Raw genomic sequence first — 121896 nt, 5'->3', positions numbered from 1 at the left:
CGGACTGTGCGGTGCTGTGGCGGCCGTGCTGTGCTGGACGTGCTGTGCTGTGCGTGGCGGCCGTGCCGTGCTGGACGGGCGGTGCGGTGGCGGCCGTGCTGGTCCCTCCCGGACCTCCTCCTGGGGCACCACGGACACCTCTGGCGCGCTGAGCTTCTCCAGCCCGCTGACCTCTTCTGTGGGCAGCGCGGGCTCCTCCGACTCGCTGAGGTTCTCCATGATGTTGAGAATCCCAGGTCAGCTGGAGTGCAGCCACACTCTTAAATACGGCTCTCCCGACAAGCGTAATCTGCCGCAGCTGGCTGTGGGTAACGAGCAGCAGGTGTGTCTGCCTCCAGCGCAGAAGCATTTCCGGGGTCGCGATCCTTCCAGCAACCCAAAACATCCAGGAGTGCCAATAATCTCAAAAGCCCCTTGAGGGAGATTTTTTTAGCTGTGGCACAAATGTTCACTTTGACACAAAAGTGGATTTTCTTTCTTTTTTATTTTATTTTTTTAGTAAAAATCCAAATCTGGGAATTTCACTGATAATTTCACTGATAACGTGCACATAGTCTATTAGACTATGTGCACGTTAGCATATGCTACTTCCGGTGTGGAAACTCCTGTGGGGAGCTTTGTTTCCGGTGTCCTATTCGCGCCCTGTTTATGGTCCAAAACAAGTTAAGCAAATGAATAAATCAAGCGGCGATTTACATTTCTATAGATGTCTTGGGCATTTACCCAATATATCTGTAAATGATGTTCATCGACTTGTCGATATTTTTTCCCCGCGCCTCAGAGCAAAAGAGAAAAGGGATTCAAATTTACGTTTGACGGTGCAAAGAGTCACACTGCTAGCGATCGATGCGGCGATTCTGTACTGTACAGGAGAGAGGTCACGGAGGAGATCGTCTGCAGCGATCAGGACGCAGGACACAATGTGATGTAAAAAAAAAAAGCATGCAAATTTGCACTAAAAAATCTGCGAAACAGCGAGGTGAAAGGTGAACTGCGTTATAGCGAGGGGCCACTGTAATTTTGAAGGCAAGTCACAACATACCCTTCGTAAATACTAATGTATAGAAACCCTTACCAGCAATCGTTCATTTTTTGTGTGGCTTTTTTTCACGGTTTGTTAACATGCTGTGTAGGTGTGTACTTGACTAGCTGATATCGACATAACGGGGAAACATCTGGTTTGACTGTTGTTCACCTGTAGTTTGAATGCTGAACATTTGCCTGTTTAAATCATAAGACCAGTCACTATACAGAGATGTGCTTCTGAATGTGGATGATGTGTCTTCTGCATGCAGTAATGCAGTTCTGCTTGTGTTGAGTGATGTAAACAGCTGATCGATCTAAACTCTTTAAACGTCAAAATTGATCATTAGATTTTTTATGACACAACAGTGGTGAGTGTTCCCACCTTCTGCTCTTTGTAACTTAACGCGATCTTTCCGTTTTCGAGTTTTGGACATGATTTTGGAGTATATCTTCGCAGTAGCGATTGACCGCAAAGTAAAGCTACCGGAAATGTACAACCCTACATCCGGTCTCAAACCAGGAAGTTAGCATTTTCTCGCGCACAGGGTCCGTATGGAGCGTGATGTCACGGGAGGGGGTGTGACCGCCGAGGCGCCATTTTAGCAGGCCAAACAAAGGGCTAAAGCACACGGATAGCATCAGCAATGGTTCGCACTTGCTGTGCGGTCGGTTGTAATGTTAGATCGCATGATCGGGAAGGGAATAAGCTGGAAAATGGGCTCTTTTTATCGTTTCCCCACCTGGAAGCAACGTGAGGGAGCTCATGTATCAGATGTTACCAAAAGAAGGCATCTAGCCTGGACAGCAGCTGTGAGACGAGCTGATATCCCTTTTTCTTTTGAGCTGCTTTTAAGTGTGGATTGTAGGAATCTTCCTTCCAACACAGTGTGTTTGTTTCGATTCGTGGCCTGCTAAAATGGTGCCGCGCTCCCACAATGCATTGCGGCGTGCCGTCAACTCCTAAGCCCTGTTAAATGTGTGAACTGGCTGCCACGCCCAGCACGGCCGCCACGCAGACCGTGACAGTATTAGTACAAATTATAAGTCGTGTAAACATTTCCTACATGTGAGTCCTCTGCCTGCCACACAGCCAGCCATTTTTAACACAATCAGTTTGCCTGCTTTTTCTTGGTAAGATTAACGAATTAGAATTTACAATGTTAAAGACAATCATCTGTCTTATTCTGTCAGACTCACAATGAACTATTTCATTTTTTAATATTGTGTTAGATTTCTTTGTTTAATATTATAAATATATTGGTAATAAACACATTACCAACTCATGATGATAAAAAGAACCTAACATAGTCAGTGGTAAAGACTTTGATTTTTATCTTGTTGCTTAGGCTGTGGGTGGCCAAACTGGCAGGGCTGGGTGGAACACGGGCATCAGGTGGGCGAACTGGGGAGGAAGTGACTAAAGCTTTAAAATGAAGTTGTCTCGCTGCAAGTAAAAAGGCACTGACTAAAAGATGGCTGACACAGGATCCACCAACATTAAACAGCTGGATTGATGTAACTTTTTTAAAATTACAAGATGGAAAAGATTACTTTTTTAGTGAATTTTGAGTATGAGAAATTTGTAAAACACTGGGGAAAATGGCTCCGCTATATGAGTCCTGTAAGGCCAGATATCGCTGATATTCATCATTGAAGGAATGGTTGGGTAAATCTTTGTTTGCTTATTTTGTTTTTGATAGTAACATGTACTAATCCTATGTCACCATCTGCTACTGAAAGTGTTGGCTTTTCAGTTGCCCCCTCTCTGGATGTATATAGTTACATACTATACCTGTCTGTACGTATGTTTCTTTGTTTTGTTTTCTCTTCTTTTTCTTTATTTTTTTCTTTTTCTTTTTTCATACTTATGGGTAGAAAAAGAACTTGATGTGATGGCGGTCATCCAGACTACTGTATATATGAATCTAAGAACAAAGGAAGCCACCAAATATTGTAAATTTTATTTTATTTTTTGCATAACTTCAATAAACACTTGAATTAAAAAAAAAAGAAAAAGAAAATACAACATTGCAGGGTTTTTTTTTAAAGTGATACTTCTGTTATTACTTCTGGTGCACATATTCTCATGTGTTCTGACCCAATACTGGCTGTTCCAGGTGCTGCTGTGGAAGTATGTTCTTCTTCCCTTATTATCCCTACTGCAAACTCCTCCAGCACACAAAACAAACTTAACTGGGGCAGTGGAGTGCTCCAAGCTTCAGATTTGTGTTGATGCTCGTCGAGATGCAATTTTGGTGTTTTTTTTTTTTCAAAGTGAAAATGGGCGCAGCAGACAGCTGCGTCACAAAAGCTGGGACACCAACAGCACCAGCTCACACCTCGAGGGCCACCTGAAAAGGCAGCGAGTCTGTCTTGACAGAAATATCACTTTAAAAAACAAAAAAAAACCCGGACACACAGTGTAGACAGCAGAATGTGTTAAAAGCCCTGTAGACATGTAAATGTTCGTGTTTTAAAACAGTAGATAAAAAGTTCCTTTATAAATGTATCCAATTAAAGATTAAAAAAAATGAAGTTGTCTCTAGACATTCTGCCAAAATTGTGTCTGGACAGCACAATCTATGACAGAAGGGTTACAAACAGTAAGTGCCAGAGCTGATCCACTACAAAGAAGCAAGCTGCAACAGAAAGCACTTGCTAGATGTTTCTCAATGAGTTAAACATCTAAATGATTTACATCTATGTCCAAGTTTAAAAAAGACCATGACAACATAAAGAAATCTGAACTTGTGTTCTTCAGCTCTTTGTTTTCAGTGAAGCTAATTGTGACCAAAACGTGAGCATTTTGATCATGAGAGCTTGAACGGTGACAAAGGTGATTTCTGTTGTAGAAAGAATGCCACGGGTGTGTTCAGCTGTGAGATCTGCTGTGGACAATGGACCATGACCCTCCCACCAGTCCACACATGTGGAACAGAATGAATCACACCTCAGTGCACGCTGTCACTTTGTACACCACAACATATATTTGTCCTTTTATATTTACATTCATACCTATATCTCTATATTTATCTATTTATCTAGCAATAAATCTGTTTCTACGCTCATTTTATGTGAGTGCTTGATGTTCGTTGTATATTTCCTGCTACGACAGCTAAATTTCCCTCTGGGATTAATAAGGTTTCTTCTTCTTTATATTGTTTGTTGGCGGTTGGCAAACAGCAAAATGGTGCATTAGCGCCACCAACTGATGTGGAGTGTCGATTCTGATTCTGGTATCTGCCAATGGGGGCTACTTTGATGAGTCAAAAGTTTAGAAGATATTTTGGTCCATAAGTTGATTTCATGATTTCTTTTTTCTTTTTTTTTTACTCCAATTGCGTATTTGTACCATGCTTTCATTTCAGAGGGCAATGAGACATTAAACTGCATAATTTTCTGCATAATTTTCAATAAAAAACTTCTAAAACTTTTGCAGTTAAATTAAATGATATCAGACAGATACAAATATTTGATGGAACTTTCCGAGCCTGGTTTATCTTCATGATTAATCGAAATGACGCTTGCTTCGACTGATCCTGATTATTTATAAGGTTGCACATCTAACCCATTGCGGGTCTGCTCCTCACAGTGTGTGCCAACGGTGCCGCGTAGTGGACGGCGGTCTGCACGGAGACGGGTTTTCGGTGAACTTCGGCTTAAATTGTCCACAATCGAAAGATGCCGAGCTCGAGCGAAACTGTCCGGAACATCCGGCTGTAGCTTCTCAACATAAACAGCAATGGCGGAGGCAGCAGCAGCGTCAACGGCGGCTTCAGCAGTAACAGGCGGTTGGACAAAACACGTAACCTGCAGGTAGGACAAGACAATAGAACTAGCACATTTAGACGGCGATCGCACACCGTGCCGTTTGACGCCAGAATAACGCTGCCAGGGCAGCTTGTGAGTGATTGACGGGAATGTCTTTCAAGGGTCCGCTCAGCTGTTCGCGGAGCTAGCTGTAATGTTGTCATGTTCGCTGTGTTGTGGTCACACAGCAGCCTGGTGTGCTAGTTTAGCCGCCGTCCTGCTAGCTACGCTTTCAACAATCGGATCGGCAACGCTGAACTGTAAAGCCAGTGTCACACAGCAGCCCCTCGACGAAAGCTCTGAAGCTAGTCTCAGCTAGCAGTTTTCAGTAGTTTCACATTAAAACCAACAGATTAATCTGCGTTTAAACCAGCGGCTTTAACTAGTTGTTGCCTTTCGGTGTCATATCATCTGCTAGGTTCACATCCGGACCAAGCTAGCGGTCCCTTAAACATGACCGCGATGGCGTTATGAGTATGAAAGTAAAAGATGACATCGACACGCATTTGATTTGCCTACATCCAAGTGGCTGGCTGGCTGCTTTTTAACGTTGATATTGGGATCTAAAAGGAAACGCGCTGTTTCATGTGTTAAGTAAACTTTGATTTCCTTTTGTATTTCCAGATATTTCATGCACGGTCTGTGCAAAGAAGGGGAGAACTGTCGATATTCCCATGACCTGACCAGCAGCAAACCTGCCAGCATGATTTGCAAATTCTTTCAGAAGGGAAACTGCGCGTTTGGGGACCGTTGCAGGTAAAGACTGAACTGACAGCAGAACGGGAATGTGCACCTGAGCGAAACTGAGAAAGAGCTTGCATGTTCGTGCTGCGATGCAGCAGCCCTGTAACGTGTTTTCAGCTGAGAGCTGAGCTGCTTTCTAAAAGTGGCAGCATAGCAGGTTTGCTAGCAGGGCTTCTCAGAAGTGTCCCCCTCAAGTAGATGTGACACCTGAGACTGCGCCTTAATGTCAACGTGTTGTTGGTCTGTGTGTGCGTGGCAGCTTTATGTGGGGTCGGGGGTCAGGATCACACATGAGGACCTGCTGTGTTACTCTACTGGATGAACTCTTGTATTTAAAATGATTGCCTGGGTCGTGCGGTGTATTTTACACGGCGTGACTCTGTCTTCAGAGGCCGAGATAGTAGGCTGACAGTTTTAGAACATGCATGGACAAATTTAATTAAAATCTGACAGAGTATGACTTGTTTGTAGTTTATCTTGTAGAAGGACTTGTGGCGGTTCTAAGGGTGCTTTAATTTAAATGTTAGTGAATATTTTTTTTTATTTATACATAAGTACGTACAAGCATTAGATTATTTATATTGACCAAAAGAAGATGGTGGATTTTCCAATTCCCAGCGTTCTGATTGCTTTAGATTGAATAAGTTATTATTTATTGTTACTGTTGCAGAAAGAATGAAAGGGGTGAGCGGCTCTTCATCGGTTTAGCAGCTAAATATAAACAAAATGTACAACAATATAAAAATCTTTCCAGGCACTTTTCTTCTGTTCTTCTCAGTTTTAATGAAAATACAGTTGTACAGACCAAAACCTTTGTTAACAAGATGAAGATTGTTTCAATCCTGCTTTGTTTTAGTACACAGCATGTTTGTATTATATTAATAAACAACAACATGTATACATACTAACGAGGCTCAAACATGCAGAGGCGTTTTTGAAAAGTGGATTAGGCTCCCAGTCAAGTCCTCAGACAATCAGCAGCCGCCTTGTAGAGCCAGTGTCTGCTCCAGTTAGATCCTCTCAGCTGGTGAGTCAGTCTGAGGACCCCAGCAGCAGCAGGGACACAGCGGTTTCACACATACTCGCATCTTTCTTTAATAGCATTTTTGCCTTTATGAAATCCTCAGTTTGCTATGTAGTACTGAGTTACTGTTGTGTGTCTTGTTGTTGTTAAGTCACATTCATCCCTACCTGTGATTGAGCTGCACCATGGATGTGCTCTCGTTATTTTGGAGGCTCCACAGGCCTTCGCACCCTGCATTGAGAGTCCAGAGAAAGACTCTCGCTGTGGGGGTTTATTAAGGTTGAATTCCCTGGGCTCTATCTATTGTGATACACTCTGTTTTGTTCTTTCACTGTGTCTGTCTCTCTGCTGCTTTCTCTTCTGCGGCCCCCAGGGCCAGACAGGGTGCACTGCAGCCTGCATGGCAATTGCATAATGCTCCATCTCTGTGTCTCTGTTTCTCTCTGTTGCTGGGTTCCCCAGGTTCACTGTGCTGCAGCTCCCTCCTCTCATTTCTTTATGCATTGCCTCAGCACAGCGCCCTCCCCTCCCCACTTATTCAACACTCCACAGTCTAGGAATAGTCTGGTTGTGCTCTGAGCTAGTCTAACAGAAAGGAGGAAAAAACAAGCAAGGGGAGAAAAAGATGCATAAAGTAACAAAAGCAGCAAATGTGCTGGTAATTAAGATTTACTCAGTAAATGGTTAAGAAAATGACTAAAGAAAGTACCAGAAAAGCACGATGATGCCATATTGAGCTCACATTGAGTCATGGTGCATGATTTGTACCTGATGCATGCAGTTGTTGTAGCACAGGTAGGACTGAGTTTATGCAATTCTGAACACAGGTAAAAGGAGAGCCACAGGGACGTTTTAACGCCAACAAATTATGGAATGGAAAGTGTGTGTGAGATCTAAAGGTTTACAAATAGCCTTACCTGAAATTTGGCTGCTTTCATTCAAAGTCATGTTTACCATGTGATCTCTGTCCCAGTTATAATGGGGCAATAATGTAATGAAGAGTTTTAGATCTCGCTGTAGAAGTCGCTCTCTGCACTTTTACTTCTTGCTCTTGCAAAGGCTAGATGATGTTACAGGGAGGCAAACGTAAGAAAGAATAACATACCTGAGAAAACTGTTGGCGTCCTTCTTTGGGTGCACAGTAGAGTATACCTGCTGTCTCTGTGCATGGATCTCCAGCTGCACAGGAGAAAGGGCTCCACGTAGGGCTGCTCGATTATGGCAAAAATGATAATCACGATTATTTTCACTGAAATTGAGATCTCGATTATTTGACGATATTTATTTAACAATAACAATGTATTGAATAATGGCTTTAAATATGTCAAAAACTAATATAAAATAGTGTGAAAATACTGATAGCAGTGCAAATGTTTGCAATATAAAAAATAAATGAAAAATGTAAACATCTGTGTTTAGTGAACTTCAAAATACTGCATAATACTGGTTGTTCACTGTGTTAATTGAGCAGTGGTCTTTGGCGAGGAAAACGTTACTGCGTTTGTTATCTCCTTGTGTCTCTGGGAGCTGCTGGGATATTTAGTCGCGTTGTACAGGGGAGCGTGAATGGAAGTCTGTGAGGATGAAGCAGGTGTTGTCAAGAGTTTTTTCTCTATGTTCCTTCATTGTTTGATCGTATGTCACTTTGTGAGCGGTCTTCAAATGATTGAATACATTTGTAGTGTTGCTCTGTGGTGCAGCTACGACACCGTAGCAAAGTTTCCACACTATGTCTACTTGATCCGCGTCTGACTCCACGAACCCATAATGTTTCCACACCACTGAAGTCGTTTTACCTCTCTTTTCAACCAACGGCATTCTTTCTTCAGCAGCCATTATCCTCTCCTCACCAAATAACTTCTGCTTAGCTCTCCGAGCTTCCCTCGGGTCCTCTTAATTGTTGTGACGCGTGTTCGAAACGCAGAGAGGTGCGCTCGATTTGCCACACGGAGCAGCGCGAGAGGAGGAGCTAATAATCGGCTAAGTCATTTTTAATGATCGTTGAAAGCCCAGATCGTAATCACGATTAAAATTCGATTAATTGAGCAGCCCTAGCTCCACGGGCGTACATATGTCACCCAGTGGATAGCTGGCTGCTGGCTCCCCTTACTTAACCTCCTAAGACCTGAGCTCTTCCATGGCGTACATTTTAAATTTCTCTTTGATATTTGGACATATTGGGACCCGATGAATGTAAAAACAAAGAATTATTAGATTTTTATTTTATTTATTTATTTTTTTTAAACCTGATTTTTGTTTCTGAGAAAAATGAGAGCCTCATATGAGGATATTCGTTTAAAATTTCGATAGAACAGTGGCAGTATAATGTAAGTGCATATCAGGCCCTTGCAGAGCAAAATTTAGTATTTTGGTCTAGACAACCCAAAATGTGATGTCCACATATGTGGACGCCAGGTCCTAGGAGGTTAAAGAACCACAAAGCTCAGATTATCTCAAGAACATGAATGAAATCCTTCATGAGAGCTCTTATCCCTCAGCCATCACCATCCTGGATGCTGCTAAGTTAAAGACAATCATATCCAGTTTAACCTTTTATGTATAATGTTTACACCGTTGGTATTTGCATTAACACCAGCAAATGGGGACTAGAATTGTTTGTTTGCCAGCCAGCAGCTGCTGCCACCGTATCTAAGGAGGTAGAGCAGGTCATCTACTGATGGAAGGTTGGTGGTTCAATCCCTGGCTCCCCCAGTCTATATGCCAAATAGCCTTTGTAAGATATTAACTCCAAGTTGCTCTCCGTTGCCTCCATCAGTGTGAATGTGTGAATGTTAGCTAGAAAGCACTTAAAGCATAGAAGAAAGTGCTTGTGTGAACGGTGAGTGTGGGATGTTGTATGAAGCTCCGGGAGAGTAAAGTGCTGTATAAGAATCAGCCCATTTAACTTTTTTCTTTTTGTTAACTTAATTTGACGGTCGTTTTTTGCACTGGGAGAATTCCTCCTGAGTTTAGTTCTTCAGTCTTTTACTGCTGCAACGACATTAAGAGTCTGATTCTGTGTTGCTGCCATCAAATTTAAACAATTATTACTGTTCATTGCTCAATTTAAAAATGTGATATTTCTTCTATATTCTATTGTGAAGAAAATATAATTTTGGTTGACGGCATCCTAACATTGTTACTCCTGTTGTAAAAGGCTGATGGAGTATTGTCATCACCTGGGCAGGCGGGCAGTCAGCGTGAACAAGTTTGTGAATGGAGAGCAGAGTGGTGTAGGAGTTTTAAATTGATAACATTGGTGTGTCTACTAACAATTGTGGACAAGTTTGAATCTCAGTGACCTTGACCTCAAGAACAGGGGTCAAGTTTTCTAAAAATTGTTGTGAATGCAATAACTTGAGAACAAGGCGATGTAGGATTTTGAAATTGACACCACAGGTACATCTGCTAGTAGACTGAGGGGGGTGCCTCGGGCCCCTGGCAGTATTTTTAGAATCGGGATTGTTGAACACTTTGAACACAGTTGACTAATAACACACATTAATTAACAAACACTCCTCACATCAGTTTAATGGATCAGCAAAAGATCTGATAAACACGAATATCAAATGTGTTTAAAATGGATACGAAACAAAACAAAGTATAACGGAGATTTATCAAACGGTGTCCTCGGCATTTTTTTCTCACGAGACAAAACACCGTCCTGTCCATCGGTTTCTTGTGTCCATTTCAGGATTGTGGAGGTGCTGGAGCCTAACCTGGCTGTCTAAAGACAAGAAGCAGGGCACACCCTGTATAAAACTGTTACGGTGGAATCAAAAAGTTTAGTTTTAAACATTTCTGCGCTGTGAAGGTTGGTGTAATATTTCTACAGACATCACAGAATTCAACATGTGAAGTTTTGAAAGTTAGGAAACTACTAGCGGGACAGTGCAACTAAACCACACATGTCTACAACAGAAAGCAGAAACAATGCATCCTCCTACCTGATACACTTGCATAAAAAATCAAGCTTGTAAAAAAAAAAAAAAAAAAAAAAAAAAAAAAAATTAATACCTCAAATTTTTCCAGTGGAAATACACAGTGGCATTAGAAATAGACAGTCCAACAATTTTTTTTATTTTTTATTTATTTTTTACTGTTAGAAAACATTTATTACAGAAGTTTCTGTTTGGCAAACTTCAAAGGGGGCTTAACAAAAGCTTGATTTTGTCAAACGACAGATAAACTATTTGGGAGGGTGCAATGACTGCCTCTAAGCTTTCGGTAGAATATTAGCTCTGATTTCTTTTTCTTTTATTTAACTTTTATTTAACTTTTTTCCCCAACAAATACAAGACTGGTTCGCATCCAAAATAATAACACTGCACAGCACTAGAGTATTACAACATTATGTCCATAATTGTTGTCCATTAGGATCCAATTTACAGGTTACTCCCAGTGCTTCCAGTGGTTTCTTCCATTTGTCCACAAAAATTCGGGAGCTCCCATCAATATAATGTCCCAACCTGATCAGAGTCATAACATCAATGATGAGCGACTTCCATAGAGAAATGGAGGGAGGCTCAGTCCCCACCCATCTCAACATAATGCTTTTCCTGGCCAACATTAACAGTGACTGAATTACATGCTCATGTTGTACCAGTGAGACAGGAATATATCCCAATAAACACATTAATGGATTTTCTGTCACCTGATGACCAATGGCTGTACTAATATTGGCGCAGACCTCTTTCCAAAATGATTGAATAATAGCACATTCCCACAAGCAATGGAATCTAGTGCCCACTCTGACCTTACACTTGAGACAATTTGGAGATGTTCCCATATTATACTTACTATAAATATACGGAGAAATATATACATTGTGCAAAATTTTGTACTGCAGTTCTTTGAATCGGTTACAAACAGAGATTTTAGATGGAAGGAGCAGGATTTTGTCCCATGCCTGTGTATCTATTTCACATTTAAGCAACGTCCCCCAAGATTTTCTCAACCACGCCAATTTATCCACAATTAGGGCATAAATCTCTGAATCAAACTTTGATACAAAATGTTTATGCTCCCTTTTATCCAGAAAGAATTTCTCCAACCAAAAAGAGGCTGTTGAGATTTGTAATGATTTAGCATTTTTTAACACATAATTTCTCAATTCAAATACTTATAAAACTCAGTCTTTGACATAGAATACTGGGACTTCAAGGATTCAAATGATTTAAACTCACCATGTTTAAAGAGGTCATAAAACCTCTTTACACCTACTTTATGCCATCCCACAAAGCTCGACACTATATTTTGCGGCAGAAGATCTGGATTATTTATAAACGTTGACAAAATATTAAACGGAAGACTACTGTTAAAAAGTTTTCTCAGTTTCCCCCACGTCCACATAGCATTATATATCAGTGGGTTGTGCTTTATTACGTGAGGTAAGTCATTTAGACGTTTCCCTAGAAAGTTAACAGGTGAGGCTGGTTTACATAATACTTCCTCAATATTTAGCCACGGCAGATCAGAATGTTCATGTATGCAGGAAGAGAGAATCCTCGCTTGTATTGAGAGAACATAATTTTCTATGTTTGGCACTCCCCACCCGCCCAGATCTTTCGGTAACTGTAGTGTCTCCAATTTAATTTTGGGTTTTCTTCCTGCCCAATTTTCATTTAAAAAAACCAAATTTTTTTAAATGAAAGGAAACACGGATGTTACGCGTCTGCTGTGATGGAAAATATTAACGGTACTTTTAACTGTCACCTCAGTCTTTCGGTCAGTACCCAGAGCTTGAGCAGTACCTCTCAACTCTCTGTTCACCACCAGACTGCTTCTGCAGACAGTCCCAGTTTGTCAAGTCTATTCTCCCACCACGTGTGACCAGGATGGGAGAATGAGATAAACTATACTGCCAAAAGGATTCACTTGTGTCCTTCACTGACATCCTGTTCTTAATCTATAGGCTTTAATGTCGACCCTCCCTTTGCAACCATAACAGCTTCAACTCCTCTGGGAAGGCCTTCTACAAGCTTTATGGAATATGGGAATTTTTGACCGTTCTTCCAGAAGCGAGGTCAGACACTGATGTTTGACGAGAAGGCCGGATCGCAGTCTGCGCTTTTTAATTCATTGCAAAGGTGTTTTATCGGGTTGAGGTCAGGTTTCTGTGCAGGCCAGTCAAGTTCTTCTGCACCAAACTCGTTCGTCCGTGTCTTTATGGACCGTTCTTCGTGCACAGTCATGTTGGAACATAAAGGGGTCATCTCCAAACTGTTCCTGCAAAGTTAGGAGCATGAAATTGTCCAGAGTTCCTGTCACTAAGGGACCAAGCCCAACTCTTGAAAAACAACCCCTTACCATTCATCACTCCGGAGAACACATCTCCACACGTGGAAGCACGCGTTTTACACCACTGCATTGCACTTGTAATGTGAGGCTTGATGCTGTTGCTCGCCCTGTGAACCCCTTTCCATGAAACTGTCTGCGCACGGTTCTTGGGTTAATCTGAAGACCATAAGAAGTTTGGAGGTCTGCAGTGACTGACTCAGCAGAAGGTTTGTGACCTCTGCACGCTATTTGGCCCAGCGTGCCCTGACGCCGCTTATTTATTTATTTATTCCCCTTTTAAATATGGCCTACCACCAGGGCTAACGCTAGGAGGTTAATCTGTGGGTTGAACATTATCAATAATTTTAAAAAAGGTTTAAATTAATAAAGTATTTAGTTATGTATTTCATTAATTAAATCAGCTGTTTACTTATTAGACAGTTTAATTGAACACTACACGGTCTGAGAAACGATGATGTGATTAGTAACAGTCTATTCTAATTCTGTTGTTAGTATGAAGCACAGGCGTATAGACGAGTTTGTCCTGTAAAGAGGCTCATGCACCTCTCAAATGGCTGAAGTCGTGACAGAGCATCTTTATCAGCAGCAGCTGGGAACATCACCTCAGAGATAAGAGCGAGCCTCACTCCAGAGCTTCTCCGCTGCAATCGAGATTCCTGAACTTTGGAAACTTGTTGTTTTGGACTGGAAAAACTTTTGCACAGAAGCCGTTTTAGTTCCTGTTTGCACATTTTTTTATTCATATTACTAGCACTTTAATTGTAAGTATAACTTGATATTTTTTTTATTCTGACTATCCCATTAAGTAATATTTAAAATACATTTGATTATTTTCAAATTGATGTTTCCTGGGTGATTATCTAATTTGCTGTGGGACGAGACGACAGGCTGATCCTCACAGGTGGGCGGAGCAGGTACTGGATCCTAGAACAGCAGGTTTGTCCACAGGAAGCAGAGATGAGAGAGAATGAAATAATCATTGACTAATCAAAGACAAATCGGCAGATTAGTCGGCTACCAAAATCATTTTAGTTGTAGCCCTACCGACCACTTTGTGGCTGAGTTGCTGTCATTCCCAATCGCGTCCACATTGTTATAATACCACTGTAGTAATGAGGAAATTTGCCGATTAGACTCTTGCACAGGTGACCTCCCATCACGGTACCATGCTAGAATTCACGGAGCTCCTGAGAGCGACCCATTCTTTCACAGATGTTTGTGGAAGCAGTTTGCAGGCCTAGCTGCTTGGTTTTATATACCTGTGACTCCAGAAGTGATGGAACACCTGAATTTAATTTTGTGAATGACTAAACCTGGTGTATTGTTATTGAGCTCCTCCACTTGGGGCAGCGACTTGTCCCAGACTCACAGTGGGTGCTCCACCCTTAGATGAATGCATCAGGAACAAGGTGGAGTTTAGAGTCTTGTCCATACCACGAGGAGCCAGGACTGAACCAACTTTCTGATTAATGTAACAAGAAGTGATGTGTTGTTTGTATGCTGTTACATTGTAACAGTCCTGGTGTGATGTTGTTGTTCTTCAGGTTTGAGCACTCTAAACCAGTAAAGAACGAGGAACTGCCAGCCTCCCAGACGCTGCCGCTCGCCTCCGTCTCGCTGCCCAGTCCAGCAGATCCTGAACCCAGTGGGCCGACGCCTGGACCAGTGGTACCTGACTGGGTCAATGCTGCAGAGTTTGTTCCAGGACAGCCCTACTGTGGACGTGGTGAGCAGTCAGAATTGATAACATCACGATGCATACTAATGCTGATGCTTTTGCTGTTATGGGGGAAACAACTTAATTATGCACACATGCTGTCACATCGATGTTTTGTTTTCCTGACATTTAAACCCAAATAATGTGTGTGGCACCCAGCCTCCAGGAAACACTGTGAACATGCAAAGCTACATGAGCAAAGAATGTGAAGCTCAAAATGCTCCACTTTAGAGCTGGGCGATAGAACGATAACGATATGTATTGCGAAATAACTTTTTCTCGATAGAAAAATTAAACTATTGCGATAGGCCTCATCTCTCTTGTCCTCTTAAAAAAAAAAAAAGAAAAAGAAAAAAAAGAACAGCCAATCCACATTAAGTAGCGCAGAGCCGAACCAATCACAGCCGCAGCGTCACGTCACGTGACTTGTTACGTACAGCACAAGTGCCAAGGCGCACATGTGTATTTGTTTTTGCAGCCGGGCCGCCCAGATAATGGAGGAAATGAGTTTGCCGACTAGAGAAAAATCAACCGAGAGCGTGAGCGAAGGTTACCGAAGAAAAAACCAATGATGGTTCCAATGCCGGAGAGCTTATCGAACGGAAGGGCCATAGAAGTTCCGTAGTGTGAAGGTATTTCGGCTATTTCAAGTCTGACAAAAGACAGAGTAGCGCGCTGTAAATTGTGCCGAAAGCAAGTCTGGAAATACAATAAACCGGTGCATGCTCATTCTCTGACTGAAAGCGCTAATTCGTCATTCGGCTTTTGTCAGACTAAAGTCACTGTTAAAACTGTTTGAAAAGCTAAGCTATACAACAAGGAGAGATTGAGAATTTCCTTTTAGTTCTCAGTTTATTTGATATTGACAAAAGTTAGTCAATTTTGTCTGTTCTTCTGTAAAACAAACTAAGATTTATTTTTAGAATTAAAATTTTGTTTCTAAGTAGAATTGACAATTTAGTAGTCTGCTTTGTTTGTTCTATTTTGAAACTTAAACGCTTTAGCGGCTGCCTTTTGTGTAGTTTGCAATATTTGCCTTTATTTATCTGAAACTGAAGTCTCATGTTCCTTAAGTTCATCTACCCTGTTGAACTTATTATGGGAAATAAATATTTAAATCAAAACAAGCTGCTGATTATTTCACATTTTACTTGTGAGCAACGGCACATTTAAATCTTACAAATATAGTTATTTGGCTTATATCGTGATATATATCGTTATCGCCTGAAATGAAAAAAACATATCGTGATATGAAAAAATCTTATATCGCCCAGCTCTACTCCACTTTAATGATGCTGTGCTCCATCTGAAAACGCAGAGGATCTTCAGTTGTTAAGTGTGTGTGTGTGTGTCTGCGTGTGTGCAGCTGAGCCAGTGACTGTGGAGAGCACAGCCCCTCTCATTGAGGAGCTTGACCGTGATCCTGCGCTGGACAACGAAGATTTGAGGAAGCAGCTCTGTCCATATGCTGCTGTTGGAGAGTGCCGCTATGGAATCAACTGTGCTTATCTCCATGGCGATGTATGTGACATGTGTGGCCTCCAGGTGCTCCACCCCACTGACAACACTCAGCGCTCAGAGCATACCAAGGTAACAGTTACAGCACAGCCTGCTGGTGGCTCACAAATTCCATCACCGTCTTTCTGCAATCATTTTATTGCACAAACTGGATGATGGAACAACCTTTGAGATGCACCTTACTTAACCCTTTAAGGCCATCGGAGCGTGCACGCCCCATTTTACGTAACTATTTTAAAATCCTGGTGGAATTGCAACCACATAGGCTATGCAATTATTTATTTATTTTTTTTTTGCATGTGAAACTGGAGGAGTTGTACTTGTGTAACATGGATTCAGCTTGTCCCGGGTCGCAGTTTCCTTCCACAAATGGCTTTGCAAAAATCGTGTAAAAAGCGCTGACAACAACAAAAACATTATAATCCAGAAACATCTGATCTGATCAGCTGTTCATAGCACTTCCTACGTTAGAATAAATGTCAGCGTGAACTATCACATGTCTGCCATTACCTGCGAAAACCGGAAGTGTCATTTTTCATGGGAAACGTAGTTTTTTTTTTTTCCCTACAGGGTGTTTTTAAAAGACTTTGTGCCTCTGTGTGTGGTTTCTGGGAGGCTTAGAGCTGAAGCTGCACTGTTGGAAATCCTTTATTTTGATGCTGTTTTTGTTTTTTTTCTTTGCAAATTGTGCAAAACAATATTTATTTTCATTTTTCCTGCAGTTGATAAAAATTAGTGTATCCCAAAAATAAAACTATGAAGACACTCACAATAAATTTCCTGCGGTTGGAAACTATTTTGTGCAACTTTTTTGCATAACAGTTTTGAGGGATGTCCCTCTGACGTTTCTCTAACTAGAAATATATGCAAAAAAATGTTAAATTTTTTTGTAGTTTATTGCACTTTTTTGCAATTTATGTCGTTACTATGGGCTTAATGCATACATGTTATTAAAATCTGGGACATAACGGTTGTATTGATGCTCCCAAAAATGGCAGCATGTAAAAACATAAAGATACGCTCTGGTTCTGCGGTGGGCTTTAAAAGGGACATTTCACTAACTATAGGTGAGCATATATGTGTTTGAGCTTGTGTGGGTTTAAAATATAAATTCAAACTTGTGTTTCCAGTTGTTGTTTATTAGCGGTCCCCTCCACCCTGGAAAACGAACAATTCAAAGAAATCCCAGACTCACACCGACATTCGTGCCCATGAGTGTGTGTAAATGGGGCCGTGGATTGCTTTTTAAGATTCCTTCAACCCGTCCTTTGGATCTGTCGGTGTTACTCCTGGTTGAATGCAGTCTGACAAAATAACACCACCCAATTTACAAGAAGCTGATTAAAGCCCAGAAATGTTCTACATGCAGTGAATGCCTCTCAGTTGTGTTGATTCTTCAGCTTACTGAAGGTCATTCCCTGTTTTAGGCATGCATTGAAGCCCATGAGAAAGACATGGAGATATCATTTGCCATCCAACGCAGCAAGGACATGATGTGCGGCGTGTGTATGGAGGTGGTGTTTGAGAAGGTCAACCTTAGCGAGCGCCGCTTTGGCATCCTCTCCAACTGCAACCACTGCTACTGTCTGAAGTGCATTCGCAAGTGGAGGAGTGCCAAGCAGTTTGAGAGCAAAATCATCAAGTAAGTGCTTCAGTCTGTTGTTGCCTTGGAAAGAAGGACAAAGTAGAAGTGACGTTGTAGGGGTGGAGTAAGAGTCTGTAGGACATCAGAGCTTGTTGTTTCACGGCTGGTCAGGGTAGACAGTTCCAGCCATTGTAAATGCTTCTTGTAGCGCTTTTCTCTACCTGAGCGCTCAAAGCATTTTATACAACTTGCCTCATTCACTGATTCATACTAGCAAGGATGGGAGCGTGAGGATTTTTGACACGCAGACTGGAGCAGCCAGGGATCAAACCGAGATGAGCTGCTACAGCCAACTCACACACCCGAGTGTCTACTCTTTTAAAGCTCTTTGAATATCTGTATCTGCATAAAGTGGAATGCAAAAATATTTATAGGAAAAACGATGCTTATAGAAAACATCAGGTTCATCGCAGATCTGTCAAGAAAACACACATCACCTCTTTCAATACGACATGACGTCTTAGCTGATAAACACTAGCCTAGTCTTTGACTGCTAACCCTGCTCTCAGGGGTGGAGCAGGTTGTCTGAACCAAAAGGACGATGGTTTAATCCCCAGTTGTTCTAGTCCACACGTCCACGGTAGCGAGCCCTACCAAGGACACTTGGACATTCATCAGAGTGTGAGTGCATGCTTGGCTGTTAAAAGGAACTTGCAGTGTTTTATTCAGTTCCATTTTATTTATATAAATAATAATCACAACAATAGTCACTTGAAGCCATTTTATATTGTAAGATAATGACCTCAACAAATATAAGACTGGGTCAAAACAAAAAGACCTTGAGAATTTTTCTTTTTCTTTTTTGGGGCAGGTCTTGTCCAGAGTGTCGAATCACATCCAATTTTGTCATCCCAAGTGAGTACTGGGTGGAAGATAAGGACGACAAGCAGAAACTCATCCAGAAATACAAAGACGGCATGGGGTAGGGTTTGCACGACACGCCCACACACTCACTAAAGAGCATCGCTGCTGCAACAAGGCGTTGCACCATCTGATGTATACACAACATATTGTGTAGTGTGGAAAACGGTGACACAAAGACGCTGAGACAAAGTTGTTGTTCATCTTTAGTTTTGACTAAACTAAATGAGAATGGAGTAGGGGCAGGACTGAAGCTGAATCTTTAAAAGGCAGTTTTTATAACTAAGCCTCTGCAGCTGGCCGATGACAGCAAGTTAACTCCTGCAGGAAGAAGAAGGCAGATTTTTGAATAGGAAGCTGTGATCAGAGTGACAGCAGTGGGATGGTGAGTGCACAGTGTGGGGAGTCATGAAACTAAAGAAACACATCTGTCAGCAAGGATTAGCTTGCTGTGGGGCTTTCCTGGTGTGAGCTATCGAGACGGCACCTTTATTCTCTGGTTTCCTCTTTGCCTTCTCCAGAAGTAAACCATGCCGATACTTTGATGAGGGTCGTGGAACGTGCCCCTTTGGCTCAAACTGCTTCTACAAGCACGCCTTTCCTGACGGACGGCTGGAGGAAGCTCAGCCTCAGCGAAGACAGACTGGATCCAACAGCAGGAACCGGGTAACTTTTTCTGAACTTTTTTATATCATAGCCGGACAGGAGAGTGTGTTTATCTTCTGCTCTGGACACCCACTGCAAGTGTGTGGTGTGGGGAGGTGGGGGAGATGGGGCACGGAGCACGAGCAGTAGGTGCGTTGTAGAGGGAAGAAAAACCTTCAGCATTGGATTAGCAACTCCTCCCAGCTCAATTTCAGCTCGTAGGAGTGTGAAAGGTCACGAGACGGCCAAGAGTGAACACCGTCACAGCTATAAGATGCAGCGGCTCAGTTAGTGTTCATACGCTACAACCACTATCTTAAAAGTAAAAGGAAGGAAGGGTTGACTCGAGGTGTAGCTGGAAGGCAACGATGGTGCAGGAAACATTAGAAGCAGCCGTGAAATAAAAATACAAAAATGTAGCCACACTGTGTCCATATGGTTAAAAGCACAGATGTGTGTTTCGTTTGTGTGTTTTCTTCCGGTTCCTTTCAGAACTCGAGGCGAACGCCGCTGTGGGACATCCTCGACGAGCGGGAAAGCACCGACTCCTTCGACAACGAGGACGAGGAGATGGTAACGTTTGAGCTGAGCGACATGCTCCTCATGCTGCTCGCCGCGGGAACCGACGACGAGGTGACTGATTCAGAGGACGAGTGGGACTTGTTTCACGAGGAGCTGGACGATTTCTATGAGATTTACCTATAGCAGCCCCAACCACCGACGCCCTACATCCACCCTTTGCCCCTCACCTCCCCGTATATACTAGACACTAGAATGGACTGTCTTGTGCGAGTGATGGACAGTAGCTTTCCCTCCACCCCTGTATTGTGGCAGTGCCTTTAAGCAGGCCATTAATAATGAACTTCTAAAATATTTAAAAAACAAAAAAAAGGAAAAACCAACAAGTCAGTGCACTCGTGCTAAACATTTTCTAGACATTTATTCTTGTGAGTCTTTCTCGTGTGGTTCATGTTAAAAGGAAATGATAAAAGAACTCGGTATAAAATTTAACAAAGATTATAACTTTCTTCAAATAATAAAAATTGTCAAGTTTATTTGTGGGCGAGGGTTTGACTTCTTATCTAGCCAGGTGTTTGTACATAATCCTGAGACTTTACAGATGCACTCGAGCTTACTCGGCACCATTTACTGTAATCGTGAGGCCGTGTTGTAAGATTTTATAGATGGTTTTTGAAGATCCGAATCTTTTTGTTTATGAACGCTGACGACAGCAAATATATTGTGCAGATGGTTAATAAATTAGCTGTAATGACCGACATCTTCCACCGCGACATATTTCCTACAGTTCACGCCATTCAAGCATTTTATACCTCAACATAAACTGTAGAAAATCCAAACGATGAACTAAAGTGTCCTGATGCAGGATGGGCGTCTTTGTTACCGTCAGGCTTCACTTATTGAACAGCTCCAAAAACTCAAAGAAAACAAAGGAGTTTGTGTTGTATGGAACAAATTAGGGCCACGTTGTGACTGATGGCAGCTGAACAAAGGTTTGGGCGTCAGGCGTTCTTCAGGAAACCCTCCTCCTGAGTCTCCATGTAACCTGTTTCTCACCTGAGACTTTGAGCTCAAATGTCTCTGACACATCAATGTGATTCTCACTGTTACAGCAGTACTACTGAACAAAATGCAAGCCCCAGTTATGTGTCTAAGCCACTAGTGGACAGAGTTCGTGAGCTGCTCAATAACCGAAGCATCTGCTAACCCCCTGCACCCAACGAAGCAGTCTGTGGGTGATCACCTGTATTTGGACATGAGGAGAATATTTGCCCCGTACATGTGCCAGCTGCAGTATCAGTCAGATAAATGATGTAAGCATGGACACTTTTGAAAACTACCACCCTCTAACCCCAACTCCGGGGACTCGAGGTACCACAGAGCAAGCCCTCCCCAGAACCAGCTCGAAAGTCACTGCTTGAGCTCAAACGGACTTCAGTAAGCCTTGATGCTGAGACGCTGACCCACACACTCCTGACAGCTGGTGCTGACTTGTTGAATGCCACTGGAATGCATATGTTTATACTGAAATGAGTGTTTTCAATGTTCCACAGCCATCCATCTTAACTTGACATTAAAGTTTAAAAATCTCCCTGCTGTGTCGACTTTGTTCATGGATCCAGTCAGCTTTACTAAAGATTCTGATTTTAAGAACAACAAATTTCAGCCTTTGTCATTTTTGTGCGATATAAAAAAACAACAACTCTCATTTAGCTTAACTTTAATGTGTTTTGGATAATTGTCCTCCAGTCTGTGCCTGACGTCTCTGCTTGCTGGAATTCTTGAACAGTCTTCGGTGAAGAATTCCTTCAGTTGCGAGACATTTAAAAATGTTCTTGAAATTCTAATGAATATTTTCGATCGTGCTAAATGTGTAAACCAGCTGCTGGTCAAACTCGTGTGGCCCTTTTTGTGTGGAGATTAAAACTGGGGGTGTCCACAGACTTCTTTTCATGTGCTGTTGTAATGAATTTGTCCCAAATAACAGACGGTTTACGGTTGCGTATCGATCGTTTCGTAACCTCCTTGCCACACCCAAAGTCATACAAAACCTTTATTTAGGAAATTACAGCGCGCAGCATCGACTCATCCAAGAGGTCAGAAAAGTCCCCAGAACAACATCTACAGAACTGCAGGCCTCAGTCAAAGTCAAGTGTTCATGGCTCCATCATAAGAAACTGGACAAAAGTGTCCTGCATGGCAGAGCTCCAAGATAAAAACCACTGCTGAGCAACAGGAACGTAAAGGTCATCCTGATGACCCCCGAGATACTCTGTGGGCTGACGAGACAACAGGTGTGTGTCCCGTTACGTCTGGCGTAAAAATAACATTTCAGCAAAGGAACATCATGCCAACAGTAAAACACGGTGGTGATAGTGTGATGGCCTGACGCTGTTTTGTGGGAAATGGAGCCACGAATTCTGCCGTTGACCAAAACATCCTGAAGGAGAATGTCCCAACATCTTTCTGCAACCTCAAGCTGAAGCACGCTTGTGTTCTGCAACAGGACAATGATCCAAACCACAGCAGTGAGTCGTCCTCTGATTGGCTTAAGAAAAACAAAAATGAAGACTTTGGAGTGGCCTGGTCAAAGTCCTGAATCCAACTGAGACGCTGTGGCATCACCTAATTACAACAATTCTGCCAGCAGAGAGAGGCAGCTGAAAGTAGAGAGGGCCAAAGTTCCTCCACAGTGAAGAAAACTCATTGCTGGTTATTGCAAACACTTGACTTCAGTTGGTGCTGCAGAGAGTGGCACAACCAGTTAATAGGTTTTGGTTTTCCACACAGGGCCAGGTAGGTTTGGATTTATTTCCCCTTAATAAACACCTTTCCACTTTTCCGCGTAAATGATCAGCTTGTATGGATTTAAATAATGAAGCTGACAGCAGTGGTGTGTGTGTGTGTGTGTGTGTGTGTGTGTGCGTGCGTGTTTGTGTGTGTCAAACAAATCTGAAGAGGAATCAGACAAATGAACATTTGGTTGATTTAAGTTCAATCAACTTCATATTTGAACAGAAGAAAAAACTAAGCTGATGAAAGTTTAAAATGAAATCTAATATCAACAGTAAGAAAATCTGGGTTTTTGTATCTTTACATGAATGTTTAGATCTGAATTTAACTCAGTTTGTTCACAATTTAATATATTTTGTAAACAAGGAAGAGAGTAACCAAAGAACTGATCTGCTCTGTCAGGGATTCATCCCGGGAGAGATGGCCACAGTGTCACAATCCCCACCGTGAAGTGAAAGTGGAGTCAAAGAAACGCTGCTGGAGAGTCTTTTAAGTGTTTTATGAGACATACTGTTTATTCACAGAAGTAAGACCATAAATCAGTATAGAAGAAAGAGCTGTGACAAACGTTCTTCTTCATTAACATTTCAGCTCCTTTGCGCCCCCCTTGCGCTTCTTTGGTTCGTCCATAGCCATTCCTCTGCAACTCGGATTAAATGGTAAAATGTGATCATCTTGGTTAAAAGGAGTGAGGGAGGAGTGGAGTGGGCCAATGCCCTATACTGTTTGTGGTCAATTATGACAGCCCCCGTACGCCAGATGGCCAGTCCAGCCGTGATGGGCGGCTTGACACAGACATGTTGCTTTAGAAGGAACTCCAGTCCTGTTTGCTCGGAATATGTCTGTTTGTTAATGCTCCAAAATGTAGGTGTGATCTGACAACACGCCTCCATTCGGATTAAAGAGGTCTCTGGTCTTTAAAAAGGATTCATTTTCAGTTTTGCTCTTACGCGCGTGTTAGTGTTAAGCGTGCACCTGATGGAGAGGGGACTGGGCTCGGGCGAACATTGAAGCCTGATCTGACCCAACGGCAGCACACGATCTAATAAACCGAAACTAACAGCAACTACACCGCAATCAAAGCCTTTTCAACAGCAAACTACTATTTTTACATCCTTAGACGTGAAAATGTGTGAGAAACGAATGGAAATGAGCGCAAAAGCAGAGGAAGGGCGGAATCCGTTCCACAAGTCCGTACCTTTCTTTGCGCCTGGCTGTTTCTCTCCACCTTTAAAGCAGCTAGAGGGAAGACAACAGTTGAGAGGGAGGCGACAGCGCAAATACAATGGTCACTGAAACTGCAAAAGACAATCCGAAGGCCGATTATTTCCCACCCGAAGCGAGCGATTGCCCCAACTCTCCCATCTCATTTTCCTCCGAAGACGGCCAGCTAAGCAGGAGGCGCGACACCCAGACCACCAGCGGCAGCATCATCCCGGAGGACAGCGGCAGCATCCAGGCCCTGGTCACCTCATCCGCAGCCGCCGCCAGCATCATGACATCAGGGGAGTTCGTGCAGACCGCTCCCCTGCTGGCGCACAAATCCAAGAGGAGCATGCTGTACAAGGCGCTGTGCTTCCTCCTCCTCATCTTCCAGGGCGGCGTTCTGGATTTCTACCTCATCATCTTCACGGACCTGTACTGGTGCTCGTGGATAGCCACGGACCTCGTGGTGATTTCGGGCTGGGGGATTTTCTTCATGAAGAACGCGCGGAGTAAGAGGGAGCGGGCCTGCGGCTTTCACCAGAAAAGCTCCATTTTCGGCTGCAACCTCGGAGAGTTCACCTACGCCTACCTTGCATGGCTCATCTACGTCATCGCCTGCACCCCTAAGGTGGTGCTCATCCTGGAGACCTCCATCCTGGAGCTGATCATGTTAAAGGTCCCGTTCGGAGCGACCGGCTTCAAAATCGTCATGCTGCTGTCTGCGCCGCTGCTCTTCTGCCTCATCAACTCCATCATCGAGGACCTGAACGGTTCGACGCGGCACCACTCCCAGAGCTGCTTCATGGGCACCTGCCTGGACCTGCTGGACAGCTTCACGCTTGTGGAGATGCTGCTAAGGAACGAGATCCCCACGCTTTATCTTAAATACACCGTGATCTCGGTGTACTTTGTGGCCCTGGCCGTGCCGGTGGTCTGGCTGTATGAGCTCACGGCGTCCGAGCTTCGCTGCAGGTGGCTTTGGGCCCGTTTCTCCACGGGCCTGGTGGTTAATGCGCCCCTGCTGGTGGTCAGGTGTTTCCAGGTCTACATCTACAAGATGCCGGTGTCGGTGTTCATGTTCAAAAACATCTTCTTCTTGGCCTGTAAGCTACTGGAGCTGCTGGAGCAGTGTGTGGCATTCCGGGGGGTCCGCAGGCTGGCTGGCGGCAGCAACCCGGCCCAGTTCTCCCACTGCGTGTCCGAGAACGACATGTGTCCGCACGGGTATGTCAATACTCTGGCTGTGGCTCAGTCCTAGAGCCGTGGCGGCCGTCTCTGCCTGTGACGGCAGGACAGACATAGCTGGAACCTGGAAAATCCCAAATGCCACCGAGTCTCTGCCTCGGGATGCTGGCTTTTGGATTCACGCCCACGCGATAAGCAAAGCAGGTATCAGGTATCAGACATGCAGGCAACAATAAAGTAAGCAGTACAGATAATGGCATTTTAGCTGCTAAATAATAGACAAAAAACAAAACCAATTTTCTAATCAGACTGAAAAAACTAAATCTTCCTTATCTCCTGTGGTGAGCTCCTGTTGGGCCTCCCAGCTGCATCTAAACATAAACTAAAATATTATTAAAGGGCCTTGAAGAGGGCTCCATCTCTGTGTTACCACTAACAGAGGTATCATTCCTGGGAAGACAAGAAAATTTTCAGCATAAAATAAAAAAATGGGGTAAAGGCAGAAATTCCATCAACTGAAGGCTGTGGAGGCCTAATGTGCTAAATCAGGTCTTTCTGTGTTAGTGGCCCAAAGGCAGCTACTTAATGATTATTTCAGTGACTGTGATTTGAAATTTTTATTTCCAAAGTTTAAAAAAATCTGCCGTGTAGCAGCTTCAGGGTCCCGTTAACTGACACGCCCGAGTCACCAAGGCTGTGTCAGACTAAGAGACAGGCTTCATTCACTAATTAAACAGCAGGGACCACATCTGGCCTTTGTTATTAATCGATGATGCTTACTACCAAACCACTTTGTGATTAATCACATGCAGAGCTGTGAAAAAGTATCTGACCCTGATTTCTTTTTTTGTCGTTGTTTGCATATTTGTCACACGTCTCTGTTTCAGATCATCAGACTTTCTGATTCTAATATGATTTGAAAAATAACCCGTCTAAATACAAAATGTACTTTTATATGAGGAATGATGATTTTATTTATTGCTGGAAAAAGATATTCAAACCTACCTGGACCTGTGTGAAAAGGGGACTGCCCCCCTAAACTGGTTGTGCCACTCTTGGCAGCAACAACTGAAATCAAGTGTTTGCAATAACTGCCGATGAGTTTAACTTCACTGTGGAGGAACTTTGTCTCAGTCTGATTTACATCAGGACTTTGACTCGGCCATTCAAAAAATCTTCATGTTTTTTACCATTTAGAGGTGGACCTGCTGGTGTCCTGCTGCATGAAACCACTGTAGAGCTGAGCATTCCCAGGAAGGTTCACCACTGTTCCAAGTTTTCTTGGTGGATGGCATTGTAACCCTGTCAAGCTTCCTTCTTTCACCTGTGTCCTGATGCGTTGTTTTTATGCAGCCTGCTTCACTTTGTCAGACGCGTTCTGTGTAATGGATTTTTTAATTGAACAGGTCTGACCTGAAACAGGTAAACGTGACAAATATGCAAACAAAAAAGAAAGAAAAAGCAGAAACAAGGAAATACTTTAACAAATACTTTTTCACACTGCTGTACACGAAGCCTTTCATGGGGCCCTCAGAGGTTTGTCTGCTTCAATACAAGTGTGAGCAGTTCTGTTGAATCCACGGCCATATTGCAGGCGGTGGTGATGTCACACACGATGTTGCGTAAAGCGCTTTGAGCGCTCAGACGGAGTAGAAAAACACGATATAAGAAACGGCCCATTTACTGTTTTACACAAATGACTTCTTACTTTACAGGATGACGTTATTTTCAGAACAGTGTGTTCCCATTTATGTTGGAATGTGGAAATGATGTCGCGTACCTGCCTGCGATAGCTGCAGGGTAAACTCGATGAGCTTTCTGCGTTTGGGGCAGATGGCACTCAACGTAAGAGGTAAACGGATTTTCCAGTTTCTGGACATGCCTGGTGTCACCTGTACCAGCCTTACAATGAGCCCTCTTCAGACCAGCCAACAGGTGCTACAGTCAGACCCAACACCTGCAGGAGACTCTCACAACACTGCTGTGTCTGTTCAGCCTATGACCTCAGAGGGACAGCAGCTGGACTGTGCTGAGATCAAACTGCAATTTGAAAACTCCAGATTTAAGCCCTAACGCTGGGCTCTGCTCCACCTAATGTACATTAGTGTTTTCTATTAATGACAGTGATGTCTGCTGGTCTTTAATCGTACTGAAAGTAGAGTAGACTTGTGTGTAAGTTGCTTACAAACCAGCAGTGCCACAACCCCCAATCCTACAGTGCCACGACCCCCCCGAGGCTTCTGTTGGTATGATCATCTTTTATTTCTTAGTTCTGATTCTGCAGTTCTCTTGGTCACAAATGGGCAGAGTTCAAGTTCTCCAATACACAAACAAAGTAAATAAACAAAAACCCATCTAATCAATGGCTACATTATTTCTTCATCATTTAAAGTCTTAGCCCAGAAAGCTCAGCACTCTGAGCACGTCTGTTTCTAACATACTGAAACCGGTTTCTCCACAAAATCCAATTAAAGGAGAAAAATAGTGATTCAATTTTTTTTCAGTATATAGCAGTAATATCAAATTTAGCCACATTATTACAGCTATGGCTGTGCTCATCAATATTCTTTCAATCTGATTTTAGCTTCTGTCACTATCAGCTGTGGTGCAGTGCATTTGGATGTAAGTGCCTCTCAGTGCATTACGAAATAGCAGGCGATAGCTAAAAACCAGAATGCAGTGGTTGGAGTTTAGCCTTCAGCTTTCTATGTGAAGGCTAAACATACGTTTGGTCATTTTTGAAATTTCTAGCTCTGTTTGTTAAATTATTCTCTGCCTGGAAGATTCCAGAACCCAAGAAAAGAAAAATGTTCTGGACGTCAGCGTTTCCTTTGCTCTATGTTCAAAGGCCATAAGCTTCTGTACTGGATACACAGAGTCGGTAAGAAGCTTTAAACAACACTATGTGTATATAAATGAACTGAATTTGTATTAAAAATTCATGGTTTTCAGAGTGTATATATCATTTTTTCATAGATGTGACCTGAGGTGGGAGACAGTCTGCATCCAGGTGATGCTGGGGAGGGCACAGGTATCATGATAAAGTATTTACCCCCTTCCTGATATCTTCATTGTTTTTGGCATATTTATCACACTTAAACATTTCAGACCATTAAACAGATTGTAATATTAGATAAAGATAATCAGATTAAATACAACCTAATAACTGGTTGTGCCACCCTTGGCAGCAAAAACTGCAATCAGGTGTTTGCAACAGCGCCCACGATTTGAAGAATTTTATTTCAGCCACATTGAAAGTCTTTGACGACTTCCACATGATGGAGCAGTGTGTCTATTACACTCTTTGCTGAGTTGAATTATTTGAAGTCATCCAGGTGCTGAAACAGCAAAGCAGCCCCAGAACACCACACGACCTCCAGCACGTCTGACTGCTGCTCTGATGTTCTTTTAAAGAAGTGTGTTAATGTTAGGCCAAATTTAACGGGGACTCAGACGTTTCAAATGTCTCACAGGTTCACAGAATATTTTCCCCAAAGTCTTTATTTTATTTATGTTTTTTGATAAATGTAAGATGAGCCTTTGTTTTACCCAATTACATGATTGCAGTTCTTGCTGCTGAGGGTGAAACAATCACTTATTTGGGTTTTTTCCACAGAGGACCTTTGATTTCTTTTTCCCCTTAATCAGTGAAATTATCTTTAAAAAACTGCATTTTGTATTTACTCAGGTGATTTTCATCTAATATTAAGATTTGTTTAATGATCTGAAACATTTAAATGTGTTAACTATGCAAATAATAATAATAATGATAATGATAATAATAATAATAATAATAATAATAATAATAATAATAATAATAACTAACCCTAATAATAGGACTTTACATTACATTAATAGGACACTTTTACATTAGGGTGGTATTACTGACTGACTTTGTCTCTCTCCTCCTTTATGAGCTTGTTGTTCTGTATTTTGCAATCACGTCTGGTAAAGTATATACTATGTGTGCAATATCCAAGTCTGAGTAATCTGAACATGATTTAGTGCCTATTGCTTTGGAGACGAGTGAACTCGAGAATAATTTAATGATGACAAGTGTTGGTGTGTTCGTGACCAGTGTGTGCAGCGTAGATGATTGTTGAGGAAAGACAGAGTCGTTGTCGGGGACGTAACAGAATTATAACCTGTTTGTTTCATTTGCTGCAAACATGCTTTGCTTTTTTTCATAATTCCAGTACAGATTAGAAAAAAATGTTTTGTCAAGAAATGCTTGTTTCTAATGCACTTTCAAACACATTGATTAAATATATCTATATGTTTACGATATTTAAGATTTTTAGTTTCGTTGAGAACACACAAGATGTAGTTTTATTCAACCTTCTCACAGCACGTGAAGGAAATTTGTTTGAGTGAAACAATACTGACACATCTGCATGTCCAGCAGCGACAGGCAGTTTGGTGTTACCTCAGCGCTGTCCAACTCTTTACAGGCTGAATGACAAAGAACATATTGCAAAGCAGACTGAATAATGATATACTTGTCTGGAGGAAGTTCAAAATGTGCACTTTGCTTAAAAGATGGTTTTACTGACAAACACTTTAAAATGTGTTAAATATGCAAAAAATTGCAGAAAATGTACACTTTATTTGACTCGTTCTTCTCAGTGTTTCAGCTCTGCTCCAGTGTGAGGAAGTGATTTAAACTGAAACTTGTGTAATGTTGTTGCACGAACCCTTAAAAGCAGTTTCTGTTGTGTTTGTGTTGAGACTATCTCTCTGCCTTACATATTCCAGATGCTGATGTTGAGGCTGTGTTATTATATTATATGTGGTATGGTATGACATTGTCTAAGGCAGAACATCCGGAGAAAGTAGGGTACAAATAGACTTTCCCAGTGGCCTCCACTCTGGCTCTGAATTTATCTCCACTCAGCGTCTCTCTTACTCCTCCCCCCTGAAGGAATAAGACAGGCTGGATCTGACACATCTAATTGAGTTCAGTTCAACTGTATTTATATGGCGCCAAATTAACAACAAGTGTTGCCTTAGGATGTTCTTTATATTGTAAGATAAAGACCCTACAATAATACACAACAAGTTAAAGGGGACTAACCCTCCAGCAGAACCAGGGTGAGGGAGGTGCACAGGAAAACAGATACACCCACGTGGAAGAGAGCCAGAGATGAAAAATAACTAATGATTAAACGCAGAGTGGAGTATGAAACATGAGCTAAAAAGAAACATTGCATCATGGGAAGCCCCAGCAGCCTTGGCCTATTGCAGCGGGGTTTGGGGTCACCTTAAAGCCTGTCCTTTAAAGTAGAGAGAAATCCTGGCAAGCAAGGCTGATACGCAGTCACCACACTGAATTCTACTCAGTGCACTCGGAGCTTCCCATCCCAAAAAGGATGGGACGTCATGGCCTGTGACAATCCTTTGTTTCTGCAGGAAATGCTAGTTAGGGTTTTAGGTTCCCTTCAGCTCGGTACTAGTGGCAGCCAAGGCATTTTTTGTTGTTCCCTACAAAAACTGCCATAGGATTCTTGTCACACTTTTTCTTAAGGGACCTCATAGGGTCACGCTTTACTATATTCCCTACACCATCTGGTGACCAGCTGTCCCTCTGTGGGATTTGGAAGGACAGTGCTGATGGCTGATGGCCTTCCATGAGCCATTTTAGCACCTGTAAATGGTGGAGTCTTTGTGCCAGCCAGTGTATTGCCCCACTGCCTTCCATAAAATAATGAAGCAAAGGCTAGTGGACCACTGTTGTGAGGGTAAACCTTCTTGGTCCCAGGTCCACCTGGGACCAAGCCTGCTGTCGAACCATTCAGGTCCGTGAAGATGATGAGATAGAAATCCCTTACTGGGTACCAGGTGGGAATCAAACTTGCAACTCCCAAGCCAAAGGTGTGTAGTCTCACCACTACACTATACAGCTGCACTGACTTAAGCTACATCTTATACATACATATATGTGGGATAAATAAGGTGGAGTGATAGTCTCTTTACTAAGAGAACTTGGGTTACAATGTAACCAATCGTTCTGTGAGGAGAGAATAAGACGACATTCATCCTGTTAAACTGATTCCAGTTAAATGCATGAATGTATGGAGCAGAAACTGGCTGCCACTGTACCAGGACCAGTTTGTGATTGCTGCATCTGCACAGCTGAAGTCGTGCTGGCTGAGACCTGTACACATTCAGATGTCTGCAACTGAGAGTGAAGTTTCATGTTTAGCAGAAAAAAGTGAACTTTTGGTAAAATCTTTGATTTTTTTTCATTATTATTGCCTTTTTTTAATGAGTGTTCATTGGTGTTTATAGATATTCATAAAATGACAGACATGTTGTTGTCTTGGCTTTGTTTCTTTTATTTGCTGCTTATCATAGTTTACCATAGTACTCTAAATTATATATTTTATACTATTTTTGTATTATTTCCTTGTGCCAGTAATCTCTGAAACACTTGCATATGTATACAGTGTTGTTGGAAATGCTCCCTCACAGTTTTTGAGGGGATTTGCACATGAAGCTTGAGACACAGTTTAATAATTAGCAGGACCATATCTAGATCAAACTAAGCTGATGTATAGTGGGTCTTTACCTGCATGAACAAGCACAGTGCGCAGTTTGACTGAAACTACCAAAGGCTTTAACAGACATGGAGATTCAGAGGAGCCGGTCATGCCACACAAATCGAAATGATTTCTTCTTCTTCTTTAGCCCGTGTGAAAAACAGTGTGTGTGTGATTTTAACACTCCTGTGTCAGAATATACAAGCTTTCCTTTTCTTCTAAGTTGTTTACACAGATGTTGATGAGTTTTACAGAGGGGACCTTACCTGTACTATAAAATTGTGTGGTGTATATCTGTACTGATATAATCCAATCTATGTAGCCAACTCTATGTGTAAGACAGAGTCACGCGGTTGAAACCTGAAATAAATCAGAGGAACTTTCAATTAAAAGTGGTTTTTTATTGTGGATTATGTTCTGACAGAAGATGATGATTGAAAATGTAACACAAATGTACAAAGCATCAAGCATAAAAATAACTAACAGACAACCATTCGCACTCACATTCACACCTATAGGCATATATACATGTTTAGTGATTTTCCAGAGGCTCTTAAATGTACCCCTGCTTCCTCTCTGGCCTTATTCAACATGCAGCTTTTAGGCCACATGTCCGAGGAGACAAGCTGACAAACAAAGAGTCTGTGCAGGCAGGGAAATGAAACAAAGTCTACTTCCTGTAAGGAACACAATCACACCTCTATAGTGGGCCCTTTAGCAAAAAAAGCTATTACAAATTCATTTAAACCAAATGCAAATATTTAGTTAAATTCATGCTGTAACTGTTTTCTACAATATCACCCGCTCATGTTCCCATGACAACTGTCTGGCCTGTCAACAATTAACAACACAAGTTTTAGAGTAACACAAACATAAATGCACTCTGATCCCTGACAGTCACGCTGCAATGCTGTAATGATTAATGACTCAGCTGTTTTCAGCTGCAGTGCAACTTTAAAAACATCACATTAAATGCATTTTGGATTTTTCTTTGCAGGCACTAAACTCTCAGTAATCAAAGTTCTTTATCTTTGAAAAAGACACATGTTTAAAAATGACACAACTCCTACGTTTATGGTTTATGAATGTATCGTCCTTCCGTTCATCCTCCTGCTACAGTCACACAACATAAACAGTTATTTGCAGCTTTAAAGACTTTTAAACATCCTAGTCCATTAAAGCACTTTTTACTGGGTAAAGTAATATTACACAAGCACATTACTGGTCAAGGGTCTTTTGCTTATTGCCAACTTTTAAATGTGGAGCTTTCTGGCCTTCCCTGGATCAGCGGCACCTGGGCAGTCACTGGTTTGCAAACTCCCCTGTGAACGATTAACGCCAAAGAAGAAGCCGACATGAACAGTCTGCCACAACAACATCATGTTGCCAGTAAGAAATATCATCAAATATATGTCACACTGTAATGTCAATTTCTTCAAACAGCTCCTTCTGCAGCTTTGCCAAAGCCACCAGTGACTCGTCTTTAAATGGACATTCGTGCTGGGAGGAGTTTTTTGAGCTGTAGCCTTGATCGGAGCCACTGCTTGGTCCTTTTGGCTCCAGAGCCTCGTTCTCCTCTATCTGCACATGTTCAGAGTTATCCATTCCAGAGGGGGGGAAATGCTGCCTGGGAACACTTGTACACGAGGATTCTGGAGAATTAAAGTCCAGGGAGTACGGCGGAGCTTGGCTTCTTTGGTCCAAATAAGCAGAAGCTTGGTTCACAGATATCAAGGAATCCTCCTCATTATCTTCAGTGGGAATGTGACTAAAAGGTTCATCCACAAGGGAGATCCAGTTCTGTCTGGGTGGCGGTGGGTTGTTTAAAACTGGCTCAGCTACGTAGATAGACTCTGTCAGTACGTTCTCCAGGCCAGATGAATGCTGATGTCTGTCTGTTGGATTGACTGCAGGTATAAGTTCTATTACTGAGGACAGCTGACTCTCTGGGTTCAGTTCAGGGGTGAGAATATGAATGCTGTTGCTGTTTTCATTGATTTCCACGTCATGAACATAGACAGGAAACTCATCTCTGATTAGAGGGACACATTCAAGGACAGGAGGAATGTGCAGCTGTTCAATAAGCATGTTGGCATCATTTAGGACCTCCTCTTCACTAACCACACACTGCTTCTCGAACCAGTCGGGATTTTCAAACTGGTAGGCCTGGAAGGTTTCAATGGCCGTCCTCAGAGCTCTACCAGAGGGACAGTTAAAATATTCATCTGCACCGATTCCCTCAATGTGCTTCACCTGCCCTGGCTGATACTTTTCGATGTCTAAGATGCGGAAGAACAGCTCTTCAAAGTGCTTCATCAGCCTGTATTTCACCGCAATGTCGAAAACCGACGGCACGTCTTTTTCGCTGCTGATGTCATCAAAATAAGCTACCATGTACTTGCCCAGCATGCCTGCCTGGTGCATTTCTGGCAGAAAGAGGTTGAGAAAAGGAGTGAGCATGTCGTCTGTGGGCGACAGGAGGTCTTCCTTCAAAGTCACTCGTCCCTGACCGCACATGGCCTTCCACTTGGCCTGGACGCCTCGTGAGCACAGCACGAGGATTTTGTCCGAGGGATCTTTCAGCTGCTGCCGCTGCCACTCGAGCCAGCGCAGACGACCCACCATGCCTACTGAGGTGGAGTCGAGCAGGTCTACTAGCACCTTAGTGCCACACTTTGTCTGGAGGAAGGTGCAGAGTTTCAGCACAATGTCCCTGTACAGATGGTGGTCTTGTGAGTAGATGACCAATACTTTGGGCTTTTGTTTGACTGGCTGCACTTCCTGAACTCCCTTTGGTCCTGCACTAACATTAGTTTTCCCTGAAAGTAGAAGAGAACATGAGAGGATCATCAGCAACCGAAGAGCAAAGTTAAACCATAACACTCGTACACAAATCGATAGAGAGCCACGTCTCCAATCAAAACCTTTGAAGTTAGAACTTGATATAGAACTTAAATGAGACTAACCTGGCTTCCTGCAGATGGCAAACATAACAGCTGCCATCAGTATACACATCGACACCACTCCCAGGGAAACTAACCCGTAGTGAGGGGCATTATCTGCTGTGAATGCTGTAAGAAACAAAAATAATTCAGTGATGGAGAATGTGACACCAACAGAGTGAACAGATACCTGAGCTACAGTAACTGGTCTGTTAGATCGGACTACACAGGCTAGCCTTCGCTCCCCATGTGCTTCAGTGAGCCTCAGCCACCCCAAGCTCCTTTGTTGGACCACGTTTGATAGTTAGTGCTGCAGACCGGGAACATCCCCACAAGAGCTGCAGCTTTGCTCGGACTCTGTCATTTAGCCATCGCAGAGTCACTCAGATCATTATACTGTGTTTCCTGCTGCTAACACATCACCTATGAGGACAAACTCTTCACCTTTCCCCTAAATAGATCCCACCCACTGCCTGGTGTGATGATGAAGAGATAATCACAGTAAACATTTGCTATATTTTACTTCTAGACAAAAATAATTTCCCAAACCTAAGTTAAATAAAGTATATCTTATCTTATGTCATAAAGTGTGTGTTTAAATATTTGACAGTGAGTTGGTACAGCTATCGCTCTGACCTCATGCACACGTTACATGTAGGAACACAAGATTTTACTCCCACACTGAAATATTGTTCAACAAGACTGTGAAATGCTAAACTGGCTGCTTCTTACGTAGCACTTTTTTACCCTGCCCTAGCTCTCAAAGTCCTTGCCTCATTCACCTCTTCATACAAGCACTTTTTTCTATGTTTAAGTGCTTTCCATGTAACATTCGTACTCCGACAGATGCAGAAGAAAGCAACTGACTGGAGCAGCCAGGATGGAACTAAAAACCTTCCAGTCAATGACCTGCTCCACCTAGAAACATTTATTTTGGGCAAAATCAAGCTGAGCAATTTTTGCAGTTACTTTGTTCCAAAACCAAACATATTTGGTTACATTTAAGTCAAAATTAACCAAAGGCTGTTAAACCCACTTTTCCTTATAGATACACAGCTAGTTTAAGTTATAATAGTAGCAACAGTAGCAAGAGCAGAGCAAGCATCAGTGAGAACAGATGCAGCACATCACGAAAGGAGGAGGTGGACTGTAGAGTGAGTTGTGTGCAGCAACTGTGGGTAAGCTAAAGCAGCCTAAATGGCACTCCACATGTGTGCGGGGTGGATACGCGCAGAAGCTGAACCCTCATGTGGGCTGCCATTAAGAACAACTATTCATCTCACCACACTGTAGAAACGTCAGTAAAAGACTTTTCAGTGTTACAGAAGAAAAGATGAAACGAAACAATGTCATAAATGTTCACTAGTGCACACGGACAGGAAAATGCTGGGAATCAAACCACTGACTTTATCATTACTTTATAAAGTATTCATCTGACAGAGCATTCAGCCGCCCTCTGACCCAAACATGATGCTGACCTGCAGGATCTTTCGTCACACTGGGGCAAATATTCTGAGTTTTCCTTCGACGGGTACAGTCTTCACCACATTGTGAGAAATAAGGTTTAACCTGCAATAAAGACAAAATGAACTTGTACACGCAGGTCAAGTGGGATCCTACAGAATGGTCAGAATTAAAATAATAAAAAAAATATATGATTAAACTAACATCACTGTGCAGAACAGGCTTGAAAAGTTTTACCTGAACATCAAACTGGCAGCATGACTTTGGCCAACTATCCAGGCTGAATGTTACATTCAGGGTCTGATTTGCCTGAAAAGGAGTTTGACCAACATTTAATAAACCAATACAGTAAGAACAATATTCTAGACATTTGAAGATTGAGATGTTTAAATTCACCAAATAAAATTGTTATATTTTCATGTTCTTCAGAACAAAAAGCTTCGTCTTTTTGGAAGTGCATATGCATGAACCTTGTAACGCCAAGTCTGGAGCGTATATTTGATACAGTACATCAACTTAAAACCTATATATGCAAATTGATCTTAAATTTCTTTTTGTAATAAATGGCTACATGATTCAATAAATACTCCAGTTTCAAATAAATTATAATTGTCTGCCAATTATTTCATCAGTCGTGCTTTACAAGGTAACATCTATATATGACTGTAGTTTACACATGATAAACAGCCTTTCTACAAGTGAGCAGCAAAAAATGAAAAATAAATTGCAGAGAGAGGCAGAACGAAGTTTCCTGTACTGAAAAAATGTGTACAAACTAGGTTAAGGTACAAAATATAGGCCACTGTGATGACAGTAATGTTGAAATGAAACTGCTTTCATCTTGTGAGTCAGACAGCTAACTGCACATGAACTCTTTAAATACAAAAAAAATTGAATATGTAGGATGATTCAATTCAATTCAATTTTATTTATACAGCATCAAATCACAACAACAGTCACCTCAAGGTGCTTTATATTGTAAGGTAAACCCTACAATAATAAAAACCCAACAATCATATGACCCCCTATGAGCAAGCACTTTGGCGACAGTGGGAAGGAAAAACTCCCTTTTAACAGGAAGAAACCTCCAGAACCAGGCTCAGGGAGGGGCGGGGCCATCTGCTGTGACTGGTTGGGGTGAGAGAAGGAAGACAGGATAAAGACATGACAAACTTTGGATTAACTGAAGGCTTTTATAATAATAAAAGATAATAATGAATTACAGTACAATTACAGTAATTGTACAATTACAGATTGAAGCATTAATTAATGGCAGGACTTCTTTGAGCAGTTTTGTAGGAATGGGGTCTAAAAGACACGTTGATGGTTTGGAGGAATTAATTATTGAAGTTAACTCAGAAAGATCAATTGGAGAAAAAGAGTCTAAATGAATATCAATGGTACTGAAAGTAGCTGTAGATAATATTACATCTGTGGGATGATTATTGGTAATTTTTTCTCTAATGATTAAAATTGTATTTGTGAAGAAGTTCATGAAGTCATTACTAGTTAACGTTAAAGGGATGGTTGGTTCAACAGAGCTCTGACTGTTTGTCAGCCTGGCTACAGTGCTGAAGAGAAACCTGGGGTTGTTCTTGATCCTCTAAATTTGTGACACGCCATTTCCTCTCCAGCTTACGAGTTATCTGCTTTAGGCTACGTGTTTGAGAATTATACCACGGAGTCAGGGACTTCGGATTTGAGGCCTTAGTTTTCACAGGAGCTACAGTATCCAGAGTCGTACGTAGTGAGGAGGTAAAATTATTAACAAGATGATCGACCTCTGTTGGAGTAGCGTTCAGATAGCTGCTCTGCTCTGTGTTGGTACAGGGCATTGAAGATGATAACAGTGGGTGGATTATATTCTTAAACTTAGTTACAGCGCTTTCAGAAAGACATCTACTGTGATAAAGTCTACTCTCCACTGCTGTGTAATCAATTATTGTAAATGTAAATGTTATCAGGAAATGATCAGACAGCAGAGGGTTTTCAGGAAACACTGTTAAATGTTCAGTTTCTATGCCATATGTTAAAACAAGATCTAGAGTGTGATTAAAGTGGTGGGTGGGTTCTTTTACATTTTGAGAGAAGCCAATTGAGTCTAATAACAGATTAAATGCTATGTTGAGGCTGTCATTTTTAGCATCTACATGGATGTTAAAATCACCCACAATAATTATTTTATCTGAGCTGAGCACTAAATCAGATAAAAAGTCTGAGAAATCAGAGAGAAACTCTGTGTAAGGCCCAGGTGGACGATAGATGATAACAAGTAAGACTGGTTTCTGAGTTTTACAGCTGGGTTGGACAAGGCTAAGCATCAGGCTTTCAAATGAATTAAAGTCTGTCTGGGTCTTTGGTTGATTAATAGGCTGGTGTGAAAAATTGCTGCCACACCGCCCCCTCGGCCTGTGCTTCGAGGTTTCTGGTAGTTAGAATGACTCGGGGGTGTTGATTCATTTAAACTAACATAATCATCCTGCTGCAACCAGGTTTCTGTAAGGCAGAGGAAATCGATTTGTTGATCAATTATTAAGTCATGTACTAACAGAGACTTGGAGGAGAGAGACCTAATATTTAATAATCCACATTATTAATCCTTACCTTGTTTAAACTGTGTTGATCCTGTTTAGAAGAGCAGCCATTAACAATAACCATGTACTTCTCACACAGGTTGTCAGGGCTGAAGCTGACAGCCAGAGCAGATTTTCCATCAGCTAGAGTGACCTGACTCAGACTGATGTTAGGCTGCCACAGGCTTCCTGTTAACACAGAACAGGACAGACGTGCTTTATAAGATTTGCTTACTCTCACTGGGATTTAGAGGTTCTGTCAGTGACGTACCTCTCTCTATGCAGAACTGTGTATTCGTCATTTTTGGATCTTCACAACCTGAGTAAACCAAAAAGAGTTTCATAAAATCAATTATAGAAGATCGTCTAAGAGCTTCACGAGTCATCTCACACTTACACACATTTCTGGCCTGTATAAAACCTGTGGTTTCTAAACCTGCCATGGGGCATATTTCTGTATGAATTCTGTATTTTAAAAGATCTTTATGATGAAAACGAAAAAGGATCACATCACTTTGTCTCAAACACCTTGTACATTCAAGTATCTTCAGGATATCTGCGGCTGTGTGGGAGTTTCCCAACCAGTCTATATGTGATTTATGGAAAGGAGAGGGTGTGTGACTGCACACACAGCTGGGGCATCTGATAAGTAGTTAGTCCAGTATATTCCAGCTAATCATTCGACTGATTCTATAAGTTCAAAAAATAACAACAAGAAAAAATCTGAACAAAAATGAATAAACAGATAATCCCAAACTACTCCAACAAAAACAAACAGGAACAACCAAACACTGGTTCTGAATTCAACTCACCAGGAACTTGGACTTTTTTCCTGATGTCGTAGCTGCTGTGGTGCAGTTCTGGTTTGGGTATGTTGAAGACAGAGACCTGGTAGGTCTGCCCCGGATCCAACACCAGCATATCAGCTGAGAATGACCACTGAAAGCCAAGAACAACGCTGAGCGTCAGGAGCACACGTGTGAAACCTTTGCACCAGTATGAATACCACTGCTGGACATGCTGGTGCATTTTTGATCGAACCTCGCTCACACAGTGGGATGTTCTGAGCATGATGGGTATAATCAGTGACATGAAAAAAAAAATGTATATGGACCTATGTAGTAGTTTTCTGCCAATGGCTGGTTAAAATAATGCAGTACTTCATAGTACTTGTCTAAAAAAAAAGGGAACTCCTCACTCATTTTTAATGATATTGATTTATTGGATATTTTTTGTATTAATTGTAATGATGAAAAAAGACATGTTCAGTTTGATGAACTTTAGCTAAGAGCTTTGCTAACCTCAGACCTCATGGTAAATTTTCTCCATCATTACAACCAATCAAATGTGTTGTTATGATAGCGGAGGAAAGAGGATCAAGACAGACAGCGTCAGCACAGGGATGATGCTGCGATGGCGCAGTAGTTATATCAGTAGTTACTTTACAGGTTAAAAGTTTGCATTGAAAACAACCATCATGTTATCTGTGCACCAAACCGTTTATCCTTTGTAGTTCACTTTTATTCAGAAATCATTTGGTCAGAGCTCATTAAACAATCATTCACTGAAGTTGAAGCTTTGTCTGCATTAAATGTTGCTAACTGCAGGGATAAAGTTACATCTATACTGAAAACCACACACTCACCTTTTCTCTTGATGGACTTCTCATCGGGAGTTCTTTTTTGAAAGAATATCGAACACACAGGTTCTGATTGGTGGATTCCACCAGAACATGAAGCTCGGTGGCATTCAGGAAACGGATACTACCTGCAGGTGAATATAGCAGAAAATATTCAGGTTTTTAAATAACGCCAAGAAACACGAGGCAGTCAGAAACAAACAAACAAAAACACACCCACATCATCTTAACCTGGAGGAAACGCCAAGAGTGTGCAAACGCGCATTTTTATTATTAATCTTCTTTTTCTTTTCCAAATAGTTTTAATTTAACAGTTTGTTTCCTGATATCTTATCAGATTTGTTTTTACTATTTGTGAAACAAAGTGTGATAAAAATCTTTCAAGGGGTTGACTCAATTTGACTTTTTAACATGTTTTATTTTATTTATTTTGTTGTTGTTGTTGTTGTTTATGCTATTTGTATATGTACAGCACTTTGTGAACTCTGGTTTTATGTTAAAGTGCTTTATAAATAAAGATGGTATGAAAATGAAAAAACACCCACGTTATAAGTAACTGTCCTGACTGCAATCATCATCAGTTTTAAAATCAGGGATTGTTGAAAAACTGATGGATCTGATGGACAGTATGTGCTGTTGTACATGATCATCCCTTCAGACAGCAGACTTACTCACCATCATCCTTTAACTTCCAACTAGCCTCTAGCACTGGCTGCAGGAGTCCTGCCTCATCTGGCCTGACGTCCACTGACACCTGCAGGTCCTCTGGATTGCTGGGAGTGTAATCGTGAACTTTCAGCCACCGTTTGTCCAGACAGTTAGCTGCAAACACACACGCACACATACAGAGAACAGCCAGTGTCATTGTCCCAGGGTTTATTAGCAAAGGTTTTTAGTTGAAGCCATTGTGTTAATTGTTCGTCTCTCTTTTTGTTGCTGTGTTCCAACACTGTTTGTTACTTCCTGGTATATTACAGCATGACATCACAAATGACTCTTCCCAAATGTAATATTGGTGCATTTAAAGAATATCTTTTTGTTTGATTGTAAGTGTAAGTGTTTCTCTGTCACCCAGCCAGTGGCTGCGCTGTCTGAACCAGGGTCAAACCAATAAATCTGAGCAACAGCAGACAGCAAGAGGAAGACTGAAGAGCAAAAATCCACTCACTTTCACGAACTTCACAATTCAAATCCTGGAGAGGAAAAGATGGACAAAAAGAGAACATCAGTAAGGAGACGTGTAGTATTCAGTGTTATAAAATGCTTTCCATCGGCTCCTCTGTAGGAGCCTATTTAAGGTCCTATCAGTGCACCTGTGGGGACTTTACTCTCTCTTTTTTTATTTGAAGAGGAGTCACATGAATGTAATGTTTACAACAACTGTTACAATATTCATTCAGTAAACAGCAGTTTGAATGCCCGAATGTTCTATTTTAAGTTGATAGATATTAGAGCCGTACAATCCTGTGCCTCATACACCGACACAGGAACACTGCTTATCTGATAAACAGCCCTCAACTAGAACGTTGAACAGCTGTCAATAATTAGCACTGTGGGCTGTTATCAGCTAAACTGTAACTTTGTTCTTCGCTACACAAACACTAAAGAAAAGAAAAAAAGATCCACAAACGTTTAAACACGACGTTACTTAAACATTGATCATTACATAGCTCAGTCCTGTGACTGCACCTTGGCAGCAGTCTTCACTTGTTATAGAATCAAATACAATGAAATCATCAAACAGGTACGAGGACTACACTCTAAGTAAGGCACGCAGTTAAATGAATTACGAACAGTGCTCATAGTTTTATTTTAAAATCCTTGTTTAGAGAAAAATTGGCCTAAATGTAGCTCAAAACTATGTAAGGAACAATAATCTTATGTAAAGAAGACAAAAATATCGAATTCTTTAAAAAGAAAAACTTTCTTTCTCTACCAGGAAAATCCAAACAAAGCAGCAAGTTTCTTTTTAAGTTTGTCTAATATTATTTTCATAACGTATACAAACAGGAAGTATTTGTTGTGTTCGACAAACTTGGAGCCTAGCACGCTCTACTGTAAAACCTTTCTCACCTGTCGAGAGCACTTGAGACGTCCGGATAAAATCCTGAGCGTGGTCGACAGCGACACACATGTTAACAGCAGCAGCGCTCGATGGAGGCTCATCTTTAACCTTTCAAATGAACAGCAGTCCGCTCATTCACAGACACACTTCTCTGTCGACAGTGAAGCGAAAAACCCCACAGGACGCTGGGCTGGAAAACTTCCTGCTCTATTTACAGTAAGTTACTAAATGCTACCTTCGTGACCCGTGGGAATTTAGACTACTATTCTGTTGACTCTGACGAGGTTGAATATGAAATAATGGATGGATGGATAATTCAAGAAGCACTGCAGATGATTCGTCTATTCATTTTTTCCGAATCACGCACGGTGAACGATACCTTCTAAAGCCGAGGGTATGATCGGGATTTTTAAATGACTGAGCCATCACACTCGTTCAATTTTAAGAAGCTCAACATTTACATTAAACTTGAACTTGCAGATTAACACTGTGCAATACAGAGACAGCAGTAAATGATAGAACAGCATCAGTGAGCAACGTTCATAGATTGTTTCTAGTGTAAAGAATTCAGCCTCCCACAAAGGGTAACTGGTTCTCCCATTTTTCTCACTGACAGTGAACGAAACATCAAGTTTCCGTTCTCTTCCTCGTTCTGAGGCTTCATTACTCACAAAGGCTCAACGCAGAGTCGTGGGAAGGGCCGTGAAGTTCGCGGTGTTGAACGTCGGGGGGCGGGAACACTAAGGTATAACACGCACTGTCACATTTTAATATAACTCAGTATTATGTCGGCTGCTCACAGCAGACAAGAACAAACAGCCAGAATTAAATTGTGAACTGATCCGCGCAGCCGAGAGAAATAGGCCGGCTTACTCAAAGATTTTGACGCAGATGCCACAATAATTAAATCCCGCAGGGCCGTGTTTTCACATCCTGCGACAAGGGCAATCTAAAAGGAACAAATTAGTAAGCCATCAGCTGAACTGTGAACCGAATCCACAGGGGTGTGCTGAAGTTTCCCTCAATGATGTTCGTTATCGGTGAGCTGCGCTGAGGTACATTCACCACCAGAGAACCAGAAGACTGCAGAAGCTGGATCAAGGTTCATTTATTTAGCACGTTTTTAAATGAACTTTGTACAAGTTGTACAAAATATACACTGTAGAAAACAGCATAATAAAGCCGAGGTATTTTCTCCTGAAAGCAAGAACAAACAGGGTTTTTTGTTTTTTTAGGAGACTGGGCAGATCTTTGGAACAGCTTAAAAAATGAAATCAGGAGCCTCCACTGAAAAGACTCCATCGCCTCTGCTTTTAAGCCTGGATCTCAGAGTCTCCGGGAGCAGCTGGTTCATAGTCCGCGGTGCTCTGGCAGGATTATAGGGTTTCAAAAGTTCTGGCATCAAATCATTGATACTCTTAAAAACAGATAATACCATTTTAAACTGGATCCTGAAATAGACTGGAAGCTAGTGTAAGGAGGCCAGTAGGGGAGAGAGGGGTGACATGTGCCAGTTTTACTTAAAGTGACTTTAAAGCAAGAACATGACAGTAATGCTTCCAACTAAAATATGTTCATATATTCAGGAATCTGTGGGAACGATCAGTTTGGATGTGAAATACAGTATTTAACAAATTTAACGTTCTGAAACAAAAAGGTCTTTTTTGGAGAGAATACCTTTGGGTAAACTGTACAATTGATTATTAAAGTAAAACAGTATATTTTGATGTCGTAAACTGTAATGCTGTATAAAAGCTGGACAAATTGAATACAAAATTACTTCTCTAAGGTTTATTTAAAGATAATTTACAACATCAAAGGCAATTTGATACAAGCCTTTTGCGCCACATGAGCACACGTTCAGAACAAATTTCAATTCAAAAGAAAATGAAATTAGCTGTAATTCTCTTCACAGATCTGACCTAGTTCATAACATCCCACTGAAATATTTATTAATGTTCCCTATTACTTTTTCTTAATAAATGCACTCTTAACCCATCCTGTATCTGCCTCTTTGATCCAGCTGACAGAGACGTCAGTGTCATTCCTTTGTATGTGCTTAAATACCATAAACTGGCTTTTGAGTATGCTCAAAGTAATGAACACATAAAGGATGTTGGTGCCTTTATATGTAGTGTCAGCTCTTTGATTGGCAGGTCCAGATCTTTGAGATCCTCGTTTCTTTTCCATCTATCTTTTTTTTCTCCGTCTGTCGTTTTAATGTCATCCTGCATATGTTCATCTTCCTCGCCACCTGACCAACAGACTTCCCCTTCTTCACTGCTCTGTCCGAGTGAGTGGCAGCCCTGCCTGTCCTCCCTGTTATAACTCCATGGCATGATGGTCTATTTCTAATAATATGTTTAAAGTATTCATAAGTTGGGGTGAGCTGTGCCACTGACACAACAGACAGGCCAGCTGACAGGTAAGGCTGAGGATATGTGTTTGCTGTAATGTCATTGAGGACACTGGTTTCCTGTCAGAAATGAATATTGCATCCAGTATGGAAGAACTGGTGAAACACTGTGTATGAGATACAGGAAAAATATCATCGTCAAACACGTTTCGATGATGTTGTTGATTTCACTGAAAGAAAGTGTACTGTTTCCACTCCTGCCTGAGAAGCCAAGTAAGTGAAATAAACTGGACACATGTCCTAAACTGGAAACTGCACAGAGAAAAGCCTGACTGAAGGACAAAGGTGTTTGTCTTGGATATTTCTATCTGTATAAATAAAGACTGTCGTGGTCGTCTGTCTTACGAGTTGTGTAACCTGCTAAAATTCTCCATATTCACTCAAAAGAGAAAGAAAATAAGTCAGACATACAAGAAGAAACATCAGAGAATAGTCGTACAGTTTCTTCTACAACTTAAGTCCATGTAGGTGCCAGAACATGAGGCTGCATTTTGTCAGTTGTACCTGGACAAACCAAGGCTAAAAAGCTCAGCAAAACTGTAAAGACCTACACATTTTTAGACCCCGGACAGCCACACTTTGCACTGAGTGACTCATGAGGTGAAAGGAAAACGCTGCATGAGTCAAGAACAGTGAACCAAGAAACGTTTGCAGAGTCACATTTCTGGATGGGAAGCAGCTGCACTTCACAGCAACACAGATTTTGATTTGCCCGAAGTGTACACACAGTGCAGGATGCCGATGTCTCACAATAACAACACAAGACTTGAGTGCTTGGCCACACTCCACTGCTAAGGTGGAGCTGTTATTTGGAACTAACATTTCAAAGGTAATAAAACCACAGGAGCAATGGTGAGGGGCCTGATGCTATTGAAACCTTATTGGGCTGGCTCATTCATGGACCACTAAGAGAAGACTATGAACTGGGGACCAGTGACCCCACCATTAGAGTTAACCAAATCTCTGTTGCTCACATAGAGTGAATTGTGGGTGAAGCATTACATTCATGACTTCAGTAGTGCATCTATTGTGCTTTTCCTGAGCAATTAGGACTCTGTGGGAGAAACCACTTGCTGTCTCCACTTTGCCAACATTACTGGCTCATTAGTGCAAATTCTGCTGCCAGGAAAATGATTTCTCCTTGTGTCACCTTAATTAGATCTCTCCCTGTTTACAGATGTGGGTGTTGATGTCTTTGGCCCATTTGAGGTAAAGATGAGTTGCAGGTTTGTTAAAGGTTATTGAGTTATTTTCACTTGTATGTCATGTAAAGCAGAGCATTCGAATGCACATATTCATTGAATACCAGTTCTTGTATCCATGCACTGTGCAGACTGATTGCTAGAAGAGACCAAGTATCCCACTTCAGGTTAGACAACAGATACTCCTGCTGCTCTGCATCATGGTGCTGCGTGGGAAAGGCTCAATCGCACAGTCAGGACTGTGCTGAGTACTTCATCAGCAAAGGATGAATGATGAAGGATTACAAACCCTTTGAGAGGGTCACATATGACTTCTAGCTCACACAAAGTGATCTGCTGCTCTTCAAGCCAGAGTTTACTGTCTAATACATGCAGTACCAATTTTATCCAGCAGAGGGGAGTGATGTCCTGCACCATGCAAGACTTTGCTCACCATACATGCCATTCTCCATAATCATTACCTTCATTTTTGTGATGTTGACGATGAAGATCACGACAGCAAACACAAAAATGTCTTTCAGTGTTTTATTGTGAAATGATCCACTTCTACAAACATCTTTAAATTTTAAAGCAAAAGAAAAAGTAAATGCATTAAAAGTCTAAAACGTGAGGGAGTGTCAAAAAAGTCAAACTATAAATTCATACTTTTTGATTTGTTGTTATGAGATGATTGATTAAATGACGTAACAGAGAATACATATAACACAACGTAATTACAAAATAAAAGACAGTTGACTTGTTATATAGCTGTGTAACCAGGTTGTAGTTGGAAACAGTTTAGTTTAAAAGTGGGAGCTGTCCAGTTACCGTCATATTTACTGTAGCCAACATCACGGGGACTGTCCCTGGATACATTTTTGGACACTGGATGTTACAGAACATCATTGTTGCAGATCATTAAATGCAAATATTCAGTTTACAATCAAAGCAATTCATCCAATATGCAAATCCTTTAAATATCCACTACATATATGTGAATCAGTCAATTAATTGATTGATTGATTCAATCAACAAGTATCATGAGAAGCAAATGAAGAAACAGTAACCTCAGTGTGTAATGCATCGGTGTGTTGACTGAATAACTAAGGCTTCACTAAGATTATGGACTCGAGCTGCAGACATACATATCTGCACATAATTATGAAGCAATGGACACTTTCAAATAAAACAAGAAGTAACATCATTCATTATTATAATTAACAATTAACAAAAATCCACAAGTGACTAATAAACTGCTAAATATTTAAACTGTCATTATTGTCTCCCTTTGGCGCTGTTATCTGATTGATTGATTTCACATTGGCCATTTCATAGTTTCATACAAATCACAGCTTAGATGTAGTAACAATAATCTGCCTGACGACAGCGCACACTGATGGAGGTTCGTCCCGGTCAAGCTGCCGTTCAGTCTGAATCAGACATAAATGATTCAGCTTTGCTGTCTCACACTTTCACTATGAAAGCTGACACTGACCAACCACCACTGTCCTTTTGCCATGTGTGTATATTGTTGTATTTCTGCACAACACTACGGGGTGATTATAAACGTAAAAGAGTAAAACATACAGGAGAAAAGTTGCTGCAATATCATTCTGTAAAGCGATGAATGTTTGCTGTAGCCCGATAGCAGCAGGTCATTAGAGTTTGTATTGCACGAGATGGGTAGTAGCTGAAGCTGCTCTTTAGTAATAATATAAAGCTCTTCTGATTTCATGATAAAGGAAAAGGAAAAAACGGTGCTATGGAGCGCAGACGTGTCAAAACAGCAAAGGTCCTTATTGAAACTGCCAGTCAGGGTTTGGTCCATCAGAGGATCACACAGCTGGACGTCTCTGCACTGTTCAACACACAAACGTTTTCAAGTCACATTCAATCACACATAACGACATTATTTTACTTCTATATAACAATCTTAAATATGATCCACCTATCTGTGATAATCAGCTGTGTACCACAGGCCTTCAAGCTGGCTGTAGTTAAACCTTTACTAAAACAACATCTCGAGCCTGGTGCTGCTGAAGGTTTCTTAGGGTACGGAGCGCGGGCTCACATGGTGTCATATGATTGTTGGGGTTGTTCTGTTTTCTTTGTATTATTGTAGGGTCTTTACATTATAATATACAGCACATTGAGGCAATATATATCTATATAAATAAAACTGAACTGAATGAAGTAAAACATTGAAAATAAATGGTTGTAAAACTGGAAGCTGTGTGCATCGGGTCCTTTGTGTGCTACAGTCTTCTGTTGATGAATGTAACAGATTTGTAACATTTTTCCTTTCTCTGGATTTATTTGGAGTTTGCAGCCTGGTCACGGCCTGCCTCACATCCACTTAACTTCTCATGGAATAACAAGGGAACAGGCCTCACCTTGCCTTTCCATCAGTCTGTAAATACTAAATTAGTGTAATTAAACTTTTGTTCAAAACACTGAAATAAAACTGAAAGTCTGCTTTTCAATCGTATTGATATTTTGTTGTAAAAGTTACTGAGGCGGTGTGTACAGATAAAAGTGATTAAAAAAAACCCTCGTCGTCCGTGTACTACTGAAAAAAACTACAACCATCCCACCTCTGCTCTGAAGCATCAGATGGCTTCATCCTCTTGGGGGCGCTGTACTCCTGCTCAACTGGAGGCTCCTGAGGAAGCTCACTGATCTCAGCAGTGAGCTGAAATAAGCAGCAGAGGAACAAACAGACACACAAGACAGGAGCTTAAATTTGTAGCTGCAAACTTGTGTAATGTAAACATGACTAATGACTAAACAGGCAGCAATCAAGATTTGAGCTTAAAAATAAATATCTCTCATTTATTAATTAATCATCACCATTTGAAAATATCAGGATTAATATTTAAACTTTCATGTTTTATTTTTTCATGTTTTATTTTGAACAAAACAACACATTTAACCAAAAACATATTAGTGAAAACATCATGATACGGGGATGCTGTGGTTTGTCATTATTAAACGTAAAATGAATTCCCATAATAATCGATGATGATGATGATGATGATGTCAATGTGGCAGTCGGCAGAGCTCAGTAGAAGCTGGACGAGGTAGACGAGTTAAGAGACTAAACATCAAAGAAATTCTGCTTCGTATACGTCCACATAGAGCTGCCGCTCCTGCCAGCTGTGGGTCAGCTGTGGGTCAGCTGTGGGCCAGATCCCAGCCGCTGGGCGTTTCCACTGTATACACGCCGCTTACACGCATTTGCAGCGTGTCACCAAGAGATGGCCCCTCCTTTGCAAAAACTTTGACTTTTATAGTTTCACATTCCTTCTCTTTCATTCTTTTTCATAGTGGACACATCTGTGAGAAGCTGGCAGTGTTACATTTGCTTCAAAACCCCATGTGGGCGTGATGTGTGGTGATTGGTGCACATACATGTAAGGTTTAATGATTCATTTTAAAAGTATTCAAATAAATGACAAAGGGGATATACTAAGATCAGAGGCAGGCATGACTGTGATTGTCACTGCTGTGACTGTTCATTTATTCAGAGGGCCAGCAAGTAAATGCTGAGAATTACCAACAGCTTTAAATGCATCGGCCAAACTTCATTACCGCTGGTTGTCCTAAATGCTGTTTACTACTCGTGGTAGCATTGTCATTAAAGCCGATGACCGTGCAGAGATGCTGTGGAATGACATCAGTGGGCTTCTTTAAATCTGGCTGATTCAGTAAATATCTGTTATAAGGAGATAAGATCAAGTTTGATGACAGATTCATGCAGAGCACCAGTTCATTCCCAAACGTTTCCACCATTTTTCTTGGGCCTGTTCATGATGTGAGCTTCATCAACATTTCTATCTGGTTGTCATAAATGTGTAAACTGTTGGTAAAATTCAGAAAAGATTTAAGACTCATTCATTTAGACTCAGCCACGTAGAAACGTCTCGCCCCGTCTGAGGCTGTATCTGACACGGCAGGGAAGAGCAGACTGCGAATCCAAGCTGGACACAAAAACGGCTAAGCATAGAGAGGCTGTCTTTAGCCTGTGATGATAATGCTGTGGGGACCGTGACCAACCAACCAGGTTTGCTCTTAGTATACAAGCATGTTACAACTAAGTAAGTATCCACTGCATTGCTAGTCAACCACAGAAATTAAAATAATGGATAGAGTTTGACTTCCTTAAAGTAACATTCATAGAAAGTAAAGACAGAACTAATATCTAAGGCAGAGCAGCAGAACACATGATCAATGCTCTCCCACCACAAAGATCACACAAAGTGACCTAAAAATCTGTTTGGTAGTTTAAAGACACACTCACCATGTTTCTCTTTCTGCTGGCGGCGTTGGCAGGAGTGTTGTGGCTATCGGCGGCAGAGCGCAGAGGTCTGCGGCACAGCTCATCTCTTTGATAAATCGCCATCTGCTTAGAATTCTGCTTCCTGTACAAAACAAAACAAAACAGGCAGTAACTTATTAATTTAATTTTTTAATTGCACCATTTAATGGCATCCAGTAAACAGTTTACAACCAGTTTGACACTGTGGTCTTTTTTCCATGCAACACTCTGGTTCTGATGACTTGTTCCCCCTCACTAAGAAGCACCTGGTTCAGTTCTGATTGTCCGACATGAAAAGGACCAGGTGAGAAGGTCTGTATCCAACACCCACTGGCTACGTTTTCATCGTCCACCTGACGACATCCAGATAGAGCAAGTTTAGCCGTTCAAATACCTGGGCTCACTGATCGAGCAGAAGAAAGTCGGGTCCATGGCGGAGATCCACAGTCGAATAGGTCAAGCGACCGCAGCATCCGCTTTTTTAAAGTGGTGCTTGTGGAAGTGAACCAATATTTCCATCTCGACCAAAATCCGCCTTTTCCAGACGTTGATCCTGCCGATTCTACTCCATGGATCAGAAACGTGGACGTTGCTTAAAGCAGACCTCAACAAGCTCGAAGTTTTCCAGATGCGTTGCCTTCGGCAGATATTACGAGAATCACTTCGAGACCGCCTTCGATATGAAGACATCTGACGGAGATGTGACAATGTGTGTCGAATGGACGCGAGCCGACTACGACACCAACTTCTCTGGCATAAACGTCCCACACAGTGGAGAATCCAACGAACGGCGCCAAAGAAAAACATGGCTAAAACAGGTCGAAGACAACATCAGAAATCGCAGAATAAACCTCGACAAGGCCAGGACAATCGCCAACGATCTCCATGCATGGAAACGAGTTGTGAAGGAAATTCAACAACCACTGGCACCCACTGCGGAGTATGGGCTTAAGAGCCGATCCAGGCCTAACACCAGCGAGGAATCAAAGAAGAAGACAAAGAGTCCTGTAAATGGTAAATGGCCTGCATTTGTATAGCGCTTTACTCAGTCCCTAAGGACCCCAAAGCGCTTTACACACACATTCACACACTGGCAATGGCAAGCTACATTGTAGCCACAGCTGCCCTGGGGCGCACTGACAGAGACGCACACTTTCGTCTGTGTCAGACGAAAGTGAAACACTCATTGTTTCAACAAATGTTTTGTTGTTTCTTCTTCTTCTTATTTAACTCAGTAACACTAACGGAGTGCTGCAGGGTTCTGTCCTGGGGCTTACACTATTTATGCTCATGGCTTGGGACAAAATCTAAAAGCATCTCTCCATTATTACACAGATGACACAATTATTTACTGTGGTGCTCGTACAATTGACATGGTTTTCCAACAGCTAGCTTTTGATTGCATACAGTCACAGCTGGGTCAGCTCAAAGTGATTTTAAATGCAGAAAAAAATAAAGGTCACGTTGGTCTCAAACAGGAAGAGGGTGTCGGCAGTACTTCCTTCTCTTTCTATTGAAACTGTGGCCTCATCCAGATATTCGGGTATTGTGATTGATGGTAAACCTTCCTTTAAGCCACACAGTGACTCAGACTGAAGTTGGACTTCTTTTTCCGAAATCAATCGTGTTTCTCTTTGAGGTGAATCCTGGATGTAATTAAATGAACACTTCTGCTCATTCTCTCCATCGTCTGGATTCTGTTTATCACGGGACACCAAGATTTATTACCAACTGGAAACCATTACCACATCATTGTACAGGGTGGGCCATTTATATGGATACACCGTAATAACACGGGAATGGTTGGTGATATTTTGTGGCACATTAGTATATGTGAGGGGGCAAACTCCTCAAGATGGGTGGTGACCATGGTGGCCATTTAGAAGTCGGCCATCTTGGATACAACTTTTGTTTTTCCAATAGGAAGAGGGCCATGTGACACATCAAACTTATTGGTAATGTCAGTGATGAGGCAAACTTTTATGTGAATGGTGAAGTTAACAAACAAAACCACCGCTATTGGTCTGACACTAACCCACAATGGATGGATCCCTCCAAGACTGTTGGAACAACAAAAGTGATGGTTTGGTGTGGTATATGGGGTACAACGATAGTGGGTCCATTCTTCATCAATGGAAACCTCAAGGCCACTGGATATTTGAAATTGCTACATGATGATGTGTTTCCCTCTTTATGCACTGAAGCTGGCACGTTCCCTGAGTTTTTCCAGCAAGATGGTGCACCACCACATTATGGGTGCCAGGTCCGAGCATTCCTAGATGAACAGTTTCCTGGAAAGTGGATTGGTCGTCGTGGGCCAGTTGAATGGACCCCAAGGTCTCCCGATCTGACCCCGTTAGACTTTTATCTTTGGGGTCATCTGAAGGCAATTGTCTATGGTGTGAAGATACGAGATGTGCAGCACCTGAAACTACGGATACTGGATGCCTGTGCTGGCATTTCTCCTGCGGTGTTGCTATCAGTGTGTGAAGAGTGGGAGAAGAGGGTTGCATTGACAATCCAACACAATGGGCAGCACATTGAACACATTTTATAAGTGGTCAGAAACTTGTAAATAACTCATGAAAGAATAAAGTTACGTTGAAACCAAGCACACCGTTGTTTTTCTTGTGACATTACCAATAAGTTTGATGTGTCACATGGCCCTCTTCCTATTGAAAAAACAAAAGTTGTATCCAAGATGGCCGACTTCTAAATGGCCACCATGGTCACCACCCATCTTGAGGAGTTTGCCCCCTCACATATACTAATGTGCCACAAACAGGACTTTAATATCACCAACCATTCCCATGTTATTACGGTGTATCCATATAAATGGCCCCCCCTGTACTTATATTCTCTGATTGACTGGTCCTCATTGGTATCATTTTATCTATAACTAGTGGTTTGCTCCCCTCTTACTTAGGTCTGAGCCAAAGGATTTTAGTACTGGTAGTAATGTGCCATTGTTTCCTGTATATGACAAACAAAAACCTGAAAACTACATAAATATTTTAGTCGTAGTCTTTGGTCTCAGAACGTTATCAGTTCATACAGAACTCTGAAAGAAGGCCTTCTCCTCTCAGCTGATTTCACCTGCAAACTTTAAAATACGTAAAATGACCTTGTGAAATCATCACTGGGAACTCATATTGTAAATATAAAAAACAGGATCAGCAGTTACTAAATATGCGTCAGACCACAAACATAATCAAGTTTCTTATAAAGCGTGATCAGGAATACTGACATCCATCAGCATCGCTGCATGGAAACAAGTCTCTGTTACACTGTCCCTCACTAAACTCAGGAGTAATGTCACTCACATCCCAGCACACATACTCCAAACAGACGTTTCAGGGCCAACTTAGGCTCAAGTATCTTGCTTTAGGACACTTCAACATGTGAAGTGGAGGAGCCAGTGACTGAACCACTGACCTTGCAATTAGTAGTAATAGTAGTAATTGAGTTCACCCTTGGGATGATGCATTATACATCCCTATGGGGCAAGCAAATCTTTCCAGTTGTGACATCAGCCTAAGGATTACGCACTTTGTCACAGTGTTTTAGGTTAAGCCTTCTAAGAAGCTAGCTACACAAATGTGACTGTGTGCTTGGTCAGGTTTTAAATACGTAGTGAGGACATTAACCTTGACTGCACCGTAGTCAAAAATCTAAAGTGGCTCAGACTATTGGTTTTAGTCCTGTTTTAAGCCAGAAATTAGATTTAAGTCTGAGCTAGCTCAAGGGTGAGTGAATTATTTGTCATGGTTAGCATTATGCTAAGGGGCTCGGTGTGTAACAGCCATCAGGACAGCAAAACATGGTGTGTTTTATTAGCTGTTGATAAAAAGAAAAATTAGATACACACAAAAAAATCTTTTCTACAGCTACTAGTGATTAAAATCATGAAATCATAGCTAAGCAGTATGAGTGGAAATGTGGTGTTTTCCATCAGAAACACAGAGAAAATGAAAATTAATTAATTAATTAATTAAAAATAAACACAAAACTAATGAAGCTTAACAGCATTAAACACTTTTTTGGTCATCACTTAGAGCGATATCCAAAAGCCTCGGAGATGTCAGTCACGATACCCTGCAGTCTTTATTAAATCAATAATTCAGTTACGTATGGACAAGCACACACACCCTTCAGCCTTACACTACTCCCCAGTGGTGTGAGTGCTGTTGACCCCTGGTCCTCTCAGCCTGTCCTCTCCTCCGTCTTCCCCCACAGCTAATTACACTGCCTGGAGTTTAGAGCTGACAGCCTGTCTAGGCCCCCATCTGCTGCCTGGTCTGAGCTCTTTGACAGCCTCCCCTCTCTCCTAACTGACAAAGTGATAAACTAATTAGCCTGGCTGGGCACACCGAGGTCAGGGCCCTCACCATATCCAGTGGCTCCATATAGCAGGGCTGACCCAAGCCCTCCTCTGGGGAGCTGGGGCCAGGTAGGCTGGGAGTAGAAGTACTAAGGTCTGACTGATTAATGCCAAGACGCTGTCTGAGAGCCGGGCAGGCCTGAGGCACCAAAACAGCCTGTGTTAAAGAATCGTTCCACACCTGTACAATCAAATGTTATCTGCTCATTATATACCGAAGTGCAACTGTGCTACATTTAACTGAAGTTCCTCTGATAAACTGTGACTAGGAGCAGTTATGAAAACTACTCATATTTTTGCAGTTCCCGACTTTAAAACAGACATTTAAAGGACAGACTGCAAGATTTTGTGTTAAATGTAAGAACTGGGTTTCGCTTCACTCTAGGGTTAGGGGTGTCATGGTTAATGTTACTTATATCAGGGTAACTTGCAGGTCCATGAGGATTCTTGCAGGTCAGATGCACAAACACAGAGCAGATATCTGTCACAGTTTACCTGATAGCTGAACTCAGGCTTTGGTACCAGTTGTTGAGGTTCTCCTGGTTGCTGGACATCAGCAGCAGATTGGCTCTGGGGAAGGTCAGCTGTGAAGAGATGAAATATGGTAAATGGACGGGTTCTTACATGGTGCTTTTCTCCTCTACACAAGCAATCGTACAACTCGCCTCATTCACCCGTTCACACAGGCACTTTTTACTCGTTTTTTTCTGTCTAACGTTCAGAGAGCAACGTGGGGTTAATGCTATGCAGACTGAACTAGATGGGGATCGAACCACCAACCTGCCAATCAGCAGGTGACCTACTCTACCTCGGTGGCTTTACTCTTTACAATACACCAACTACGAGCCTCAAATCCAACTATGATTTCAAAATCTGACTGGGAACCAGTTCAGATAAAACTAAATCAGATCCCAATGAAATGGGAAGAAGGACGAACCGCTGCAAAATTTGCCCGTCATTGTGCTGTTGAGCAAGGCATGGGTTTACAGTAGATGTTGGTCCTAATGTGCTGCCAGCTGGTTCTAATACTTGATGAAGACGAGCTGCATGTCTCAGGCATCGAGGCTCTCAGTCATGATATAATAAGTTGTAAGTGTGGTAAATCAGACTGGCATCAGAATCAGTTTACAGCAAAAAACCCTGAAATGTAAAACAATGTAACAATAATGCATTACAAGAAAAACTGTGCTGGTATTTTTTGGAAACCTTTTTCGATTTCACCAACTTTAACAGTTCGTGACGTTTGTCCCAGATTAAAATCTTTTCTGGAACAAATCAGAGAATGATGTCATGCCACAGCATTGTGTACAATTACAGAGCAGTTCTTGCATTACAGACTTGCTGCGGGCAGATGAACCATAAAAGCTGCACACTGGGCTGCAGTTGCAAAATAAAAGCTATAGGGGTCAACACAACCCAGCTAAAACTGTGTCTCCAGATCAGCTCCACACAAAGAAAACTGCTGCTGCTTTTAAATCCTGACTGAATATAAAATCCAGGCATCAATTAAACAAAATCTAACAACCAATTTAGAGAAAACTGCATTGTTCTGTCTTCATACCTCTGTTGGTCTTCTCTGTTCTGTATTGACAGGACTTTCTTTACATGAGTCAATTATCAGTTCTCTTGTTCACGTTACTCAGTCCAGCTTCAGAATGTACATGTTGAACAAATCTAAGCCCAAACAAAAGGTGCTTTCAGAGCTGCACAGTTACATCAGGAAAACTGCTCTTCACCACTTTAAAGAGCCTTTAACATTTATCTGCAGATACTAGTAGCTTGTTGAGCTCTGATATATCCACGTGCATCGTGACAGAACTTTAGCCAGTACAGAGGCGATTACAGCTCATCAGACAATGACGATAGTCTCTTATTAGACATTAAGACTTCAAACGCACCATCATCAAAAGCACCAAGTTCAGTGAAAGGGGCCGGACTAAGTGCTGCATGATATTAGGCACTCACTGCTTGGGGAGGGGTGGTTACTTCTGCACAAATAGATTCCACTTCTGTTGAGATGTCGTAATTAGGAATTTGTCAGGAAATCTGACCCTCTTAGGTAGAAATGACTTTGTATAATACAGCAGCGCCTCATCACTGCACATAATTTAGCTTGATTATTTATACATCAAAGAGAATCTGTCAGGGATGTGGGAAAATATTCAAGTAATGAGAGGATATTAGCAGTAGGAAGGGAGCAGAGGGGAGAGGATACAGAAAGCCGACATATTCGGAAGGAAAAGACACAAAACGAAGAGAAAAATGGACGTCGAGCCACAAATAACACCCAACGGGGGAGGGGGCACTGGAAATTTTAATAAAACGTTTTAGGATTTTTTGTTTTTTCCAATACTTAGCATATAGATTGCCATGACATTTACAGCTGTCAAATTTAATTTGACTTTAATACTTCATGGCCCCGTATAAGGAGGGCCCCGGTGTGCTGACAGTCTTTTTCCTCGAGTTCACGTAGGGATCAATAATGTGTCCTTATGAGGAATTACGCGTAATGCTATCGAGTATGCGTTTGGGCCTCCGTGGTATAAGAGGCTAATGAAATGCCATTTCTGCCATTAGATAACATGCGATGGGACGGTCACAGAGCGGCGACAGGCTGGAGGAAGACGTATTTACTGGAGGCCCAGAGGAGATGGATCTGTAGCTTAATCTGATCCAGCAACTGAGGTAACAGCAGGCGCCCATCACTACACTCCTCAGTCCTTAAAACACACACGCACGCACTCCATGTAACACAGCTGTGAGTGTAATCTCTCCATCAGTTTCCTTTTCATTAGTCTGTTGAAGGATGATTTTAATTCTCAGGGCTTTTAACTGTGAAGTCTGGCCTGGTCATGACGATCCGTCACACAGCCGTCACATCACTGCAACTCTGCTCTGTGTGAATATTTGATCATTTTCACTGCATACTTTCACAAAATATAACAAACTACAAGTAATTAGCATTAAAGTAGTATTTAGAAAAAATGCTGTTTTCTTTCTAGACGCCACTGAATCAGGATTTCTGAGAAGACGAATGAACTGGCTCAGTGTCCTCAAACAATTGTTTCTCTTTGATCGAAAGGCCTGCACATCCAAATGTAACGCTTTATACTGCCGACTAACTGAGCGCTGCTGTGTACTTTTACACAGTCTGGTTAGTCGGGATGGAACTGAGAACTGGTTCCCAGTAGTCCATCAAGTTGGAATCGTTAGCCTGCTCGCCTTAGCCTATCAGTTTAGCTTATTGATTCCAGTTGCACTTGTGCTGATTTCAGTTTGTTTGCTGGAAGAAAATAGTCACGCAGTCTAAAATATGGCAGCGTGAATATGGACCAAATTTTATTTTTTATTGCACAAGTGCACACACAACTAACACACAACGAACACAACTTCAGTGCTTTGCACAAACCAAGAATCCAAAGTGGCGTTAAAGCTGATTGAATGCAGACCTCCAACAGTTAAACAGGCGAGCAGTCAGGCTGCAGCCTCCCTGTCTACCTGTTCTTATTGCTCAAGTAGAATCACTGTGGCATCACTTTAAAGTCTCTGTGTGCGCTCGGCTTTGTGTTCACACCTAAATACTGAGAAAAAGATCACGTGTGTCCTCATTAGGACACGGATTCTGCCTGCAGGTTTATATTGTTATAAAGCTGCAGGCTTCACTGAAAAGCTGAACTTTTACATAAAAGCTGTAATTATTAGACAACGTATTTTAGGTAAAAGTAGTGTAACTCATTACTTTCTACTGCATTACTTTTAAGAAAAGGTTTCTCTGTAAAAACAGCTCCAACGTGCACAAACGTTTGACCACAAAGTAACCAGTTACTGTGTGTCCTGTTATGCTGGTGACTCTCTGAGAGGAGCCAATGAGAACTCAGTGAGAATCAATACGTGATATTGATCAGAATTTATTTTTCATTGGATCGTGTTTATGATATAAACTCTTTTGCCAGACCTCTTTGATGTAAAATAAGTGTTTATTAATCATTTTAAAACATAAACATTTATTAATAAAAGTAAATGCACTTTTTGTGTCTGCTCAGATGATCCACGTGATAAATGAAGCATGAAAGGTGTGGATGTATCTCATAGTTAATAATCTGTACATGAAATCCTGCACAGACTTTTTGCCTGTATTCATCTTGTTGTGTATGACGGATGTTTTCCCATTTTTAACATTTGATACACTCAGTTTAAAACCTGACGGCCTGTTGGCTGAGCACTAACAACAGTTCCATTTACTCTATAAATAAATGAAAAATAAACGAAACCTGAGATGCCCAGCACCTTTACTGATACTATCACATGATAACCAAAGAGGATACCCCCCCATAAAGAAGTAAACTGGTTATTTTTTTGTCTGGCTCAGGAGTGTCAAACTCATTTTACATCGTGGGCCACAAACAGCCCGCTGGACCAGTGATGCTTTCTGTCTGTGCAGATGAAGTCACACATTTAACTGATGATGAAGAAACAGCTGCTGTGACAAAGAGAGAAATCTGTCTGCACGACTCTTTGAACGTGAGAAATAAATGTGTAAACTGACAGAAAGTTACAGGTTTTTTAAACTGTAGTTGAAACTGTATTTAGTTTATTTTATGTAATATTCAGTACTTAACTGTACATTTGAGTCTCTTTCAAGAAGGTGATTTTTTATTCATGTTACTTCTACTGTGGAGAACACAAGAGGTCTGTACAAATGTGAGACTTTTTGTCCTCCACGGTGGAAAATGGCTAAAAATAAAACGTGTATCACGAGTTTATCCAGCTCCTACTTTTATACATTCTGCACTCATCCTTTCAGTCTCCAGTATCATTGAAATGCAGCCAGACGCTGCTCGTTTGAGGTTTGCATTTAAATCCGCGTCTCTCTGCGTACCTGGCCTGTACCACTGCACTTGCTGTCTTTGGAACGTCTGACCCCTTTCCTTCTTTGACATAATGGTATGATCCCAGTCTGCGATTGGCCGTGTGGCGTGTCCATTAAAATAAAGTCCCACAGGGCTGAAGGTTTGACTTCCACGTACCGACGGCCCATTAATAACTGCTGTATGAAATCATCTCGCGGGCCGGATATAACTGTATCCACATCCAGCCCGTGGACTTAAGTTTTACGTCCCCGGTCTGGTTTTATTGGTTTTTATGTTGTAGATCTGTCAGCCAACTGTATGCTACCAGTTCTGTGACAAATGAGCTTTACTGACAGAAAACATGCAAAAATGCTTCTAACAAGCTGAACAGACAGCAGTGGACAGCACAACCATCAGACGTAGCTGCTCTGGATCACAGGGAAGCACATTAGCAGCGCTGCATAAAGAGCTCTTTGAGCGAGAGCCTATCAGCTGAAATGAATATTGATACCATGCAGCACTGGCACTAAACACTCACTGCATAAACGCTTTGGTTCCTTGCTCAATGACGCGCAACTCCTTCCTTTGAATGTTTCATGACAGCAGCTACATCATTTAGACACAATTTGTCAGCAAGCAGCTGTACAGAGACCTGCAAGATGGATAGACTGAGCGGAGAAACACATTCAAAGTTCAACTTTTGGGCTACTTCAACAAGGATTAGAGGTGATTAGGGAGGAGAGGAAGAGGAGGAGCACAGGTCTCCTCCAACACACAGGACTAAATGACATTTAATGGAACGAGGCTTGAAAACATTCAGGAAACTTCTTATTTTTACACATTATACCACTAATCATCGAGACACTTTAAGTAAGACAAATCAAAGCTACATACATCAAAAGTGGAAATTAAATAATGCCTCTGCTAAAGAGTCACTCATGTGTACCCTGAAATCAGTGAACAGATGTCTCCCCACCTGCCCAAGAAAACAGACAGCGCGTTTTCTTTCCAAGTTCAGCTTTTCCCAATATTTGGAAGATGGAAACAGTGGGGCACTTTTGTTGGAGGTCTTTTCGTTAGAAACACACAGAGTGCTTAATTCTACAACAAGAACGATGTTTCCATAACTCTCCATCATGATGATGTTATGACAGCACAGTGAGGATTTACATAATAATGGGGGAATGGTTCATATTAATATCATCACTTTATAGCTTGTTAAAAACTAGTGTTTTGAAAAATGGGGACTGTATCTGTAATATGTGATGACTGTAATACCTGAACAGGTAAGGTTATAGTTTTTGTTAAAAGCCTTGAATTAAAGCTGAAAGTCTGAACTTCAATCTCATCTTAATTGTTTTAATGTAAACAGGCAACATTAAAAAAGTTGTGTCATTTTCCATAATCCTTACAGCCCAAACTGTAAGAAGATACCGTTTATATAACCGCTGAGGCTGAGCCCTCTCTGCTGGTTTTTCAGTGATTAGCAGCTGGCAGACACTTACACTGAGCAAGCCTCCCTGGCTCCTTGTGTGGCCAAACACCTTCTCTACGGTGCAGTCCTGCAGTGGATAGGCATGCTCGGCAGTAAACTTCTGTCCACTGGTGGAATGCAGGGAGCTGCAACGCTTGACCTGAAGCAGCATGTCGGAGAACAGGAAGAACATTTTAGGCTTGGCCTCTGCACCCTTTGGTGGGACCACCTTCAGCCAGCCCTCGCAGATGTACCACCTCCCTGTGACAGGAGTAAGAACAAACAGAAAACAATATTATATACATATATACATCCATCATTAGATACTCAATATGGATTTAGTCCAGACGTGGACACTGGACAGCCTGCAGGCCACATTTGGCCCTTTGGTTGTCCATGACCAGTTTGCACGGGGTCAATGCGAACTTGGGATTTAAACATAAATATGTATTCATTAAGAGGGCCACATGCCAGCATACTCTTAGTGCAGGTCTCAAGGCTGGATAAATAGGGAGGGTTACATCACATTCATCCAGAATGAGTGGATCTGTCAGGGCCTGGGTGCTGTTGGCCAGCAGTAGTGCTGGGCGATATGACGATATATATCGTGTGGATGATAGAAAAGTGTCTATCGTGCCATTTGTCTTCTATCGTTTCTATCGTTTCTAACCCGAATTTTATAAATTATTACATAAAATATATCATTAACCCTTTACAACCGGTCGGAGCAGGCACACTCCGTTTTGCATAACTATTTTTAAATCCCTGTAGAACTGGAACCACGTAAGCTAGCGCAATAATTGTTTTTGCATATGAAACCGGAGGAGTTGTACTTACATCTTATTCCATTAGCTTGTCCTAGGTCACGGTTTCCTTCCACATATAGCTTTGCAAAAATTGCATAAAAAGCACTTCCAGCAACAAAAACATAATATTCCAGACTTGCAGGAACAAAAACATAATATTCCAGAAACACGCTTCGCCGATCCGATCAGCTGTTCATAACACTTCCTATGTTGGAATATAAGTCAGCGCGGACTATCGCATGTCCGCCATTACCTGTCCGAATCCGGAAGTGACGTCATTTTCGCGGAAAATTTAGTTTTTTACCTTCAAAGCCTATGTTGGTGTTTTTAAAAGTCATGTTTGACTTTATGCTTTTCTGTATCGTTTCTGGGATGCTTAGAAGTCAAATTACACTGTTGGAAATAGTTTATTTTGATGCACATGCTGTTTTTTTGCAAATTTGCATTATAATATTTATTTTCATTTTTCCTGTAGTGTATTAAAATTAGTGTATCTCAAACATAAAACTATGAAGACACTCAAAATAAATTTCTTGTGGTTGGAAACTATTTTGTGCAACTTTTTTGTATTTACAGTTTTGAGGGATAAGCCTCTTAAATTTCTCTAACTAGAAATATATGTAAAAAACAAAACAAAAACGATTTTCAATTTTTTTGTAGTTTATTGCACTTTTTTGCAATTTATGTAGTTACTATGGACTTAATGCATACATATTATTAAAATTTGGGCTATAACGGTTGTATTGATGTATAGCAACTTGAAATGCTCCCACAAATGGCACTGCAGCATGTAAAATGTAAACATAAGCTCTGGCGGACTTGGTTCTATATTGGTCTTAAAGGGTTAAACAGCCTGTGGCAAATATATTAGTGTTGTCTTCTCACTATACATACTCTGAACTTTATGGAAGAGAAAATAAAGTATAAAAAAATGATATTTTTCGCAAAGAAACTCTCGCTTGTGGTTTTGCGACATGGTGCTGCTTTACGTGCACCCGGATTTGCGACATGCTTTACGGTAACTCAAAACAAAGACTGCACCCTCTCCACTCGCTGTTTAAGACTGCGTACTTTCCAGATGACCACAGGTCAGGTGGTATATCGTGATATATATCGTTATCGTGATATAAAAGAATTCATATCGTGAATATTTTTTTTAAATATTTTTTCCATATCGCCCAGCACTAGCCAGCAGGGTGCTGAAACTTTGTTACCGCTGGCCAAAGACAAAGAAAGAGGCAGGGGGAAAGGTGTGTCAGGAGGCAGCAGGAGAGAAGAAATGCAGGAGTGTGGAGGTGCGAGTAGGGACTTTAAAGCCTGCTAACATGACGGAGAGAAAGAAGGCAGATATATGTGCATGCAGGAGACTACATGGAAGCGAGGTGGATTCAAGCTGTTCTAGCATGGTGTAGATAGTACGTGAAATAGCGTAGGGTTAATCTTAAAAGAACAGTATGCAAATAGTTTTGGCAAAGTGAAGAAAGCGTTAGTCAGGATCACTTTGAAGGTGGAAATCAAAGAGCTGATTTTGAATGTTGTCAGTGTATATGGCTCTCAGGCTGGCTGTCAGAGTAGCAGACTTCAGTGGACGTATAGATAAAGGGAACAGAGGTGATAATGAGGTGTTGGGTGGCCATGGTGCTAAGGAGAGAAATGCAGAAGGACATGGATTACATGGTAATGGATTTTTGAAAAGGATGGAAATACTTGTGGTCAAGACATTTTAAGAAGCGGGAAGAACATAGGTGACATATAACAGCAAAGGGAGGTGCACAAAGGTGGATTATATCTTATGCAGAAAGGCCAAACTGAGAGAGATATAAGACTAGAAAGTGGTGGCAGGTAGACAGCATCGGACGTTTTTAGGATAACTGCAGAAATCAAGAAGAGGAAGTGAAGGCGGAGTCAAGGATTAAATGGCAAAAGCTCAAGGAGGAGTTGAGACAGACGGGTTCAAGGTGGGGTGAGATTACATCAAGGATCTACTCTGGGTCACTTTCTGTTTGCAGTGGTGATGCACAGTTTGGCAGATGAGGTCAGGCAGGAGTCTTAGTGGCCTATGACAACTGCAGAGGAGACTGTAGGGAGCAGATTGAAGAGAGCCTGAAGATGTGGAGGTATGCTCTGAAGAGAAGAGGAATGAAAGTCAGAAGCAGCAAGACAGAATATGTGTGTGAACGGGGGAGACGGGTTTAACAACAGGCATGCAAGGAACAGAGGTCAGAAACTAGATCAGTTTAAACACCTGGGGTCAACCAGCTAAAGAGACGGACAGTGCACAAGAAATTTGAATCGCCATTACGAAACTAAACATGCAGCGAAATACACAAACCTGACTAACGCAGACCGAGAACAGACATCTGAACCTTTGCTAGCAAAGCAACAAGAACTTTCTTTTTTTTTTTTTACCAAGCATTACAGACCCAGCGATGAAGTCAAAACCAACTTTGTGATTTCACATAAAATAACAAAAACCAGGAAGCTATTCTTAAAAATTCTCCATCAGGGGATAATTTGGTGGCCTTTGCCATTCTAATATACACTAAGGTGTTACAATCATGGGTGTCCAAATCTGTAATGGAAAAACATGTTGGACGGGAGGGGCGGGGCCATCTGCTCAGCCCCAACCAGTCGCAGCAGATGGCCCCGCCCCTCCTTGAGCCTGGTTCTGCTGGAGGTTTCTTCCTGTTAAAAGGGAGTTTTTCCTTCCCACTGTCACCAAAGTGCTTGCTCATAGGGGGTCATACAATATGTATTATTGTAGGGTCTACCTTACAACATGAAGCACCTTGAGGCGAAATTGAATTGGATGCCAGATAAAGTGACTCATATAAACCCTCAAATTGGTATTTCTGCTTTGCATTACACACCAGGAGCTCCTGTACAAATCAGTTCTAGAATCTAACCAAACAGTAAACTTCATTAGAGCACGAGCACACAATCACAGAGTTTTTTTGCATTTTGAACTCTATTGTGTAGTAGTAGTGTCACTGAGATGTTGGCACAATTTGGATTCACAAACATTCTCAGGGGTGAACGAGTCCACATACAGATCCTCTCTCGGTGTCATCGTCTTTATTTCCACCTCAGACACTGAACCTGACTGTAATAAACTCACTCAAAGGTAAAGCAGACTAGATTTCTTGCTAAAAACCGAATAAACTGAAAAGCTGCTGATGAAGAAGTTAAACTACAAGCAAGATAGCAAAAACACTTTCAGACTTCTCACATCCACATTTAGTTTCCAATTGTTTTTCAGAATGTTGATTATATACTGATAAAACGCTGAAAATAGTAAAAATAAATGTTTTTACTGAGTCTATTTCACAGCGTGTTACCAGGAGGAGTTTATTAGTATTTATTGGTGCAGCTGTTCATAACAGGCCCAGTTTCTCATATGGCCATTTGGAAAAATAATTGCCCACCACTGGTTTTACTCTGTGACATTCATTAAAACTGCTCTGACTACTTTTAATAATAAAAATAATAATAAAATACTAATTTGTCAAACATTTAGTGATTTGCCAGTTAATTTTGACCCATGGCTATCTTTGAACACTGTGAACAGTTATCCCCATTTTGATTCAATTGTATTTATATAGTGCCAATCACAACAAGTCACCTCAAGCCTCAAACTCTGTGCAGCAAATCAATTTCATGCTATTGGAACCATGTTAAACTGCATTGTCCCTCTTAAGTAGATAAACTGAAATTGAAATTCAAGGCACTTTATATTGTAGTGTAAAGACCCCATAATCTTAGAAAGAAAACTACAACAATATTTTGCAACAATATTTCTAGTATTTCGGTGTGGTCGCTGAGGAAAACTCATCTCTTTCACTATGATTGGCAGCAGGATGCTGATAGCTAATAAGCAAGCAGGGCTGACATTTGGATATATAAGATTAAAATTTATCCTGAGTCCAGGGCGTTTTTGTAATTGCCCGAGCAAATAGCCTGTGATTGCAGTGAGCCCGAGTGGCCGAAGCTGTGCCTCTGGGGCTCGGAGAGGACATTTTCAGCTACAGACAAGTCTAGTGAGATTAAGTGGCTGGGCCGAGTGGGGATCAAATTGCTTTTAAAACGCCTCTCAAACAGAAAAACAGTCAAGACACATGCTATGACACTTTGTGGTGTTGTGTGAAGACTGGAGAAGTGGTGTTGATTCGATTAAATCTAATTTAAATAAAATCTTATACATAACATAAACTGAAAACAATAGATTCATTTTAATAAGTTTAACAAAGAAAATCAGCAGAATCATAACAAACTGAAACAGCTGATTACAAAAACAATAACTGACTTTTGCAGCATTCACTCAGAAAACCATCTAAGGAAAAAGAAGAAAGAGCAAAGAAGGACAAGAACAAACGTGCTCTGAAGGGAAAAATAAAAACCCACATATCAAACCAGCCTGAGTCTTTCCCCCAAAATATTTGTTCGAGTCCAAATAATCCGTTTAATGTGTATCAGCAAAATAGACTCATTCTTAGCCTCAGATCCTTAAAATAAATTAACTCACAGATGCTGGACACTTCTCCATGTGGTAAATTGGACGGTACAGGTCTATTTTCCAGCAGCCATAAGCAGAGAATTGGCAGGGTTTGGCATTTTGGGGCTGGGGTTTGTTGTTCTTGTTTTTTCTTCTTTGTCCCTTATAATCATTGGCGGATCGATCTGCCGGGCTGGCTTGACATTCTTGCCCCACCTTGGGGTGGAGTCTTCCTGGCAGTTGTCCTTCCCGCACCTGTTCTAACGCCTCTTTTCCACAAGCAACCACTTGGCCCAGCTTGGCTCGGCCTGACTTTTTAGTGTTCAAAGCATTATTGTAGGATCTTAAAACATAAAGCACCTTGAGGTGACTGTTGCTGTGATTTGGCGCCATATTAAAAAATTGAATAGAAGTTGACCTGTTTCACTTAAAATTAGAACTGGTCATAAGATTAATCTTTTTGCCATCTTGTAGTCAAACCCTGTTATGAAGCTTTTAGCACAACTTAGTAAATGCACAACATATCAGTGTTCTTGCTTAGGTAGTCATGTGTAACCAGTGTCCCTCATGCTGAAACTGTATCCTGTAGGGTTGGGCGATATGTAAAAATTTTCCAACCGACAAGCATCAGTCCAGTAATCGACGATGGGTGGTATATTCGCTCATTCGCAGACTTTTTGATGGGTGGGGCAATGTAATCATGCACGGACTGATTTGCGCGTTTACAACACAGAAGGAGTCCAAACATGGACGAACTAATTTCTGTCAGCGTTTATGCAGCTTAAATGCAATTAAAATCTTTAACGCGCCGACCCATCTGGAGCGCAGAGTGAACAAACTTTGGACAAACTGCCGAAATGCATTGACAGACATTTCAGGGATTTTGTCTCAGTCTGCGCACAGATGGGTTAATTGTTAATCACTTTAGTCTTGACGACGGCGCGTTAACGCTGACAGAACAAAAAAAATATAAAGTCGCCAATTTGGGATTTCTTTGGCTTTAAACACGATGAAAGAGGTAAACCTAAGGATGTAACCAAAGCGGTGTGCCGCTTGTGCAGACGTGTAGTGCGAGCAAAGGACTCAAACACGACTAACTTGCATGAGCATGCACGTGTCCGCCATCCGGCTGAGTATGCTAGGCTATCAGCAGCTTCTGCAGTAAGCACTTGGGCGCACTCTGAGGAGGGGGCACTTGCTCGCAGATGAAAGAGGGTGCTGTTAAAACAGCGCTAATATTATTTTCTGTTGACTGCTTGTATTAGCTCCATCATTATTAGCAAACTTACTCATGGGCAAATAAATAAATAAATCGCCTGTGTAAAAACGATCGCCGATGGGCTCAGCCTATCATCGATAGTCGGTATATTCATCCAATCGCCCAACCCTAGTATCCTGTTCATCGGATGTGTCCGAGGCCAGGAGAATAACAGATGGAGCAGACTGAGGGCAAGTCAGGGTTAGTATTGGTGGGTGTGTCGAGTCCGCAGGTACTTCATCCTCATTGTTTGGGAATGCCCAGTGTTGGGGGCATTGTACTAAGCTCCACTGAAATCTACTGAATTGTTGAATGCAAGAGTAGAAAGACTGAACAATACTACAGCTGTCACGTCAGTAAAATATCAAAGTAATCAATCAAATCGCAGATATAATTCATAACATGTATTTTTGTATAACAATGGATATTGAAACATAAAACGGAGACTTGATAAAGAATGAGCAGAAAAATCATATTTTTAACAACCATCCACTCATTTTCTTTCACGTACAGAGAAGTGTCCAACACGGAGACAGACAGTCACTCGTGCTCACATTCATACATGGACAGCGTCGTCTGTGCTGGAACTATTTCACCACTCTCTTAAGTGACTTCGTCAGTCTCAGCTGACTGCAGTTTGTCTTAACCTTTTACACGGTATATCTGCATGCCTAAAACACTGACCAACAACGAGCCATGAGGTCAGTTTCATGATCAATAATATCAAAAATGTCATTGCCATGATCAACAGCCACAAGTCTCGTTCACAGAGAGCGGGGGGATAGCTGCAGCATCGTAAGATGTTAAAATATGTAATCTAGCCTTGTCCTTGGTTCAGAGATGAGCGTTCACTGTTTTTCACGTAAATGATTTAACTTTGACTCGACTCCCCCCCATTGAGTTTAACTAATCCTCAACTGAGAGATTCAAAAATCCTCTTCTTGTTATAATATCTGTGTATAATATAACGTAATAGCTGAAGAAATTTATGATTTTTGCACTTTAAAGACAATTCAGTACAGAATAACTTGTATTTCTACTTTCTATTTATTGAAGCTTGTATTAATCATAATGTAATGTGATTAGAAATGGTAGATGATGCATAAGGAAAATTGTGTGAAACTATCAATAACATAAAGGATACAAGGGGTGAATCCATGTGAAACATGATATAAAATGTGAGACATCTTTGTTTTAAAATAAAGGAACAGACAGGCAGACATAAAACCGTGGCCTCCCAGGGAAAGAGGCTGGCTGCCTGCTGCACTGATGTCCCATTGATTCAGGCTTTGTGGCGCACAAACACCCCCCCCTCATCTCCTACAGAGCTACTTAATATGTTTGAGGGGCTCCAATGCTTCTCATCTGTCAAAGGCAGCTTTTCTTTTACCCACATTAGAGGTGGCATTGGTGGGGAGGAAGGAGAATGAGTCGGTGTGGGGTTGCGGGGTGAGGTGGTACTCCTGCAGCTCTGAAGTCTGCCTGGTGGGACCAGAGCTTTATTGGCTGGAAAGGAAGCTGACAGCAGAGTTTTGAGGGCCTGAGAACTTGGATGAGAGAAAGCCTTTGAAACTAATGCCCACATCGGCATTAGAAAGAAGAGCTGCTATTCAGCCTTCACTTCCAGCCTATACAACACAAACAGCCACGCATACTCACAGAAAACACGCCTTCATATCCAAGCACACAGACTCAGGACATCATGCATACATGTATTTCCTCAAATCCAGCACACACTCCCACAGACAACACATTTTGGCTTCCTTTTTAACTTTGAGTCCACGAGATGACTGGTCGTGGGGGACAGTGGCAGGGCGAGCAGAGCAACATCCAGGACAAAAACCAGCAGGGCGTGGAGTGGCTGGAAGAGCAGGGCCGTGGGGAAATAACAGAACAGATACAGGTAAAAAAAACCTGATGATTCACTAATTATTATTGATATGATGTGCAACGTACACTATACTGATTATTCGCTCATCATAAATGATATCTCGAGCTTTAATCCATACAGTTTAATATGCCGGCCCACAGCTTCAACTCTTCTGTGAAGGTCAAAAACTGATGTGGGACAAGAAGGCTGTGGGTAAGGACTCCGGCTGGTCAAGATCTTCCACACCAAGCTCAGGAAGGGGCCATCCTTAAAATTGTTCCCACAAAGTTGGGAGCATAAAATGATCCAAAATGTCTTTGCTCCAGCATTACGAGTTCCTGTCGCTGGAACTAAAATCCCACCTCCACCAACCTGAGCACAGTGCAGGCAGTACCATTCTCCTGACAACTGCTAAACCAAGACTCATCCATCGGATCGCCGGGCAAAGAAACACCGTCACAGAGACCACATCTCCACTTCCAATGGCGGCGTGCCACCACACACGACGCTTTGCATTGTGGTTAGTGAAGGCTTGGATGCAGCTGCTTGGCCATGGAAACCAAGAGGTCACATGGAGTTTGGAGGTCTGTAGTGACTGACTTTATTGAAACTTAGTGACCTCTACTCAATGTGCCGCAGCATTCTCTGACGTCACGCTGTGATTTTACACGGCCTACCACTTTGTGGCCCAGTTGCCGTCTTTCCCAGTCGCTTCCACAAACAGCTGTAGAATATTTAGTAATGAGGAAATCTCACGATTGGACTTGTTGCACACTTCTAAATAATGCTCTACTATTTATGAATTTTGAACAATATGGATGAGTTTCTTCTTAATGACCTCACTTCCCCTTTAGTTTATGTGTGCTGGTCTGGTTTTCCTCTCTCCCCCGGTGTGTCCCAGAAGGCATAGATGCATGCATGCAATAGATGCAGGAACAGAGAAGATGTATGGAGGTAGTTCTTGAAGGAGATCAAAAGAATATTTAATGAGAGGATCTAACCTGGAGCCAACACCTTCATCTTTCTCCCTTTCAGCAGTTTCTGCACACGGCAAAGCTCCAAGTGGTTCTCATGGCGCCGGGTATTGTCGTCAATACGCTGGGACACCTCACACACGGCAGTCATTGCTCCTAAAACACAAACAGTTTTTTCAGTGTAACTGCTTTATATAATATAATATGTCTCACTAAAAAAAAGTAAAAACAAAGTCACAGTGTATTATTTTGTAGCGCATGTGTCATGGTCTGGAAAATATAAATCTAAAGACTAAGAACAGCAAAAACATTCATTGGTATATTTACAAATATTAAAATGATGGTTGTAAAGAACAGTAACGAATAAATGCTATTAGTGTGAAAATGACTGCAGCACAATGTTTCTCTTATAGTGTTTTAATATTTGTGGGACAGAAACAGAAAGAATACGTGTTAGATGGTCTTATTGGCAGGTGAGAACACCAGAGTGACTTTGGCTAAATGAACGCGAGTCCTGATGCCACCAAACTACCTTCCAAGACTCAAGAGAACAGTTACTTTAGGTGATGCAGATGTTGATCACACCATTTTGGCTCATAAAGCACAATAATAACTATAATAATAATATGATGAAGTATGGTGATTTGTGGGGTTCCTCATGGAAAATAATGAATAAAAGTGAACTCATACTGAACATCTAATTTTGTGTGAGCCTGTTCGAATATGAATTTTGTCAGAAATGTACACATCCAAGAGTTTGTGACTATTAACAGCTATGTTCTGTGCTGTAACCCTTTAAAACATACTGTTGGCATACTGTTAATAAATACACATATATAATACACCTATAAAAATGTAAGTATTTCCCAGTCATAACACCTGACCTGCATACTCCCAAAAGAAAGAAATCAACTGAAAAAAAACAGACAACATGTTCACGTTTAACACTATAAGTTCATAAAGCAATGCTTACTTTCATTTTGACAGTGCAGACTTGAGAATTTGCATGAGTAGATTTTATTAGAATTGCCACAGTTGTTGGGAAAATATGAACAGGTAGAGATGGAGGCTCATCGCTGCTTTTGTTACCTGTTGAATTTCAGGCTGTGGCTGCTGGGCCGGGTTCAGCACTCAGCTTTAACATTCTTGGCTAGCTTAGTGTTAGCAGGCTGTCTGTGCAGATACTTGCAACGAGCCAAAGGTTTGCTTGCAGTATAATGCAGCTGTTTCTATCCTGATGCAGCTTCCAATGTAACATTGCGCTCTTATCCATTTGTGCAATGAAAATACAAGCATGTCCATGTCCAGGCTCTAGATTGCACGACTATTTTACTGCTCTGGCACACAAACTGAAATCAGCTGATTGTAGTGCAAGTGGAATCAATAAGCAGGATCAATGGGCAAACAGGCTAACAATTCCAGGGAACTGAACCACCCAGTATACCTCCACTCTTGGCGGTCAGCTCATCGGCGGAAGCGGGGGAAGAGAGCCGTTTTTCTTGATAGATTAACCAAAATGGTGCCCCCCAGAGGGCGACATTGTGGAGCTCTCCGAGTCAAGTTACTTCTTTTTTGTGCTGAGTTAAACGGCCTGTATTTGTATAGCGCTTTACTTAGTCCCTAAGGACCCCAAAGCGCTTCACACTACACACAGTCATCCACACATTCACACACTGGTGATGGCAAGCTACATTGTAGCCACAGCCGTCCTGGGGCGCACTGACAGAGGCGAGGCTGCCGGACACCTGCGCCACCGGGCCCTCTGACCACCACCAGTAGGCAACGGGTGAAGTGTCTTGCCCAAGGACACAACGACCGACACTGTTGGAGCCTGGGCTCGAACCGGCAACCTTCTGATTATAAGACGAACTGCCAACTCTTGCATAGTGTTAAGACACACTATACAAGAGTTCGCTATGATCGGACAACCTTATTACAACTGAGAAAGCGCAGTCCTTGCTGGAATCCTACCCTGAGCTATCAGGCTGTACTGACTCGACGCTAGGCCGGCCCCTGACAGGGAGTCCCCCTAGGAACAGGCCGAAGCAGAGGCAAGGCAGTCGGGGAGCAGCTGACCAGAAGCTCCGCCCCTTGGTTAGCAACGGAAGGCTAACCCTTCCGGTCATACTGTTCAGTCCCTGGAAAATAAAATGGACGACTCCAGGCCTGGATTTCTACACAGAAGGAGATTCAGGATTGCTCCATATTGTGTTTCTGTGAAACCTGGCTGGGGGAAAGCCGACAAGGCACTAACAACAGACGGCTACACAGTCTTCAGGAAGGACCGATGTGCTGCGGATAGCGGTAAGACTCCCGGTGGAGGAACAGCTGCCCTCCTCAAACAATCATGATGTACTGACTGTAAGATCATTTCTAACGTGCAGTATTTGACCCTGAAGCTGATGCCATTGTAACTGCCCAGAGAACTGCAATGCATCATTGTGAGTGTTGTGTACATAACCCCCTCCACTGAGGAGGAGGCTGCATTAAAGGAGCTACATGACATGATCAATGAATATGAAAACACATATCCTGATGCCACTGTTATCATTCTGGGAGATTTTAACCACTGCAATCTCGGGAAAAACATGCCCAAACCGCATCAGTTTGTGACGTTCCCCACCAGGAGAAATAAACACTGGACCACTGCTCCAGCAACTAGGGCCGGGCCATATCATACCGTTCACGGTAATACCGGTATAATGTTGGGCAACGATAACAAAATGAAATATGGTGATAGAATATGGGTAAAACGCGCATGCGCAGTGCCTTTGTTTTCATACGCACATGGCTGAAAAAGCATGGCGGCGACGGATAACGAGAAGGGCGAAAGCGGATCGTTGAATGAAACGGATGAACCAGAATTGGTTTGAAAAAATGCTGCAACTTCAGTGGTGTGGAACTGGTTTAGCTTTGGTCCGTCAGATACACAACAAAGCACTATTTTTGGTAGAGCATGCTAGCGGGCCGTCGTTATTACCGTGTTTTTTGGAAAATACGGCACACTTAAAATCAATCCTTTGATTTTTCTGAAAATCGACAGTGCCCCTTATAATCCCGTGGGCCTTATGTATGAACTCTGGTTGTGTTTACTGATCTCGAAACGATTTTATGTGCTACACAGCGCTCGAAAATCTGTCAAATGTTTCAGTACGACTTTGCTAAGCTACGAAGCCGCACCGCTTGATGGATTGTCGGAGCATTACGGCTATCGTAGGCAGGAGCCTCGCGGAGTGATACGTACTGTGCTTCAACATAATATTACCGTATTGTGTGTGTATAACCTCTTTTTAAGTTTTGTGGATGTTATACATGATTATGCTGAGGATATGCCGGCCAATTTCCACTGGAAATGCCTTTTGGTTAAACTGTCAGCAAGGAATTTGCATTTGCACTGTTACATTTTTGTATAACTTTAATGCACATAAAAAAACAGCTGCTTGTTTAAGTGAAAATACATTTTTTTGGTTTTTTTGCACTAATAAAGTTGTGGAGTTTATTTTGTCTTGTGTCAATTATATCGTCAGTTATATCGTTATCGCACATTTTCAAATATATATCGTGATAAATATTTTTGGTCATATCACCCTGCTCTACCAGCAACATCAGAAATACCTTTTCAGCTGAACCAAAGCCACTTTGGAAAGTCTGATCACCTAGTGATCCGCCTCAAACCAGTTTACGACAAAAGGCTCAAGACAAAGCCCTTCACAGTCAGGTGTGTTTACACCTGGCCTGAAGGTGCAAAAGTCTAGTCTGGGAATCAAATCGGTCACAAACTACAGGAGAACCACAACTACCACAGACACCTGAGATGTCCCCCTCCCAGACACCCCTCACACCTTCTACACCAGGTTTGACAGGCTGAACACAGACACACCCTCAGACAGAAGCAGAGGTGAGGCAGTGGATCTGTCACACAGCTGAATTAAAAAGAGCACAGCCTGGTTCTACGTGCACCTTTTTAACTTTGAACTTTGAACCTGCCCCTTCAAACATCTCTGCTGTGCGTGTCTGCCTCTTGTCTGTTATTTAAACCTGTTGTGTTACTATTTACACATGTGCAGGGAATATCGTTGGTGCGCCTACAGTTGTATTGCATGTGTACAATAACATTAAACGGCTGTTCTGTTTTCATAAGCATCACCATTTCTTTTTTTTATTAAAACACAGCAATACACATTAAATACGATACATTGAAAGAAAAAACCTCGACCTCATTGGACCTCATGTCTAAACCTTAGTTATGCCTAGGGCTGTGCGATATGACCAAAATCTATCCCGATATAAGACATCTATCGTCCCGATAACGATATAAATCACAAAAATTTTACATTTTCTGTAAATTCTGTGAATCTCGGGCAGCTCGACTTGAAGTGTTTCCAGCTGGGCGTCGTGTACCTGGAGTCGAGTGTTTTAACCGATGCATGAAACGATACATTTTTAGACATAAGTTGTAACCGCCGCCGTTTTCTTTGTAAGTATTTATTACACGGCGTGCTGCGGGGAAAAGCCTGTTCTAACGTTTGAGTCTAATGTTTATTTTTTAGCACCTGGCGGCTCTTTGTTGCTTCTCATCCGTAAACACTCTGCATACTCTTTCACGTGATTCAGTTTATTTTGAAAAGTCTCAACAGGATCTTGAGCTTTATTGTGAAAGGTTTATGTGGAAAATAAACAAGCTGACACGCGATGGTTTTACCATCGTTGTTGCTAACGACAACGCATAAAAGCAGGTGCTTGTCCGTCCGTAGTGTGGTTATATTAAATATAAGAGAAAGAGAGAACTTTAAGAAATTAATATAGCTGCTACAGTGACCATCAAAACCATGAAAAAATATTGCTGTAAACAGTTTATTTTTGCGACACCACGAAACAAACGATAGCGTAAAATGAAACGATAGATGTTTTTATATCGTCATCCGATATATATCGTTATATCGAACAGCCCTAGTTATGTCCATGACTAGGATGAGTGTATCATCACAAACTGATTTGCATGTTAAAAAAACCCCCAAAAAAACTTGCTTTACTTTCTTGTGCAGAGCTTTAAAATATTTGCCCCAGAACAAATAAGCAAATCATCAAAACAGACAGAAGCATCCAATTACTGTGTGCCAGCTATAATAATTGCTGTAAACATTTAGAACCACATCATTAGCATGTCTAAAATAACAACAAACAGATGGATTTTTATTTCAAGCTCAACTTTGCTGCTTTCATTATGAACGCTGAAACTCAGCAGATGAACCTGATCCTCAGGGCAACTTGTCTACACTGAAATAATCACAGCCTAATTGGCTCACTTAACTTCACAACAATTAAAGTATAAACCAAACAAGGCATCCGTGTAGACGTTTTCTCTTTGTTGTGCATGTTTGGAATGTTTTTCATTTCCTGCTTTAGAATAACAACACCTACTAATTAGCATGTTCTTGTGCTGAGTTCTGGACGATGCATTAATAATACATGAATCAGACACTCTAAAGACATCCACACTCCTCACAGCTCTTTATTCTACTTATTTTCTCTTTAGATAGTATTTGACCACAACAGGAGGATTGGAGAGCTGCTGCTAGTCAGGTCAGACTTGGTTACTATACGAGTCAGACACTGGAGCATCACAGGAAAAAGTAACAAAGAACAGGAAAAGCAAATGGATACAAGAAATGAACAACAAAGTCTCGTGTGATATTTGTTAGTCTGCTTAATTTCATACAACACAATTTATCTGAGATTCTTTTTTTAAACAATTCCCTTTACAATCCAGGCAGGCTGACACACACACACACACACACACACACACACACACACACACACACACACACACACACACACACAGAAAAGCAGCAGAGTTTAAAAACAGATCTCTAATGAGAAGAGGAAAAAGTCATGGTGAAGTATGGTTAGATATGTTCCCTCATCTTAGAGTCAGAGGCTGTTTTAATTTGTAAGCAAAGGCAGCACACCAGCAATGAGATTTTAATTGATACACATAAATAATTCTTTGTGTATATTCGCACTTGAGTCAGATTTGCTGTTTATTTGACGATTGAAAATAGTCATTATCGAGATTCGTGTTGATGTTGAAGATTTTATTTATTAATAAAGCTCGCCCCTTAATATCCTCTGATCCGTTCCCAATTAATTAAGTCAAAATCCACATCAAACTACAACTTACACACATACCAAGCTTTGCCTTGCTTTTATTTCTCTTCTAGTCGAGTGCTACGACAAAAACCCCCACAAATGAGCAATGAAAGCTAAACACTACTCTTATTTTTCCTCAGATAAAAATAATGAGGGCTGTCTTTGAATACAAGCCAGTCTGCTATGATGAAGGTTTTTAACAGGTTGTTTTGTTTCGGGTTTTTCTCCTCAGTCTGTTTTCCTGCTGATGGGAAACTAGCTTTACATTCTAGAAAGCGCTTCGTCACATGTAAAAATAATCGCAGTGAGAGTGAGCTTTTGGGACTGTTTTTGACAAACTAACGATGTTCACAATGTGAAACAGAAAGACATTTTTCAGTAGTATTAACCTTAGCTTCTACAACTCGTACACATCGTTCTATAACAAAAAAAATCACAGTCAACCTGTAGATGTTTCACTAAACATGGAACAACATCACTACTAGGGCTGGGCCATATCATACCGTTCACAGTAATACCGGTATAATGTTGGGCAACGATAAGAAAATGAAATATGGCGATAGAATATGGGTAAAACGCGCATGCGCAGTGCCTTTGTTTTCATACGCACATGGCTGAAAAAGCCATGTGCGTATGAAAACAGAAAAATCCTTTGATTTTTCTGAAAATCGACAGTGCCCCTTATAATCCCGTGCGCCTTATGTATGAATTCTGGTTGTGTTTACTGACCTCGAAACGATTTTATGTGCTACACGGCGCTCGAAAATCTGTCACATGTCTCAGTACGACTTTGCTAAGCTACGAAGCCGCACGCTTGATGGATTGTCGGAGCATTACGGCTATCGTAGGCAGGAGCCTCGCAGAGTGATACGTACTGTGCTTCAACATAATATTACTATATTGTGTGTGTATAACCTCTTTTTAAGTTTTGTGGATATTATACATAGTTATGCTGAGGATATGTCGGCCAGTTTCCACTGGAAATGCCTTTTGGTTAAACTGTCAGCGAGGAATTTGCATTTGCACTGTTAAATTTTTATATAACTTTGATGCACATAAAAAACAGCTGCTTGTTTAAGTGAAAATACATTGATGGTTGTTTTTTTTGCACTAATAAAGTTGTGGAGTTGTAAAGTAATTTGTCTCGTGTCAATTATATCGTCAGTTATATCGTTATCGCAAATTTTCATATGTATATTGTGATAAATATTTTTGGTCATATCATCCTGCTCTAATTACTACAGACGGCAGCAAAGACACTTACTTGAAAGCTGTTCATATTCTGGATGGTCTACACTGATGTTGGCTGTCAGATCCTGCAGGAAATGTTTGTACCTGTGAGAAGACACAAAAGAAATAAGGTCACAATATTACCTGACAAAAGAAACGGTCACGTAGTTTCCCCCATTCTCAGAGCTATAGCCACTGTGGAACAGGATACTCTTAGTTCTGTAATTGTGGACTGGTTACATTCAAACAGCAGCAGTGTCATTTAAAATGCATCTCAAAAAAGCCTAACGAGCCAAAGAAATGTGCAAACTGTCCCGACTAACTCAGATGGAAAGATCAAGTTTTACTTTGAAGTATTTTTGCCCGAGATGACGACAGACAGATGCAGCAGTACCTTGATGAGATGGAGAGCTGCACTGGTTTTATCGTATCCTCCTCATAGTGAACAAATGAAATACTGACTTTAACTCCAGGTGCAGATTAGAAATGATGTTCGAATTAAAGCCCCCAACAAACAACTAAATGGCATTTTCTGTTTGTGTGAATAAAACCTGGAACAATAAGTCGATGCAGTTACACAGTTTACACTGCAACTTTAATTTTATTAAAGTCACAAACGTTAATATTTATGCTAAAATGTTTTGTACAGAAAGATTATATTTTATACATGTACCTACACACATACATGTATATCGAAACCACCATGCTGCCCTCCTTTTATTATATTTTCTCCCGCCTATCAGCTTAGACATTGCCACACTACACTTAGTGCTATTTCAATTATTACACTCTAACAGAAATGAATAATAAACAGATAAAAGACACACATGAACAAAAGAAACCTAGAGAGAATTAGAGCGCTTAATAAATAAACTTTACTTATTTTGGTTGCAGTAATAAATGTCGGTGCATGCAAGCTACAGTCACAGATACCATGTTCAGTATTTTTCTATGTTGTCATAAATATAAGCAATGCAATTTTTTTTATTTTGTGATATAATTGTGAGGCTATAAAAGCCACCCCTAGTTTCTCCTCGCACACAGGAGCACATACAAGTCATGCTGCTGGGTTGATGCCCTTCTACAGCCCAGTCTAGCTCTCCTCTTGTTAATGGCCTCTCTCCTGGAGACTGTCCTGGGGACGTTCTTATTCAATTTATATCCTCTTGAGATCCAGCCTATTCATTATGTCCTCTGTAGTGGACAAAAAAAGGTAAACTGAAAGAAACTTTTTATCCTCAGTTCTCAGGAGGTTAAAGCACCAAATCATAACAACAGTTGCCTCAAGGCACTTTACATTAAAAGGTAAAAACCCTACAATGTAGAGAAAAGAGAGAAATGATTGAATTATTTTGTGTTTTATACAAAGCAGTATTTATGCTTTGTTGCAGGTTGTTAAAGCTGCTCACTTTTTAGGTAGTAAATCATCATGGAGACTGGCGGGCTGTTAGACATGCCTGGTCTCACTGTGTGCGCTACAGAACTAATGTATGTCATCACTACATCGCTAACAGGATGACATGACACTTTCTGAATCACCTAAACATTTTTAACAGTTTTATAAAGAATGGTATGATACGGCACGACGCTAATCCGGAATAATTCCAAGATGCTTATTTGTATATATTTATGAGAGACTGGTGATATCTGGCTCACTTTAGAGAATATGTGAGTGCAGGTCAGATTTTTGCTGTCAGCTGTATTTTGTTTACCCCCAGATAATACTGAAAGGTGAATGCACATATTTTAAATACTGTCAACTTTCCACTGTAGGTGCCTGACCATAGGAGACCCCAATGCAATTCCAGTCCACCACTTAAGAGTGTTGTATTTTTTTCAAAAAGCTAAACTGACACAGGACTACAAAAAGAAAAATTATAATTATTCAACAACAAATTGTGTGTGTACCAACTTAGCAATAAAGGTGATCCAGATTCTGACTCATAGGCCAAGGATGCCTCTAAAAACAAACGAGTAATAATAAGCCACATGCTTAGGGGTTTTTCCCTGATTGGCTAAAGATTATATTATTCAGAATCAAAGGAAAATCACCAGCAATATAAAGTAGTATAACTATCTCTTAAACATTTTTAATTTGGGTTTTATGTATATATATAAAAAATGAATGGTTTTTAAGTTATTTAAACTTGACTTAATGTAAAATAGCAAAAGCAAAATAAAAAAAACCCAAAAACGTTCAAATTCAGTTTAAATATGTTCAGATTCAATTCCACACAAATTTATAGAGATTCTATCAACTTTAAGCCTCTGCCTAAGATAACAGTTGTGAAGAGCGTCCCTCTCCTAAGAAATCCTTTTTACTAGGACGATGTGACCTTGAAGTGCATTGACAGCTGACATTGATTTCCACTGTGCTCGTCTCTGCCTTTGCAGTCTTCCCTTTTTTTTAGTCTGGGCTTGTTATAGAGACAAAGTGGTGCCAGTGAATGAGGCAAGTTGTAATGCTAGCAGCCTGCAAATCATTGCTTCTTGTCCATTTGGTGGAATGAGTTTAATAAGGGATGTTACAGAGCACCAACGATGCAGTGTAATAGTGCAAGTAGTATGTGAAAAACACAGCACTGTGAAAAACTATAGCACCATACCTCATTTCTTAGTATTTTGCTTGAAAAACTGGGTTCAGAAATTTACTGAAACATGAGAACAAACATGGAAATCCAGTGTAGAGGGCTTCAACTCTATGGGAAGGCTTTCCACAAGGTACAGGGATGTGTTCATGGGAATATTCGAACATCCTTCTGGAAGAGCATTTGTGAGGTCAGACACTGGTGTTGGACAAGACGGCCTGGCTCACAGTCTGTGCTCTAATTCACCCCAGAGGTCTTCTAAATGGGTTGAGGTTAGGACTCTGTGCAGCCCACACCTTGCTTTGTACACTGTTATGTAGTCATGTTGGATCAGGAATGGGCCATCCCCCAAACTGTTCCCACAAAGTTGAGAGCATGAAATTGTTTAAAACTTCTTGGTATGCTGAAGCATTAAGAGTTCCTTTCACTGGAACTAAGGGGTCAAGCCCAACTAAACACCATAATCCCCCTTCCCCTAAACGTTACACTTGGCACAATGCGGTTAGAAAAGTACTATTTTCCTTAAAACCGCCAAACCCAGACTCGTCTATTAGATAACCAGATGGAAAAGCGTGATTCATCAATCCAAAGAACAAATCTCCACTGCTCTAGAGTCCAGTGGCGCCATGCTTTACACCACTGCATCTAATGCTTTGTATTGTACTGGGTAATCTCAGGCAGAAGCTCTCTACACACTGTTTTTGAGGTAATCTGAATGCCACATTAAGTCTGGAGGTTTGTAGCTATCGACTCTGCAGAAAGTTGGGAACCTTTGTGCACCAAGTACCTCAGCATGACCTCATGTCGACAAAGGTAGGAGGGAAAGAGAACTCAGGGTAAACCCCTTCTACCCCAGTAACCCTGTCACCAAGGATTTGTTTAACTGCCTCAGTGACCTCACCCCTGAAGATAGACGAGTCGTCCCCCTCGTCTCCAGACTCTGCCTCCTCCATAGAACACATGCTAGTGGGATTAAGGAGGTCCTCGAACTATTTCTTCCACCACCTGATAATGTTCTCAGTTGAAGTCAGCAGCGCTCCACTTGCACTATACACAAAAAGCACTGCTTTGCCCTCCTGAGTTGCCAGACTGTTTGCGAGAATCTCTTAGAGGTCTTAAAGTCTTTTTCCATGGCCTCTCCTCCCACACCCGAGTTTTTGCTTCAGCCATTGCCCAAGCCAAGTTCCACTTTGCCTGTCGGTACCTATCAGCTGCGTCAGAAGTCCCACGGGTTAATCAAGCCCGATAGGACTTCTTCTTCAGCCTGGTGGCTCCCTTCACCTCTGGTGTCCACTATCTGGCTCGGGGGTTACCCCCGAACCACATGGTGTCCAGATTATGTCCGTTAATGACATAATGTAACTTAACACTTAATTAACTAAAGTAACTTAGTAGGAGCCTGCATGATGTTTCCATATAATTATTTGCACAAAGGAACATAAATGCACAGTGTTGCTCTAACAATGAATACGACACTTTGATATTACGTAAGAATTTATCCTGGCATCATTGTGGATGATATAATATGGCACAACTGTAGCTGGTGGTCCTGTATTTTGCCCATATAGTTCAGGTACTGGGCTTGTCAGAGTGAGGGCTGTATTGCAAGCCACACAGGTGACAGATTATTTGATGTCAGAAATGCATCTTTAAAAATGTTAAAAATTTTATCAATTGAAAAATATTAAATTATTTTGTATGCATGTCACTTATAATAATTGTTCTTTGTCCTCTGATTACTACAACTTGAAAGAATATTTTTAAAAGACTTAAAATGATATATATTGGTAGCATGGGGTTAGTGTCATCAGTGGTGACTTAAATGTCAGTAGAATAATATCAAAGTAAGAAAAAAATGGATATACACCACTAATTTGGTTTGTTAGAGTAAAAGAAACTGACTTTGTTAGCCTGGTTAATGAACTGGGTTAGGTTCACATGTGGCCATTTCTCTTTATTGGTACACTGATGGCTCACACTTGTTGCCATTTCAACTTGTCTCCACCGCTCAGATCTTTGGGGAAACATGTCCTAACACTTTTCTGCATAGTTTTCTTTGTCAAAAGAAAGGAGCAGGTAGAGTGTTTTAGCTGACAACAATGGATTTGAATGGGAAATAGGAGTTCATTATTATTATTATTATTATTATTATATAGTTAATAATAATTCAGAGGACAGTTCGAAAAGGTTTCATAATATTCACACTTAAAGTTCTTCACTCTTTGAATAAATCACTGTTAGTTACCTTTTAAAGGAATGATGAGACAAAGTCGTTTATAGGTCGCCTATAGTTCTAATTTACACAATGGATATGCTCTAGACTTCTATATTTACCAGCGCTCCTTCTCTTTTAAGCTATTAAAGTGTAGTAATCACCAATAAGTCCGTGTTATGTCCACTCACCCAGAAAGGCGTCTGCTGACACCTCTTGTCTCTTAATTACAAATTCAAACCCTTAATGCATGCATGCAAAATAATTAGAAATTTAATTTGTCTTCTATATTTACTGATGTGCAAATGCCCAAATGACCCGGTATGTCGGCCAGAACAGAGTGAGAAAAAAGTCTGCATTATCATCAGCAAAGCCATTTGCAACTCCTGCTGCAACAGCAGAAAGCATATCTCTTTACCACTTCATGTTTTCTACAGCTCCATTCTTCATTAGAATATCAGAACTATGAAAATGGTCAGGATTATGTTGTTGTCTCATTATATTTTCTTTGGTTTGCTGCTAATGAGCAGGACAAGACGGCTAAATGAGAGTGTTAGGTTTACATTATTTGAAATGTGCCTAATAATGCTCATTAGTGTTTCCTTTGTGTTATACTGTTTGTTTAATTAGATTTTCATTTCCACTACCTACTAACAGTGACGGTGTCCATTGCTAATAATGGCTGTAATGTATTTGTTACTACAAGATAAGACAAGAAGACAGGTCATTTTTTTTGTCTATTTGGGGAGGAGCGTCGAAAGTGATTTAATCTTTTGTGCTTGTTTTTTTTAATTTGAAGTGGACTGTTTCTATTCTTTTGCTCTTCCTCTAACAACAGATCCTTCAGTGATTCATCACAGATCCATTTGCTTGTTTATTCAGATTCTATAAATTCATTTTGCAGCAAGATGAAAACACTTGACCAGGTTAGTCATTGACCAAACTTTCATCTGCAATTAATGGCCTTCTCTCCAGCAGATGGAGTTTATTATTCGACCAACTGGAAATACTTAAGGTGGTATCACATAGGTTAAAACTTAAGTCTAGTCATATAAGGTGACTTTTGATCAGTCAGCTGTCTGGCTGCAAGGCTCCACTGGAGCCCCAGGAGAACTTCATTGACAGACCACCGCACCGAGTGCTCCGATCACCACGGGGACCACCGTTACCTTCACCCTCCACATCCTCTCGAGCTCTTCTCTGAGCCCTTGGTATTTCTCCAGCTTCTCGTGTTCCTTCTTCCTGATGTTGCTGTCATTGGGAACCGCTACATCGATCACTACGGCCATCTTCTTCTGTTTGTCTACCACCACTATGTCCGGTTGGTTAGCCATCACCATTTTCGTCCGTCTGTATCTGGAAGTCCCACAGGATCTTAGTTTGGTCATTCTCCACCACCCTTGGGGGCATCTCCCATTTTGACCTCGGAACTTCCAGGTCGTATTCGGCACAGATGTTTCTGTATACTATGCCGGCCACTTGGTTATGGCGTTCCATGTATCCCCTGCTGCTAGCATCTTGCACCCTGCTGTTATGTGCTGGATTGTCTCAGGGGCATCTTTACACAGCCTGCACCTGGGGTCTTGCCTGGTCTGATAGACCCCGTGTGTGCCACATCCTCCTTCCTGATGAAGGCTCTTAGGGTCCTGTTGATCTTGTATAGTTCTAGGCATTCCAGGATCCAGGTGTGGAGCATCGAGTCATAGGCCTTCTTGTAAAATCAGAACAGCTGGTTTATTCTCCTGCCATCGATTTCTCTGGTGTACCTCTTCAAGCGGCTGGCCAAGGCTGTGAGTCGTTGCTTGGCAGTTTTCAAGGCCTCTGGTATGGACAGTCTGCTGTTCTTCTTCGGCACCTTCTTTGTTGCACCTTTCTGCAGCTCCGACAGTTGGCTAACCTCCCTTCGTGCTACCTTGATATTGGCCTGTAGTCTCCTTCTCCATGGAAGGTACTGCTCCTTGTGGCTTTTTAACTTGCAGCCAAGCATCTCACTGATCACTGCTACCGTAGTATAGATCAGCTGCTTAGTCTCGGTAATGGTGGTAGGTATCGTCCGTAGTGCTGCATTCACATCATCTAGTAGATCTTCTGAGGGTACCTAATGTAGTCTTGGTAACCGGCTACGGAGGATCCAGGTTTGCCATGCTGGAGGGCAAAGGACCTTCTTCTGTCAGAAGAGCGTAGAGGATGGCACCAACATGTGAACACATGTCTCCTAGCGCTGCCTTACAGGCCAGATCGCAACAAACCACAGTACCCCGGCTGTCAATGGCTGCTCATTTAACTTATAGGAATGATTTACCCGGCACTGTCAAACAATTAAAATTTTCATCATTCATGTTTACAAAAAAACTCCGTGAACATTTATCCACATTAATTTGGCCCTGTTATTCCTCTTTCAGCCAGTTACTAAGACAAGCTAACTTGTTAACATTGTCCGAGAACTGAGAACAGTCTCTCACATAAACAGTGGTTGCAGGAGTGACAAGATATTTGCAAGCCAGCAGTGCCAGCATGTCATGATCTCCTTAATGAGCCGACCACCACTCCAAGGGACAGTCCTGCATACTAATGATCATCTCTGTCTGTACAAATGCATGATTCTGTCAGGCAGCAACTCCTCATCTGATTCTAAATCTGAGCCCATCTGTAAAAGACTCATTTTCTTGGGGGGGCTCATCTTCACAGGTCTGTCGAGGTGGGGATTGATCATGCAGCAGTCTTCCAGGTGTGGTCCACACCCTTTCTCTGTCACTCTTGGGGAGGCATTTCAAGTCCTTGAAACGAGGACCACTGCTGCTGTTGCAATCTTGAGCCATTCATTGTTGAAATAGTTTTCTTGACGGGAGGTTAGGTCTTCTTGGAATGCTGAATGCAGAGGGAGAGATGGAAGAAGAACAAAAGGGTTATTAAAACAAGAAAAGGATTTTCTTTAATCAGTTCATTTTATTTCAGCCTAAGTTGTATTTAGCTTGCTTACTTGCAGGGCTCCAGAAGAGACGCCAGTTTCTGCAGTTTGTTCCATTCTTGTGGCATCAGCATGACAAGTTTGTGGCTCTGTTGGTCCAGGGTCGCTTCAAATGCTGCTTGGCTGTGGTTAGATAGACGCTTGACCATTTCTTCAATTCCAGCTTGTTGGCACGTCCTGGATCAATGGCTCCTTCCGCTCCACCGGAGTTGTTTACTGTTGGCGTTGGCTGAACTATGTTTGAAGTGGCCAACAATTTTGCGACACTTGGCATATGCTCAAATGGCAAAAGTTTAGCTGCAGCTGTCATGTTTTGTGCACAATCAGTCCCTACAGCTGTGACTTTTCCCTCAATTTCCCACTCACGTGCCACTGTTAGGAAATGTTCAGCACACGCCTCTGTGAAGTGACGCTCCTCTGTCTTCGATATTCTCAATACAAACGACTTTGATTCCCATGTAGCAGTAAGCCCAAGATAGTTACTCTTACTCACAGAAGTCCAGCAGTCCCCTGTCAGGGCGACATGTTTGGCTACTTTTCAGTTTCATACAGCTGATGAATTTTTGACATTATTGTGCTTCTTGTTAGAGCCTTGTACAATGCATCTTGAGAGGCAACTTGCAACACCTTTGTAAAGCCCGTGTCCTCGGTGATATTAATAGGTCTGCAGTTTGTTGCAGAACCTAACCCTGCCCACTTGGCAATTGTGTCAGTTAATTTGTCCGAGTTAGACTTACTGAGGCCCCGACTGGTTGGTTTGTCGCAAGCTGGGCGACGCGTTAGCCAAAGTGCTAGCAGCATCCCCGACTAACGTAAGCTCGGCGTTAATGTTTTAAGCTGAGACTGCTTCGGTGAAAAGAAAATTCCTTCCTGCAAAATGTGCATAATACTTTATGTCGGTCAACTATTCCATCTTGGGGTTTTTTAATACTCAAATTTCCTATCGAGAGGGCCGATGTGCTGATTACCACATTGGCTCTGCTGCTTCTCACTACCAGATCAAATGCCTATTTGCGCATGTGTTAAGGTAACTCTACTTGGACAAACTGCCCGAAATGCGTTGAAAGAGACATTTCAGGCATTTTGAGTCATTCTGCGCTGCAGATGGGTTAATTGAGCTTCAAATTTTAATCAGATTAATCTTGATGATGGATTAATCTGCGTTAACGTGTTAATTTCGACAGCCCTAGACAGAACATTAATGTGACAAATAAATATTTCCAGAACTTTTCTGGCCCTACACTGTAAATGCCCAAGTCAACAAAACGTAAGGTTTACGTCTCAGATTGCTTGGAGCCCCGGCTGAGTACGTGCTATACATGGACCTAATACCAGGTACCACCTAATGGAAAACCCTGAAAACGGAGTGGAGAAGGAGCCGACCCAAGTAGATACCAAAGGAAAAGCTCTTTTACTGGCTTATGCTAACAGCAGTGACACTGACCAAAGCCAGATGCAAAACTAGTGAAAAAAAAGGTTACGCTATACTCTAGTGTTCAAAAGTTTTCGTTTCATTTCTCAGCAGTGTTTTATTAAAAAAAAGTGATATTGAGATTGTTGTTTCTTTTTAAACCTAATTAGGATTATAATAATATATAATCTCACTGATCAGTCCGCTGCAGGGGGAGTTGGAGCAAGTCCTCCAGCTTCTGGTTGTTGAATTCTGGGCGGGATTCCTGCAGTTTTTTGAACCGTCTGAAGGCCTTGTTTTTCTTAAGCTGCATCTGAAAATGGACACAAGACACTGGGAGATTATTCAGAGACATTTACAAGACATAGCTTCTGAATTTATAAGAAGTGTACTGGGACCAGTTTTCATGAATGTGATGTGCAGAGCAGTAGTAACTACAGAGGAATAACATTGGTGAGCAATACAATGAAGATATAGGAAAGGGTTGCTGAAGGTATGTTAAGAAGAGAAATGACAATCGGCGAGTAATAGTACGCTTTCATGTTGAGAAAGAGTACTACACATGTGATGTTTGCTTTCAGAGCATTGATGGTGCAGTATAGAAAAGGTCAGAAGGCGTTCACTGAGTCTCAGTGCCAGAGAAGTATATGAGGGTGGTGGAGGACGTGTATGAAGACACCAGGAGAGTATCAAGGTGTCCAGTAGGAGTGAGAAGGTCGAGGCAGGAGTGGGATTAGGTCAGAGGTCAGCTCTGAGCCCATTCTTACTTGCAGTGGTCATGTGATTAAACACATTTTATGGAAAGCTAGGTTCAATTTCACTAGCCACACCCAGGCCTGATTACTGCCAGACCTCTTAAATCAAGAACTCACTTAGATGGAACCTGTCTGACAATGTGAAGTGGGCTAAAACATATCAAAAAACAATCACTCCACAATCTAAAGACACTCAGGAACAGATGAGAAACAAAATCATTAACACAATCCTGATCAAAAGTTTAAGACCACTTTAAAAATGACAAAAAAATCCTATTTGCACGGTTGGAGCTTAACAAGGTTCAAAGTAGAGCTTCAACATGCAACAAGAAGAAATGGGAGTGAGACAAAACATTTTTTGAGCAATTTATTGAAAACAACTGTTAAACTGAAACAGGCTGTTTTACAGCTGATCAAAAGTTTAGGAACACTTGCCTTTAAAAGGCCAAATCTGTGCAAAAATGTGGCTTTATTGTCCTTTTCTGTCAAGTAGTCACACTGTCAGGATGTTCTGATGGCAAAGGAAAACAAACCTTCCCTTGTTGAACGTGGTCGGGTTGTTGAACTGCATAAGCAGGCTCTCTCACAGCACGCCATCACTGCTAGGTGGGACGCAGTAAGACGGTCATTTGATATTTCCTAAATGATCCTGAGGCTTATGGAACAAAAACTCAAGTGGAAGACCCAAAAAATGTCACCAGCACTGAGCCGGAGGATCCAACTGGCTGTCCGTCGAGACACTGGACGATCCTCGACCCAAATTAAGGCCGTTACTGGTGCCGACTGCAGCCCCATAACCATCAGACGCCATCTGAGGCTGAAAGGCTTCAAGAACAAAAAAACGTCTCGTCTCCTTGAACGCCACAGAACTGACCGTTTGGACTTTGCTACAGAGCACCAAACATGGGACACTGAAAGGTGGAAGAAAGTTTTATTCTCTGATGAGAACAAATGTAACCTCAATGGTCCTGATGGTTTCCAACGTTGCTGGCATGACAAGCAGATCCCACCTGAGGTGTTTTCCACTCCACAGTGGAGAGGGCGCCATAATGGTCTAGGGTACTTTTTCCTTCAGTGGAACAGTAGTCTTTCTCTTTATGGTAGACTTGGATATTTATCCAAGAATGTTGTTCACGATTGGCTGGTGTGAAGGGTTTTCTCATCACCATGATTCTGCGATCATCCACTACTGTTGCCTGTGGACGTCCAGGTCTTTTTGCATTGCTGAGGTCACCAATGCTTTCTTTTTCCTCAGGATGGACTAAAGATTTTGCTACTCCTAAGACTGCAGCAATTTCTCTGATGTTTTTTTTCCTGTGTTTGCAGCTTAAGGATGGCTTGTTTCACCTGCACGGAGAGATCCTTTGACTGCATATTGTCTGTTCACAGCAAAATCTTCCAAATGCAATCATCACACCTCAAATCAACTCCAGGCCCTTTAGCTACTTAATTGATAATGACATATCAAAGGAATTGCCCACATCTGCCCGTGAAATAGCCTTTGACTCAATTGTCCAATTACTTTTGTAACTAGATGTCACATGTCAAGAAGCTGAAACTCTTAAACCCTTCGTCAAATTGAATCTTCAGCCAACCCTCAAATGAAAGCTGAGAGTGTGCACATTATGTCCATTGTATAACTATAATTGGAATATTTTTCAGTAAACATTTAAAACAAACAAAAACAAAAAAAACTTATGTCAGTGTCCAAATATATATGGATCTAACTGTGTGTATGGTTTGAAGGCTATCACTGACAAAAAGACTAAAGGCCGAGTTGAAGGATTAAAAATGAAGGATGTTGATTATGGAGCAGACCAGAGAGAAAACTCATGGATGTAGTGAAGGAGCATATGCAAAGGTTTGGTATGATGCAAATGACAGATTATCCACTTTGGCTACTGCTAAAGAGAGCGGCCGAATGAAGACGCAGCAGCATGTTTCTTTACATCTATCAACATGCAGAAAATTAGATTCTGCAAAAACTTGCATTCTTGAAGTTCACAGTAAAACTACATAATAAATTTGATCTGATAAAATTGTTGTGCTTTGCTATTCAATGTAACAAGAAATCAGTAAATAGATGAAAACAGAAAAACTGACATCAGTGACAAAAAAGATCGACTAACAGTCTGAACCAAGTTCAAATATAATGTTCATACCTGAAGCACTTTTTGGGCTTTATAAATGTTATCCACATATGTGTAGTAATGGTGCATATGGGTGGAGAACTGGTCAAGGCCTTTGCCAAAGTAGCCATTCTCCAAATGGATCAGTAGAGTCCTGAGAGGAGAAACACACACACACACACACACACACACACGTTTAAACACACAAGTTTAAACATGATCTATTGCACGTTATTTTTCCCTAGTTCTCTTTGTTGTCCCTTTTTGCTTTGAAATTAATTAAATCAATTAATCAGCTAACATGATCCATAACACTAATTTGTATATCATTTATGTATAATAACAAATGGTATCAATTTTAGCAAACATTAAATCCTGCATTAGTACAAAGCAAAATGTGTATTTAATATTTGCTTTTCTGTCTTTTTCTTTGGTTTTGTAAACCAGTCTGTTAAATCAAAGACCCCATATATATTTAGAACTTGCTACGGTAGTCACTTTCACTGGATCATTGTCGCTTAGTTTACGGGCAGCGCAAGTAAGCCGTGTGTGTGGCATGTTACTCCTGAGTCACAACATCCTTAACAAATCCACAGGACATGGTATCAAGAACTATTTTAATAAACGTGGCACATTTTTTGTGCCTCACAGACCTTTGACACGTTCATGTTAAAGTTTACTCTCCTAGCAAACATTTAGCCTCGAGTTGAGTTATTGTGCATTATTGTCTGAGACGGCACTGCTTCTTTGCATCAGTGCCACGCTCCCTGACAAGGAGCTCATGTGAGGTTAGATCGCATCTGAAGCATCATTTTCAACAAAGGCATACACATTTAGAGAAAGTGAGGAGGCTGAGCAGAGTTCAGAGGATTGCTTCCCTGTTAATGAGAGATTTAGCAGTCAAGGTTCTGTAGTGTTTCTTCCCCCATGGGTGACGTATTTACTGGGACCCAGACGACAGATGTACCTTCAGAGCACCCAGGGCTACTTTGTAGTAAGAACACGCCTGCCGAACTTAAGCAATTGGTTGGGGGTGTTGACACTTGTGAAGGAGCTTGTTATTTGAACTTAGAGGAAGTACCACATATTCACGCACACACATTCTCTAATGATGTTCCCAGAGACTTCTGCTCATACAAGCTGTGAGAAGGAGCACTTTACTGTTGAAGTTGATTTAAATAGATTTTAATGAAGTTGCCGGCAAAGGTGGGCTCTGTTCATAATCGGGAGATGCAGAAGCCGAGAGGGTTCTAACGAGAGCAAAGGGCAAGAAAAAATGTATTTCCATTTCTTTCCCTTTCTGACAGAGACTATTATGATAAACATGAAATTATGGATTACATTTTTTACATTTTTTTCCACAGCAATTAAATTGTCCGACCATCAGCACCAACGTGGAGAGGACATTAGCATTCCATGTGTCATCCGCATTAATTCCAAGCAGTTGCGGCATCGTGGATGATACAACCGAACCCAAACAATTCAGGCCACGTCACCATTATTTGGAGAAGGCTCAACAGATGAATGGCAACTCTCAAAACACAGGACGAAACATGAGAAACTATAAATGGAATAAACAGTTCGCTAATACTAAAGCATTAAACCAGCATTTTGTTGCTCTCAAAAAAACCCCACAATGTGATGTCAGCCGTTTTTACCCACAGTGTCCAGTGTCTGAGCTGCATCCTAGACTCCACCTACTTTAATGACAACCTCACCTCCCCAAATGTAATGCTGACAGTATGTTCCACACTGGATTCACTGGGAGCGCTGTCACATTTATGATTTCTATTTATTATGTTGGAAAGCGAGCACAGCTGGGTTCTGCTTTCTCTCTGTTCATATTCCCCCACATTACATCGATGTCCCTTTCACAGCTTCTGTGTTCTTTTGTTTGTTTCTGCTTTGTGCTTGGTCAACACACCATTCTGGACCAGTGCTGCACACTAACTTCCTTCCCCAACCGCCCCATCACCTTAATTTAAGTTGAATGAAATCTTTTATCCAAATGTCATATAAACTTTTCAGGTATTACCACCTTTATCCTAGATATTTGCCTACTCTCCACTGATAATTTTAAATATTTTATTATGGATTCTTGGGAGGAAATGACAACGTGAAGATGGGACATCACCAAACAAATGTGGGCATTGCCAAGTAGTAGCTTTCTTCCTTTCATTATGCTTTGACATTTATTTCAGCTGTTTCAGTTGCTGTTTGTGAGTATTTTGCCATTAAATAAAATGAATCATCTATTGGCCCGACAAGTTTACTGACTTGTTTATTTTTAAAAACTCACCAGCACCAGCAGTAACAGCTCTATACAGTGAGGGAAATCATTATTTGATCCACTGTTGAATTTGTAAGTTTGCTCACTTTTTATGGTCATTTCAATTTAATGGAAAGAGACATAAAATCAATGCAAATGTCAACATTTTACTTTCTTAATCTACAAAGACATACAAAATAATTATTGCACAGCAGTTTGTTTTTAACTGTCTAATTACATTTGGACCATTTAAAAAGGTATTAGAGGGATTACACATTATAGAGACGTCAGTCCTGAGCGATTCCTTGAACCTGAATGAGTATAAATATACTATAAATAAGTCTGCACATTAATAAGCCAACACTCTTATTTTGGTAAGCAGTAATAGTAACTACATTTGTGGCAGTGCCCAAATATATATGGATCTAAATGCATATTACACATTAGAGGAAAACAGCAACATTTGCATTCCTATTTCCTGTTGCTGAACTGAGTGATGATTACATTACTTGAAGTTTCAAGTATCAGAAAATTTCACATACATATTGAATCATTTCCTAGTGGTGAATCACTGCGGCACTGGTACACTGAATCTCCATGGCCCGTTTTATCTCAAGAGCTTGTCATTATATTCACATCACTGATTAAATAAGGACTTCATAATGAAGATAAACAGTATGTGAACTGCAAAACCATTTATCCAATACATCAGACTGTGTAATGCATACCTCAATCTTCATTGCGGCAATCTCAATGAGAAAGCCCGTCAGTCTGCAGGGGATAGAGGCCTTGGGGAACTCGTACAACTCATTATTTAGCTCGGAAATGGAATTCCCAATCAATGGTCTCTGAAGCACCTACTCCACAGTTTCCCATTCTGTGCAGTCTGATAATGAACTATGGGCTAGGAGCAATCTTTCTCATATGAATAAGAAAATACACGGACACTTCCTACATTAGACTTATAAGCCAACATGAATTACAGATACGACTTCAAAGAGAGCTATCAGCATACTTGAGTTTATCCATCCATTCTCTTCTGCTTATCCTTGTCAGGGTCGCGGGGGGGTGGAGCCTATCCCAGCTGTCTTAGGGCGAGAGGCAGGTACACCCTGGACAGGTCGCCAGTCTGTCGCGGGTCTGACACATAGACACAGACAACCATTCGCACTCACACTGCTAGGCCATGCCTTATTATTTATTTATTTAATATATATCTACACTATCGTTCTAATGTTTTAGAACACCCCATTTTTTTACTGTAATTTATGCAGTTTGTCTCACTGCACTCTGAAATGAAAGCATGGTACAAATAAGCAACTGGAGTTAAAAAAATAAATCATGGAGTCAGTTTATGGACCATAATATATTCCAAATGTCTGACTCATCAGAGTGGCCACCTTTGGCAGATATAACAGCTGGACACACCCGTGGCGTTCTTTCTACAATGCAAATCAAATATTGTTCTTCTCATAAGTGTGTGGCACATGTAGGCTGTTTTCCTTTCACTCTTCTGTCCAGTTTACATTCTTGATCTTTTTATTAACACCCTCTTAAAAATACATTTACAGAGCAAAAGCAGGGACTGTTTAGCTCTTCAAACATTTAAAACAGTAACAGAGATGACCCTGTCCTATAACAAGTTGTGCCATGTGTGGAAAATATGGATCATCGTTACAGCATAATATCCTGAGCTTCACCAATATATTTTATAGCAACTTTTCTTTTAAATGTAGTGACAAAATCATGGAAAACTGGAAATTTTAAAAATGATATTACAATCTGAAAATGGCAGGGAACAGTAGGAATGACCCATATTTGGACCAGTCGTAGTTTAAAATGCTTTGAAATGAAAATATCAGTTTTCCTGTCAGCTTCCAAAACCCATTTTGAGCTCGTTTCTCTACCATATTGATTTATGGATTGCAGAGCTAAATCCAGGGCCTCAACATGCACACATGTTCCAACTTCAAACCTCAACCCGTTTATTTTAAGTCATTCGTGCGGACTCGGGGATCTGAATTTTACAGCATCAACACAAACGAATCAATTGATGTCTAGACATGCGGTGAGATCAGTTTGTCTCAGAATTGGTCATTAGCGAGAAAGTGCATTAATATTCTGCGATAATAATAATGCTGTTCATTTGTGATATACATCTACTGAGGAAGAGAACTGCTCTGCACTGCAGTACAATAACACTAACCTTTGCTAATGTGAAGATAAGACTGTGCTTTGGTAAACTAAGAGTTTATCTACGCTGCATTCTTGCAGAACAGACAAACTAAGCATGCCTATCTGTACGCAGGCTCTCACCACAATCCCCAGAGCATGGATATTCTTTAAATTATTCAGAGAATACTTACTGGTTTACTGATAGAATAGCTTTAATTGAACAGAAAATGTCTTCTCTAATGTCCGACCTCAGGCTTCCTTTGGCCTTCAAAATGTCCACAAAGAACTGCAAAGAAACAGAGCAGAGAGAGACAAAGGGACATTATCTTCCAGCATTTGTGTTACTCGGTTGTCTCCGATTGGATAGGCTTCTGATGATTTTTTTGATAAGCAGGTGCTTTTATTGCTGACAACCCTAAAAGTAAAGCTACACAGAAAAACAGGACATTTAACAGCAGCAGGTACTATAAGGCTGGGGTGTTGCTGCCCTACAGCCACTTTCTGACTGCTATGATTATTTTGGAAGAGCCAATTTGAAGCACAAATGCAGAGGGACACTGTCGTACCACAGCACTGACAATAAAGCGACAGCTGTGCTGGTCTCAAGTCATTTGAAGTGAAAATGGGATTAGCAAATTGAATGTGCATTAGGCCTAAAATGACTCCTAATTGGAGTGAACGGATGGGGGGGTGAATAATTGTGTAGAAACTGGGCAGCAGCAGTGAGTAGAAAAAGTCTGTTCTCTCTTTGAGGCAAATATGATGAATTCCACCTCGGGTCTGGAATATACACAACCTCCACAGACGAGCCGATCAGATCTTTATAGACGGGTTCTCAAGGTATCAGAGTGTTCTTGTTTCCTGGAATTATGACAAGTTACTCAGAAAGCAACTTTTAAAGGTGCGATGGAGAAGAGGTGACTGATCAAACCCTTATGCATCCTGGATAATCTTCACCACCCACTGCACCACTAACACACGGGCAGAGGCCCACGTTCCCCAAGAGACTGATTCAGCTCCACTCCCACAATGACAATTATAGGAAATATTTTTATACTAAATCCATAAACATTTTATTATACATTACTTCAACTGCCCTAACTAAAGAATTTTCTAAATAAGTATAAATTAAGATGGGGTCAAGGAAGGTTAGGATATACTTTCATGCAAAATACATTTATATCGATACAGTTTATGTTACATTACAATTCGACGTGTGAAGCTGCTAGTTCACCCCTCTCTTGTCCACATTTGCCTCTACCCCACCTCTCTCCCTCACTAAATACATGTCCCTCTCCCCTTCACCTGCAGGCAGCAACAGAATGGAGACAACAGTAGCTACTGAACAGAAGCTGGTTGGTAATAACTAGGGCTGGGCCATATCATACCGTTCACGGTAATACCGGTATAATGTCGGGCAACGATAAGAAAATGAAATATGGCAATAGAATATGGGTAAAACGCGCATGCGCAGTGCCTTTGTTTTCATACGCACATGGTGGAAAAAGCATGGCGGCGACGGAGAACGAGAATTCAATTCAATTTTATTTATATAGCGCCAAATCACAACAAAAGTCGCCTCAAGGCGCTTTATATTGTACAGTAGATCGCACAATATTAAATACAGAGAAAAACCCAACAATCATATGACCCCCTATGATCAAGCACTTTGGCGACAGTGGGAAGGAAAAACTCCCTTTTAACAGGAAGAAACCTCCAGCAGAACCAGGCTCAGGGAGGGGCGGGGCCATCTGCTGTGATTGGTTGGGGTGAGAGAAGGAAAACAGGATAAAGACATGCTGTGGAAGAGAGACAGAGATTAATAACAGATATGATTCAATGCAGAGAGGTCTATTAACACATAGTGAGTGAGAAAGGTGACTGGAAAGGAAAAACTCAATGCATCATGGGAATCCCCCAGCAGCCTACGTCTATTGCAGCATAACTAAGGGAGGATTCAGGGTCACCTGGTCCAGCCCTAACTATATGCTTTAGCAAAAAGGAAAGTTTTAAGCCTAATCTTGAAAGTAGAGATAGTGTCTGTCTCCCGAATCCAAACTGGAAGCTGGTTCCACAGAAGAGGGGCCTGAAAACTGAAGGGCGAAAGTGGATCGTTGAATGAAACGGATGAACCAGAACTGGTTTGTAAAAATGCTGCAACTTCAGTGGTGTGGAACTGGTTTAGCTTTCGTCCGTCAGATACACAACAAAGCACTATTTTTGGTAGAGCATGCTAGCGGGCCGTCGTTATTACCGTGTTTTTTGGAAAATACGGCACACTTAAAATCAATCCTTTGATTTTTCTGAAAATCGACAGCGCCCCTTATAATCCCGTGCGCCTTATGTATGAACTCTGGTTGTGTTTACTGACCTCGAAACGATGTTATGTGCTACACGGCGCTCGAAAATCTGTCAAATGTTTTAGTACGACTTTGCTAAGCTACGAAGCCGCACCGCTTGATGGATTGTCGGAGCATTACGGCTATCGTAGGCAGGAGCCTCGCGGAGTGATACGTACTGTGCTTCAACATAATATTACCGCATTGCGTGTGTATAACCTCTTTTTAAGTTTTGTGGATATTATACATGGTTATGCTGAGGATATGTCGGCCAGTTTCCACTGGAAATGCCTTTTGGTTAAACTGTCAGCAAGGAATTTGCATTTGCACTGTTAAATTTTTATATAACTTTAATGCACATAAAAAACAGCTGCTTGTTTAAGTGAAAATACATTGATGGGTTTTTTTGCACTAATAAAGTTGTGGAGTTGTAAAGTAATTTGTCTCATGTCAATTATATCGTCAGTTATATCGTTATCGCAATTTTTCATATGTATAGCGTGATAAATATTTTTGGTCATATCGCCCTGCTTTAGTAATAACAACATCAATTATTGGGAGATGGTTCAGTTTCAAAGTGTTAGACGAGTTTAATGCTTCAATCTTAAATATGATCAACCTATCTCTAATAATCAGCTATGTACCACAGGCCTTCAAGCTGGCTGTAGTTAAACCTTTACTCAAAAAGCATCTCTAGACCCAGCTGTCTTAGCTAATTATAGGCCAATCTCCAACCTTCCTTTCATATCAAACATCCTTGAAAGAGTAGTTGTCAAACAGCTAACAGATCATCTGCAGAGGAATGGCTTATTTGAAGAGTTTCAGTCAGGTTTCAGAGCTCATCACAGCACAGAAACAGCTTTAGTGAAGGTTACAAATGATCTTCTTATGGCCTCTGACAGTGGACTCATCTCTGTGCTTGTCCTGCTAGACCTCAGTGCAGCGTTCCATACTGTCGACCATAATATCCTATTAGAGCGATTAGAGCACGCTGTAGGTATTACAGGTACTGCACTGCAGTGGTTTGTATCATATCTATCTAATAGACTCCAGTTTGTGCATGTAAATGGAGAGTCCTCTTCACACACTGAGGTTAATTATGGAGTTCCACAGGGTTCAGTGCTAGGACCAATTCTGTTTATATTATACATGCTTCCCTTAGGCAGCATCATTAGAAGACATAGCATACATTTTCACTCCTATGCTGATGACACCCAGCTCCAATCACAGCAGATGGCCCCGCCCCTCCCTGAGCCTGGTTCTGCCGGAGGTTTCTTCCTGTTAAAAGGGAGTTTTTCCTTCCCACTGTCACCAAAGTGCTTGCTCATAGGGGGTCATATGATTGTTGGGCTTTTCTCTGTATCTACTGTACAATATAAAGCGCCTTGAGGTGACTTTTGTTGTGATTTGGCGCTGTATAAATAAAATCTGTCCATGAAGCCAGATAACACACACCAATTAGTTAAACTGCAGAAATGTCTTAAAGACATAAAGACCTGGATGGCCGCTAACTTTCTGCTTCTTAATTCAGATCAAACTGAGGTTATTGTACTCGGCCCTGAAAATCTTAGAAATATGGTATCTAACCAGATTCTTACTCTGGATGGCATTACCTTGGCCTCCAGTAACACTGTGAGGAACCTTGGAGTCATTTTTGACCAGGACATGTCCTTCAATGCACATATTAAACAAATATGTAAGACTGCTTTCTTCCATTTGTGCAACATCTCTAAAGTTAGAAATATCCTGTCTCAGAGTGACACTGAAAAACTAGTTCATGCATTTATTACTTCCAGGCTGGACTACTGTAATTCATTATTATCAGGAAGTCCTATATGTATTATTGTAGGGTCTTTACCTTACATTATCCCCATCTCAAGCTACAGCTGCTAAAAACCCTTGAAGAAGATACTAGTTACCTATTCGGAATTGCTTCACTAGCAGTGTTGGGAAGGTTACTTTTAAAATGTATTGCACTACAGATTACAGATTACATGCCCCAAAATGTATTTTGTAACGTATTCCGTTACGTTACTCAATGAGAGTAACATATTCTGGATACTTTGGATTACTTAATATATTATCATGCTTTTTACAACTACATGAATGTACTATTGCTGTGTGATTTATTACTATTACTGAAGGTTACTCGTCATACCAATACCAACTAGATATTTAAATTTTAATATAAATGAGTAACAGTAGGTGGACATTAGGTAAGGCTGCACTTTTTGCAGCGATCTCGTATAGAAACTATTCCGCGCGTATATAAAACAGGTCCGCGGCTCCGAACCGTAGTAAAGGGACCTCTGGCTAATACGTCGGGTTCGTGTCAGGCTCGTAGCTGAAAACTAGCTTTACTTTGTTGTCTGGGTCAACTTTGCTAGCGAGAGACAGAGAGAGGCGTTGAAAGGCTGCTCCAATGGAGCTTATTGTTTCGGAGGAAAACACGAACACAGCGTACAGTCGAGTCTTAATAGCTTACTTACAGCTGGGCTCATCAGGCACTCTTTTTGGCTGCAGTGGTTATTATTATATTTACATACGTGAAACCAATAAGTTCTGTACATTTTCCCCAGACCTGATGTGTGTGCAGAATTTCATGAGTTTTTGACCATGTTTAGGCATTTGCCAAAATAATAAATGAAGCAGATAAAGCTTCATTTATCATACAGTAAATAGAGACACAATAGGGCTACCCCACTTTTAGTGCTCGGACCCTAAATATAGCCAGGATAGCTAATGGAAAATGGTTTAAGCAAAATTCACATAGGCAAAGATTACCTCAGAGGAGCCCTCAAGATGATTCTCGGCCTATAAAACCTTTACTGCATGTCATTCCCTGACTGCACTGTAACTATCCAATAAAGACAAAAGTCAAACAGTATGTGGCTAACCTTAGCATCAAAAGCCTGACATTAGTACTAGCACTTAAGTATTCAGACACATAAATCATATTACATTATGAAATACATGCCGTATGATTTTAAGACCATGAATAGGTCAAATATGCTGTAGTACATACAGTGGTGACCAGTTCCAGCTTTTGGCAGTAGCGTTGTTCTGTTTGCACCATTTCTTTGGCTATTCGACAGAATTTTCTTTGCCACAAGTCCCTCTGCTCCTGGACACTGCTGCACCCAAGAGGATCCAAAGGGCGAGGCGAGAAACTCATCCTCACTGTGACAAGGACAGAACAGAAACACAACCAAAATGAATTATCTACCACAGTAAAGGGAAGCAGACCACTAGAGGTAAAAGATCTAACGCTTTCCTAAATGACTGAATATTTGTGGACAGATGAATTGAGTTTTGTTTGTTTTTTAAATAATTTGTTTGATATGGTGGAGCATATGCTTCTGCCCTCTCAGAAAACGGTAACTTCCAAGCATAACACGCATCTGCAGAGTTCAGCTTTGGAGGACAAAAAATCTTTAAAATTAAGTGCAAAACAAGAATGACACATTATTACAATTCTTTGTTGTTTTGTCTGATAAATATCAAGTTACAATCTTGAACCATAAATGAAAGCAAAACACACTACATGGACAAAGTTACTAGGCTGCCAACATATAACGCCCACAGGTGGTGCTTGGCCATTGAAGCCCATTCCATGAAGCTCCCACTGTGTTGAGAATAATCCCAGAGGATGTTTGGGAGGCTGCAGTTATTGAATCAATAGAGGATTTATGACTTTTATGCACCATGTGCCTCAGCAGTCAGTAACCTGCCCTGTAACCTTACATGGTATACCATTTCAAAGCTGAGCTGCTGCGGTTTCTAAACGCTTCCACTTTGCAACATCGCCTGGTCATGGAATATCTCAGAGGGAAGAAATTTCACAAATTGACTGTTTGCAACAGTAGCATCTATTACAGTATCATTAAAGAGCTTAGTGTTCAGTAAGCTCTTTAGAATAATCAGCAGACTGCAGAACTAGATCCATGCTTGACTTTCTACCTGAGACAGGTAGAAAATGGGACTGAAAACACCCGAATTCAATTCAATTTTAGTTATACAGCACCAAATCACAACAGTCACCTCAAGGCGGATTCCATTCAACTACATCTTAAAGAAGTAACATTTCAACGTAAGCAAGTAAATACTTCTCGTGTAGTTCAGTTATTACATGAATCCCAGAACACAAAGTGTTCTGTTGAGTTTGATGTTACTGACATTTGTCGAAATGTTTCATTCAGTGTTCAGACTAAATGCTCCAACATCTGTTTCCATTTGAGTCACTCAGTCTTTCAGATATTCCTGGAACATTTCATGAACGAGATGTCTATCAGCTGTCGAGTTATACACCGTTTCTACCGGTTATGAGGACGTAAAAACTTGTCAAAACTTTTTTCAGCGAATTTATTGTCGCAACAAAACGTCTTTGAATGAGAAGTTAATTACTTTACAGAGATGAATTTGTTTTTATGGTTTGTTTTACGGTAAAGCGACACTAGGCTTACCTTTCTGTAACGTCTCTATTTTCAATCAAGGCGCTCTTTTGGAGATTCTGCTTCCTCTTTCCGGTCTGTTTGAGCAATGACCTTTGTTCCACACGCTGATTGGCTGCTCCACAAGCGAACTACAGGAAGCGCCCCGTTCTCAGCGGAAGTAAGTAATTTTAACTATTCCAAAGTTAAAGCAACTGTTTACAGTATAAAAAAAAGATGTTTAAATAAACAGAACAGGTCGTCAACTCTGTACTAAATACATATATTAACATATGTCAAGTTTAACACATGGTTTAAATAAGATGGTGCTAGTCCTGAACATTGCAGCTAAGATCAGCTTACACCAGCAGTGTCAAACTCCTTTTACACATACAGCCCACTGTGACCTTTAGTGGAACCCTTTCTGTCTGTGTAGAAGAACTTACATATTTAAATGATTTTCTACATGATGAAGAAAAAGCTGCTGTGACAAAGAAAGAAATCTGTCTGCATGACTCTTTGGACTTAAATTGTGAGAAATGAATGTCTGAAATTACACAGAAGGCTCTGATACATCATTGCCCAGACTGTCCAGTTTTTTCTCAACTGTAGTTGTAAAAAACAAACAAACAAGCAGATTTTTTTTTATGTTAGAAAGAGAAACAGAACGTTTCCTGTCATTTCATTGTTTATTCCTAATTACTTTATGTAGTGTGAATGGTCAAAAAAAGAGTAGGAAAAGCTTATAAAAATAGAGTTAAAAGTCCAAAATGTCTGCTTATGCTTGTTTGTGGTGAGCAGCACATTCAGGCCTGTGAGACTCATTTACACACTGAGCCATGGCTCTGTGCTACATGCACACATTTCTGCATCTCCAGTGTTGGGGAGTAAAGGAATACATGTACCGCCGTTACGTATTTAAAATACAAAATATGAGTAACTGTATTCCGTTACAGTTACCGTTTAAAAAGGTGGTATTCAGAATACAGTTACTTTGCTAAAATAAATGGATTACACGGCCGTCTTTTCCTGTTTCATATGTTAGGCCAGACCTTCCCAAAGTGTGGGGCCCGCCCCCTAGGGGGGGCGCAGAGCCATTGCAGGGGGGGCGCGGTATGAAAAGGGGGGAAAAATACAGAACGCTTGGACACTGCTAGCACAGGGCGGCCACAGAAACGCAAAGCAGGAGATGAAGCATTGCTGAATATGTTTCCAAACCAACTTCATTCTAAGCCAAAGACTAGAAAATATGGTGAAGCATATCTTCCCTTTGGTTTCACCTGCAGAAGTGCCGAGGTAGGGCTCCCTGCAGAATTGGTTTTCCCTGCGTCGGGAGCACGCACTGGGCTGTTCAAATCACGGACAAACAGTATCCCACATTCTTGATTTTTAGTTCACAAACACTTGAAGATGTTAGCTCTTTATACAGTAAAGTTACAGTGGGATACAAATAAGATCAGGCTGATCCTGCCACAGTTTGTTCCCCCGGTTCAAGTCACGGACAAACATTGTCCCACAGCTGTTTATGTTTTTAAACCCATTTTGCACAGAGAGGCATTTTTTGAAAAATGTATTGCAAGCAATGTTGAATATTATTACACAGGAAAAAACAACTACACGTAAAATAGTCACACCGTGACGCCTCTGCCTTTCTAAATGGAGGGACAGTAACTGCGTGTGTGTATGTAAGCGTGTAAAACCTGCAGATAGTCAGATTAACAGTATTGTGTCTCTATCTGCCATTCTGCAATTCATCTCATGTAAACAATAACGTGGCACATGGCGTGACGTGAAAAAAGGCACATACCTTTGACGTTGCGTGACGAACTCTGTATTCCTCGTCCACAGGAAAACGCAAAAAAGGAGTTTTAAAAAATCCCCATTTTCGGTGATTCGAAACACCGTTTACGTGTGGACGAAACAGCTGCGTTTTCAAAAATACCCGTGTAGGTGCGGACGTAGCGTAAAAGAGTTAGTAGTTTATTTTCTTACTACCTGTAATTTATTGCAGATTACTTGTATTTGCTTGGCGCAAACATTTTTCTTGTAAAACAAAGGGGGGCCCAGCAAAAAAAGTTTGGGAACCACTGTGTTAGGCTATGCCCTCTCTATTTTTGGTAATTCCACGCCGGTGGAAACCCAAACAAAACACGCATTAAGAGGCTCTAATGTCTGTGTCTCAATCTCATAATGATGTGAAGAAATATTTTTTTAAATGATTTAATATGAAGGCAATAGGCAGAATGCTACAGGCATCGCCCTAAAGCATGTAGCCTGATGGGCAGTGTAGTCCGTGCTGCAGGGTGAATGGACTGCCATACCTGTTATGTGTCTGTGAGCGAGGGAGGGAGAAAAAGGAAAAGTACGAGTTGTCACGGAGCAAAAACGGGAGCTGGAAGCATGTAAATATAATAATAACCACTGCAGCCAAGAAGAGTGCCTGACGAGCCCAGTTGTAAGTAAGCTATTAAGACTCAACTGTACACTGTGTTCGTGTTTTCCTCCGAAAAAATAAGTTCCGTTGGAGCAGCCTTTCAGCGCCTCTCTCTGTCTCTCGCTAGCAAAGTTGACCCAGACAACAAAGTAAAGCTATTTTTCAGCTACGAGCCCGACACGAACCCGACGTATTAGCCAGAGGTCCCTTTACTACGGTTTGGAGCCGCGGACCTGTTTTATATACGCGCGGAATAGTTTTCTATACGAGATCGCTGCAAAAAGTGCAGCCTTACCTAATGTCCACCTACTGTTACTCATTTATATTAAGATTTAAATATCTAGTTGGTATTGGTATGGCCAGTAACCTTCAGTGATAAATGACACAGCAATAGTACATTCATGTAATTGTAAAAAACATGACAATATATTAAGTAATCCAAAGTATTCAGAATACGTTACAAAATACATTTTGGGGCATGTAATCTGTAATCTGTAGTGGAATACAGTTTTAAAGTAACCTTCCCAACACTGTGCATCTCTGCCATTCAAACACACTTTTTGCATATAGTTTATGTAATGTTTAATACTGAACTGTGAAATGAATCTTTTTTAGCGATTTTTTTATTCAGTGTTTTCATAACAAACTTATTTTTATGCATTTGTTGGCCATTTAGAAGTCGGCCATCTTGGATACAACTTTTGTTTTTTCAATAGGAAGAGGGCCATGTGACACATCAAACTTATTGGTAATGTCACAAGAAAAACAATGGTGTGCTTGGTTTCAACGTAACTTTATTCTTTCATGAGTTATTTACAAGTTTCTGACCACTTATAAAATGTGTTCAGTGTGCTGCCCATTGTGTTGGATTGTCAATGCAACCCTCTTCTCCCACTCTTCACACACTGATAGCAACACCGCAGGAGAAATGCCAGCACAGACATCCAGTATCCGAAGTTTCAGGTGCTGCACATCTCGTATCTTCACACCATAGACAATTGCCTTCAGATGACCCCAAAGATAAAAGTCTAACGGGGTCAGATCGGGAGACCTTGGGGGCCATTCAACTGGCCCACGACGACCAATCCACTTTCCAGGAAACTGTTCATCTAGGAATGCTCGGACCTGGCACCCATAATGTGGTGGTGCACCATCTTGCTGGAAAAACTCAGGGAACGTGCCAGCTTCAGTGCATAAAGAGGGAAACACATCATCATGTAGCAATTTCAAATATCCAGTGGCCTTGAGGTTTCCATTGATGAAGAATGGACCCACTATCGTTGTACCCCATATACCACACCAAACCATCACTTTTGTTGTTCCAACAGTCTTGGAGGGACCCATCCAATGTGGGTTAGTGTCAGACCAATAGCGGTGGTTTTGTTTGTTAACTTCACCATTCACATAAAAGTTTGCCTCATCACTGAACAAAATCTTCTGCGTGAACTGAGGGTCCTGTTCCAATTTTTGTTTTGCCCATTCTGTGCGCCGATCTGGGTCATCCTCGTTGAGATGCTGCAGTAGCTGGAGTTTGTAAGGGTGCCATTTGTGAGTAGCTAATATCCGCCGAAGGGATGTTCAACTAATGCCACTCTCCAGTGACATGCGGCGAGTGCTACGCTGTGGGCTCTTGCTGAATGAAGCTAGGACAGCCACTGATGTTTCTTCATTAGTGACAGTTTTCTTGCGTCCACATTTTGGCAAATCCAACACTGAACCAGTTTCACGAAACTTAGCAAGCAGTTTGCTAACTGTAGCATGGGAGATGGGTGGTCTCGTAGGGTGTCTTGCATTGAAATCTGCTGCAATGACCCGGTTACTGCGTTCACCAGATATCAACACAATTTCGATCCGCTCCTCACGTGTTAACCTCTTCGACATGTCAATGGCTGTGAACAAAGAGAAACTTGTAAATAACTCATGAAAGAATAAAGTTAGGTTGAAACCAAGCACACCATTGTTTTTCTTGTGACATTACCAATAAGTTTGATGTGTCACATGGCCCTCTTCCTATTGAAAAAACAAAAGTTGTATCCAAGATGGCCGACTTCTAAACGGTCACCATGGTCACCACCCATCTTGAGGAGTTTGCCCCCTCACATATACTAATGTGCCACAAAGAGGACTTTAATATCACCAACCATTCCCATGTTATTACGGTGGATCCATATAAATGGCCCACCCTGTAGTTAAGTAATAGATAAAAGTTATAGTTTTTTTATCTACCACAGAAGTTTCTGTTTTTATTATAGTGGGTTCACAGTTTAAACAGAACAAAATCCATCGAACAAGAATCACATCACTTTTCACACACAGCTGGATATTGCGACATACGTTTGTAGTAAAGAAATGTTCTTCAGCTGTCACGTTATCTTCAAGTGTCACAGGACACTTCATGTGATGTTGAAATATTCACAAGTACAGCCTGAATCACATTTTCCACTATTCTCTGTAAACAAGACAACAAGTGCTATACAGTGGCTTGCAAAAGTATTCGGCCCCCTTGAACTTTTCCACATTTTGTCACATTACAGCCACAAACATGAATCAATGTTATTGGAATTCCACGTGAAAGACCAATACAAAGTGTGTACACGTGAGAAGTGGAACGAAAATCATACATGATTCCAAACATTTTTTACAAATAAATAACTGCAAAGTGGGGTGTGCGTAATTTTTTCAGCCCCCTTTGGTCTGAGTGCAGTCAGTTGCCCATAGACATTGCCTGATGAGTGCTAATGACTAAATAGAGTGCACCTGTGTGTAATCTAATGTCAGTACAAATACAGCTGCTCTGTGACGGCCTCAGAGGTTGTTTAAGAGAATATTGGGAGCAACAACAAAATGTGGGAAAGTTCAAGGGGGCCGGATACTTTTGCAAGCCACTGTAGGTTCTTACAATATTTAAAATAGAGACAAAGTGACAGTTATATGTACAATAAGTAAAGGATATTAAATCTCGAGCCATTGCAGGCTGTACGGCGTTTTATGAAAAAGCAAAGTACTTCACATGATGCAGTAAAATATTAAATGATATTAAGACAGTATAGTGTGTGTTTAATATTACAGTAAGAGTTTTGCAACTGTCAAAGAAGAACTAACCCATGATGATTATCAGTCAAGCTGTGTCTGAACTGGGCTGTTTTAGCCTGAGTCAGGATCCCGGGTCTCTCGTTTTGTGTTCCTTGTGTCTTTGTGATTTCGTATTATGATTGATGTTTCAGGTTCTCTTTGTTAATCTTAGTTTATTCCATAGTGTCCAGTTTTGTACTTTAGGTTTCCTGTATTCTCTGTTCCCTGTGTATTTAATAGGTTCCCCTCGTGTAGCTGCCCTCTGTGTGTGTGTTTATATTGTGATGTTAGGTCTGGTGCCGTGTTCCCACTCCTTGTGTTCTGTGTTTCCTCATCCCGTCATATTCAGGTTTTTCCATGTTTCAGATTTTTTTGTTTCTTATCCCTAGTGTTTAACGTTTCTAGTTTTTCCAGTTTAGTTCATGTTAGTGTTCCTTTAGTGTCCGTCTGTCTTTGTGTCTTATTTTCATATCAGCCAATAAATCATCTCGCTTTTCGTTGAGGTCCCACTTTCTCATCTGGTTTGTCTGCATTTAGGTCCTCACTTCAACACATCGGCCACCGAAAGGTGACTCGGAAAAATGCAAGGAAACTCCTGACTTGATCAACAAGGTCCACAAACTTACACCGGATCCAGATGAAACTCATGTGGTCTCTCTTATGACTGTAAAACTATAACCAGAGGATACTGTCAGAAAACGATTTATTATAGTTGCGTGTATGTATAACTTGTACATATCTTTCTTGTGTAAATGTAAATTTATCTGTGTTATTGTGTAAATACTTTTGCTATTGTGTCATTCACACACATGGAGAGATGCCAAACTGCCTTTCATTGTTTTTGTAACAATGACAATAAAGAGCTATTCTATTCTATTCTATTCTCTGTAGAAAGACTAATATAAGAATAAATCATTGGACAAAAATTTAAATGATTCATTTGAACTTTTTTGTTTTATATAACACTTAAATCTATTTAAACTGTTCCACTTTTATTGATCATGTCATTTTCATTCAATCCATGGTTTTTATGGTTTTCTCCCAGCAACTTTGCGCACTCGGAGCAGGCTGCTCATGTTCTGCAGGTACTGTGGTAGTCTTAAGATAGGATAGTGAGCTAAAACGCTTCAAATTGCTGAACAGATGAAATGCATCTTTAATGGAGAGATTATTAAAATGCATGATTTTGGTAGGCACTTTATTGTTTTAAATTACATTGTGTTTTCAGTACATTTGGTATTATAATAATTGGCTCCAAAACAGACCTGGGCAAATTAGGCTTCTTTTGCCTCGAGGCGATGAAGGCATAAACCGTGCAGGAGACCACAGACAAAGGCTCTGCTGGTTTTTACCTGAGGATGGGGAAAAAAGTAAAAGCATCAATAATCTACCAAGTGGAGGAACTCTCCCAAGGTTTTGGAGTCTTTTTGTGTTATTCATAGCTGCTGTAGCCTATAGACTCATAATTGACCTCTGCACTTTGTAAAAAAAAATTTAAAAAACTTTATGAGATGAAAGATGGTGATGTTTTGTAATTCAACTTTTGAGTCCCCCTTCTCCCCAATCCAATAGTATTGAATTGCAAGTCATGAATTATTCAACGCACAGGAGGCGAGGCTACCTTAGCTGGAAGATGTTATATGAAACAAGGTTGCAACACCAAGTGATATCAAATGAGCTGGCACAAAAAGAAAACACAAACAAACAACAACAACATAAAGTAAATAAATTGAATAAAAATAGGAGCAATGTTAGACAGAGATGTCTTAAGGGAGAACTGGAGGGATATTACTGTCCAATAGCAGTTTTTCCACAGGATGCTGGTGCTTGATGTGAAAAAAATCTCTTTAGTGTTTACTGACGTGGAATCCCATTATCTACCTTTGTTGAAGAGGGGCAAAGGCTTAATTTATGTCCTAATGCTTCAGTGCCAGCTCTTCACTTAACTTCTGGGTTGTAATTAACAATGTTTTTATCAAACGGTAATCATAGCATCAAGTGTTGACACTTCTGGGCAGCTCACAAGTACATAATTGTAGCTATTAAAATGTACTGTGTTTGGGGCTTTTATGCAATTGTCTGATAACTCTTTAAAGTAAAGTCTCATGAGCTGTGATGAACTCTTTAAATACACAGTTCTTTAGAATAGAAGTCTAATATTGCTTTGTCTAGCAAATCTTTTCCAGTTTGTTCAAATGTGGACGTGTGTTATTGGTTCTACAACAACACATGAAACAGGAACTTTATGCACATTTTATTTTGAGTAAGAAAAAAAAACCTCAAAGTGTTGTTCAAAAGTAATTGGCTATAACTGTGTCATGGTTCTGGGTCTTTTGACCCAGCATGTTGGGTTTCATGTCCCTTTTGTATCACGATGTTCTAGTTTATATGGTTTAAGCTTGGATTTGTTCTGTTTGAGTTCTCTATGTTTTCCCATCTCGTTCTTGTCTGTTTAGCTTCCTCCCATGTCTGTGTCTTTCTCGCTATGTTGGTTATAGCGTCGTGCCTTCAGTGTGCGAGTCTGTCATGTCCCCTGTGTTTAAGTCTCCCTTGCCCTTTGTGTGTCTCAGTGATGTCTTTGTCTCCCTTTGTGTCCCTCTCTCTCGCTGTGTGTTCGTCTCCTCCTCTTGTTTACATTTTTCCCCTTTACCACGACCCGCTCAGTGAGAGAAGAAATGATGGCAGCGCGGACACAGACAGCAGCTGCCCTCTGTCCCGACCAGGAGAGCTCACACCCTGCATGCTCCACAAACCATCAATGGCGCTGCTGTGGGGAGGGTACGCAGCACCAGGTTCCTGGGTGTGCACAGAAGATCTCTCCTGGTCAAAGAACACGGCATCACTGGTCAGTAAAACCCAACAGCGACTCTACTTCCTCTGCAAACTGAAGAGCGCATCACACCCGCTCCATATATTTCAGTTGTTTTCAATATATTGCACACTAAAAAATGCTTTGTGTCACTCCCATTTCTTTTTGTTGCATATTGAAGCTCTACTGGAACCTTGTTAAGATCCAACCATGCAAAATAGGATTTGTTGCCATTTTGATCTGAACTCCACTTCCTATGGATGCTGAGGAGCTATCTGATAAGAAACAGTTGGTAGCTTTTTACCGCAGCACCACAGAGAGTGTCCTCGCCTACTGCATGATGCCCTGGTATCAGCTTGTCAACCAGGACTCCAGGAACGCTGAAATGTACGTAAAAATTACGGTAAATAACTGTAAAATGGCAACGGTAAATTACCATTAAATCAAAAAGAGTAAATGATTGTAATATGTATATTAAATTTCTGTAAATTGAAAAACGGTGATTTGCTTTTATTTTTACACTGCTAATATGTTGAAAATATATTAATGTACTGTAATATGGCCCATTGTCGTTGAAAACAACAGGAAAACTCTGTAACATTATTTACACTTAATCACCCTACCATTTACATAATAACTCTGTATGAATGACAATCTTTCCTGCTTTTTTTCATTTGAATTTACGATTTACAACTGTATATTAATTACCTAAAACATACCGTACTTTTAATTTTAACAAAATGTCAAAACATTGTTAGAATTATTGTGAAAATTACGGTGAAATTTTTTTAATATTAACAAGCTCAGACTGTTTGATAAAACATTATATCTTAACAGTAAATACAATCAATTACTAAAAATAAAAAATATGTATATTTCTTTATGTTCTACAGTCTCACCAAGTATACCGCAGCTATTTACAATGAAAAAAATATTTTGTGCCATACGCTTGTGAAGTGGCTGTTTGGTCTCTCCAATGTAGAGGTCTGGGCATTCCTCGCTGCACTGTACAGCAAACGCCACGTTGTTAAGTTTGTGTTTTGGAGTTTTGTCTTTCGGGTGAAACTGGGCCATCTGACCTTTGTGAGGTTGTGAGCAAAAAACGGAGCAGACTTAAAGGGAAAACTGTAAATATGCTGTTGTTCCTAAACAAAAAACCTGTGAATAAGGGAAAGTGTTACTGTCAAATGTTTTTGTTGAAATGTCAAGGCAAAATAAACGTTAAATGACATGTTAAATTGTGTGTTCAAATAGCACACAACTTCAGGTTTTTTTATTTGTAAATAATAATTCTGCATTATTAAACAGTAAAAAAAAAGTAGTCTGATGTTGTGTAATCAATTTGAAGCTAAAATTTGAAATACAATTTAACATGAAGTTTTTGTACAAAGTATCGGTATCGGATCAGTATCGCCGATACCACCCTGAATTTTACTTGGTATCGGATCGGAGAGGAAATCACTGGTATCGCACATCACTACTGAATAAGCTCACTACACTCCTAAAAACTGAAACAACATTATCTGATGAGCTTTGTGAGGCGGTCAAGGGATCCAGGCTGTTTTCTGCATGTCATAAAGGGCCAGTGAGGACAACATACTCCAGAATACAGACCTTCATACACATGTTCAACTATGTGGAGCCCAAGAAAATATTTTTAGGACAAAGTGAGAATAGAACAGATCAGTTTGCATCGTATGTACCTCTAAGAGAGACTTTGAAATATTTGTTAGACTCTGATTTGTGGCAGAGATGTGAAACAGGTGAGCAATCAGCTGAGTCTTCATCAGATGTACTGTGTGACATTAGTGATGGTAAGATAGTCAAAAGTACTACTTTTTTTTTTAACCAAAATCCATTATGTTTCAAACTACTGCTATACCAAGATGCCTTTGAAGTTGTTAATCCTTTAGGTTATAGAAATAAAAAGATAAAACTGTAGTTAAAGGAACCTTGTTTTGCATGCTGGAGATAATTTGGGCTCACATTGCACTGGTGGCTTCTGCTTTAGTCGTGCACATCATTTCTGTAGATACTGTTTAATGACACAATCTGTTTTTCAGGGTGGTGATCCAAATCAGTGTGGAGCAGAATGCACCATAGAGATGTACAACTCTCCTGTTGAACACCTCAAGACTGAAGGTACACCAGATATAGAAGGAGTAAAGTTTGAGTCAGTTTTCAACTGTTTAAAATATTTTCACATCTGTCAGCCAGGTTTGCCATTTTGATTAGGACACAACATTTTTAGGGCATTTTGTCATATGATGTTGCGCTGTTTCTTAAATTTTTTGTGAAAAAAAAAAATGAATGGTTCACCCTAACCCATTCTGAATCGGAGCATTAAACAGTTTAAATACTCTGACTCTGATACCTCTTCAAAGCCGTGTGAGATCAGTCCTCAAACAAACTCTCAGCACAGTTAATACAAAACTGGAACTTTTTAAGGCTGTTGCCTCTCATAATTGGTGACAGAGTGGAAGATGGAACAGATGATTTTTACCCCACTGCATCCAGACTGCAAATGAATCGCGCATGTGCGAAGCCACTGCTGGCATGTGATGCGCAGCAGCAGAAGAGAAGGACCTGTGAGGCTCAATAACAGAGATTTTATTACAAAAGTACAGAAATTTTGCGCCTGTATCAATACCTACTCAATGTTTTCAGTCAGTACTAAAAAGGTATCGTGTTTTGGTACCCAGCCCTACTCGCATTTCAATTCAATTGCAATTTTCATGTCAACGATACAATTCAATATCCCAATGCATCACGCTAACTTCATTTCAGTTTGTTTGTTTTCATCAACAAATAAAGGAGGTTATATATAAGCTACTTTTTTTATTGCTCAAAACTTGTCTGAACACAGACTGCACTCTTTGGTCCACTGTGATGTATGTGGCTGAAGAAAACAAATTGCTGTTATTTTTAGGTTGTACAGTCCTGATCAAAAGTTTAAGACCATTTGAAAAATGGCAAAAAATCATATTTTGCATGGTTGGATCTTAACAAGGTTCCAAGTAGAGCTTCAACATGCAACAAGAAGAAATGGGAGTGAGGCAAAACAATTTTTGAGCATGCAGTTTATTAAAAAGAAAACTTAAACTGAAACAGGCTGTTTCACAGCTGGTCAAAAGTTTAGGACCACACCTCCAAAAAACAGAAATCAAAGTTCCAAAGTTGAACTCAGTAATGAATTGGTCCGCTGTTATTGTTGATCACTTCATGCAAGCATTTCCATGAGGTGAGTGGGAACATTTCTCCAAATGGTGAAGACGGCCACACGAAGGGCGTCTGCTGTCTGGAACTGTTGTTCTCAGTTGGATTTAGATCAGGGAAAGACGCAGGATGGTCCAAAAGAGTGATGTTATTCTCCTGGAAGAAGTCCTTTGTCCTACAGGCATTGTAGAGTTGTCCTGTTGAAAAACCCAGTCGTTACCACACAGATGAGGGCCCTCAGTCATGAGGGATGCTCTCAGCAACATCTGGACATCACCAGCAGCCGTTTGACACCCCTGCACCTCCTGAAGCTCCATTGTTCCACTGAAGGAAAAAGCACCCCAGACCATTATGGCGCCCCCTCCACTGTGGGGCATAGACAACATCTCAGGTGGGATCTGCTTGTCATGACAGTAACGTTGGAAACCATCAGGACCATCAAGGTTACATTTTTTTACAGGAGAAAAAAAAAGGTTATATTTTTTTCTCATCAGAAAATTTGTTTTTGAAGCCCTTCAGTCTCAGATGCCGTTTGATGGTTATGGGGGTGCAGTCGGCACCACTAATGGCCTTAATTCGGGTTGAGGATCTTTTAGGTCCACTTCATGTTTTTGTTCCATAACCCCCAGGATTATTTAAGAAATGACCGTCTTAACTGCGTCCCACCTCAGCAGCGATGGCGCACTGTGAGAGACCGTGCTTATGCAGTTCAACAAGCCGACCACGTTCAAAAAGGAAAGTTTTTTTGCTTTTGCCATCACAACATCCTGACAGTCTGACTACCTGACAGAAAATGACAATGAATCCACAGTTTTGCACAGATTTGGCCTTTTAAAGGCATGTGTTCCTAAACATTTGATCAGCTGTAAAACAGCCTGTACCAGTTTAAGTTTGTTAAATGTAAGTTAAATGTTGTCTACCTCCCATTTCTGCTTGTTGCATGTTGTTGGAACCTTGTTAAGATCCAACCATCCAAAAGATGATTTTTTTTGGTCATTTTTCAAGTGGTCTTAAACTTTTGATCGGGACTATATTTAATAATCGATTCGTTTCTTCTGAATGGACTAAGAATGCTTTATGTCCGCATTGCAATGCATCACAATTGTAAATCATTATACGATTAATTGTGTCAGCTCTATTAGATGTAAGATTGTATATTTGCTTTTGAAATGGGCAGTTTGCTTTATTGTGCTTTGTATTTGCTTTCAGACTGCAAGGAAAGAAGGCTAATCTACACGAGCATCTGAAGAACAACATGCAAGTCCTCAAACACATTGAATCCAAAACCTGATCCAGTTCCTCCGACACCATCACAGACTGTTTGGAAAGCCCTCTACTATCAAGTCTGGACAAAAAGAAACTTTGCCAACCACTGCAAGTATCAAGTGTTTTAAATTTTATTTGACTGTTTATTATGTACTTATTTGTTTTTGGTTGTATTAAGTGTGATATTAATTAGATCAGTGCCTTTTTAGTCATTAATTTGGATTATTTAATAGTAATTGTTTAATTTAATCATTGTCTCTACTGGTTTTTATTAATGTTTCTAGCAAATTATGACAAAAAGTTTTATGCCAATCAGTCCTATCATGTTTATTACCTCATTTGTTGGACCTTAATTTTTTAGAGGACATTCTGGCTACAACAGCTGCCAATAATTTACTGTAAATATGAACTTTTGAATAAAAATACATGTTTTGTATTATACAGCTCTTCTGTGCTTTGTCAACAGAAGACGGTAATCAAGCTTATTAAAAATGTATTTTAACTGTTTTACTTTTTATTTCAATGTAATTATTGTACAAAAACCAAAGTTCACTGTGAATTTTACATTTATCAACATAGCATACCGTTATATATTCTACATTATCACTATATTTTCCACGGTGAAATTCTGGCAACCACAGCTGCCAGTAATTCACCGTAAATTCTACAATATTTTTTTACAGTGTAATCTATGAACAGCATGCTGATTTAGTTTCTTGGTTGCTCGAGGTGGCAGAGTGCTGTTTGAAGGACGATGTCACTGACCTTTCATTTGAAATTGTTTGCCAGTGCTGGGAAGAATTATAGCAGCTGTGCAAAGTAACATGAAACCTCCTCTGCTGTTAGAGAGAGTTGCATGAGGTCTCATAAATCAGTATTGTTTTAGGCTGAAGACAACAGATTAATAAAGTTAGAGCCAGTTTTATGTCTGACAGAACTGTCAGTTCATTGTTGCACTGCCATTGTAAAGTGGGTTTCATGTTTTAGCAAAAAGAAGAATTTTTAGACTTAAAAAGCCAACTCCTTTGTTCTGCTGAATTGATTTTTGATTTTTAATCGTGACACTTGAAGACATCTTCTTACTCTGCTTAGCAGCTATTTTAATGAAGTTAAATTAAGACAGCGGCAGCCTGCATCAACATAACAAACAGGGTGCGCGGCAAGAGCGGGCCAGGAATGGCTTCAATAAGAATCAAGAATAACTTTATTGATCTCAAAGGGAAATTCACATGTCTGACGTATCTGTGTTGAGAAACGTGAAGTTAGAGAAACCAGCAACAGTGCTCAATTGTCTTCCAGGTGCCAGAGCAGGCGGCATCAAACCCTTAAACTGCTGGTAAAGATAAACAGAAATGGACTGTGATGTTCTGGCTGTTTCAACCACCAGGTTGGTGGAAGCTTGGTGGTTGCAGAGTTGTTCCTGAATACCCTCACCAGTTTCCTCCCATTTGAGGGTCAAAACTGGAAATTAAAAGATAATTTCCAGAACTGATGATCTGGAATCTGCTGTTGTTTAGAAATGGCTCCGAGAAACCTTCCCAGGTTGAGTGCAGTGGGTTCAGGGCAGAGCCAGTGGAGGCTGCTTGGCACAGCTGATAACGATCGTCTAATCATGTCTCCCCTGTTTCTGTGGCTCACTGAGGATCTGGTTGGGGGAGGACAACCTCCAAGCTACTATAAAACAATCAACACCAGTAAAAGAGAGATAAATACAAAGAATAAAAAGCAACTTCACAGTAAGCAAACTAAGAATGAAACTGCACATTATTAATTACAAACAGAAATTAAAAGTCCAAAAACCACATTAGAAATTGGAAAATGAACATCTTAATCCCAAATTTAAAAAACCAAAGTGCAGATGAATGTTTGTGCTGACTAAAGCATCCTGGGATTTGGAGTCAGTTTTATTTTGTAGTGAATTCTACACTGAAGCAAACAACACGTTACATGTGATATTTCCTTTTGTCTAATAAGGAAGGAGAAGGCAGGGGTGGGAGGCGGTGTGGGGGGTGGGGGTCTAATCAGGGTGGGGGTTGGGGTATCAAAAGCTGTCCCAGAGATGGGTGTGTGGTGGGATAATGGGAGGAGAGAGGTGTCTGTGAGAGAGTGAAAGAGGGGAGGATGTGGGTAATTATTTTGAAGGGTATTAAGTCATCAGATTTACTTTTATCTTGACTGCATTGTAGAAGTCGTGCATAATTAATAGAGGGAGCTTATTAGGAAAAGATGATTAGGCAAATTACACAGGTGTCGGATGGATTTTTCATGATGAATTTTTCCAGGACACTCCTAGATTTCCATCTGTTCTGCTCCTCCGAGAATGTGTCTTCAGGGGAAATTAATATGACACAATAAAAAACAAATTGCAGGCTCGCAAAAACAGAAAATAAAAACATAAACATGAATTGTCATTTTTACAAATATTCTAACTATTAACAAGTTTTTAATTGATTTTAATGGACATTGGGAATTAAATTTATCATTACTTTTGCAAATAACAAAAAACTCAACAGAAAACAAACAAACAAAAACAAGACTTTGTCCTCAATGATTATATTTGATCTGACATCATTAAATTCTTATTCATACAGTGCAAAAAGTGTTCACAGCACTTGTTCCACATTTTATTCAGAGCCTTTCCACAGCCTTATCCAAAAATTTTCACCTGAAAATTTTACACACAATATCCCCATAATGACAAGTCAAAACCCAAGAAGTCCTTCACTGCTAACATCAGCTCAGTGGATAGAAACATCAAGTTCAACAGGGAAGACACAAAGGATAACTGTTTGCCATTCCTGGACTGTGCCGTGCACATTGAGGAGAAAGAAAACAAGACTCAGCTGTACAGGGGTGTCCAACTCCAGGCCTCGAGGGCCGGTGTCCTGCAGGTTTGAGATCTCACCCTGGGTCAACACACCTGAATCACATGTTTAGTTCATTAACAGGCCTCTGGAGAACTTCAAGACATGCTGAGGAGGTCATTTAGCCATTTAAATCAGCTGTGTTGGATCAAGGACACATTTTGGACCGAGTAGACAGATAGTTTGAAAGAGGAGTGAAATAAGCCATGTATGTCCACTGTGAATGACCATCTGACCATTACTCAGACCATGGCTCAGATTGGTGGGGTGGTTGGGCAGCGGTGGGGTGTGGGGGGGATAGTGTTTGCTAATAGTCCAAATGGCCTAGAGGAAGAAGCTGTTGGTGAGTCTGGAGGTGTGGGACCTGATTCACTTGAGGCCCCGACCACAGGGCAGCGGGTCAAACAGGTGGTCGAGTATGAAAAGGCCCTTCTATCCCGATTTCTCAGAGTTGGCTGGTGGTCCTGGTCCTGGTGGTTTCAAACCTTCCACTAACAGATAAGTTTACTGTGCTCACAGGTCGACTCCAGTTAAGCTGTAGAAACATCTGGCAATGATGTGTCAAAAACAGGATGCACTTGAGCACAACTTTGAGTGTCATGGTAAAGAGTGAGTATACTTATATACTTACGTACATGAGTGCTCTCATTCACCCTTTTCTTTTGATTCAGGATTGTTGAAAATAAAGCCAAAAATGACTCAGCATACTTCTTGGTCTCAATTTACTGTATAACAAATTATGAAGTGTTCCACCTTTTTATAAATGTAGTTTTGATGTGATGAAGCACATTTGGCAGGAAGACATTCAGCAAAACAAAAAACCCGAGGAATTAAACACGTATAAAGATTTGGTCACTGTTGTCATCAAACTATATGGTGATCATAGCCACAACAGACAAGCTAGAAAATACTGACTTTTAACTGAGTCTGTTTCTCTGCAGGTTCAGACCATGCACAATGATCAGGATACTTGTTGTTCCTAGAGTATTTAAAAGTAGAATGGGAGGCAGAGCCTTCAGTTTTCAGGCCCCTCTTCTGTGGAACCAGCTTCCAGTTTGGATTCAGGAGACAGACACTATCTCTACTTTTAACCTCCTAAGACCTGAACTCTCCCACGGCATGCATTTTTAATTTCTCTTTGATATTTGGGCTGATTGGGACCTGATGAATGTAAAAACAAAGAATTACCAGATTTTTTTTTTTTTACTTAATTTTTGTTTCTAAGAAAAATAAGAGCCACATATGAGGATATTCATTTAAAATTTTGATAGAACAGTGGCAGTATAATGTCCTCGTAAGTGGATATCAGGCCCTTGTAGAGCAAAATTGAGTATTTTGGCCTAAATATATATATCTTATTTTATTGTTTACTTTATTTCATTTGTAAAACATGTATATACATACTATATACACACTCAAACACACACACGTAGAAAAACATATTTAGTATACACATTCAGTAATGTATATACCTTTACATATTGTACATATATTTATTACTTTTTAGATTAGCCATTTTTATATTTTGCTTGTTTTACATTATTGTATTTTGCACAACTCTGTTGCTTGTGAAGCTCGCACACAAGAATTTCACTCACATGTACTGTACCAGTGTATCTGCACATGTGATGTGACAATAAAAGTGATTTGATTTGATTTGATTTAAATAACCCAAAATGTGATGTCTTCATGTGTGGACGGCAGGTCCTAGGAGGTTAAGATCAGGCTTCAAACTTTCCTTTTTGCTAAAGCATATAGTTAGGGCTGGATCAGGTGACCCTGAATCCTCCCTTAGTTATGCTGCAATAGGTGTAGGCTGCTGGGGATTCCCATGATGCACTGGGTGTTTCTTCTTCACTCACTATGTGTTAATAGACCTCTCTGCACTGAATCATACCTGTTATTAATCTCTGTCTCTCTTCCACAGCATGTCTTTATCCTGTCTTCCTTCTCTCTCCCCAACCAATCACAGCAGATGGCCCCGCCCCTCCCTGAGCCTGGTTCTGCTGGAGGTTTCTTCCTGTTAAAAGGGAGTTTTTCCTTCCCACTGTCGCCAAAGTGCTTGCTCATAGGGGGTCATATGACTGTTGGGTTTTTCTCTCTATGTATTATTGTAGGGTCTACCTTACAATATAAAGCGCCTTGAGGTGACTGTTGTTGTGATTTGGTGCTATATAAATAAAATTGAATTGAATTGAATCATTCGCTCCTGCAATACAGGAAGGAAATTTCACCTCTTGGCTCAGCGTGACCACCGTGTCTGTTCTTCATGTGGTCCTCTCCCACTTGCCATTATTGGGGTTCCCTGAGGAGTACTTCAAAGCCTCCTTAGATGTTTGGCTTGTTCACACCTGTGAACCTACTTCATAGAAGCCTAACCCCTGCACAAGCAAATCAGCAATCAGCCTTCATCTTAGCATTTTCTCTTGCTCACTGTTTGTGGTTAAGCTCATCATTTGTCTGAATTAAACAAAATATGGTAAGTTTTTTTTTTTAAACAGCTAAAATATTATTGACACATTTAAATACCCTCGTGGTCATTTAAAAAGTGTATTAAACTCACAGACAAAGACCTTGACGTTGAAGTGTAGGTGAATAAATCGAGCATCTGAAGGTAAAGTGACAAATCGTCAGGAGACGCTGGCCTGCCAGGTGCCTCCCTGGGCATCCTAGAGATCCCCGCTCATTCACATTGGATAAATTTGCAGTGAGGATGATGATGAAGAGGGTGACTGAGTGGACGGACGTGTGACCTGAGAGGTGAAATTGGATTTGGCTCCTGTCTGTTAGCACTGGTAGAGGATGGCTACAAGCTCAGTAAACCGTAATGGCCCTGACCACACACACACACACACACACACACACACACACACACACACACACACACACACACACACACACACACACCTTCCACCATACCATTTTCAATTCATTTTCTGCAAAGCATGAAATTAAATCTAGTTATGATAATTACATGATGCTTATTTCATCCCAACTAGGTTTCTCATATTTATGATATAATGTCACAGTTTTAATTAACAGCTGCACTGTTTATTCAGTTCTCATGTGCTCTAAGAGCAACTGGAGACTGATATAACCACCTGATGACAGCCTTTATTACAGACTGCTGATTGACAGCACTGCCACCACCACACTGCCCGTGATTACACTGGTAATCTGTATAATTTGACTTGGACATATCCTCATTTGATTGAACGCCTTGAGGGTGGATGTGATGAAGTCTGACATAGATAGATCATGTCACCTTTAAAATGTCTCAGTGTCTGTTTAATGGCTAATTACATTACCAAAGCAAAGCCCAGACTGGTGTAAGTCCTCTGTCACCTTGGAGGAATTAATGATTAAATTATGAATTAAAAGCCCTGAAGGCACTAAAAGAAAGTTGAGATCTAATGTTAGCAAAGATACTTTAGAAAAAAAATGAATGTGAAAATGTACCCCTACGTGTTGGGATCGAATGTGTCAGAGAGGAGAATTTGTTGAATTGTTAACGTGTGATATATGCTCAGTATAAAATAGGCAATAAATGAAATACCAAGCTTTTCTTAATTTAGGTGTGTGTATCCCCTCCCCTACCGCAGACAAGCTTTTGATTCATGTATCTGTTTGTGCAATCCTCCTTCCTGCTCATACTCAACATTTCCACTCTGTGTAACACACTTGAAAAGGCAAAGGCTCTTGGCTAGAGGGATGTTGTACAGAAAGCAGGCAGAGGAATGCCTTGCCTATGGCACTGGCTCAGGGCATGGTGTGAGCTGGGACCACCCTACGTGATCATTCATGTTTCATTGTGGGCAGAGAGACTTTAAGTTTATCCCCCCTCCCCCTTGAGTGAATTCTGGATACGATAACAGAAAATCACGACACCCATAATTATACCTTGTGGATATTTTTCGTTTTCTTCTCTTGATCGATTAAATCATGCAAAACACTCCTAATTCCCCACAGGATGATTTGTGTCTCAGAGCCGACTGCAAATGTCACGGATGACTGTTTGTGGCACCAGCATTGACTCTGCTGCAGACAGATGGGATTGGACTCTGTATGCAGCTCCTCTTCCAAAAGAGCCACCGGCAGGGCCATCTAACCTAGAGCTGAAGCCATTCATCACTCTGCTGATACTGACCTTTCAATATAACTAAAGCAGTGGCCAATCAATGACCATCTGTAATATCTCTGTAATAATCTTGATATGTATAATGGAGTGATTTGTATATATTAGTGCTATTTCTTAAATTTGTAAACTCTGTAACATATTGTATGATTTAAATAGTTACTGTCTTGGAGCAGCTGTAACCAACATCATTTCCTTAGGGATGAATAAAGTATTCTTATTCTGATCTGGAGCTGGTATGATAGGACATGACGTGACTTTGCTTAAAAATGCCCGTCTGTAAAAGATGTAATGTAACATGCTTTACTATTCATTAAAGATCACGGAAAGAGCGGTAATGACGAGTAAAGTGGATAATTTACTGAAGATATCATGTAAGGAAATGCTCTTATGTGGGGAAAACCCAAAAGCAATCTCACTGCATCAAAAATTAGCTTTATGATTTATATTTTAAAAAATATTCATGTATTATTATTCATTTATCCTTTAGTACTTTAGTGTGTGATTGTAAATTTCCCTTGTCACCCACACCCACACACACCCACACACACACACACACACACACCCACACACACACACACACACACAAAATCAAGAAATTTACAAAGAACTCCACAATAATCAGTAGCAGTTGCAGAGCTACCATTTGTAACATATTCCCTTTATCTGTGTTACAAAGTTCATGAAATAGGCCAATTCAAGCCAGTCTGCACAACATATGCATTACAGCTAAGATGCATACTTCCTACTGGGGACAAAAAAATTAGACACACACACACACACACACACACACACACACACACACACACACACACACACACACACACACACACACACACACACACACACACACACACACACGCGCGCGCTACTGGTCAAAAGTTTTAGAACACCCCAATTTTTTCAGTTTTTTATTGAAAGTTACACAGCTTAATGTCTCATTGCACTCTGAAATGAAAGTATAGTACAAATAAGCAACTAAGTTATAAATTGATTCCATTATTTCTTTTTTTTATCAATTCATAGATTTACCAGCTGAACACAGCCGTGGCATTCTGTATACAATAGAAATCGAATATTCTCCCATATCTGTAGCAGAAGTTCCTTGTAGGCTGCTTTGCTTTCACTCTTCTGTCCAGTTCATCCCAAACCAGCTTGATGGGGTTTAAGTCTGGAGACTGTGCTGGACACTCCATGTTTTCAAGCTCA

The 121896-nt window shown here is 41.0% G+C and overlaps 4 protein-coding genes and 1 long non-coding RNA gene across 5 annotated transcripts; 3 read left to right on the top strand and 2 right to left on the bottom strand.

Annotated features, from left to right (window-relative positions):
* The first annotated feature begins 4651 nt into the window (after positions 1–4651).
* mkrn1 (makorin, ring finger protein, 1) lies at positions 4652–21400 on the top strand. The gene is made up of 8 exons (XM_063501292.1): positions 4652–4842; positions 5461–5592; positions 14449–14630; positions 15988–16211; positions 17567–17781; positions 18596–18706; positions 19167–19311; positions 19783–21400. The coding sequence occupies exons 1-8, from the start codon at positions 4769–4771 to the stop codon at positions 19993–19995; spliced, it is 1296 nt and encodes a 431-aa protein (XP_063357362.1). The 5' UTR covers positions 4652–4768; the 3' UTR covers positions 19996–21400.
* Positions 21401–23118: 1718 nt separating this feature from the next.
* Positions 23119–28671, top strand: tmem121b (transmembrane protein 121B). Its single transcript, XM_063460698.1, has one exon. It carries the CDS (start codon positions 23888–23890, stop codon positions 25064–25066), a length of 1179 nt encoding a protein of 392 aa, XP_063316768.1. The 5' UTR covers positions 23119–23887; the 3' UTR covers positions 25067–28671.
* Positions 28672–31930: 3259 nt separating this feature from the next.
* Positions 31931–42390, bottom strand: il17ra1a (interleukin 17 receptor A1a). Its single transcript, XM_063460392.1, has 11 exons — positions 42224–42390; positions 41319–41343; positions 40826–40972; positions 40157–40278; positions 39324–39450; positions 38783–38830; positions 38543–38700; positions 36176–36247; positions 35953–36043; positions 34499–34603; positions 31931–34351 (listed from the first exon to the last, which is right to left on the bottom strand). The coding sequence occupies exons 1-11, from the start codon at positions 42314–42316 to the stop codon at positions 32946–32948; spliced, it is 2394 nt and encodes a 797-aa protein (XP_063316462.1). The 5' UTR covers positions 42317–42390; the 3' UTR covers positions 31931–32945.
* Positions 42391–42873: 483 nt separating this feature from the next.
* Positions 42874–43931, top strand: LOC134646543 (uncharacterized). The gene is made up of 3 exons (XR_010096752.1): positions 42874–42960; positions 43218–43317; positions 43451–43931. It is a non-coding gene; the product is annotated as an uncharacterized LOC134646543 (long non-coding RNA).
* Positions 43932–47089: 3158 nt separating this feature from the next.
* Positions 47090–99636, bottom strand: arhgef39 (Rho guanine nucleotide exchange factor (GEF) 39). The gene is made up of 11 exons (XM_063460290.1): positions 99487–99636; positions 94314–94408; positions 89712–89832; positions 86989–87107; positions 77650–77720; positions 70263–70391; positions 60867–61096; positions 55007–55095; positions 50113–50233; positions 48407–48504; positions 47090–47670 (listed from the first exon to the last, which is right to left on the bottom strand). Exons 1-11 carry the CDS (start codon positions 99634–99636, stop codon positions 47640–47642), a joined length of 1254 nt encoding a protein of 417 aa, XP_063316360.1. The 3' UTR covers positions 47090–47639.
* Between the last annotated feature and the right edge of the window lie 22260 nt (positions 99637–121896).

This window comes from Pelmatolapia mariae, linkage group LG17 (genome assembly GCF_036321145.2).
Source record: "Pelmatolapia mariae isolate MD_Pm_ZW linkage group LG17, Pm_UMD_F_2, whole genome shotgun sequence".
NCBI lineage: Eukaryota > Metazoa > Chordata > Actinopteri > Cichliformes > Cichlidae > Pelmatolapia > Pelmatolapia mariae.
This window is presented reverse-complemented; position numbering and strand designations above follow the sequence as displayed.

Coding starts and splice junctions, on each gene's coding strand:
- il17ra1a (XM_063460392.1), bottom strand. CDS start 42,316: ATGAGCCTCCATCGAGCGCTGCTGCTGTTAACATGTGTGTCGCTGTCG. Junction 40,279..40,825: donor TTGGAAGTTAAAGGATGATG/GTGAGTAAGTCT, acceptor ATTCACCTGCAG/GTAGTATCCGTTTCCTGAAT. Junction 34,352..34,498: donor TGCCATCTGCAGGAAGCCAG/GTTAGTCTCATT, acceptor TTCTACTTTCAG/GGAAAACTAATGTTAGTGCA.
- tmem121b (XM_063460698.1), top strand. CDS start 23,888: ATGGTCACTGAAACTGCAAAAGACAATCCGAAGGCCGATTATTTCCCA.
- arhgef39 (XM_063460290.1), bottom strand. CDS start 99,636: ATGAGTTTCTCGCCTCGCCCTTTGGATCCTCTTGGGTGCAGCAGTGTC. Junction 61,097..70,262: donor GATGAAGGTGTTGGCTCCAG/GTTAGATCCTCT, acceptor CTCCTGTCACAG/GGAGGTGGTACATCTGCGAG. Junction 55,096..60,866: donor GCCAGGGAGGCTTGCTCAGT/GTAAGTGTCTGC, acceptor ATCTCTTCACAG/CTGACCTTCCCCAGAGCCAA.
- mkrn1 (XM_063501292.1), top strand. CDS start 4,769: ATGGCGGAGGCAGCAGCAGCGTCAACGGCGGCTTCAGCAGTAACAGGC. Junction 14,631..15,987: donor ACAGCCCTACTGTGGACGTG/GTGAGCAGTCAG, acceptor GCGTGTGTGCAG/CTGAGCCAGTGACTGTGGAG. Junction 19,312..19,782: donor GATCCAACAGCAGGAACCGG/GTAACTTTTTCT, acceptor GGTTCCTTTCAG/AACTCGAGGCGAACGCCGCT.